General features: G+C 36.5%; 1 protein-coding gene across 1 annotated transcript; it reads left to right on the forward strand.

The window, feature by feature from the left end:
- Positions 1-2,716: 2,716 nt before the first annotated feature.
- LOC146159028 (uncharacterized) lies at positions 2,717-82,474 on the forward strand. The gene is made up of 30 exons (XM_083383458.1): positions 2,717-2,897; positions 4,510-4,659; positions 5,029-5,185; positions 5,473-5,577; positions 7,644-7,715; positions 9,407-9,520; positions 22,782-22,971; positions 24,353-24,531; positions 25,268-25,435; positions 27,864-28,070; positions 28,570-28,633; positions 29,216-29,304; positions 29,972-30,024; positions 42,177-42,328; positions 44,003-44,131; positions 55,682-55,813; positions 56,722-56,773; positions 57,162-57,301; positions 59,944-60,068; positions 62,078-62,198; positions 68,346-68,468; positions 69,571-69,689; positions 71,572-71,719; positions 75,216-75,434; positions 76,470-76,626; positions 77,800-78,058; positions 79,030-79,208; positions 79,517-79,704; positions 80,575-80,634; positions 81,177-82,474. Exons 1-30 carry the CDS (start codon positions 2,725-2,727, stop codon positions 81,719-81,721), a joined length of 4,569 nt encoding a protein of 1,522 aa, XP_083239584.1. The 5' UTR covers positions 2,717-2,724; the 3' UTR covers positions 81,722-82,474.
- Positions 82,475-127,776: the final 45,302 nt, after the last annotated feature.

Below are 127,776 nucleotides of genomic sequence, written 5' to 3' on the forward strand. Positions count from 1 at the left end.
CCGTGTTTTAGCGGCACATCGGTCAAATAGCAATTTTTCTCAAAATAATATTTTCATACAGTTGTCAGATAATGAGTCCTACTGAAATTTATCACTTGGTTGATTGAATCGTCCACCTCCTACGTGTTTAATGTTTAAAAGCATTACTAAATAATTCAGTATATATGAGATAATTTTAAATGGTGTTAAATGAATGGTCTACTGATGTTTTTATATATGTAGGCCTAAAGCTAAAACGAACCAACTACATTTTCAAAATGTGTAGGCCTACAGTTTAATCAGGGTTATTATGTTTTGGGGGTTAAAATCGGAATGCTTCCAAACAGTCACCAGATCCAGCATTTTTTGTGATCATTTTAAGTTTGACTTTACAAAAATACGTCATAGCCTGACGTCATCCTGTTGTTTATTACGACAAATTATAATGTCAGATATTTCGAGCGAAAAAATCGTCTTTTTCAATTTCTTTTTTCGGCACTTTGTATTCCTACATACAGTCAGCTTACATCTCGATTATCTTGATTAAATTTACAGTGCAAATAAGAAGACCTCCTTCCAGTGACCCAGTCTTGTAAACAAGTCATTTTAAAATGACCTAAATCCCAGTCAAGTTATTTAAAATATAATTTAAATCCAAGTCATGTCTTTCGCAAAAATAGCCAGTGAAATCCCAGTCGAGTCATTATGAGAGAAGGTCAATTTCAAGTCATGTCATTGACATAAATTAAACTGTTAAACCATTAAAATCGGTAAACTCGTCCGACTATAATCAACAATTTAACTAAAAAATGACATTAATCCAATATACAGCACTAAAAGTGTTTAATTTGCAAAACTTGAAATACAATTTTATGAAACACACTTAATTTAATCCTGTTATTTGATAAAATGACTTTAGCCCAAGTCAAGTCAATTAGGTCAAAAGACTTAAGTCATGTCAAGTCATTTAAAAACAATGATTCAAGTGCACTTAAATAATTAGACAACTTTGGAAAGACGTAAAGCCACTGGTCCAGTGGTTCTCAACCTTTCGTGTCTCGTGGCCCCCATCGAAAGGCTTTCAATCCTCGTGGCCCCTTCGATTATAAAAAATGACTAAAATTGTGTTTACCGTGTATTCACTTATTTTATTTCATCACGTTGTTAAAAAACAATTCAATTGGACGAAAGCCAAGGAATGAATAAATTAATTAAAATCCGAAATCAGGTGACGTCGCTTCCTGATTAAATTGTACTTTTTAGCAGAAATAAAATCGGCGGCATCATTCTTTTTTGGGTGATGCTTTTTATCGCCGTGATTTTTAAGTTTGGAGGATTGTAACTTGTAATGACGCATTTGACATCACCACCGAGCAGTGCAGACACTGCGCACAATCATGGCCGTCTTGTCTAACTTTTGTGAAGCCAAAAAACGTAACTCTCGCACCATTTGCAAATTTTCGACATTTTTAAACGTTCCAAAGAGAAACTGAGTAAACTAGAAAAACACAAATGTTGGTTGCATATGACTTAACAATGTACGTTTAACACTACAAGTTTGAGTTTAACTAATACAAATTAAAAATAGTGACACGGGTTTTGCAATACCACAACATTGCTACAGACTTATGCTCGTGGCCCCCCAATGACCGCTCCGTGGGCCACGGTTGAGAAACCCTGCACTAGCCTGTATCTACTATTACTGTTGTATTTAACGCATAGAAATAAAAGTACACACACCTATCACTCTTCATCAAGGTGTAAAACATGACAATCACAGCGGAACATGTGGCCTGGCTAAAAAGAATAACATTGTGGTGACAAACACTAATCGGGACTGTCCCGCCTAAATCGGGACTTGCGGTAAGCATAAATTTAAACCAAATAAACTATGTACATGAGTTTGCAATGGATTGTTACTTTTGGGTTTATAAGACCATCAAAGTGATTTTGGACCGCGTTGAGTTAATTCCTATGCCCTTCGCTGAATCGCAAGGTGGCGATAAAACACAAAGAAAATCTACGCATGATTGCTTTCAAGTCGAGGGGAAAACCTGGACGAAAGAATTGTTAACAAAATCGCAGCTGACTTTGTCCGAGAAAGGTAGTGCTTGTTTGTAACTAAAATAGAGATTTTGTAAGCGTATTTCTTCTACCAATATAGTCGTGCTACCAGAACAGTTGATGTACCACAAGTTAATCCTGTAACAGCAAAGCCGTTTGAAAGTATCGGCATTTACTTCTTGTTTAGGAACGTAAGTTTAGTCACAACTCGAGAAGCATAACTACAGAGCGGCACGCTTATGCGGCGATATTTTCATGCTGTGCAGTCGTATATTTAAGTGGGTACTAACACCGCCATAACATGAGCAGTTTCTTAATCTCGCTTATAAACCAATTGTTTGTAACGTAACAAGACGAAAATTCTTTGTAAAACTAGCAATCTATTTCTATTCATCCAAAACGTGAAACTTCAAAAATGCGCCTAATATTGCTCTTCTACGTAATGATTTACTGGGGATATGTATATTGTTAGGTTAATTAAGTATAGCATTTTTTGACTTGCTGTTTAGTTGTTTTTTTAACAGGTACTTAAACAAAACTATTTCTTCATAGGATATGTTGGTATAACCATTAAATAGGTCTTAAGATGTAAAAAGCAAGCTATAGATATTGAAACGTAATACAATTTAAGAACTACATTTTTTTCAGCCTGGATGTAACTAGTTAGTGGTAATCTGTGCCATGTCATCATTTGTTGGGATGAGGTCGGCAGTTTCTGAGCTTGATGTAAGCAGAAATAACAACAACAATAACAATGTTATGGGAGGAAGGTTACTGCGGAAAAAGTCAAACTCTTCACTGCGAAATATTTCCATGTTTTCGCGGAATGACAAGCCAATTGACGACCTTACAAGGTATTTTGGAATTTTCAATAGGAAATACAACATCTTGATTATTTATTTTTTACAAAATATATTTACAATTCATTTTGCATTTTATCTAATAAAAGTGAACCCAGCATCATATTGACTAAAATTCTATCAAGTATTGAATTTATCTAGCAATGCTGTTATCAATATTGGATGTAAGGTACCAACTTACATTTTACTCTTTGTTGATTTAAAATTGTGGTTTGAAGTAGCAGTTTAAGTATATATTTTACGATGTTGACCAACCTGCTACTAGTTTGATTTACTGTGTTGAACTGCAATAACCAAGGCTTTTACAATCAGTAAGTTGTAACACTTGCAGTGCAATGTCAAATAGCACACAAAAAACGACTAGATGGTAAAATCAACCAAGGGTATTTTAAAAATATCAATTTGCTACAATAAAGCGTCAAAATACTTATTGCTTGCAATATGTAACAATTTAAATGCTCTTGCAAAACGCCTTTTATTTTGTTTTTTTATTCAGTTCAGAGTGTGAGTAATACATTTGATTGTATTACAAAAAATGTTGTTGCATCTGCAGCATGTACGCCCACTCCATAACATAAAATACAAAAATCAAAGACCATATGCTAACATATATATATTTATGTATATGTCTGTAATCTGTATTGTACTTTATCATGACTATGTTGACTTATCTGCGAAGGTCGGTTTTTAAAAGACTTGTAGTCCTGATTTTATTTTAAATCTATTTGTGTTAAAAGGTAATGTTTATTAGCGATATATATAGATAGATTTCTCCTAAATTCTTATTACCTTCAATAAATGAGTGAGCTACTGTATAAAGTACATGTTTGCCTTGGTCATATATCATTGTTTGTTCTGCACACACTGTTGTAAAGAGATAGGAATGTCATTGATCCATCGTAGGTACACATTTGGGCAAATAGCCATTTGCTACAAATTTATAATGTTTATTATTGTTTAGTTATTATGTTGTCATGGCTCTGTACTAAATACCGGTCTGCCTTTGTTTATCTAGAGGTTTTAGGTACATATATATATATATTTCTAATATATATAGATACTGAAATGTTTATTTTTTCTCAGCTACACTAACGATGGCAGAGTGTTGCTAGTATTTGGGGACTAAGTAGTTAATTAGATGTCTAATGTCAACACTTTGTTTTAAAATTTGGCTGTTCTATAACTGCTATAGATAGACAGATGTATCGGTTTTCTGATAATATTGGCCGATATTTGGCTTCTACCGATATATCGGTATCAGTAAATGTAGGCCGATACTTTGGCCAATGTTATAGTGCGAAAATATGATATAATTTTTCCTGTACAACAAACATTCAAACAAAACAAATTACCCATTTTTTAATGAAAAAAATTGGGTTTTAGCATCACGCCAAGTTAATGCAAAATAATAGTTTAATAAAGAACGAAGGTATACAAACTAAACAGTATTTGGATTTTATTTAATTGATTCAAAGTTTGAACATTTCTTAGTTATATAAAAAAATTGGTATCGGCTTCGGGTATCCGTTGATTAACTTTCGGTATCCGTAATGGTACAAAAAGGGATATCTGTCAATCTCTAATAACTGCTTAATGTGTGTTTCAGGCCTGTTGGTGACTCGCCAGATACAGAATGGGAATCACGTCACCGTTTGCTCGCCAAAAAAAACGGTTCACTCAGATCGGTTGAAATCCCACAATCACCTGATTATAGGACTCTACTTATGATGAAACGACCGATGTCCAAAGTATCCAGGTACTTTTTTGTCATTATAAAATTTATTTTATCTTTAAATTTTCTTTATTCTTTATATTAAAAAAATATCTACCCAATTAATTTAAGTCAAAGTCAATGTCTATACAGTTGCTACGATGTAGGAAATTTCATGTATAATAATATGTAGGCCAAGTGGGTGTCCAAGTCTTATGCAAAAATAACCTTATTTTATTTAGACTTTACATTTGTTTTTTATTCATTAAACATGTCTGTTTTAAAATAATGTTTTTGCAATATGTCATTTATATTTGACCTTTACCAAATGTTAGATTTTTCGCTTCAATTCACAAGTCTTGACACTGTAATCTCAAGAGTTAATCCTTATCAATCTTAAATGCCCATTTGCAGACAATACTCTGATTATGATTCTTGTGATTCCATCGACTCTGATGAGGATTATGGAGATGAATTTTTACACCACGACGATTTTCCACTTGCTTCACGGGCTTCTAATGCATCAAGCAACTCTTCACATACTACCGAACGGTCATCCACATTACCAATGGTGGGCACAAAATTTTGTTTTTTTACGATTTAAAAATAAGTGGTGCTTTTTGATCTGAAATTATTTTAGGTTGATACACTCAAAGAGCTAACTTTTATATAAGCACTTTCAACAAATAACTTTAACTTGAGTTTTTTAATTACCAAAAAAAACGAGATTTCATTAACAAGAATAATTCTAAATTTTGAATATGGAACTCATTATTGTGATTACATTGAATTGCTACAGTTTTTAGGGACAAATCAACTGTTTTTTGATGAACTTGTGCTGTTTTCTTTTTTCCTTAGTTTGATGAGGATGATGTAAAGTCTGAGGGGGGCAAATGTCCCCTTGAAAGTGAAGAAGACAACAGAGCACTGTTGAAAATATCTGTGACAGAACAAAAACTAACTGTAAGATTTTATGCGTTTTTAGGATTTTCTAAATAGATATTGTGTACATTTTAATCCTGGCCAAATTTTAAGATTTTGAATATAAAATTGATAGAATACATTGAGTATATATATATATATTATAATAATACATACTATTACCGCAGTGCATTTTCTGACATTTTTTTGAATTGTAGTGGTTCTTTAAATGGTATTATGTTCTTGATTACGGAAAAATTGATTGTTTATATTACATTTCCTTGTGTTAATGTTGTACTAAACACTTATAATGTGCTGACCAACTTGTTCATAAGCCTTGCATTGTGATATTATTGAATGTCACCCCCCACTGCAATGCTTGATAGCTTATCTGTCTGTTCTTTCTTTCAAGGTAACTAGCAGCCATTGCCACACTACTCACTAGTCTTTTATCTTATTTTCAGCTTTGAGGTGCCAAGATGTACAAGTGTTATACACTTGTAGACTTTATTTAGTCAGGGTTATAAAACTATTGGGCACATTAACTTGACAATTAGACACTTTAACTTGATTTAGGTAGGACAACTTCCTAGAACTGTACTAGTGCATCAGAAGCAATTTGCATTAGTAATATTGATTTATATGTAAATTTACTGCACAGCATATCATCATGTATGTTTTTAAAGCTTTGTGTTCTAGGCACAGTGCTGAAGAAGGCTATATATTTTGGTAAGGTTCATTTTTTGCCTGCCAGTTTTATTGCATGACCAAAACGTTAATTTATGAGCTTTTTATTCTCATTTGCTATTTTTAGGGTCAATTAGGAAGTTGTGTTGTATCATTTGTATGTTTATTTTTTACAGTTATACAGTGTTTTATTTTACTTATGTTTAAGTGCCATGCTTTTCTTATTTACTTTTTGTTCAGTTAACCATTTCAATTTTCTATTGCTTTACTATCTAATACGTTATAGGTAACTCCGGTACTAAGTTTTTAAATTTTTGTTTTAAACTAAAAAGTGACGTGTCTATAGACCAGTGGTGGAAAATATTATCTAAGATTTAGGCACTTCTTAAATCTATGTTGTAATTATGTTTGTATAGTGTACATTGTTAATTTTGCTTTCTTAAGTTAACATTGATTACCTGCCCCAACTGAAATCCTATTATAAGTTGATTCTTGCGAGCAAAATCAGTAGGGCATCAATTACTTGTTTTGTGACGTCAAATTTTTGCATTACTCTAGTCAAAATTCCTAGATATGTGTGAATAATATACCGAAAGCCATTGCAGAATAAGGCTTTCTTCCTTGTGAACAAGGAAGAAACAGAGCTTTAACATTCAGTTTGGTCCATAATATGTAAGCTGTGGCTTTTTGCAGTTAAAATAGTAAAAAATGAGGTCCTTTGTCTTTAACTAGTTGGCCACCCCTGCTTTAGACTCAACATTTTTTTATTATATTTTATTAAAAATAGGTTATTCCCTCTTCTTTTCTACAGGAATTAAAATGCAATATTCTATAACATATATATTTATTTTATTCATACTGATATTTTAATATTAGAAAAAATTGTCTGTACCTTATATTCGCCCAAATAGCCCCTGTATTGGTGCAAAACAATTTTTTGTTCAAAGCAATGTTTTTTTCGACAGAACAACATGAATTTTATTAAATCAGCTAAAAACTTAAATGTTTTTAAATCCAGACAATGAATTGAAAATAAGGTGGAAAGCATTATTATAAGCTGTCAACTCGGTGCCCTTATCCGTTTTGCGTTTTAAACTTATCAATAGCTGTCTGTTTTTGATAAACTTTAAACATTAACAACAGTATTTATTTAGACGTTTTGATACGAACTTGTTCATATATTAACTGAAGATGATGCAAGTTTGTTTTGCAACGTCCTAATCAAGATTATGCCAATCTACTCGTTTACAATTCATTTTTAAGCTACATTATAGACCCGTGCATAGTGTATCCAAAAAACAGTATTAGTGTTTGAAACCGCCATTGCGCAACCCAATCCAAGTACTTCTGGAACAGCAAATCCGCCTCAAAACCAGTGCTTTGCCAGTAACGCCCCGTTTACGTTTTTTTCTCTTTGCTAGAAATGCGTGCGGCTTGACGTCGATGAAACTGTGTGGACCGCAAAGCAGCGGATTATACAAACTCTGGCCAAGGTAAGTGGCCTTTTGTGTTGATCATATTGCGCGAATTACCTGCGTAAACGACGAACGTGTTACGAATTCGCGCTTTAGGCCTTCGTTTTATTCCCTGACAAATTTAGTATCGCACTTATAGCGTAAAATCACCTTTTATCGCTGATAAGTTTTCCGAAGCTATGTCCCTGTCTATTAAAACCTTTATTTTGATAATAATAATATTGGCTGTATATTTAAAAACCTAACGTTAATTCCAACGTAAATTTTAAAGCACGGCGTTTCAATCTCAACCGCTTTTCAATCTTCGGACTAGGGATGTGTACCATCAGATCGGTGCCGATACCCAATACCAAGTGATATAGCATTGGTACTCAACCAATAAAACTAGAAGTACCGCAATTTCTTTTTTTCAGCAAAAACAATTGTAAAAACCTAAAATATGAGAAACATTTATTTCTAAGAATAGTGCTGTAAATATGTAAAGCAGGGCGGCTCGAGATCCTAGGCAGCGAGACACAATATTGTTTGCGTGTACGTCCCAGGCCCAAAATGGCTAATTTTATTTAAAACAAATATTTTCGAAAAATAAACTCCTGTTTCTTGAGCGAACTTGTGCACGAATTTTCAACTGGTATTAGAAAAAATATTTCGCATTGCTTCACATAACGTTTATCACTTGATTTTGGAAACAGGCTTCAAGGGCCAATGGATCAACGGCAGCGCTGCACTAAAAGGCAAAATCAGTAATGAGCTAAAACGCGTTTGTCTATCTCCAGAGATTCGCGCAAGTGTCAAAAATTAATTAACTATAGATGGATTTCTATACATACATATAAGTCTAAACGTCACTGGCACCTATGGGTTGGAACCTTTTCCTAAAAATGTGCGAAAACATACTAGTAACTCCATAAGATTTGTACAAAGCGCGAAAAGTGCCCTGCGATTACTATTTACTTCCCAAAGTTCCAAGTCTTTTTTGCTGTTAGCGTAACAAGCAAAAGCAATTCGAACTTTGTCAAACTTAGAGTAATGGTGAAGCTTCACATATTCCCTTCACGTTTGCGTATACTTGTGGGTCGCAAAGCTATTTCCGGTGGGTCGCGAAGCATTTCTAACTGTTACAGTTTTCTATAAGATCGGAAAATTATTGCATTGTTATTACGAAACATTTATGCAACAATATCACAAATACTTAACAATTAAATGTGTCGTGTCGCATTAACTATTTGAGTACGTACGCTAGTAGTAAAAATGCAGGTTTTATGTTACTTTATTCGTCTGGTCATATCTCATTTGATCACAAAATGAAACTTACATTAAAAGTGGGTCGCAAACTGAAAAAGGTTGGTAAGCACTGGGCTAAAACATACTGAATAGTAACTCGAAAAGATTTGTGCAAAGCACGAAAATTGTTGTGCGATTACTTACTTACTTTAAAAGTTCCAAGTCGTTTTGCTGTTAGCGTAGCAAACAAAGGCAATTCGACATTGCCTTGCCTTGTTTTTTTTACGAAAATTGTCAATCTGACAGAACTGGCGAAGCTTTACATACTCCCTTCACGCTGTTAACGGCAACTTAAATTGTTTGTAGGGTAATCAGGTGGCACTGTATAAAGAAAAATTGTATTAAAATCTCGACAAGCTTTCGTACAACCGTGCTTCTTCAAGTCAAACGAGAAAAAAACAATTGTTTGTTTTCCGTGATCGCAGAAATTGTCGGACGCCCTAAACTACGGACTTTACTGCAAGAAGCTGGGACGCTTTCTGCTCGACCACAAGCCATTGCGGGATTACCTGGAACGCGGCAGCGTAGCTTCGTACGAGGTAAGACCTTGTGTTGAATCATACTTCATGGTATGGATTTTTTTGTATCCAATGCAGAATTTTTTTTTACAAAACACGTTTTTTTTGTAGTGTAATAGATGGCACTATTGTTTGTATTTCCATGTTTTTTTTCTAATTTTTCTGCGACGTAGTCGTATTTTGTGGATTTAATTGCTTTGTCGTTTTGCGTGTGTATAACAGAAATATGAATTTTCGGTCTGGAGTGGTCAATAGCATTTAGTTGACGTGACTGGAAAAAATCGGCAGAAATTACTGTTCATTTATATATTATTCCACGGCTTATATAGCGTGCTACCCAAAGTTTATGTAGTTTACCGCCTGGTAGAAAGAAAGGCAACATGTTCGAGGGTAATACACTAATACAACCTATGTATCTTTGGGGTTAGTACAACTTATTTGATTTTGTGCATTCGAGCCAAGTGTTTAAAACGCAGTTTACAGTTTTATGGTCTTGCCATCTGCGCGATATATATCTCTGGTCACACATTTCTACCGCGAAAAGCCTATTAACTTCTAGCGCCCATGTGCGATGTACGTTTTTGACGAAAACAGCTTAGGAGTGCGTTTTCCCGAAACACGTGGACTGTGTTTTACTCGCGATGTAACTTACAGGGTTGCACAAGGTCTTTGAATTAATTTACGTATTTAAAAGTCTTAGATAAACCCGATGCTTTTCAAAACATCTTTAATTAGTCTTTGAATATTTTGTTCAGCTTAAGTTATATGTTGAAAAATAACCGCTGTAACACTAGTTTTCCAACTATTTGGTATCGTGGTGACCAGTGCATTTATACCGTTGTTTTCAAATTACGTTAAAAAAACGCCGGGCAATCCAATTTTCGATCTTTTAAAGGCTATAAATTATCGTTAAAAAGTAGTTTTTAAAGAATTGTGAGGGAACCCTGTATGTAGATTTTTAATTAGAAAAGTTTTGTTTAGTTTAAGCACCATTTTATGTCAAAAGTATTCTCTTAAGTTCGTTTCTTAAAAGCTTAAAGGAAATTTGGAGCCTGAAGGTCTAACGATCTCGCGGTCGAATTTATGTTTGCTATACAAGCGACCTATCTCGCTACACAGCAGCGAGACAAGGTGAAAATGTTTGTCGTACGCATGTACACCGTCTTACCCTTGTTAAACACCTTATGACTGAGGCACCTTATTAAAATACGTTTCGGCTAAGGTTGTTGAACTAACGGCGAAAGCATTGGAGACCTGGATAGACTGTGTTTTAACTTGCTATCAGAAGCTAGTCAAAGTACATTATAATGTCTGATAGCAATATTATGGGTGCTGTAAATAAAACAAGTAACTTTCCGCTGGTTTAGGGAGTTTGTTAGCTTCCCAAGTGTGTTTTAAGTTGATTGCACTCTTTATAGGGTAATAGAAAACTTAGAAACAAATGTTTAAAAACTGGCAAAATTTTTGAAGTTATTGTCCACAGTTGTATGTTTAAAATACGTCATAAAGAAATGCACAGTAGTATATTTGTTTCCCCTTGATATATTTAGTTCTTGCTCTTTTGATAATATTTTTATTGCACCTCAGTTCATTATGAAAAATCCGCCTGCTTTGTTCCCTATGAACTGAAAATTATAGAGTGTTGGTGTTTTTGTTCTGGAAATCGTTGAATAGACACTTTGTAGTCGCGAGTTTTTTGGAAGATTTATTTGGCTTTAAACGCATAGTCAACTGTCAATATACAACAAAACCAAGCATATAGGAACTTGTCATAAACATCTGTTATGTAACTATATTTGAAACAAATTACATTTTTGGATTTCTGTGGCGAACTCTTTTTATTGTAAGTTGTTCACACGTGACTTGTGAAACGCTGCGCAGCAATCAATGCCATTAAACCTCACAAACGACGCTTAACAGCCAATTACCGGGTGTTTCCCCCAGACCGACGCCCAATCAGACACCGTTTGCGGTCACAATGGTCATTATTACGTCATATTCCTGCCATTGTCAGGTCGGCGTAATTCGTGGCGTTGGTTTGACGCACAATTAACCGGACTGTCGCCCCAGGCTTACGGCAAACACATAACTTCCATTGTTTTGCGACGCGAGACGCATTTTTACATAATGACGTCATTATGTTCTTCGGTTCCAAAAGGTCAATCAGGTTCATTTCGTAAGCAGTACAAAACGCTGTTTGATGGCTTTTATGCTGCAATTGCTGCAAACGGGTATTTTTATATTGTATTACATAGAATGGATTGGTGTCTTTATTTATCTCTGTCCCTTTTTTGAGCTTAGATCAATGTTCTTTTAATTTTTCTAACGACCTAATTAAACTTGCTACGTACCACTTGGCTTCAAACGAAGCCATTTTGCTGAAATTTATTTATGTTTATGAAAGCTTAATATTATAAGATTTTAAATGGTTAGTATCCTTAAAACGTTATATAGCAAACTGACGTTTCTTTCCGTATTAAAATGGGTTTGACAAAATACCGCTCCTGTTTAATGGTGTAAATTATATTTAAATGTAAATCAGAAACCAATGTCATTCCGCCCTTACCCACTAAATGCGAAAAGGAATCTAAACTATTTTAAAGTGTTCAATTTCCAGACTGAACTCATTTTTGTCCCGGTCTAAAAGCTTCGCCAAAGTCAGATATTTTATTATGTGTTTAAAGTAGTGGTTCTTTAACTGTGTGTAGTGTGTGCCTCTGGAGATAGTCGAGTGTGTCGCGCAAACTTGTAATGTTTAAAAACAAATATGCGTATGCTCATTATACGTTGTACTGGCACGTCAAGCCTAAGTGCATACTGTTCATTAAAGTATAGTTGTATTTAGGAACACTAAACACGGATCTGTTGATAATCTTCAGTAGAAAAAGAGTGGCCCAAATAAATGATAAAATATTTGTTCCTTTATTTGCAAAGAATGAATCTTTTATCATTTATCTTGGCCACTCTTTTTCTATTGAAGATTATAGTTGTATTGCTAAGTAATGATAAAAGCGTACCGCGAGTTTTTACGCACTCCACCAGCATTCAGTTTGAAAACGACTGTTTAACGTGAAATACGTTTCGCTATGAATTTGCTACACCAAGTCTCCTTAATCAATAGAATACAATTTAAGTGTGTTCAAGTAAATCTTCTTCCTGTAATGTTCTGTTGGGGTGTTGAACCCCCGTAAAAACAATGATAAATCTTCTTGCAAAACTATTACATTTCTGTTTTTGCATACGATTTTGGGACCTATTTCGAATCAAACTTGGACAGTTAGTCAAATATTTTAAATAAAACATTTTAACTTTTTCGCCACTCCGCATTTTAACAGCGGGTATTTTGTGACGTCAGTTTTATCGGAAAATATAACAAAAATATCAGATAATAATATATTTATTTATGTTTTGCATTATCTATCTTTTACTTTTTTAACGAAAATAATAGGGCAAAGCAAAAAGATGAATTATGGGGAAAAAATAAATCAAAATATGAAAAAGTAGAGGACATAAGGTCTGGTCATTTTGTGTTTCTATGAAAAGAGAAACCAAAAGAGTTAAGTTAAGTTAAATTAGTAGGGGTTGCAGTTATTCTTGTTGGTCAGAGATTTCTTTTCTTTTGGTACCTTTTGAGACAATATTGCCACTGCGCAAAATGAGACATAACTTTTCTCTTCTGTTCGCCGTCGACATTCCTAAGAGTCGGGTGCTTGTGTCGAGCAGACGTGGTGAAATGCCGCAAAACCACGCGAAGGTCAAGTGCGAAGGCAAGCCTGTCTCGTCGGCCGCTCGCTACCGACCCTGCCCAAAGCAGCTATTTGAAAATATCCATTCCCCCATTTCGCACCAGTTCAACGCTATTTTGAGGGAGTGGCCCCTGAAATCGAGTCGAGGTGACGAAATAGACCACAAAACTGGGCTGAAACGGGTTTTAAACTTTTCTACATTTCAATGAAAACTATGAATTTCGAGTTTTTACATTGGAATGAAAGTAAGGAATTTCAACTCATCTACATTTGAAATGCATTAAAGAATTGCAACTTTTCTGGATTTGAGTGACAAACAACAAACAATTTCCACTCTTCTACATTATAATGCAATCGAAGAATTTCGACTTTTCTAGACTTGAATGAAAATCTAGAATTTCGACTTTTCTAGACTTGAATAGCTGATCAAATGTTGATTAAAACGGGTTCATGACCGTTGAATAATAATAAACTTCGCGGTTTCACTGAAACGTTGACCTTTGTTGGGCTTTTATTAAAGCAGATTTTTTTGCCGACTGTTGGTAAAAAACAGATGGTATGTTTGTTATTTTTGCTTTGTCAACTCAATACAAATCTAGCTGCTACTGATTAATTTGTATCCCTAGATAATAGATATGCAATGAATCAACTAACAAAGCATCATATAGAATTAAAATCATTTGTTACTAAATATGGAAAATGCACAGTTATCTTTAATTCCAGTTGAATGGGAATTTGTTTTCTAAAATTCTTGTTGGACAGAAATTTTATTCCAACATTTAACTGATTGACTTTTAAACCGTCAAGTTCCTTTTTTAGTATTTGTAAAGCTATCTATAACCAACTACCATCCCAGAATCAAAAAGTAAATCCTAAAATTGAAAGTTTGTATAACATTTGAAGTAAAACACGTGTAACGGAAGTGGAAAACGTTTTTCCAACATCTGAATCGCCTTTTCATCTCGTTCCGCCGTTTTCCTACAAATCGGACTGGCCGTCGCGCTCGACCGGTTGCACATCGCCACTTTATTACGTCACAATAGCTGCTGTCGGAGTGGCGTCTTTTGAATGTCTGCTCGAAGGTTAATAAAATTTCATATCTGACATTCCTTTCACTGGTGTATCCGTGTTAGCGATCGCATTCGCACTGGTTTGACAATCGCGCCTGTGGTATAAACTTGAATAACCTTTGTACAGGTGGATGACAGTCATAATTAAATTCAAATTGCTATCCGTGCAGCAATAAGCACTTGAGATTTACTCAACGGTTACAAATTTGTCTGTTTATGGTGTGCCTTTTGCCTCAAAGTATACTGACAACAAGTGGTTGCCACATGTTGACTTTTTGCAGTTCGAATGTCAAGTTTAATATTTTCGTGAGTGGCATATGCTTGAAACATGCCAGTTTCCAAAATTTCACATCGGTTACAATTGTGCAGATCAGACCAAACAGGCAATTTTCACTGGAAACCAATGCTGTTCAAAAATCTATCCAAAATAGACTAAATGCCAGCATTTGCCAAAAATACTCTATTTCATTCTTACTTAGACATGAGATTCCACCTTTCAGACTTGTATTTCCGGAATAATTTTTCGGTTATTGCTAGACAATGACTAGTACGCAATTAACAATTAGTCTTGCCGTGTATACTATTGGTCAAACGAAAAAATTGAAATTAAACAACACAGCATAAACTAAAACTAAACATTTAGCAGTAGAATCTGCCAGTCCGAAAATTGTGTTAATTTTCTCAATCAGCTAGTCATTTTTTTACGTCACTATTAATCCGTTTTCCTTAATGGCTGAAGCACACACACCTCCAGTCTAATGGCCTCGCATAATAACAACCGAAGGCCCGTTTTGCGACACAATTCTATGTAAAACTACTTATACTCGATTGAATTCTCTGTAACAACATTTTCCCACTTAAAAAATTCAGAGAAAAACGAGATAATACAAAATTATACATGAAAACTTAGTGTTATAAAATATTTTCTTAAGGTGTTTTAGAATCCCTTTAGTTTTAGACTTAAGGTAAATCAATTCTTATTGTTGAGCACAAGTTACTTTTCGAGTTAAGGGCAATCAAACTTTCAATTGTTACGTCATAGGCTTTTTTCTCGAAGCAAAAAATCAACTAAACTTTAAACCGCCACTTTGGTTATTGTGTATGCCTTTAGCGTGTATAACGAATATTCTGGCTAATTTTCGATTATAATTCGTTTTTGCGTAATACGCCAAAACTCGGGGAGGGGGGGGGGGGGGTAAAGAGGTCCGGTACTTGACGTTTTAGTCCGATAACCGATATTTTACCAAAAGTACCGCGATCCGATCTAATACCAATGACATTATTATTCTCAAATAAAATTAAGATGTTCAAAGATAATTTTTTTCAGGTTGTTAGACTAAAATTCGCTTAAGCGTGAAGAAGTTAGTTGTCAATCTACTATATTTTGATGAATTTACCACCAACGGTAGAAATTGCTGCCTTAAACACCTATATCAGGGGTGTGCAACATGAGGCACGCTTGCCAAATGTGGCACGTGACCTAATAAAAAATGGCACGCAAGCACCCCAAAATACAGCCAATTGTCATAAAAGCTAAATTTGTTATACAGCATATTGTCATTGTTTATTCACAATACAAAACAATCCCAGCAATTACGACAACAAACAATTATTTCTGATATTTTATAACACTATACTGTTTTTTTATTTATTGTATAAAAGCGCCTTTAATATGAGAAAAAAAATAGGTGCTAAATTTTGGCACGGGAGAAGTTATTCGATAAAAATTGGCACGTCGGCATGTTTGAGTTGGACACCCCTGACCTATATCAATGTGGTTTCGGATCGGAACCGGACATCCCTACTAGGGGTTTGCGTAGGATTTTAAAAAGTAGAAAAGGCGCACGGCAACAAAAAGTTTGAAACCACTGGTTAACCCAAAAAGCGTTGTAGGGACGAAAGTCATTGTTGCTTGTGCTTTGTGCTTGAAATGTCAAAAAGTTGCCGACAATGGTGCTGAATAAACAGTTCATTCTTCGTTTCTGACCGCTTTTCTACCGTGCAATATATTTCAGCCGCACCTTTGTGTGAGTATATTTCGCCGACGATAAAACTGCCAACTTGAACTTTTAACAACGCTGTTGTATAGGCTTGAAAAATATTTTTTGGACCCATTGAAAACACTACTCCTTCAGATCCCGTGTTTTAATCTTTTTTGTTAATCAAGCAACTCTGCGTTACGTAACTTGTTTGGAACATTGATTACGCCTTTTTTGTGCAATGCGTGCTTTGAAATCGATGTATTCCTCACAAGTGAAAAATTTGTTAAACAATATTTTATGTCCAAGTTTGTCAAAATTACTCATTTTTCAGGTCAAAACACAAATAATCGCCCAACGTATAAGATTATGCTTTTTTGGCTGCCATCGAAAAGTTTCGATCATTTATCCATAAAAATGCATCATATTGTGTCTCTTTACAAATGTGAATGTGATTGAAAGTTTTACCGTGAAACAAGTATGAATGCCTTTTTTTTACAGTTTTACCGTGAAACAAGTATGAATGCCTTTTTTTTACAAGATGTACAATTTTTATATAGACGACTAGACGTGTTGAACAAATCGCCATTTTTGACAATCTCTGGCAAGTTGAAAACTGACTATAAACACAATGGTTACGGCAAATCAAAGTCAATAATCAACATTTCATTAAAATAAGTCACTGTCAAATCAACAATAATGTGAGAGTAATAATTCACCATGACATTCATAACGCCCTTTGTGTAACAGTTTTTATGTAAACAGTGTATCTTAATTCTTAGTACATGATATAGTGACTGAAATACACTGAAATGCGTATAACCTGAAAGCCCACGCTTTACATCGACTCATGCGTAGGTATCGCAACACAACTAGCATTAGGCAATGAGATATTTCAGTTTTGGCTTAAGAATCAGCAACCAATTGGCGTGTTGAGTTTAAACAGAAGTTCAGAGATTTTCTCGAATAAGGCGCAAAGCGCATTTAGCTTTAAGCGAGAGAATAACATAGCCTTGAAAATACTGCCTTTGTCGACAGTTAGTTTTACTAGTGCAAGTGTCTGTTTGAAAGTGAGGCAGAGTTTGTTTTGAGGTAGATACAAGTTTTTGTTCTGAGTTAGTTCAGACATGGATTTGCCAAAGTATGACCAACTTTATTGACTAAGAAGCGTCACTAGCTTTGATGAACCGCCTCTCGAAACCCTTTTTGGTATATCTAAAAAGTAAAAGTGAAAAGTGATCAACTTAATTATCTCTAAGTTATTGCGAAAAAGCGGAGTTTGACTTTCTCACGCATTCCATCACGACTTAGGGTTGGTCAAATTTTAGTTTCGTCATTTCGTGCTTCTAAAACACGATAACCAACTACACGAATTTACTTCATTAGTAAGTTACGAGTATTCCCAGTACGAAAACTTGAAAGAAGAATATAGAGCGTGGGCCAAAAGTAGACTTACAGTTATTAAACTTTTTTTGTATGCTTTAAATTGACCTGCGGTACACCACCACGCTCACCTGACCTGACACAAATGGACTTCTTTTTGGGGGGTGTTGTAAAGAACAAGGTGTATAAGAAGAACCCCAAAACAATAATTTACTTTCAAACCCAAACCCTACGTTTTATAACTTTAAGCCTGTATAAACTGTTGTATTAATCAAAACAGCTCTTCTGATAGTTGTAATTCTTAACCAACGTTTCGGCAAACCTTATTCAGGGAATTACAACTACCAGAGGAGCTGTTTATGTCAAAAGAATGATAAAAATTTAAATTCCGTTCTGCAAATTCCCAGCTGGCGTGTTTCCGAATGTATTTTTGTCGTCGACTGTCAATACCATTTGGAAACTTTCTACTCGGCTACAATTCGTTCGACTCCTTTTCTTTGATCGTCGAAATCGCCGCGCAAGGGGTTACGTCATAATCGTCTTTGTGTTTGTCGCCGATGTTTGAAGTCACACAATCCCCGTCGCGGCGTAATTGTCGTTTGTTCCAATGTTTGCTCGACAAACAGCCAAGTCGCAATTGGCAGCTTCACCGATTTATTGCGTTCGTATGTATAGGCTCCGTCCGGGAAGTATTTAATTTATCGTCTGATCAATTAAACGTAATATCGAAAAGAAATTGACGAGTGACGGCGTTGTCCGAAATTGAACGAAACGTTAAAAATGTTTTTTTAACGTTAAAAATTTTATTTCCAAAGCAAAATTAGGCCTAATATCCTAAACAAAAAGCACTCAGTTAATCGTAAAATCGTGCCGAAATTGGCGACGTTGTCGGAGATTGGACGAAACGTTAAAAATGTAAATTTTTTATTTTAATTTCCAAAGCAAAATTAGGCCTAAAACTTAAACAAAATGCGCCCAATTAAACTTAAAATCACGCCGAAATTGGCGACGTTTTCCGAAAATGGACGAAACGTTAAGGTGTAAAAATATTTTTTTTAAAGCAAAATTAGGCCTAAAACTTAAACAAAATGCGCCCAATTAAACTTAAAATCACGCCGAAATTGGCGACGTTGTCGGATATTGGACGAAACGTTAAAAATGTAAATTTTTTATTTTAATTTCCAAAGCAAAATTAGGCCTAAAACTTAAACAAAATGCGCCCAATTAAACTTAAAATCGTGCCGAAATTGGCGACGTTTTCCGAAATTGGACGAAACGTTAAGGTGTAAAATTTTTTTTTTTTCAAAGCAAATTAGGCCTAATAACTTAAACAAAATGCACTCAATTTAACTTAAAATCGTGCCAAAATTGGCGACGTTGTCCGAAAATGGACCAAACGTCAAATAGTGTAAAATATTTTATTTTATTGGGACTAGCAGCAGCGAGTATATCGGACCGAAAGACATACCTGATGTCGAGTTGTATCAAAACTGAGTGCCTATCTGATAGCAACTAATATGGGAAATTCAGTCATTATATGCAAATAACTTTGAAAGGTGACACTATCAAGAACAGTAGGTTACCAATTTGAAGTATCTAAACTTCATAACTCCAAATCAAAAATTTGCTTTGAAACCTAAGCAAATTACTCTTTATCAAACAATTTTATCGACTTGGCTTAGGCCTTGTGATGGCGTCATTGAAGTCGCAGTACTTTTGATCCAAAATATCTGTTTTGGAATAAAAGTCTAGTACGGACATCCCGAAACAAGAGTTCTGACACTAAAAAGTCTTTATAAAACGCGCATATTCCATTTTTTATTGAACAATTTACGTGCAACTGGCCATAAGTGAAACCATGCGTTTTTAAACCCAAGTACGCTGCACTTGTTGAACTTTTAGTAATGTAGTAAGTTTGCGCTCTTTAGGTATGTTTAAAATGCCAAATAACTAGACGCTAAAAAGGTATTACTTTTCGCTGAGTATTTAAGAGTAAAGATGATGGAAACATTAAACTGACAGGTCATTACAGTATTGTCACTTTGTCCTCTGTCTATTTTCCTTACAAAGTTGACCATTTGCCTGATAAAAAAGCAGGAGTAAAACTGTAGGCTAGCTAAAGTGAAATCAAGATGACGGAATAGAAAAAGTGTAGGAAGAAATGCAATGGAACCTGGTCGAATTTCGAAACCTGTGGTTGTCAAAGATACCTCAGTAAGTTTATTACAATGTCGCAATTTAACGTCCTTTTTCCAAGTGCGTTAGGCCAAAAGATAGCCTATATACACCAGTACAGTACAACTTGCGTTTCAAAACGTCTTTATCAAATTGCGTTCCAGTTTTTACAAGTAAGGTTTGGATATACTTCAGTTACATTAACTGTTGATGATCCCGTGCGTATCGAAAAGTTTTAATAAAGGTGATATCGATTTACTCGACCTTTTTGGCTTTAAAAAAAAAAAAGCTTATTGCAATGACGCAAATTAACGCCCCTATTTCCCAAATTGGCCAAAAAATACGCCAGTCCAAATTGCGTCCCACCTTTTACAAGCGAGGTTTTGATATATTTTAGTCGCATTAACGCATGAAGATACAAGTGCTTATCGTAATGTCGTTCTTAAGATGATGACATTTTAGTCGACCTTTTCGGCCTTGACATTCATTAACAAGCTACGTCAGAACATTTATTGGAATGACGCAAATTAACGCCCTATTTCCCAAAACGCGTTAGGCCGCAAACGATGTCAAGCGCGCCTGCCGCGTAGCTCGTATTTCAAGCATTGCTGCCCGACGTGCTGTGTATTTGCGGCAGAACGCTTCGCCACGTTATTAAGGCTCGGTGCCAGCTCCACGTGTTCTTTACCTTAAGGCAATCAGAACCGGCTCTGAAACCGCAACACGCGCCGACGTTGGTGTATGATTCACGGCTTCAATGTCACGGATTCGACCTTTAGTGTCGCTCATAGTTGTTTAACCCTAGATGCGGCGTTTTGAACCACACCGCTCCGACCTTTTTGTACTGTAGTTATGCAGCAAATTTACGTAGAGTTGATAAAAAGTTGGTGACCAAGCTGTTCATATTGCGCGCCGTTCTTAAAGCGCTGATTTAACATTACGCCATGGTTTACAAACTGCGGTTCTTTGGCGGGGCTTTTTGAATTTTTTTTAACTAGGACTGTCGGATACTAGCATTTTTTTACAAAACCGGTAATCAAACTTTGAGAAATGTTCTAGCAAAGCGAAAATGCCGGTATTTCACTTCTAAAATAAACAAACTTGATAATTGAATTGTCATGTGCCGAAAAATATTTTACGTTTGTTAAGGCAAAATTTTTTCAGCGATAAGAAACTGAAGTAATCCTTCAACTGCTAGTTTCTATTTTCTTAAATAAAACTCGTTTCTTAAATAGAAGTCGTGCGTTGACCTGGCTGAAATGCGGGTTGATATTCGTTTTATATCTGATTGGAAGCACGACAAACTTTTATTGCTACCTGGTTTATCTTATTTTAGCTGTGATCCAAAATCATCGGCTTTGGAATGTTTAAACAATAAACCTTTACTCTACGATGTTTTGTTAATAACATATTTTTTGTAGTTCATAAGTTCTTCTTTTTGGGTAAGTGGATTGGTAGTATTCTTTAAGATTTTATCAATGTCTTAACACCTAAAATTTGCCACTATATGCAGTTTGTTGTTTGGGCCTTTCGCTGCAACATAGGAAACTATTATTTTTCTACAGTTCCACATATAATTTAAGCAAAACAATGACATTCAGCAGAGCAGGAGAAGGGAATGTATGGGCTTCTTTTATAGCTTTTTTGGAAAATGCATAAAAAATTCCCAAAAATATTAATCTGCTGCCGTTTTCTCCCTCTCTTTGCTTTGTAAGTCAACTTTAAAATGCTTGTTTCTGGTGTTGAAGTCTATGCGATTTAATAAACCCTCACCAACTGATAAACTTTATTTGCCCCGGGGGCGCCAAAAATATTGTGGTAAAGTTATTGGAAAGGTCATATCTGTGCTTAAAGGTTGTCGATTTTCGGCTTAAAGGCGGGGTTAATGTTAGCAAATGTCAAGTGAACTGGCGAATTAGGCAACGTTATGATGAAATCCTTTTATCCCAGTTGAAGCAAATTGTCTCCCCTTATGTATTTACAATTGTTTGATACTATTGTGCGATTCGAAAATTTTGATCATTTAATGTTTTTGGCAATCCAATTATAATGCTCCGGTTCAGGATTTCAATGCTTTTATGAACTGGGTTGTCGCAAAGTTTTTGAATTGATTTACGTATTTAAAAGTCGAAAAACGCTATGTTTTTTTTAAGTTTTCGAATATTTTTTTTAATTTATCTTACGCCCAGCTTAGGTTATGTGTTTTAAAAGTGTCAATATTTTTTTTTGATTAGTGACCATGGCATTAGACTACTTTGTTCTCAAATTGTTCTAAATTCGAGTGATCTAACTTAAAACCTACAGATTTTCTTTGAAAAGTCTTTGAATGGCCTTGAGTTTTTTTCTTTCAGAAAATTGTGTAGCAACCCTCTATGCATTTGTTTTTTCCAAGGGTCGCGGCATTTTTCGGAGTGATCATACATTCCGGGAGAATGTCTATATTTATTCAATGCAAAAAAGATTTCATAGACGTGGCTGTTTGCTTTTTGGGTATTTCTTGGGTGACCTTTTGCGTTAGAAATATTAGGTAGATTTTCGGTTTATTCTTGCTTTGCATCAAAATATGCAAATGGTCAATATGTGTTTGTCATGCTTTTTGAATTCACCAGTGAACCCTAAAAAACGTGTCTTCGAAACCAGGCGGTTTCCGCGGATGTGTTTTCTCGTTTAAAATCACTTATTTTCTGGAGGAGTCATTTTGTAAGCTTCTTTGTGTTTATAATATTGCTCTAAATTTCCCATTCAGTAAAATCGAGCATATAATACCTTAACTTTAAAAATTTAGTCGTTTTTTCCTAGACAGCCTTGACAAGCTTCTAACATTTGTTCTTCCAACCTTGTGTCCCACAATTATTATCTGACATATCGACATTATTGATACAAAATGGCGTCCTAAAGAAATAATCAACAAGACCCACTTGTCGCACAGCTGCGTTACAAGCGTCGCGTCTTCCACCAAATCATGCGATCGCCGAAGGAGTCGCGCCAGCTGCTCAAGATGCAGAGCGCCCCCAAGCGAAAGGAGCTGATGACGTACGTGCGATTACGTCACGTCGACAAAATCCACTCGATGATCCGAAAGGGCGTCGATCCCAACTTTCACGCTTCCTCAGGCGAAGGTACGGAACCATTGTTTTTCGTTCTTCAATAAACTTATTATCACAATACCAGTGGTTCTCAACCGGGATGCCGCGGTGCCCTAGTGTGTCATTTCTAATGCTTAAGGGTGCCGAAAGGCATTTCGGAATTGTTAAGAATGTGATTTTTGCTCAATTGGTAAGCTTCTTGATACAACTATTTGTGTACAATCAGAGGACATTATATCAAATGTAAGAGACCATTATATCAAATGTCCCTACATGTCTTAAGTTAAATGTGTTGTTCCAGTTCCATTTATAGTGAAACTTTAGTAAAACACTCAACGAAAATTACAGTCGGGTGTCGAAAATCTATTTATTATTTTTGAGGGGTGCCGTAAGCCAGAAAAGGTTGAGAATCACTATATTATTCACTGGTACAACACCATTTTTTTGTTCTTCGTTACTTGTATCTAGTACGGAAGAGGCTACTAACTGGACGCATATTTACATACTAAAGGCTATGATGGCACCTATAACAATAATGACCAATATAAACGCCGTATTTCGTCAAACAGTTAACCAATTGGAAAGCCGCTGTTTGTTTTTACACAATTCGCTGTTTAGTTGCGTCAGTTTAGTCCTTTAATTTACATGGCGCAAGCTAAAATACTTCAAGGTATCGTATCTCACTATGTAAATATGCCAACCGGACACCAAAGTAGTTCAAATCGACATATAATTACTAACGTGTGCAATCGTAAAAGAGCGATCCAGTCAAAAATCCTACTGGCCGTTCCTGAGGCTATTTACCCGGCTAACAAAGAAATTTAAATCGATTTCCGAATAAATCATTCAAATTCTGCAAAACTCGGAAAATTAGATCTAACACTACCACCACCCAAACCCAAACGCCAACTCCTCCCTAATCCAAATCAACAAATAATCACGTATTGGTGCAAGCGTAAATGAGCGAATCTGTCAAAATAGACATCCTCTAATCGTTATACACTTTTACCTAGTTTTAATTTGCGTATTATGTCATTTCTTGTATTTCTACTGTATTTAAATTCACTTCCAGGTATCTGTTCTGGATAGGAACGGTTTCGAAATTTTATTTTTATTGAATCAGGAGTATTAAAAACACACAAGCTTCGTTTTTAACTATACATTTATGTAGATTGTAGATGCACACTACTGGAGATGATAATGTTTCTTCTCTAAAAAAAACGTCATTTTAAACGACTCGAGTCCCATTCAAGTCATCTGCTAAAAATCAGTGCAATGTCAAATCTTCGAATTACAAATGCATTCAAATATGCTCTTCTAAACATTACTAAAAGTATTATGGGTGCCATTGGATGCTATGGAAATGCTAGAAGTTGGATGTAATAAAATAATGTTTTTATTTTTCCTGCTTTAGACACCCCTCTTACCTTGGCGGCCACAGGGGACAACCATAATGACGTCACAAAAGACCTGTCGTGCTCCCCCGTCATCATGGCGCTGGTGGGCGGAGGGGCACATCTGGACTTCCGTAACCGGCGAGGTTTCACGCCGATTCATGTCGCGGCAAGGTCAAGCAACCTCACGGCTCTCAAGGTCAGTGCTGACTGTGACGTCATGAGTGTTGTCCGATGCTCAATCATACCGATAACCGATATTTTGAACAAAAAGTATCGCGATCCGATCCAATACCTAATGACGTCATTATAGTACCTACTTAAGCAATTGAAATATTCGAAGGTAATTTTATGAGCTTATTTGGCCGAAAATTGCTAATTGTTTATTTTTCTGTGTTGTTAACCGACTGTTTTTTTATCCACCTTTTGAGGTATAAATCGCTGAGTTTAGGTCGCAAGTCATAGCTGAAACGCTTTAATTTGGTATAGGATCCTCGCTGATACCCTTAGTATCGGGCATTCAAATCTTAATTGGAACGAATTTGAATATTTCATCCGTAGTTTTGCAATCCAACATAGAGTTTTCTACTTTAAAACGTAATTTCTCAAATTTACGTTAAAAGTTGGGTATATATAAGCTGCCTACCTATCAATGAATTTCGCTATTAGAGCTTAGTAAAGGCGACAAGGCTTCTGCCCCGACAAGGTTTAGAAACACTATTTGCCCCAAGGTCAACTACAATGTTAAAGAATCATGTGCTCAGTGACCTTTGACTGCAAGAAATAGAATACACAATGAAATTTATTCATAAAACATTTACACTGAAATGCGAAAGTTTACGCAGTAATGGTAGTCTTACCTGGTCTGAAATCCTCACAACACCCATATACTCTTTGCCGTATTTATAAATTTAACTCTCATTTTAACCCTCTAGACCCTTCTCGACCTGGGCGCTTCTCCTGACGTCACGGATGCACGTGATCTAAGTCCGGTCTATCACTGCGCGCTCATCGGATCCCACGTCGACTGTCTACGGACGCTGCTTCAAAACGGCGCCACAATCAACTCGTCAGATTCGCAAGGATGGACGGTGCTACATCAGGTAAATTTTGCTTGTATATTATCCACCTTGTATAATGATGGGTTGGACACCCAACCATATCAGCCACGCATTTTTATCCTTTTTTTGCCTTGAGTCGGATATTTTGTAAATTATTTACTGGTAAACCAGTGGTTTTCAACCGGGTTGCTTCGGCACTCTAGGGTGCCATTTTTAACGCTCAAGGGTGCCGAGAGATATTTCAAACTCTTTTAGGATTCCAATTTCTGCTTTATTGGTAAGCTTCTTGATACAATATTTTGTGTACGATTGAAGTGCAGAATATTAAAAATATTTTTTTAAACCTTGTTGCACAGTTAATGTGCTGTTTCAATTTCGTTTATTCTACCGTTACAGTTAACGACTCAGCAAAAAGGTTGCGAAACTCTGGATTAAACTCTTTAAATACTGTAAATTCGTCCCTTGCAATGGATTGGATTCTTGTAGTTTTTATACTTTGAAAATCAAACTAAAACGCTAACTCATCTTTGGTAATTTCAAGTGGTTGTGCAGTATTCCTGCACAAACATGAGTGCTAACCTACGTTGTCCAAACTGTTATGTCTTGCAACTCTTTCGTGACTCTTTCACAGAAGTTATTGAACTTATCTGAGAATAATGGTTAGGGGTTTTAGTAAGTACAAACATCAAATTAACAGTTGGTTGAAAATAAATAAATAGATATTCGAAGCGTTCAAAATGCTACCTACCTCTGTATGGGCTTTAATATCCCTACTATGCAATAAAATAAGATTTTTGCAATTTGCTCTTGGGCGTATTTTTTGAAGAAGAATTCAGCTGAGTTGAAAGTTTCACAAATTCATTATTAGCTTTCCGTCTTTAAACGTACATTTTAAACAGACGTTACAACCTTTTGTGTAGAAGTGGCGTAATCGTACTCGCGATCCCCAACAAATTGTATTGGCTAACCCGAATTCGGGAAGCTGTGCCCTTGGCTGCTCGTGTTTTTTACCGCATAACGAACAGCAGTTTGTTGGAGGTATGCAACCTCCATTAGGCGTGAAGGTATGGGTCGCGAATTCTTGGTGCGAAATCGACGCTCTGCATGCCTCTACCAAATGTGTACCTGCTGTGTGCAGCGGTGCGTCAAGTACAGACTGGCTTGGCGGATGTGTGCTGGTAATCTTAGGACACCTCGTTTCGCTTTTCTCCTTAGAGTTTTAGTTATTCAGCCAGAGGCACCGTTTCGCGTTAATTTGAAAATTTGGTGCTTATTTTAAAGTACGATGTCTTGGAAAGCACTGATAAGAAACGCACTTAGTTTTAGGTGAAGTACTTTATTTATTTTTTTGGTTGAAAGGATATTGTGATGGGTTGTTAAAATTTTGGTTTTTCCAACTGTTTTACGTGGTTTCGACCTTAAAGGCAGCGATAATTTAAAAAACTACCACTATTTCGTCATGCTTGTCGCCCTTAAAGTTTTGCATAAAATCATCAACATTTCGGATTTCCCCTCTAATAATATTTTCAAGTCTCGCCATAATATACGTAGAAATGTAAGCAAATAGTTATTCCAATTGATCATATGAGGCGAATTAAAAAGTATTTACATCGTAAAATTAGAAAAAATATATGTTTTTTTAGGGAGACACAGGCCCCTGAATTCGCACCTGTCCAACGCGTTTTTTCTGTTTGGTAAACAACGAAATAATCCCAATTCCTGCTTGAAACGAAAGACCGAAATTTGGACCTGTTGCTTGGACAAAAGCGCAATTTCTATATCGTATCAATATTCCCTAAAATCGGAATTATGAGCAGTTGACCATTATTTACCAAGGAGTACAGTTTAAACCGTGCTTTAAACAACAACCATAATTCACTTTTTTGTTCACCGATCGTGAACGGAGAACTAAGGTAAAGTGTAAAAGTAAAGAAAAGAATGAGGGTTGTGGCTGGGTTCTTTCCATTGGCCAAGAAGGAGACCAGGAAAAAGTCAGTAGTGTCTGAGCCTAGCAGTTGCCACGGAAGTAGGGATGACACCCCTATAAGTGGATTGATGAACATTCACCTTAATTTAGTTTCGCAAATCGGTGAAATACAGGCTGGAGAGTCGGAGTCGTGCTGGGGACTCGACGAAATCGTACGATTCGGGACTCTGGCCTGATTGCATTCCACTGCTTTCTCGCCAGAGACTTGCGTGGAATGTTTGCCGAATATCACGCTAGTGACGTCATTTGGCGTGGTATACCGGCGGCCTAGTAAATTTACCAAGAAAATAAAATTTTGGTGTATAGGATTTCAGCTGAAAAAATTTTGGCTTAAATCTTTAGCCGGCCATAAATTATGGAATGCAGTAGTCCATAGTCGGACACGAAGTCCATAGTCGGACACTGGTTTATTTTTGGAGGGTTAGTTCTAACCGACTCCGCAACCCTCCTTCAAAGTAACAGCAACTCACCTCGTTTGCCTAGATCTGTCGCTACGGCCGCCTTCCCCACCTGGACGTAATCCTCACAACGTTCGAGCCCGGTCCCGACCTGCTCAATTGTCGCAACGCCACCGGCAACACGCCCATCCACGTGGGGGCGCTCTACAACCAGGACGGGTGCGTTCGGACCCTGCTGCGACTCGGCGCCGACCCAAGCCTGAGAAACTTCGCCAACCAGGACGCCTACGAGGTGAGTGACGTCATTTTTTTAGTTGAAGTTGCAATTTTTGACGTCATTGTGGGGTTGCTTTTCCAACGCAGGCGTAGCGCCATTTTTGGCGTAACCACTTTTGGTTTTCGTATTAGTAGAAAAGGGTAGTTTAATAACTTTTTAAGTCGTAGATATAGTGAATTAAAAAAGTCGTACATAATAGTGAGTTAATTGTATGACGTTTTTATTTTAATATTTCTTGCTAGCAACGACCCACGATCGAACATTGTTTGCTCATCGCCTTTCTTTTCAGCAGACATTTGCGTGCGTTGGAGGTATTTGCAAAATTGATTGCCCACGTACGATTACATCACATCCTAATAGTTACGTTGCTTTACGTATTCAGCGTAAAGACTGTTGTAAAACTTTTCAAAATCGAATTTTTGTTTTGTTTTATTTATTTTACTTGTATTGCTAAACACAATTGCAATTTGTGATAAGTCAAGGAAAAAAATATTTAAGCGCAATCCACTTTCAGGTAGCAGTTCTTGCTGACAACGTCAACATCGCGCAACTCATCAAAGATTTTCAGCAAAATTCAGGTTTTACGACAATTCTATATATCAGTGGTTTCCAACTTTATTATTTACGGACTGCTATAATATCATTACCAAGTTAATGGACCCCCTAGTTTTTGAAGACCGACCTAACCAATAAACTACGCCCGTATATTTATGAACAAGTAGTTGCAATTTGCAGTCGACTTGAAACAAGAGAAGTGTCCAGTCGTAAAGTCTTGCATTTCAGAACTCTGGGCTTAAAAAGGTGGAGGTCTCTGTGTTTATAACAAAAATTCCAATTATTTCGTTTAACCAATAAATAATTGGACCGAAGACCTCCCTTAAAAAGCCCTTGTTTGAGAGCAATAGACGGTATTTTTTTAATCTGAATTTAACAGTTGCGTTTCGATCTTTTCAAACGAAGAATCGCTTTCCCCCTGACCCAGGGATAAGTTAACCCGATCCGACATTGAAATTGTTATTTTTGCAGAAACACAAACTTTGATATCAAGCCACCCTTAACAAACCCCTTGTATAGACAGTATCTTTAATGTGATTTCCACAGTTTAATATCGACCTTTGCAAACCATTAGCCCTACTCGATTTTATTTGTTTTCTTTGCAGGCGAGCCAACTTTGAAATCAAGCACTTCCTTGCCGACTTTGAAAAATGGCTCTTTACCGCCGCCACCGGCGCTCCCGAATCATCTCGAGGTAAACTAATGGATAAAATGCAGCGTTGGTTTGAGCTTGTTCTTAAGCTTCGAATTTTTGATATTGTTTAATCGGGGTTTGCAATATAAAAATATTTTGATACGTTGTTGATTTCGATCAGTTGTTGGGTTAATTACTTATTAACCTGAATCTGTATGTTTTCTGGAGAAGTTCAAGTTGTTTAAATTGAGCCGTAACAAACGTTTTTGACGTATTTGCAACATGGATCATTCCGACTAATAAAAGACTGGTAAAAACCGAAAGATGCAAAACATTCGAAGTATATGTATACACTGGAAGAAATCGCAGACTCGCCGAATCTTTCGATCAATGATACTAAGAAGGCGGGTTAGAAAAACAACTGGACTGTAGTGAGGTTCGAACTCACGACCTCTGGTCACACCGGGACCGTCGCTCTACCATTTGAGCTATACGGGCTTAAAGAGAAGCAAGTCGAGAAACAACCATACGCCAATGCTTGCTACAATGCTACATTCTGTTAGTACATGCAACTTCGCCTTGATATATGGATGTAGTGTTTACCTTTTACGGGTTTAGCCCCTAGGGGCGGCATTGTTACTAGAATTAAAAAATTGGCAAAAAGCACAAATGTATCAGATTTGCGATTCCGATAATAGTTTCGTGACCTTACGTTATACCATTTTAGATGACGTCATCCGCTCAACAACGACCGTCCACCTTGCAGCTACAATCGGAAAGGTAGGATTAAATGATTAAAGTTTTACTTTATAACTGATTGCCTTGACTGTTTTTTAAAGTTGTTATAATGTAATGACTTGACTTAAGTGAACTTAAGTCACTGGTTTTAAAGTACTTTACTTTACTTCAGTCATTTCCTAACAATGATTTGACTTGACTGAAGTCTTTTAGGCAACAGCCAAATCAAATGACTTGGGTTGAAATTAGGTGTTTTCATCTACCATTTTTTTAAATTGGTTTATTTATTCAAATATCTTTGCTATATTTGCGTTTTTATTTCAGTTAAGTTATTGCTAACATTCGGACAATTTGCAAATTTTAAATATCAATGACTTGATAATAATTGAGCAACTAATGACTTGCCTTAATTTAAAAAAATACTTGGTTTGTAACTATGTATTCACAAATAACTTGGATTTTAAGTCATTGAAAAGGTGTTTTTTGTTCACGACACTGTTTTTAAAATGTAGGACTGTATAAGACTATTAGCCGATTCCATTGAGATTCCGATTTTAAATTGACCAAGGGCTGAATTGCTCTTTTCACCAAGAATTCTCGTTGGAACTTCAAAGTAATTGCTCCCACTGGGATTTGAAACTTACCTAAACGTATTTGAGTTTCTGTCACTTTGAAGTAACTCGGTAGGGTGATTACCCGCCCGTTTATTAATAATTTATCGAAATCGATATTTGCCCGAAAAATGCGTCTGCGGTGCAGTGTTTTGTTACGGGCAATTGCGTTAGAGTAGGCTTGAACTGTGAATTGGCATGGTTTAAATAATTGTATAAATTTATTAAGGGGAAATGTTTTGTTTTCGTAATGCCGTAGCATTGTTAGATTGTTTCTGTGACTTTGACACTGACTTTGCTTGTCCTACGACCATGTGCTATGTCCGTGATAAATTACTTCTACTTTTTGTGGTGCACATTATGTATGTGTACAGGATTTAAAAGTAAGTTGTCGTTGTAAGTGATTTGTTGTCAGTAAACCACTATAAAAGGTATAGATTAAGTGTTCTCGCAGTTCTCAAACAAAAGCTCGCACAAGAAAGAAAGAATAACCTGAGGTAAAATTGGAACTTGGTTAGATAGCGTTGGAAAACAAGAAAAGAAGAGTCTTTACACCATGTTGCTTCCTAGATGCTGTCTTTATGAGTAATTTTGTGTCGATTCACAGCTAAAGAGCACATGTTGAGTGTTCTAGCTGTTGCCTAACTGAAAACACACAGTCAGAAAGGATAACCTGCGGTGAGATTCGAACTTGGTGTTATCGCGTGCAAAAACAAGAAAAAGTCATTATAGCTTGTTGCCTATAGATATGTAATGAAAGTTGATTAAAAGTAATCCCCATGGGAGTTTCGAAATAGTTACCTTGACTTGTACAGATTCACGTGTTTCTTTATATGAGATCAGCCACTTCTAAAGTCTCACTGGCCAACGAAAACCGATTAAAATAATTCGCTGTGCAGAACAAAAGCCAAAACAGTGACCATTAGTCCAATCCTTGTTCATGTTCATGATTCAAGTATAAACAATACATTGGGAATTTTCGCCCCAAAGCGATTAATCCCATCTGCATAGACTTGTGCAGTTTATGAGTGTAATACATTTAAAAAAAATATCTAATCCGATAGCTGCACTTTGGATGGATTTTAGGTATTAACCAGCGATTTTTCTGTTTTTATGATTTTATTCACACTATACGATTGTAGAACCACCAGGCTTTCGTAAAGGCAGGTCCGTTTTATTGGGATAGAAGTTTTTTTTTCATGATCACATAACTTTTTATGTGCTCAAAGAACAATATTTAGTCGTTCGTTCTGAATAAGTGAAACACGTTTAGCCGATTTTACAGGGAAAAGATGTGCAGTTGAACAATCTTCGTTAGGTTTTATTCTGCATATATGGAAATATGCATATTTTTGTTAAGTTGTTTTTCGGTTTTACTACTGTAAAAAAAAAAGAAAAATTATGTCGCAATAAAACGACAAATGAATTCGTGTAGCGTGCTACAACTTTGAATCAACGTGTCTTTGCCAACTGGTGATACTTTTTTGAAGAGCAGGATTGATGAAGTATGAACTGTCAACAAATTTAAATCGGGTTTTTTGCCCGTCTTGATGTCAGTGTATAGTCTGCATACTTGACTTCTCTCAGAAACTATTTTCTGTGCGTATAGAGACACCGATTCTGCAACCAAGTACTCGCATCCTAAATTTCTTGCCATTTTCTTGATGAATATCATCATTTCGAGAATTCCAAAAGCTCTGTACCTTGCCTTCAAATCATACTGACTTTCACAAACTTGCCCGTGTTTCGATCCTTAAACAGATCGCCCCTTACAAAATCTTTCCAATATCTTCCGCAGTAAGGCGAAATATTTTTCTGTCTGGTACTTCATACGTGTAATTTTCAGCCAATAATTTATCTATTTCTGGAAGATCTTTTTCGCGTAATGGTCTAGCATACAATTTTTCCCGAAGTTTATTTTTTATTTGTTTAGTAAAACTTTTATCCGAATACATCGTTTTATGACTGAAATAACAAGACAAAATAGCTTTCACCTTTTTCAAATTCGGTGATATATTGCGCATGCAATTAAGAATAAAATACCAATAGTATTTTATATTCATTAGCAAAACGCGCTGGACTATTTTCTGTCTTGAATTTGGTACCAATCAGCTCTAATTTACTGTTGTCGTTATTGTTTTACTGTCTATAAAACACACTCGAAAGACCTTTTCTTATTGCTTTTGATAATATTGTTAAATTATTCTTAACGTTTTATTCCATTTTCGTTAAACCATACCTTTACTAATTATACCAATAATCTTTATTATTAATTCTGCTACCAGGGATGTCCGATACAAAAAGAAAGAAAACAGTCCTTTCTACTATTTTTTTCCTAGACCTTAATTATAACAGTTCACTGAGAAAGATACAATGTATCAACACAACGACCACCTTGTTTCTTTTGACCCTTTATTTTAACATTTGTGACAAATTTTTGAATCCTGATTGATCATATGGGGTGGGAATGACTGTGCTGTGTATGATGTTGATTTGTATGATAGTTACTTGTTTCCGTTTGTGCCAGCTCATTAATTTTGCTTCTTCGTGCATTTTGTGTGTGATTGGTTTCATACTCAAAATCTTGTATTAAGATGCTTAAACACGTCGCCTTTCACGAAACCTGAAAAACGAAGATAAACTACAACCTTCTCATTGCGAGGTTGTTCGTAAATGCCAGTCGGGTTATCATTTATTGCTTTGAGAATTGTGAGAACAAACGTAGCAACCGGTTGTTCTGTCTCCACCACGAAAAAATCCATGTAAAACGTTAGGGTTGAAACATTTTTTTTCACATTCGGCGAAAGTTTTTACATTTATATGTAAAAAGAAACTGTAACAAATTGTATTGTGTTTAGGACTAGGATTTCTACCTTAAATACTTCTATGCCTGCCATAAGCCCCTTTTGATTTTTTACAAAAATCGTATTCTACTTCATTGTTATATCATTGAAACGAAAAGCGGAAAATTGCCAGCCCGCATTGTGCCACCAGTTCGAATTGTAATCAAAATCATCTAATACTGCTAATTACCTCTGTAACTTCTGAGATGTACCTGAACTTGATCTGCCAACGTATTTTATTTCAACTAGGTGGTGCACATTTTATGCAACATAAAAGATTGTGTACGATTTTGTATAGCATAGTATGTATTTAAAATGAGAACGTTTGTAAACATAGCCGTAGCTACGTTAAGTATTTTATTTCTATGTACATACTAAACACAAGATGATTTGTGGTGAATGACATGTTTGACATTGCAAAATGTTCGTTCAGTTTCATACTGTTCTACAACTTAGAGAGATTCTTTTTACTAGCAGGTGGCAATACCTTCTTGTACACCAGCATTGACGATGTATGGACTGTCGACAAGTTTAAATCGGGTTTCTTCCCAGTCAATGGGTCAACGTAATCAGCAAATTTCACTTCTCTGAGAATCTTGTAGCCGGATTTTAAATGAGATTTTTGTAAATAGCGAGACACGACTTGACCCACCAAATATTCACATTCCATAGACTGAGCAATTTTGGGGTGTATTTGATGTATAATGTTGTAAATTCCATTCGCTCTGTACTTTGACTTGACGCAAGCCATGCTGGCCATCATAAACTTGCTCGTATTTAGATCCTTAAAGATGTCACCTTCCAGGTAACTGGAAAACCTCAGATAGGCTGCAACCTTTTCGTTGCAAGGTTTTGGGTAAACGAGATCAGGGTTTTTATTTAATGTTTTATCATGGACTGTGTGAAAAGCTACTGCAACCAATTCTTCCGTCTCCTTTACAAAAATTCCAGTTGGAGTGCAATTTTGTTTTTTTATTCTAGCAAGTTCGACGTCTATCGTTCCAATGTCTTCCGTCGTAAGGCGAAATATTTGTCTGTCGGGGACATCGTAAGTATAATCCTCGGCAAGCAATTTATCTGTTGCTAGAAGATCGTTTTCGCCAATTGGCCTTGCATACAATCTTCTAAAAATGCCGTTTGCTAGTCGATTGGTAAAACCATAAATCGAAAACATGGTATTTTCCTAAATGACACAACCTTAATTGAAAGGTAGTATATTTCACCTCGTGCGGTTAGGTTTTTCGCATGCGGTTAGGAATAAAATACTCATTTGTTATTTTACAGTCACTAACAAATCCCAGGTTGTCTCGTTTTTGTTTGGATCCGAAATATTATGCAAACGTTAAAAAAATGCTATTTACGTTATTGAGTTTTGGTCAATTGAACGCATTAGGCAAAGGTCTTTGGATAATCATTTTCACAATATTTTGTTTGATTATTTCTTTTTTTTATAAAATTTTCTCATTAATCGTTAATACCAATTGCTGCCTGAACCATTACTTGTCATTACTACTAACACTACAATCCACAGGAAGAGAAGAGATGATTATTTTGTGTCATGCGGTATTCAGGGCCCTGCCTTTTTTTAGCTGCACCTACCCGTTAATAGTTGCATTTTGCTAAAGAAGGGACCTAGACTCTTCAAATTTCCCGACCACTATTGGTCAATGGGAACACCACAATTTTACCTTCTTTACTATTACATTTTTTTCTTCCACTTATACACTTAGCTTAGAGGCTATATTCTTATGAGAACTGTTTTTAAAAGACCCGAATGACAACTAACTATTTATTAAGTAAAAAAAAAGTTCGTTTTTTTCTGAAGCGTTATGTACCAAATACCTCACAACTCGGTTTGCCTCTAACTTTCCCAAAAACATTTGCATTTTTTGCAATATAACATTGGTATTTCTCAGTCAAAGTCATTAACTTTTATATATCTAAGCTTCAATATGCAACACCTCCTCAATGGAACTTTTTTGTTTGATTTAACTAAAGCAGGACCATCTACTTTTGTTTGACCAACTTATAGCTTAAAAAATCCAATCGAAGTGACAACCGCCTAAAACGATCGTGCTGTATTTCAACGTGATTGGTTAATGACCGTGTTTGAGACTTTGGGTAATTATCTATAAAATGTCATTTGTCACGTCGGCCCTTCAGATCGTGACAGAAACAAAATCTGTGACACTCTCTTTTTGGCAATCGACCTTTTCTTCAAAACAAATTTCGACAAAGGCAATGGGGACTAAAAATAATACATTTCGTGTTTTATTGGAGTGCATCTAATAAACCTCGTGTCTATATTTCGAATTTTTGTTAAATGCCAAATCTGCTTCTTTGCATCCTATTAAAATTAAAAAAGCCTGGACGCAGATTAACTTGAAACAATTCAGCACTGGTATATTAAGGTCAGCACTGGTTTATTAAAGAAATTCTTTAAAAGCAACAGGGTTTACAATGTGGTTTACGATTTTCATATACCTAAGTGCACTTCTTTTATTTGGGCTTCTCTGCTTTTTAGGATTAGGCCCTGCGCAAACGTATTACGAAAAGTAAGGAAAAAATGAAAACAAAATAATTTATAAAAACTATAACGAATTATTAAATGTGTGATGAATAGCATTTTAAGTATTATTAGCAGTGAATTTATTTATCTCGAGAAGGCTATTCTGGGAATTTACTTGATGCCCTGAAAAGAGAGTTAGTTAGAAACACTCATATAAAAGTGTAAATCTAATTTCGGACAATGTGCATGAACCAACAGTGCTTTATCTGATGTTAAACTGCTCATGACGATGAAGATATATTTCCGGTTGTGCAACCGTCTTTAATTTTGCTTGCTCGTTAGCCTTGTGAATAATTTTGTCTGTCCGCGTGCCTTGTGCTTGGTCAACTTCATAGGTACAACGTGTCGAAAAGTAAGGAGGGTCTTTCTTAGCATTGGCGTTTTGAATTTTTTTTTTAATAAATAGAGAATTTTAAGAAAGTACTGAAGCTTGTTTTTCAATAATACTGCGATGCATACGATAAACCTCGTACCCTGCCTATTTTTATATATTGGTTTAATAAAATGAACGAGTTTAGTTCTGCTCTCTTACTACCTTTCACTGACACACCAAATACCCAATTGCTAGCTTACATGGTAGTCGCCTGCCACGATTTCCACATTGGTATCAATACCTTGTTTTGTCTGGTATACAATAACATTTTGAAAAAGAAAGGTGTTTTGACAAACAATGTTAATTTTACCCTAAAGATCAATAAATCGAACTCTTGGTTTTGCTGTATAACATTAAACCTGATTAATATACAACAATCATGTGTCTACACATAAATATTTGTTTGATCAATGACTTTGTAGCTATATTTGTTTTTGGTGTTTAAACCGAGCTGCGGAGTCGGGACTTTAAATTTGTTTTAAATCTTCGTCTTGTCAGCTACCAAAACACGTTTTTCTGTTTTCTGTATTTCTAAAAGTCCATTTGGACAACAAGTTGATATCTGAGTAAATAATGTTGGAAGCGAATAATTTTTACACACATGTGAGAAAATGTATAAAATTTAAGATTTCTTTCTGGCAACATCGTCTGGTTACAATGTCGACAGGTGAAACTTGTCGTCTACTGGTGATATCTTCCTGTACAGCAGCACTGATGATTTATGGACGCTTGACAAATCTAAGTCGGGTTTCTTCCCAGTCTTGGGGTCAACATACTCGTCGTATTTCACTTCTCTCAGTATCTTGTAGCCAACTTTTAAACCAGGTATCTTTACGTAAGAAGAAACGGCCTGGGTTAACAAATACTCACATCCCATGGATCTAGCGATTTGTGACTGAATTGGATTTAAAAATTTCAGAATTCCTAAGGAACGGTAGTTTGACTTGACACACACCATACTGGCCATTATGAATTTTCTCGTTTTTAAATCCTTGTAGATGTCGCCTTCCACCAAATTGGAAAATCTCAGATAATCTGCAACCTTTTCGTTGCGAGGTCTTAAGTATATGTCAGTCCGGTTATCATTGAGTGCTTTGTCGTGAATTGTGTGAAAACATGTAGCAACCAATTCTCCAGTCTTTCTCACAAAAAATCCAATCGAAGCACTTGGAGCACAATTCTTCATCTTTAGCCTTGCAAGTTCGCAGTCTATATTTCCTATATCTTCCGGAGTAAGGCGAAATATTTTTCTGTCTGGTACATCGTTCGTGTAATTTTTTGCCAATAAATCATCTATCACTGGAAGGTCATTTTCGCCAATTGGCCTCGAATACAATAATTTAAATAAATCAATCTGTTTTCGGTTGGTTAAACGATAAATCGAAGACATGTTGTTTTTCTTAACTTACATAACACAATGTTTAGTATAGATTATAATTAGTCTCACTTAAAAGCAAAAATCTTGGGTATTTTGCTTACATTTTTGAATATAGATAACTCACAGTTCGCCTTTTTCTGCACTTAAGTTCTAACACAATATATTATTAACTCAATTAATATTTCCAGCATTCACACCCGGTTTTCTTTATTTCTTCCTGACTATGACATAAAACTCCCGCTCAATATGACTATAGTGTTTAATTTTAAAGGCTTAACTTTTCGACAATAACAAATGAAACCTTTGGCTTGTGATTTTTCGAAGGTAATTCGTGAAGTTCAAATTTTTAATTTTAACTAAGAATGCCCAACTGTAACAGTGAGTTATTCTATTTAGGAAGATAATTATAATGTCATAACATACAGGCGTGTTAACGGAGAACATGCTTTACTTTTGTCTGGTACCTTTTTCAATATTTATTCTTCAATTGGCAACAATTTCTTAACGAAACTATTTCTGTTCGATTTGTGAAATAAATAAGCTTCTGTTTAAACCTTAATAAACTAAATGACATTCGAAGTTCGAATAGTGCGCCTGAACTGTGTCTGATCATAACTTGCATCTGGCCACGTTTTTAACAAATTGTTCCGGTTTAATAAACGTCATTCCTCGTGCTTTTGCGTGAGATATGTTTGTTATTGAAGAGATAGTTACATCGTGACAAAAAATAAGGAGTCTTTTGGGTAATAAAGTTTGTATTTTTTTAGTTTTCTTTTAACAAAAGGAAAGTAGAAGAAAACAATTTTGTATAATTTTATCCATATTGCGATGTAAACGATCAACCTCCTTTCCTGCTCAATTTTATTTTCAATAAAATGCGTGAGTGTAATTCTGCTTTTTTACCACCTCATTGACAATTCCTAGCTGGTAAGACAATCGCCTGCCACGATTTCGACAATATCGATATCAAAATTTTTTACCCAAAAAAGATGTTGTTACTAACCTCGTGGGCGCGACCCCCAAGGGGGCCGCAAGTGTTTATCAGGTGGGTCGCCGTGTACTAAAGGGGAAAAAAATAAAACAAATTGGCCCCCATGTTACATCATTTCTAGTTAAATAAATCTCTGCAACTACATTTTTTTCAGTTAAACAATTCAAAGGAACGAGACTATATAAGAACGTGCATAAAAATCCTGCTATTAATATTTATTTATTTTAAGATCTTTTTAGTGTTAGACCTAAAAAAGTGTAAATCAGTGCTTATTGCTTGTACAAGTCACTTTACAAGTTTAAGGCAGTCAATTTTCCATTGTTAAGTTTGAAGCACACAATATAGTTTTCTTTTTGATGATAAAAAGTCTTTCCGACGCAAATAAACCTTAAAGAGTAAGTTACTTGCGCATGTTTATGGCGTCAATCGGGATATTCTTGCCAAATTAGGAAATAATCTGTCACGAAACGTTAACATTTTGCCAAATTGTATTGTTGGATTTTATAAATCGCTGGGCTAGGGCGAAATAGTTTTTTAACCGCTACATTTAAAGTTGGGATGTCCGATAATATCGGACCGGAGCCGATACCCGATGCCAAGTGGTAGTATCGGAACTCGGACATTCGATCCAACCGGCAATTTTTATCTTAACACAAAAACACAAATTTATCAAATAATATGTGGTTAACAATTAGAAGTAACTAACCTAATAACACTAAATAAACATTTGACATAACCTGGAAAACTTGATATTTTAAAGATTTAGTTTCATCTTTTTTGCGTGTTTAAGCATTTTATTGACGTCATTTGTGATCGGATCGAATCGCGATACTTTTTGTCCAAAATATCGGGTATCGGTATCGGATTAAAATGTCAAGTATCGGACATCTTTAATTGAAAGTATAATTATACTTTTATTAGCAATGAACTTATTTATCCCCGTAGTGTCTCTTTGACAATTGTTTCCGCCGGTAATCTTCTCAACAAGAAATAGTTTGCTTGTTTGTTTAAGTCAGCGTGGTCCAACTGCAGCCCCGCGGGCCAAAGTTGGCCCGCGATTCAGCTTTTTTGGCCCGCGAACTGATAGTCAGCTTTGGTTCAATCTGGCAATATCACTTCAATTTTTGTTTTTTTTAATTTTTTGGTGTTGAAATTATTTCATAACTACCGTAAGAGTAATATACTATGTATAATTTGCCAGCAATAAGTCTAAGAATCGCAATTCAAAACATTGGCCCGTATGATAAAATAAACCTTGTTTTTGGCCCGCGATGAAAAGAAGTTGGACCACCCTGGTTTAAATCATTACACATCGTCTTAAGTGCCCTATACTTTCTACAAGATCCACAGGCTCCTTATAAACATTTCTGGTCGATCAATACGGAATACAAAGTTTTTTGTGAAACAAATGCTAAAAATTTTTAATCTAAATAGGTTGTATGCGCCGGCAATTACTATGCTGTATCTGGTGTTCACTTGCTCATTATAGTTACGTGTTTCCGATTATGCCAGCCCCCTTAATTTTGCTCTTCCTGTTCAATTTGTCCGCGATAGGCTTCATACTTGCATCGTGACAAAAAAAAAGTAAGGAGGTTTTCGGTAATTGAGTTTTGTATTTTTTAAAGTTTACCTGACCAAAAAGCTGCTTACTAGTTTGCTAGATTAAAAGATGCTCGGTTTATTTTTTTTAATTTTGTGCAATCGCATTCACAGTTTCTTAACCCTCTAAACCAGTGCTTTTCAACCCTTTTTCTTTCGTGGCCCATTTTCGTTGCACAAAAATTCAGTGGCCCAATATTGTTTTATGAAAGAACAAACTATAACAAAGGTTTGGAACAAAAATAGCGAAGCGTATATCAGAACAGATTATGTTTTCAACCGTGCATTAGTGAGGTACTTGCTTCTGAACAATAAATTTACGTTTCATTTACATTCCAAGCCATTATCCCTGTAAAATTAGGTATAGTGACACAAATGAAACTAAATTTTTCAATAAATCTAGCTTTTTTAATTGGTCTGTGGCCCACCTAAAAAGTGTCCATGGCCCTCAAGTGAGTCATGGCCCACTTGTTGAGAACCACTGCTCTAAACCAAAGTTTTTGAAGCCCACTGCAGATCAAAACATTAAACGACATGAAATCTACTCGGACTGAGCAACTTTTTTTCTTTTTTTAATTATATAAAATGTTTTGATTGGGTGAGCAATGTGTAAATTGAAATATGTGGGCCACAAAGAAAAGGTTAATGCACAAAACCAGTTTCAATTGAATACGGTTAAAAAGTACAACCGCAGTGTATCTCTGTGCAAGTTTGGATTGCAACTAAATGAGTAAACCATACAAATAAAACCTTAAACACATGTATACCTTAAACACATATCGTAAGAGGCCATGGGCGCAAAAAAACAGTAATTTTTTTCAAAAAAGGCAGTAAAATGTAAAAAAACTTGTTGGTACCACTCTGTAATGCCTAAAGTTTTTGACAAATGTTAGCGGAGAGCCTGAAATAATAAAAATAACAGCTTCCCCCGACTTGACAAGAACGCGAGTGCCTTGACACGAGTATAAATTTATCTTTCCTGCTTAGCTACAATTTGGAAACATAATTATTGAGCTTGTATTTGATTGTGGACCGCGGCTCTAACCCTGTTTTGTGCTGTCCTTGCATGTCGTAAAACAGCATTCAAACAAACTTAAGAAAATAGCAAAAGAGACTATTTAATGACTGTTTTGTCAAATATTAATGGGTTATTAAAAGTATGTGATGTACCCTTGTATATATTTTCGTACTGGTGCACCCCATGCATATTTCGTGCACACCTGTTGAAGAGCACTGGTCTATTGCATTTTTGCATCTTAGATCGAATAACTTATTCCCAGTGTGAATACCATTTCGCTTTAGTGTATCCGACTCAAAAGTGTTAGTCATTGAGGCCTGAGCCCCCCAAACTGTATGTCTACCTGCTGAAAAAAGGGTATTCGATTTCGCGTGGTTCTTGTATACGAGTGTTGTGTTGTTCGTTATGAGGTAACGGTTTTAGCCTGAAGGCGCCCAGCGTGCCTTGACGTTCTCCAATGTACTTTTAATACACGTACCATCTACCATATTATTATTTTAGATAAAAACATAAAATTGAAAAAATATCGGCTCGTTTTAAATTAGATTTTAGGTTCAGACTTCTAGAAATACAATGTTTTGCAGCCACCTGTTCGATCAATGCCCTAACAACCTGCTTGTTAAATCTTTTCATGTGCTAAATTCATACAGACATTACAATTTTAAACTGCGCAACAAAGTTGTTTTTTTGTATTTTTTTGGTAATTGAATACAGATTGTTTTTTTAATTCGACGTAGCAACGCTTTTAAAAAAATATTTGTTTTATTGTATAGATGTTGTGTTGTCAATAATCCAGGATTTTCATTTTTAAGGTACGATTCAAATCTTCCGCCCAACGCGACCTTGCCATCACGTGACCTGTCCTCGACCAATCAGACGCTCCGATCGCCTTCGCTCGATAGACGCCGTAAGGTTGCGTTGACCGTGATTCGACCAATCGCGGATCCCCACGTCAGCGATCCCAGTAAGCTACATATTTAAACGACGCATTTCTTGTTACTATGCGTCAATTGTTTAAAAAGAATAAAAACGAAGCAACGGATCCAATGTTTACCGTATCTATTTTAAACATGCGATATACTTTGACATTTCCTAATTATATATTAGGGTTATTGTTCATCTCTAACAAAACCTTCTTTAAGACTGTTTGTTTTTCGGATTATTAAATAATGGAATAACGGAAGTTATAATACAAACAGAATGCAATTAAGATTGGCCCGATTTGTAACTAAAATTTAAATTAGAGGCAAATGAGACTGTCCGATATATTAAATAAATGTAAACTTGTATAAATCGGTTTCTTATGTGAAAATTAAACACTGGCTTGTACAATGTGCTGTGCACCCCTAGCGGAAAAAAGCACAGTGTCTATCCAAAGCTAGAGGCGGTATAGGTACACAATACATTTTTTTTCGTTTTTTGCTGTGTTTCGCACTCGTGTTTATTAAATTGCAGGATGTTTAGATTTGCTCCTGTATGGATATTTTACATTAAGCACTTAGGATGTAAATATTGTATGATGATATTTGTCATTTTGTTGTTATTGACTATAACGTTGCACTGAATATGTGAATAATAGAAATCACCTTGACCCTTGCAAGATAAATGTCGACCTTAATTCCTGATCAGTAACAGCAAAATAATCTAGCAAAGCTAGCAATTCAGGTCAGACACATTAACCAGATCTTGATTCATTCGAATTAAGATATACTGACGATGCCTTAGTTGGCGAAATATATATATATCTTTTTAAGATCTGGTTAATGTGTCTGACCTGAATTGCTAGCTTTGCTAGATTATTTTGCTGACTATAACGTTTCACTATTCGCTACAAATCTTCTTTATTGACTGCAGCATTGCTATTCTCCTAATTATAAAAAAAATGCGATCACCAGGTTATGTTGGACTTGAAACAAAACACGAAAAAAATTGTCAACAAAATGACCAAGTCATCCTTTGTTTAAACAAGGATCTAAACTTGTACTTTTCAAAAGTTTCATTTTTTTTAATCTCGATCGGATCATCGACCGACAGTCATCAACCAACGGCTTTGGATTTTAGTTACGACGACGAAACCGCCCTGTGATTAATTTCAACTTGTGCTTCTGACAAGGATTTTATTTTAAGTTGACATTTTAATTACCTTTTCCGGTAGCTTTCTTCAACTTGAAACTTCACAAATATATTTTTTGCGATCAAACGGCCAAAGGTAACTGAGCACATGGTGCCTTCACATTGTAGTTGCTGTCCATCGATTTCCCTCAAACCTAAGATGCGTTGTGTGTGCCTTCACTGGTAGACCTTTACGCGTTTCTGCCCAGAATAGTTTATTTTATTTTTATTAGCGATTAAAAAATTATTTTTTCACACAAATTACAAAAAACTTAATGAAAATAAAAACGACTTTGCGTTGAACATACAGGAGTGGACTAAAAACATATACGAAATTTGTAAAATATTTATGCAGAAAGAGTAAACAATTTATAAAACATTGACTTTTGAGTTTCATTCTGCATAAAAAAACAAAAAACAAAAAAACGGTGGAAACAATACGAGAAAAACACCATTACATTCCTACGCCCCACTATCCTATCAATACAACCGATTTCGTTCAACGGTCGCTTTTTTCGATCTCTAGCGCTTTCCGCGGTTCCTGTTGATGACGTCACACCGGACGATTGTTACGAGCTTCTGTTCATCGCCTGCAAGGAACATCGCGCGCGCCAATCCAACGAAATAAACCTGTCTGTGGGCGACCTTGTCACAGGTGAGTCGGACTTGTTTGTTCAATGCTTTGATTTTTCTGGACAATTGGACAAGTTGTTGTTTGATGGAATGATCATTCAACTATACTTCCAAGTTTTGCAAAACTAAATGCCTGGCTAAAAATTTGACCATAACTCCAGCGCTACATGGACTACAAGGGCTTGTCACCCCTTTTTAAAACAGAATACACTTTTACGTTTACTGAAAAACTTGTACACCCCAGTCCACGCAATACACTGAACGAGAAATATACACCATGTTGTACTGAAAAACTGTTAACCTTTGTGCCAAGAAATAATTATTACAGCACAATAACGATTATTAAGAGTAATATTTGGTTGTGTTGTCACAAATAGAATCTAGTATCGTATACAAGCTATACGTACACTATACGTACAATCGTACATGTTGTGTCATGTATTGTATACTCCAGTCAGTCTGGCAATGGCAATAAACCTGTTTATTTTTTTTTGATACATGATCATAGGCTTATTGTATTGTGGTATTTTGTACACTCCAGTACACCCTACCAATGTGGTACACCCTTTACCAATTCTGGTACAACCTGAGGTGTACAATACGCCCGGTTAAAAAGCACTGGACTATTATGCTAAAAGCCGAAATTATATATTCCTAACTATTTGCCGGTTACAAGCGCCTTAATAATAAACAAGGATAGACCTGTTCCACGTGACGAGAAAGTACCTTCGACCTGCATTACTTGGATTGACCGTAGGTATAGGTACACAATACATGTTTTTTTCTCGCAGATTGTCGAACTTCGCAATTGGCAGTATAGAGACAACATTAGAGCTTTTTTTTGAGAAAGAACCAATATAATCTGTAAAAACCCTTATTCAACAATAAAAATGGTTTGTTGAAGGTTTAGAAAAATAAAAATGTTTTGTTAAAAAGGTTTCGCAATTTTAGTTACAATTAACTGGGTTTCTCTTTTGGGGTAACCTTGGCGCCAGTAAGTTGTTACAGAGTTGCCTAATTTTAACCGAAACTGCAAACCGTTTTTGATTAATTTTACTAGGTATACATACAACATAATATTGTTTCATGGAAATATGTTTGAACATAAACTCTTAATTCCAAACTAAATCATTATTGGAAAAAGTTATTGGAAAAATGTTTCTCAAATTTATTTTTGCATTGTTGGTTGACCTAAGAACTCGTGGGCAAGTTTTAATGTTGTGCGCGTTTTGTGTTGCATGTATACTGCGGTTGCTAATAACTTAAAATGGCAACTTTTAAAGAGGGCAATAAAGCAATTTATATGCAGATTAAGCAGATATCTTTTCTCGGCATTTTGTTAAATGATTTCGCTGAATCTTATGTCAGCCGAGGTGCATAAATGCTGCTGCTTGGGTTTAGGGCGCAGAGCTCAGTTATTTTTTGGGTAGATTTTGCAAACCGGAACACGTTTTGGTGACATCAGGAAAAGTTTTGACATTTGGCGAATCTTTGAAGTAGCGTCTTTCCTAAGCGAGACTGTGAGACAGCAGGGTTGTTCAGCTGAACAGCAAGTTTCGTTTAATGCTTTTGTTTTTTGACTTTGGCAACTGTAAATTGTAAGGAAGTTTTGTTTTAGGTTTCGTGATTCCAATGGTGGTGTCAATCGCTTTGTGCAGTTCGGTTTGTTTTCAGAAAGTTGTTTTACAGGGTTGCAACAAAGTCTTTGAACCTTGAAAGTATTTGAATTGATTTGTGTATTGAAATGCCTTTGAAAAAGCATATGTTTTTTTCAAGTAGTGTGTGAAAAGTTAAGTTCAGACTAAATTATGCATTTAGAAAGTTTCGCTGAAAAACCATTAATAAACTGTTTGAATGGTGTTGGCCAAGACGTTTTGTTTTAGAAATATGCTTAAAAAATTTCAAGTGATCCAATTTTGTTTTTGAAAAATCTACATATTTTCTTTGAAAAGTCTTTGGTCGTTTTTGCCATTTTTTTTATAAATATTTGTGACAAGCCTGTTTAAATTGTAAGAGGATTCGTAAAAAAACTTAAAGGAATTGCCTAAACGCAGGGGCGTATCCAGAAATCCAAAAAGGGGGGGAGGGGGGTCCCGAATTTTCAACTTCGGGAATTCCCTGTTTATCCGTCTGACGTAAATGACGTCATAAAATATTGAGATATGACGTCATAAAACAGCGATTGTAATGACGTCATAAATAATAAAAAAATCATCAGAAACAGCCAATTAACGTCCAGCCAAAGCAAACTTTTAGACGCAAAACACAACGTCACTCGTACATCGTTGACACTCCTGCCAGGCGCCAGCTGCGAAACCGCTTAGTGTACAATCGTTAACTTCAGGAGAAAAACGAAAACAAGTCCGTGAAATATATGTGATCGATTTTGGTAAATCCATTTACGGGTCTACGCTAAATTAAAAGCACGTCTTTCGCCACCTGCAATACTAAACGAAGATCGCTTTTCCCCGGTGTTATTTCATTAGCGCAACATCTGCAAAAACGCCACTTCAATAGTTAATCTAGTTCAGTGTTTTTAACCTTTTTAACTGAGTACACACCTGGCGAGCGAAGCGAGCGCGATTTTTTTTTTTTTTGGGGGGGGGAATGGCATTATTTAAAATTTCTTGCAAGTTTTTATTACATTGCCGAAAATAAAAATAAAAGAAATGTTGAAAAATATATGTCCAATATTTTTGAATACGTTTTCCGTTTGGCCGCGAGGCACTTGGCAGCCTTCCACGGCGCAACGGTAGAGAAGCGCTAATCTAGTTCAATAGACAGAATCAAAACGTAAAAACCGGACGTAAAAAGAACATTCGCGCTAAGCGCGAAAATTTTTCGCACTTTCGTAGATAAAATACTCAAAAAGTATTTAAAATGGACTCGTGTATAGTTTGTTAAAGAGGCAGCGGGCCCGATTAATTACAGCGACCGCTTGATTGACTGTTATTAATTGTCGAACACCCACTTATTCATCAGCCAACCCGAACGAATAACGAAAGGCGAAAGAATAAAAAATATCCTGCGTTTACGGTCGACCAAACAAGAAACGAAAAAGGCGTTTTGCGTTTGATTTTGGTTTCGCATCAGCAAGACGTGTGACCCAATTACACTGAAAAAAACACGCAGCTTCGGACGGTGAGGTAAACCCTGACAAAAACGAACAATAAACGTTAATATCACTTCCGAAAAGGGGGGGGGGGTCCGAACCCCCAAAACCCCCCCCTGGATACGCCACTGCCTAAACGCTACCAAATTTTTTGCCACTTGTTTTACTTTTGATGAAACTTGTCCGAAAATCGAATTCTAAAAATACAGAAAAAAACAATAAAATGCTAATTCTTAAAATCAAGTGTGAACAGTTAAAACGGGTTCAGAGCATTGCTTTGGTTAATGCACGTTGTGACTGTTTTGTGGTCGAATGTATCCGGCGGCGTATGGTTATTCATTTATCGCTTTTTTGATGATTTGTCCAAACTTGTACATTAAAATCGGGCTTTGAGTCATCATTGATTTATTTGTGATTTTTTTATTCGGATTTTTTTCTTTGCATTTATGCACAAACATGTCAAAGCGGTCATTGCCATTACAAATTTGTGAAGTATTTACGCCAGGCGAAGTCGATTCGTGGTACCGTTTTTTGTTGCTCTGTAAACGTCAGTTTCTGTTGATGTGTTTTGTTTTACGCAATGATTTATGCACTCGAAACTAGTGAAAAAGTGGCATCCGGGTTCACGTTACATATAGCTTTAAATCTTTGAGATATCTCGAAAGAAGTTGACCTTCAGAGACCCGTTGCTTGACCTTCAGTGTTAAATGTCGCTCGATATTATTCCGCCACTTATATAGCAGTCGTCCATGTTTGTGGTTAAGTTCTGTCCTTTTTTGCCTGAGTCACGGCGAAGTCGATATTTGCCTTCAAGCTACCAAGTTGCCACGTAAATTAATGCTCGTTTGGCGAAGAGTTAATCGCACATTAGTAACGACCGGGATATGTTGATGTGCGATTGTTTTGAGATAATTTAATAAAAAATGAAAGGTATAAGAATAGTCGCGTTGTGGTGTACAAACCATTGGAGATTATCTATGTGAAGCTTTTATTTATGTGAAGGAGATTATTTATGTAATTCTTGAAGTGATTCTTAAAGTGGGCGATGGGGCCTGACTACATTTTCGTTGGGCTTGCTTGTTTCTGTAATGTCACATCAAAATCACGTTTTTACAGAGCGTGCTACCGTAGATTAAAAGGCATGTTTTATTTCATAAGTAACTTTTTTGTTCGCCAATGAAAAAAACAGTTCTGAAATACGTGATATTTTTTAAGCCAAGAGTTGTGAATGGTTTAAAAATCTGAATAATACCGCTTTATAAGTTTAAAAAGATTATTAGCTTAGTTTTCTTGGTAGACATGTTGTAATTCTCGTGAAATATTGCTTAAAACAAGGGTTAACTTTTGTGTTTGTTGCCGGAGGTTCCTTTTACTTAAAAGTAACGACAAAAAAACGTTTTGCCGCTCGTAACTTCTTTCTAGCGTCTCTATCATCCCCTAAAAGGCATCGATGTCGTTCATATTTGGTGCTGTATGTCCGTCCCTGCTTTTACTGAGGCTTGGCTGACTCACCGATGGCATTTTGATGTTGAGGTTTCGGCAATATTTGAAGTGGCGATTAGATCGTAGCCCCCGGGCCACTCGTAATAAACTTTAAACTTTCCTCCTTGTTCGCTTAACGAGCCTTGTTTTTTGTGTGTGCAAAGTATTTTATACAAAATTTTTGCTTCGTTCTAGTTTGCCTTTAGTGGACTGTTTTACAAACTATAAGTTTTACCCTGCATATTTTTTTTCTTTGAGTACATGGTTGTAATATTTTTTTAAATTTTAACTTAAAATATTTTTATTGGAATTGAAAATTATGCGGAATTTATCTGAATACCAATATTGATAAACAGCTAAAATTAAAATAAAAACTATAACGCGTTTCTTGAAAAGTTTTTGAAATATTTGTATAAAAACTTCAACTGTGGTTTAATATTATCGAAAAAAGGTTGGCAACTTTTAAATGTTTGTTTTTTTAGTATAAGTTTCGTTTATTTGTCAAAAATGCTTCGTTTTTTTGGAATGACCCCAACAGTTTTGTTCGATTCCTTTTTTACAACAGTGTCTGTCCAGTCTTTTTAGGTCAGTTCCTAGTTTACGATCAATTATGACGTGTTTTCGAAATTAGGGAAAATCGTGACTATTTTAATTGTCTGAACTTCGATTAAACCTGCGGAGCCCTCAGATGTTATAAATTAAGTCATGGCCGCCATATACTTACAACGTGGATAAGTTTTTCGAAATCAGCATTTCTCTAATTTCAAGTGTTGGCTGCTCCCCTATGAATCTGAGCCAATATGTGTCCGTTGTTTTGGGGTTGAAAAATAAATGGAAACACCGCATTTGCAAGATTTAAGTAAAACAAATAAAGGGAGAGAAAGATTTTTTACATTTGGTCGATAGTTTCGATATCAACTCGACTACCATTATAGGGCAATACTGAAACAGAATATTTTTAGCAAAAGTATTTTTGACATTTCATATTACGGCAGTGAAAACTTTGTGTTCTAAAAAAAATTGTTCGGCGCAAAACCCGTAAAATCCCGAAACACCGAACCAACCCTATTCAAGATTTGTTTTTCGAATCGAAATCGCAATAGTTGTTAATTAATAATATAGTCAATACTAATATTATTTTTATTGTTTATATATATGATGTAAGCCTGTTCCAACATCACCAGTTGTCGACTCTTATCCACATCGTTAGATCCAAAAAAGAACCACAAAGATTAAAAAACTAACAAGACAACTCCACTTATTATTCCAAAAATAAAAGTTTTTTATGATCGTTTTTAAACTTTCTAGTTCAATTCAAACCCAATGCGAAGAAAGTTTAATATCGCAACAACAGAGGCGAAAACTAAGGCTATAGAGATTCACGAACGCCGAGGCGACTTCACTGCTTCGCAACCTTAACATCGGCGTGCTGTCAGTAGCCAGCTATCTCGCCCTCGGGCCATCAACGCTCCTGTGTGCGCCGCGTATTAACCGCGACCTTCGCTGACACCATCCAGTGTGGATATAGCGCCTGGCTTATTATTGCGTCGCTGTGGCAAGTTTTGAGGGGCGGCTATACGCACTTTTTTGGCATTTATGTGCACACATTTTTTTTGGTTTGGGTTGGTTCGAGTGTTGCACGCTTTAGTGTATTTTATTTAGGTTTAGCTTTAAACTCTATTTTAAAAATCGCGTTTTTTTTTCTTTTTTCTGGTTTATTAGGTTTAGCAAAAAAATATTTAGGGTTAATAGTTTGCTTTTTACGTATTGTGTTGTTATTTAGTGGTCGCTTGTATTTACATTAGTAAAATAAATTATAGGTCTAAGTTTAAGCGCTCTCATCGTTGGGCTGTTTTTCTTTAAACATGCGCTCATATTAAGTATTGTGTTAAAATTAGCTGTGTTTTTTTCGTCTTGCGTTGCGGCTGTTTACCGATTTCTTGTTTTGAGATTAGCAAATTTATTTCTGGCTAACGTTCGGATGCTTTTGTAGTGTCGTCTTGTGCCTTTTTTCGGTTTGATGTATCTCGTTTAGTTAACTGTGTGGTTTAGCAAAGTCTCGACTCTCTGAGGAAAAGTGCGCTGGTAGGTTGAAACTAGTCGGCGCGCCTAAGGATGAGAAACAGCTCTAGTCTCAAACCACATTCTCTGAAACAAGGTTACGTAAGGGTTAGCCTCTGTTTTTGCCGATATTCAGAATAGGCCAACAATGTGCTCAATCATAATGTTAAGGTTTTCTAGTTATGTGGACTGTTACGCTTGTATATGGAGTGCTTCAAACGAGCGGTTTTCTCTCAGTGGTCTTTTTCAATTTCACATTTTTAACAACGCATTTTGAATTGTTTACATTTGATTCGGGATTTCATTCTAAATTATTGTTGCGTCTATGTGTTCTATTGTTGTTTAACTGATATCCGTCAAGTTCAGCAAGGTTAACGATACTACAAGAATTTGAATCACAGTTGAACAGCAAATGCTTACGAGCAAAACAGGTCTACTTTCCGTTGTGTTGTCTTGGTCGACGGTTATTTTTGTTTTTCGGTCGAAACTATTTGTCGGACAAAACCCTAACCAGGGCTAAAACGGTGTCCAAGCCTCATCTCGCCCTTTCATTGCGCCATTATTATTGCCACGCTATTGTACCATCGTCAAAATGACGTCTCGCTACAAATGTCGCTCGCTCGAGTTAGGGGAAATCGTTAGATTGAGTGCTGCACAATAGGTACGCGAATTACCCGCGAATTTTCTGTTATGAGCACATTTTTGGCCTGCGTATCGCTGATGTATGAAAACAGCATTAAAATGCAATTTAAGTAAATGATTTCCCAGTATGCTGTGTGGAGGTTAAGAATTAAAGCGATATGCTGTTAATTCTCTTTGACTTTTAATCTAATTTGGAAACTGTGTTATATTCTTTCATTTTAACTTTAATTTAACTTGTGATTTGTGCTTTCTGAAATGCTTCTTTGTCCAGCGTCGCTTTCCAGTTTTTTAGTCGAAATCAAGTTTTTGGCGTTGCGGTAAATTTGAGAACATAAAAAGTGAGAATCTTGTTGTAGTAACCTGCTGTTCACTTATGCTAAAAATGCGATTTTATCTGATGAAAAGGTATTTTTTTGCCGATTTTTAAGGTTAGTTATTTCTTTCATCTCATTATGTAATTCTAATTCTAATCGAGAAAATCTGATAAAATTTCAGTTTTCCGAGTCAGCCTTTTGTCGTGTCTATATAGTCTTAAAACATTGTCGCTGTGTGTAGATCTTAACACGCTTCTCTTTATTTTATTATTATTAATCGTCTTAACTCCGATCCCGACCGGTTTAATACCAAGTCCGACGAAGGTCGTTTTCCATACTACCGGCCTTTGGCCTATTGTGTTCAGTGTTTGCTGTGCTTTACAAGATTGAAAGTTTCCCCGAACCAGCTTTGTTAAGTTGTATAACCACGCGATTTAGCTTTCCTTAATGGGGCGCTACGACGCACCTGACTAGTAGACTGTATATGGGCTTTTTGGTGAACCGCGCTTTAAGTGCTCTCATGTTTATAGAGTATTCAAGGTAGAATCGCGCAGCGGTTTAGGAGAGTAAGTTTACTGCCAAAGAATCAGTATGTTTTCCAGTTGTTTCAATATACAAGGGGTATAGGGATGTTCGATGCTTCGTCTTTATTCCGATAGTGAGGCTCGATATTTTGTAGAAAAAAGTACGGCGACCTATCCGATACTAAAGGACGTCATTTCTATGATTACTGAGCAAAACAGATTACGATATACTTTGCAAGTTTAATATCTCTGCGGTTATTAATCCCAAATTTGATTTAGCGTTATAAAACGTACAGTTGCTTAGATTGGAAATTTACCATTTTCTGAAAAATTTACGTTCCAACTCAGCGATTAAAACCAGCGATGTTACCCTATGGAATCGGGTTTTAGCATCTATTGCTTTTATGTTTTTTGTTTTGTTTTCGTAATATAACGTAATTATAAAGCATTTCTCATCAATCAGATGTACTTTAAATGGAGTGGAAGCATCCGAAGTCCATTCTCCAGGTGTTCATTAGCAAAATTGATAACCATATACCTCGCAAATCTAATATTTTTCCGGTTCTTAAGCCCAAATTTGATTTAGCGTTATAAAACGTACAGTTGCTTTTCATTGTGAATTTCCTATTCTCTGACAAATTTACGTTTTAACTCGTAAACGGTCAGCGGTGTTACCTTGAATCGGGCATTTAGCAAATTCGGAATATGTCAGTATACATTGATTTTAGTGCAACGTAGTTAAAACCAGGTGTTCATTAGCGAAGATAACCATATACCTCGTAAATTTAATATTTTTCCGGTTATTAAGCCCATGTTTGGTTTAGCGTTAGAAAACATAAGCTTGTCTTTGATTTTGAGTTCCGTATATAGTCTCTGAGAAACCTACGTTTAAACTCGATGTTACCACTTTAAATCGTGTTTCAGCATATATTGCTTTTATGTTTGGGGTTATTTTTCGTAATGCAATGTAATTTAAAAGCAATTGGATTTAATTGTTTGAATTATCTGCATTTTAAGCTGTATTAAGGTTTGCTCATTCAAGTGAATTAGTCAGTTAATGCCTGTGTTACTCCAAGGAGTTTCAATAATATTACAACATTTGTCGCCACTCTACCAAAGTGGTTTGCTGCATCCAACCTTTTTAAACTGAAGTAAACAACGAAATATGTAGATGCGTAATCTCTGTGCGACTGTGCTTCGGTCGCGCACTTACACAGACGCGACATGAGGGTTTCGTTTCAACTCTCGGCCTTGGTTTATTTGCACAAGCAAGCTACTTAAGTATCTCGTCTGCTCGAAATCCATCGCTGGGATATTAACTCGTCTGGGAAAGCCGTGTTTGTAACTCATAGTCGCGCAGTTTATTACAAGGTTTAGCCAATATGTTACCAAGGGGCGTTAAAGTTAGCTGCCGTTTAACAACCGTATTCCTTGTAATAAGGCTTTCAGTGTTAGCTCGATTTTTACGAAATCTGAAGAGGTTTTAGTATTGACAATACTTCAATCCAAATTTCAATGCCAAATGCTTACTATAGATCTTAACGAAATTTTAGCAACGTCAAACTTTAGTTAGCATATTGTGTGAGACTTCAAGTGCGTGGATTATGCATTGCGCTCTAAAAAAATTAAGTTTTTTTTCATTATTGTGGGAAGTGGTGCAAAGAGACAAATTTCAAATGACTATCGATTTTCCTAAATCCAGGCGTAAGGCAAACCTGTTGAACGGTAAAATAACTTTATTTGGGTAATAAGAAGGTCGACCAGCGACTTAAATGTTGAACATTTGAGGCGAAGCTAATTTGTATATTTATAATAAAGAGAAGCTCAATCCCAAGAATTAAAGGTGTAGGATTTTCACAACATGGCTGTGATTCAATAGGATTTAGAAAAAAATTAAGATCGATCTTTCCCCAAGCGTTTATTTATTCTTTAAAGTTACATAATTTTTTGAGAAATATTAATATGTTTTTATTTGAGGTTAAAACAAGACATAGTCGTGCGCTGACGTTTATCAATTTAAAAAGAGTAAAAATCGTCTCTCAACGTCTTATCCCGTTTACAACAGGTAATAAATGGCGCACCATTGAAATCTTTCCGAATAGGGCCGCCTCAGCAAAGAAGAATAGGACTAGGTCTTTTGTGCTGAGCGCAGCAATTATTTACAGCACGTTGGTGTGTGCGCGCTGGTTGCTAAAATGTGACAGAACGCTGTTTACATTCCTACTGAAGCTACTACAGGGTCCTTCTGTCTGTTAGGAATCGTCCTTAGGCTGATACCTGTGTTTGGTAGCGTACATTAACGGGTGAAAATATTTGCCAACCAAATGCGCTGTTAGTTAACACTTGGCCAGCGCTTAAGGCAGTGCGACGCCGGCGTACATTAACCGTGCGCTTATATAGGTGCCAGTTTCGGCGATCCGCCCTTTTGTTCGCGCCCGATACGCGCGATTTATGTCAATATTGGTCAAGTCTGGAATAGGCGGGAATGATACGACGCAACAGAGGTATTTCGCCGAATAGCTTCCGCGCCTTACAATGTGTTAGGGAAGCAGTCCTCACAACCTGTGCTAAACGTTTACCACTGTAGTGATACGTAGAGGATTTTTAGGTGGTATACGTGAGCAGAAGAAATTCTTACGGGAGGTTCAGGAAATTTGTCAAAAGTTGTGTATATATAGTAAGAATATCAAAGCCCATACAAAAGTAGGTATCATTTTGAACGTTTCTAATAACTCTTTATTCGTTTTCAACACAGTCTAACATAGTCTATTTTATAGTGTAACATAGTCTGTAGTCTATAGAGCTATTCCAAACGTTCAAAATGATACTTTTGTATGGGCTTTGATATTCTTACTACGTCCTACTATAACCTTTAACCATTATGCCCCAATGTTGCTAAATAAATTTGTAACGAATGTTTTTTCCGGATTGTTAAGTTCTCTCTTGGTCTCACTAGTTCGTCCTATAATATTAATCTAACTCGCTGTCTAGTATCTTTTCTCAGCTTTTTGGTAAGCATAACCAATTTGAGCAATTAAGTTTCCATTGTAGCTTGATTATAATAAATTGCAAAGCCAAAAAGGTCGAGTAGATCAAAATCAATTCATGTGTTTCTATAGCTACAGTAAAAAGCCAGCTGTGGCACGCGACCAGGAAAGTATAAGAAACACTTTGTTAGGGCATTCATATAAGCTTATTTTGCTGCTAGTTGTAGCTTGAAAGGTGTTGTTTGCTGCACACAGTACTTTCAATCGACATTATTTTTTTTAAACTGTAATAACAAAAACAAAACCAACAACAACGGTTTTCTGGTGTCGTGGAGCAGAGCAGCCTTGTCCACTTTTGACCTATTGTTTGTTTATTTATAGCTTATATGTGTTTAAACCTGTTCGCTGTCTAGGTTTAAAACTTGCCCTTTTTTTCTATTCAAACCCTAGTTTCGTCAGACCGAAAGGACCTAGAAGTGCCTGAAGGATTCTGCCTGGGTCAGGTAGGAACCGAACTTGGACTATTTCCTTTGGATTGTGTGCAAGCTGTGAAGTTACGGAGGCCGAAACAGCATGTGAAAGGTAAGGCCGAGTAGAACATTTTTCATTGTTTTTAATTTTAACATTAGTTTAGTCAAAGCAAGTGTCGGTGTCTTTTAGGGCCGGTTTCTGCACTTTTAAGCGTGATTTTGATGTTATGCGTTTGCCAAAATTAAAAAAAACACACTACAGTGATAATAACAATACTAAAACATAAAGGGTGCTACATCTAAACAAATTCGCCAGTTTGCATTAGACACTGGAGATTTCCATTTTCCTGCAAATGCTGTTCTTAATTTTACAAACTTTATTATTATGTTTAAGTTTTGATATTGATCAAGGTCAGTTTCAAACATATTTCGAAATACAGTAAAATACCCAAATAAAGTATGAAAAATCACTTGTAACCAGTGTTTCTCACCCTTAAACACAATTACAACGGCTTTCAATGACGACCTTCAAATTCCCCTCGCGAATGCTGTGATATCGATCAAAAGGTTTCGTTCGGATCGACTTTGCAGATTTTTATCGCCTTATGGATGAGCCAAAAAAGTGCAAAAAATCAGCTCCGATTAATTTTTAATCGCATAGTTAGCGTCCAAGGCGCTCTGTCGCGTAACGCCTTTGCCGCATTGTATTCCCTTCCGGGTTAGAAGCGCCTATAGACTGAAGTTGGTGTGTATATGCTGGCGCGATATTAATCACACGTGCTGTGCCGACGTGGCAAACTTGTTTCAAGGCGTTGTCGACTCACTCCAAGGAGGGTTAACTTTAAACCGATTTTTGCTTAAATATGTACACAACATACATGGACAAATAACTGGATTTAAAGTTCGATAACTTAATGTATTAAAGCTGACTTTTGGAAACAAAACCCTCTATCGAATTATTAACAGCGGTTCCTTGTCGCTTCCCAATAACGTACTTAATTATAAAACGTTTTTCCCCAGAATTGCCGTCCAATACAAGCGATCATTCCGAACTAGAAGATAGAAAATCCAGGTTTGTTAAAAACTTATCTGTACAAGCTTGATTGTATTTCACCGTCGTACTTTACTTGCTTAAACTGTTATAAAAATGTACATTCAGAGAACTTGAAATTTTGAATAGTTCGGTTTTAGCCAAGGAGTGTTTTGTCAAATTATGACTGATACATACTGTAGAACTCGACTGAACTCTTTTTTAACCTCACGTTTCCCAGTTGTTTGCTGAAGCCAAATAGGTCAATATTTGATGCATAGGGAGGGAGAGTTTGTCATGTGTTAATATTTAGACTTGATAGGGATTTTTTGGCGTGAATTGTGTTTCATAATGCTGCTTTATATATCCTTTTCCAAAAAACGTGAAACAGAATTTCGACATACTTACTAACTTGGTCGTCATACTGCAGCACTGAAACAACTGACGGTCGTTCATTGTCAACCAACAATATGATTTCGACGTCACAATCCGATGTCTTTCACCAAAGATTCGACGTCGTGCTCAAGAAAGGACCAGACGGCTATGGCTTTGTGCTTCGCGGCGCAAAACGTAAGTGCAAACAATGTTCTCAAGGTTCTGGTATTGTTACTCGTCCGATATTAGGGTGGTATCGGTTTCAAATTGATATTCGTAAGTCTGCCAGGGTTTGCTTAAAAATGCACTGTTTTCTACCACGAAAAGTAAATTCAATTATAAAATTGTTTTCCGAGCAATATGTTTTGTTAAATGAACCGAACTTTCGATAACCTATACAGAAAATTTTTTATCGGGGAATGATTTTGCGACCTGGCGAAAATGTATATTTTTTTCTTTGTTGTTTGATTGCTAAATATATTTTTACCCAGTTGCAATATCATTGCCCTGATGAAGATTTCCTGTATAGGTTATCGAAACGTCGATACAGTGAATAAAAAAGATTGCTGGAAGAACAATTTTACAATTGATGAAATGCCTGGCAGCAACACTATAATCAAACAAAAATAAACTTTCTAATGCAAAATGTACATCTTTCAGAATAACCTGGAAAACATTATTTCTGTGTAATTTACATTTATCACGAATTTATTTTATGGGTTTAGCGAGAATCAGACGACAGTGTTGCGATTGAAAAATGTTAAGTGGTAAAATAGTGTACCGTGTTTTTATCGCAACCGTTGCGAGTGACAACATTACAAACATATACGATACTAGCTTATATATATATGGGCAAGAAAACTATCTTGAAATGGTAGAATCACCAAACTTATTTGACCAAAATCAATCAGGTTTTACCAGATAAAATGTCTTCTATTTCTCCACCCAAGGCCAATTGTGAACGTAACAGGATACAAGATCAAATATCATGTTTGCGCTTATCTGGTTTCCCCTCCTTAAATTGCTTATTTGATTAACACTAAAGGGTATGTTGCCGGGTCATTTCGACATCTGGCAATAAAAGTGTTAACCTGATACCATACAGAGGACGAGAACGTAAACTGTTTTGCATCACAATGTAATAGTGCGACAGCATTTTGAACTGACGATGCCTTACTTTGTAGCGAAATACATTTCTCTTTTAAATGAATGGTACTTATAAATGCCTGATTCTGATCAAGGCAGGAAAGTGTAAAGAATTTTTGCTCCCATTTTAAGTCATTGTCGTCATTTACGCGTAAGGGCCACAATATATCTTCTTGTTTCACACATTCAGTTTGCCATTTTACCATAATGTAAGATACCCCTCTAAGCCTGAGCATGGAATACATTGATTTGATTTATTATGCGGTGAAATATATTCCCCTTTTATAAGACTAGAACAATTTATAAATGACTGACTTAGATCAAGATAGGAAAGTTGAAAGAATATTTGCCCACATTTGTATCCTCTTATTTTACACATTTTTATATTCTTTTATTTTGTATATATAGTTTGCCATAGTTACCCTTAATAAGGATTTAAGTTGACGTCATTTAAAAGTAGATTATCTTATTTATTGCTTGGTCAATCGTTATTTCACCTATTCTGCAATTGAATGGCATTCCAAAAATTCTGTATTGCTGAGGACTAAGTTAACAACTCCTGGTTTTGGTAAATGGCGTGCGCTGAACCCGATTGCTGACGTCAAAGTAACGCGAAAGCGAAAGTTATTCGTTAATTTTTAACTTGGCGAAATGTTTGATGTCTCGCAAAGCCGGTTGATGCCTTCTGCAAACTTCCTATTCCGAAATCACATTCTGATTAAGGTTTGTAGGGTTGTCACGAATTCTTGAAAGTCTTTAAATGTCTCTGAATTAATTTTCGTAGAAAAAATTCCCAAACTATTTTAAATTTTGTTCGCTATGCTATTTTTGGTGTTTTGTTTTCGAAATATATTTTTTTTGGTCTAAAAAAATCTCCCCTTTTCTTTGAACAATCTTTGAATTTTTTCCATAAACTTTTTGGCAAACCTGGTTTAGCGTTTGTCTTTAATGATGCAAATATTGAATAAATTGAAGATAAACGACTCAAAAGTCTCTTTTAAACTGCCTTAATCTATTCCGAAATCTTGGTCGCAGTTTCCAGTGTATAATTTCAAACCTGACGACGTGTAAAGCGCAGAATATTTAGTAACATTTTGCGCTGTAAAAAGGTGTATATGCGGGTAGCACACGTATTTTAGGAGTTTCGCAGTTAATCTTTCAGCGTATAGGACATTTCCATTTTAGTATAGGAATATTCTCTTTTTCCTGTACTCTTTTTTAGTAAAGAAAATCTACGAACCCCGATTTCTAATAAGCTTAATTATACTCTACATCTCCTCGTGAAAGAAAGTTTCCGCCAAATAACATAATTAAAGTTGGAGTCATTGAACCCAATATCGTTATGCAAGTCTCAGCTCAGTTCATTCCAAAGTTAAGTCAAGCTTGTAAAATACAGTGACCTCAACACACTTTGGACTACTTATAAACAGGGAGTCGACCCGTTTGATTTTTCCCGACCAGGTGTAAGGAGTGTTCCTAGGTGTAAGGAGTTTTTTGGAATCTGGTTCAGTTCCAGTTTCGGTTCAAAGCAATTTAAAACGGTTCGCAAAAAATAGCCCAAAACCGTTTCATGAAGGGTTAGTTAGGTTTGACTCCCTGCATTTTAAACGCTCAAATTTCGTCCGGTGTCGGGCCGTCCTGACGTTCCATCGTTAATGCGCGATTAACGCCCTGCATCCTTCATGTTTCAGTTGAAAATCCCACGGAGAAGTTTGGCCCGAGCGCGAAGCATCCTGCTCTTCAGTATCTCGAGTCTGTAGAAGCCAAAAGCAATGCTTACAAAGTCGGACTGCGAGCTGGACATTACGTCTTAAAGGTATGCATCTATTGCAAATCAAATGTAGTAACAGCTTCTTTTGTGTGTGTTCTTTGGTCATCTTCACTATAGATCAGTGATTCCCAAACTGTGTGCCGCGGCACACTAATGTGCCTCGAGAGATTGTCAAGTGTGCCGCGAAACTTCTTGTAATATCGGAAAATAGAGTATTCGTATTACCAATGGCATACACGCAAGTATTTTAGACTTAAATACGCACTATTCATTACAAATTAATAATTTTGAGACTTTTACATATCGTTTGTTGTGTGTTAAGGGCGATTGTAAAATTACTCTATTGTTCTTCTATTAAAAGTGTGCCACGAAATTGTTAAAATTTGTTTAGTGTGCCGAGCCAAAAAAGTTTGGGAACCACTGCTATAGACAGTTAAAGTTTTACGTATTTTGTGCAATACTTGTAACAAAAGTATGGCTGTTCAGTTGTTCACTCATTAAATGGGTGTAATCAGCTAGATTGTAAACATATAGTCTGCCTTGAATTTTATTATTAAATTTTCTGTAACACAAAGTCACAATGTATCTTAACGTAAATCAAACGTGTTTCGATCATTGCTTTAATGTGTTTATTGTGTTTTTTTCAACCTTGTTTGTTGCTTTTTTTTCTCAATTCAAGACTTTCACTTTAAATTCGACTATTTTTCGGAAATATTTTAGTTGGTGCTTAAACGTAATATTTGCGTTTGTCAGCTATCATGCGTTAGCGATACAATAGGTGATACGTTATCACTATACCTGCTGTTGATTTGCCTTTTGTTAAATACTGAATTAAGTCACGCATACTGAATTGCGTCACCGATTCGGAATGACTTAAAATGTCTGGCATTTAATTTACTGGAACAAAGAGAAAGTGACTCACGAAATGCTGTTACTATTAATAGCTTCATAACCGGTTATATTTGTTTTCCATCTTACCAGCTCGCACGATGTAACCACTACCTGTTGCAAAACGAAGTATACATCTGCGTCCTTTAACTTGTTTTCTGTGTCTCTTCAACTTGAACACACGTCAGTTTTATTTTGCAAGAAATTTGTACTTTGTCGCTGCGAGTTTAGGTAATATGTAGACTTTCAAACCTAAAGGAAAAATCATATAATGGCTAACTTGTAATGGTTTTCGAAAAACTGTTCAGGTTGGTTAAACGTGGCCAATTATGTAGGATTTCTGGAAAACCATTACTATCGCATGGCTGCATCAGAATCCCTTGAATGGTGTAAAAGAAAAATATGGTAGTCATACAGTCTCATAATTATGTATTAGCCAATGTGATATTTTTGATACACGTTTTTCCTACAGAACCAAGTATTTAAATTCAACAGCAGCTACTTAATGCCCCACCCGTTAAATTCGTGATTCCTAGGGTTATAGCATTGTGCACTAAAAGAGCAGACATTTCATCTTACTGTCATTTATGCCTATGCACGTAAATAACATCAAAAGAGCCTGGCACGCTCTTTAGGCACGTCTTTTCCCGCAAAGAAATCATACAAATTGGTTTTACATAAAACGAGTTTTAGCTCTGTTGGTTGTCATTACGTAACCCTCGTATAATAACGACTGATCGAAATTATATATTTTTTTTGCCTGGGTTGGTCAATTTACAGGAGTGACGCCCTTTCATTCGAGCGAAAGTTGTTTTGGGGGGTTGTTTGTTGTGGGGGGGTGGGGTAAAACAATAAATAAAAATAACCGCTTTTTTATTTAACCATTATACCAAAGAACCCCACCTCTGGCGACACCTGCACCCATAATGCAGACAGGTTGCCAGGCGAATCAGTGTTGTAAACAAGTCGGTTTGATATTACCCAAAGTCCCAGTCAAGTCATTCAAAAATAAGTTCAAGTCAATACTTTTAATAACAAGTCAAGTACCAGACCAATTCGGACAATGCAACTTGTTTTTCGGCCACTCATACCATATTGTTTACTCGACAACGTATTTTTGTTATTCGTCTTTGTTGAAAAAAAAAACTGTTTTTTTTTTCGTCCAGATAAACGACAAAGATGTGTCGTGCTTCGGTCATCGTCAGATAGTCGACACAATCAGATCGGCCGGAGATCCACTGCGCATGACCGTTATCAACGTCGTTGTCAAGCAAGACGACAAAACAGGTAAGAAGCGAGAGAAATGTTACATTGGGCTTGATTTACAGCTTTTAATTAAACAAAAAAGGCTACCGAGTAAGATTTATGTGATGCCTTGCACTATAAGTTGTCGTGAACACCTGGTTGAAGAGAAATATGACGATCAAGCAAGAATGATTGATTGACTATAATCGAGATTGATTACAACCATATAAAACTTCTTTACTGCCGTCTGCTTCAGCATATATACTTACAACCAGTGTCTTCTCACTATATTGAAAATGAATAAAGAGTTATTCGAAACGTTCAAAATGCTATTTCTGTATGGGCTTTGCTATTCTTACTACAACCTCCACCCAGTATGCTCCAAAGATTTGACCAGATTGAACATCGCTGTTTGGCAGGATTTTCAATATTCAATCAAAAAAACAGTGATGAGTGTAAATAAGTATACTTTAGACTTTCTTGTCTGAGTCAAAATCAGTCATTTATAAGCCGCTACCATTTGAAGTTATTGTCGTCATTAATGTGTAAGGGCGAAGAGGATATCTTCATATTTTACATATTTAGAGTGTAAATAAAGCCTGAAACCTCGAACTCTTAATGATGCAGGCGATTAAATGGGAACGAACAGTGTTCTAAAAACGAACTTTTTCGCGTAACATCTGTTACAGACGTGAATCTCATGCATCTGTAACTGCTAATGTCTCGTCATCAGTGTTTAAAGCGAATATGCCGTTTAATTTAATTAAGCACATGGGTAAGGCCAAAGATCGTGAACTATTCTCGTAGCCAGCCCCTAAGGAATTGCAGGCATACCTACGAAGATATAATTAGCCATGACCACCAGCACAGGGCTAAGTCGTACAGTTGCAGCATCAGCAAAGTTTTAGGCGTTGAATGAACTGTCATCGTGGATAGACAAGCGTAAGGTTGTATGTCTAAAGATGTGCGGCCATATACCGATTGCAGATATTTCGTGCTTGATTTGTGCATGGGGATACGGGCATTATGCGTGATGCGTTTGCGGTTTTGGGCGAGTCAGTTTGAGATTGAGCAGTCGTAGGGGGTTAACAGCGTGAACTGGAGGCCAAGCAAAAGATTAGTTTCCATCTGTACTTTGTTTATGCATTAACAATGCTTTTTAACAAATGTATTTTTTGCGAAAGCAGCATTTTAAAGTTTGGTTCGGTGTGGTTAACAAACCTATGCACTTTTATTATTTTTTCTACACTAATGTAAATATTTTTTATAATATTCCGCTCTTTGTATTTTCTCGTTTATTTTTGTCTAAAAACATGGAAATGTCTTTAAACTGTAGGCGAGTAAAAATTTACCATTATTCCTTTCTTTCGCGACCATTTGTTTTTTCTTAAAAGACAAATCAAAAAGCCTTAAACCTTCAAAAGTATCGGAGCCCAATTTTGCCCAATTGGTCAAATTTGATTGAATGTTGTCCCGGGCCCTAGGCAAAGATTTTCACAAGGAAAATTTGTCGCGTTCAACAGATAAGGAGAAAATTGGAAGAGCGTCTCGTTATATTATCACCTCGGGTGTTGTACGGCCGCCACTTACGCGTATCGTCTTGTTAGATAATCAGAAAGATACCGTACCAAAGGCCTCAGTAGTGTTGGATAAATAGGCAAGAAAATAGAAAACAGGCAAAATTGCGTGTGGAAATTTTCTTGTCGCGACACAGCTACCACAGGCGCGACTGTGCTCACATTTTAGGCATTAGTTGTACTGTACTTTGCGGAGTTGTGTTTTGCAGAAAGTTTTGTGTTTGGTCGTATCGGTGCCGTTCGAGGGCTCTTCAGTAGAGGCTGTAAAACGCTGGCGAGTGCCCCTTTGCTGAATGGGTGCGCCGCTTTGACAGGACTCGTATTTCACATTTACGCGTTGTTACCACCACTGGGATTTAAACTCAGTTGTTTCGAGAGGGGCGAGCGCGTTGTGAAACGATTTATTTGGGATTAGTTAGGATTTTCACTGAACGCAGTTTAATTGGAGAGATTGGACTAGCAAGTTGTATATTGAAATCAGTAAACAGCATTATGAATTTTAAACCAGGAACTCCACAAATTGGTCAGTAATCTGCAAAACAACAAGGGCTGAAAACAGAAATTATTTTTGTCTTTGAGATTTACAGGACTTGAGTATTTTCAACAATTTTGTTTGTTTTCTTGAATTTAGTCACAAAAATGAAAAACAAAAATTGTTCAATTTTTTTTCACATCTACGCGATGTTACCACTGGGATTTAAAATCAGTGGTCCGAGTGAGGCGAACGCGTAGTGAAAAAATTTCTTATTAGGAATAGTTTGGATTTTTCACGTAGACGTAGTTTAATGAAGCAATTGAGACTTAAGCATTTGGTATATTGAATGAGTGAACAGAAAAAGAAATTTCAATTAAAAGGTATTTATATGTTTAAACAGTGATTCCCAAACTGTGTGCCGCGGCACACTAGTGTGCTTCGAAAGATTGTCAAGTGTGCAGCGAAACTTTTTGCAATTTCGGAAAATAGAGTATTTCATTACTAATAGCATACACGCAAGCATTTTAGGCTTAAATAAGCACTTTTCATTACAAATTAATAATTTTGAGAAATTTTCATAATAATTTGAGACATTTACATACAGTTGTCGTGTGTTAAGGCTAATGGTAAAATTACTATGTTGTTGTTTTGTTAAAAGTGTGCCGCGAAATAGTTAAGATTTTTTTAGTGTGCCGCGAGCTAAAAAAGTTTGGGAACCACTGGTTTAGAGCACGGATCAGGTAGCACCTTACAGTTTACAGTCGATATGAACTCTAGAAATATAGAAACTAGTTAGTGTGTGTATATGTTCACCGATTGGGTACAGGTGATGGTTTGAGTTAAACAGGTTGTTTTAGTCGTTTTTTAGGCAAGAAAGATAAAAATACGCGTTTTTTTTCATTGTAAAAAATAAACTATTTGAATTGGGTTCATTTTTTGACAGCAACAAACGTGACAGTATAAACAATTTTATTATGGCGCCAAACAAGCTTTTTAACCTTTGTAAACAATCCGGGGTTAGTTTTTTAAACTATACCTTTGTACCTTTTTAAATTACCAGATATAAAGCTGAATTTCACAAGTTTTTATTTAACAGTATTGAGATATATAACTTTATTTATTTTTAAGTCAACCGTGGTGTTTATTTATCAATTCGTAGTGGCACAGTAAAGTATCTCGGAATGTTAATTGGAAGGAATACGAAAAACGATTTTCTTTTCTTTGTATGCTTTTAAACCCTAATCCTCTGCGCGTTGTTCCTCAGCCATTGTTAGCGGTTGAATAGGCATTGTTACGTTCCAGTATTGTAACGTTTTCTTGTAAGCATTACTCAGTTTGTAACTGGTTAAGCGGCAAAAACTCGCCTAAAGTAAAATTAGATCATTAAAGCTCATTGTATGTGACCATTTATGTATCGTTTTTCAAACATTTTCGGATTTGTAATGGTCTCACCTTTTCAGGCCCTTTTTTTAATTTTTTTACAGTAAAATATTGGCTGTTTTTACGCCATAAATATAAGACATTATGTGTATACTAGACAAAGGAATGTAACGACCTATTTAAAAAACCTGTTCTATTTGAAAAACTTCTCATTTTGCAACAATTTTTACCTGTAAACTCTATATAGTAAGAAGCAAGGTATCCACTTGGATAAGAATTTTAACCTAAAATTCGAATGTTCAACATTTATTAGTCTAATACGCGACTGTGTGTTGAAGTGATCAGCTGATTTCAATATAAATCGTTGATGTTTGCAGACAACATTTTTTATCACGTCTTAGTATTTGTCAGTGCAAGAAATTATAACGCAATTGCTTAGTCAAGTGCGTATTTCAACTCAAATGGATAATTACATGCGAAGCAATGTTGTTTTGGAAGCATCATTGTATGGTAGAAAAATATTCACCTTAAAAACAAATCACAAAATTTATCTTGTGCTACGGCCAGGTAGTAACACCAAATAAAGTAACGACAATTGTTTTTTAAAGAACTTCAGCCGTGGAATAGTTACACAATCAAACGAGTTGTTTACAAAACATTTATACTAAATCAAGTCTGTAAGCGTCTTAGCTTTTCTGTGATATATACACCCGTCGCCAGCAGTAGGCCTACTTTCTACCAAACTACATAAATATGTGCGTCAACAATTTACGCTTCATATACCATTTGGATAGGATATTTTAGTTAGGTAAACTGACAATACCGTGGTATAGTCGAAGCACTTGTTTTTCGAACCCCAGCTAATATATGTCACGTTCGCTGCACAATCTTGGTAGCAAATGCGGCGAACGTATTTCACCCCCTTGATGTTGGTGAGGCATTATAGTTCACACTTTCTTCGGATTGGCATTTTATAGATGGATTTCGGTAATTGATATACGGCCTGTAATATGCACATAGCGTAAGTCGCGTTAAGTATGACGTTGTCCTATTGTTCTATCATTTTACCTAATGTTCGATTCACTGTTGTCAATGTAATGAAGCTGGTACAACACAGAAAAAGCTTTTTTAATGAGTCTCATTTTTTGATGTTGAAAATGAATTAAGAGTTATTCGAAACGTTCAAAATGTTAAATACTTCTGTATGGGCTTCGATATTCTAACTGAGTCTCATTCAGTATCATTTTTATAATATTTGCTTATAAAGTAACGATCCGCTTTTCATTTCGACACGTAGAGTTGTTTAGAGTCAAGCGACTCAGCAGTACTTTTGTGAGACGATAGGATAGGCTGAACTGCAACAATACATAAAAGAAATATGATTGTGGCCTTTACTCTCTTGGCGGTGGTTAAAAGTGATCCTATGTTTTTGCACAACCCGTTTGGAATGCAACAGGTCAGACAACTTCAGTCGATTTATCAGTGGAAGGTTTTGTTTAACATTAATTAGAGAAGAAGCTTAAGGTTTTTGGACGAGCCGACTCGGCGGCCGAACCTTCGAGGTGTCTGCATTATTTTGTTGAACGGTTAAAAGGCGCCAGGACCAGAAATTGCGGTTCAGCAACGTTGACTGTTGTAAAGAGCCATTTTAGCAATGTTTGTTTGTTTTTTGAACCCCTTAGCAGGGTGACTGTCGAACAGGGTCCGAACAGAACTTTTAAAGTCGTTCATGCAATATATTTTGTTTAAATTATGGACTTAATACATTACCGGAACATTTTCTTCTCATTGGAATATTAAATCATCTGACATCCTGTCCACACGATAATGTTGTTTGGGAACTGATTTTGTTGTTAGATAACCAATCGTACCGTGGTCATTTCGTCGTTTTGAAAAAATGAAGTGTTCACCAGCTTGAGAAGCGCACCGCTTCGAACAATAATAATAACAAGTCAGCAAGGTCTAAAACTTTTAATATGCATGTAGCCATATAAATGAATGGCATCATCAGTCTATCTAAACAAATAAATAGTAAAAAATAGTAAAAATGTAAAACGCATCAATAAAATAGCACTAAGATGAAGTTTCTTTATTCAACCTTTTATATAAAAGGTTAAAGTCCACCGCCTTAGCCGGAGTATCGTTCCTTAAAACTGTACGCTGTTCAATCGGTCGAATATATACTTCCGTGTTTCGTAATCTCGATCGAACTTCTACATGTTTTCGCGCAGGTCTATATTACGTCACAGTATCGCTGTTCAGGCAATGTAATGTATAGGGCTTAGACATGCGCAAGCAGCGGAGTTACACTTTATCCCAGTCTGGCTTGGAAATCAAAAAGCGCCCTTCGTTCAAGCGGTTCTTCTCACTTGGCTCAAGCAAACATGGCAAGGCTCTCATGCTATTACCCGCAATAACACTTTTTGTTTTAGTTCTAGTAAAAATAATCGCATTTTGAAGCAAAAAATATATCCCCTTGGCGTGATTTTTACGATGAAAACGTTAAACAAATAGCCGTATGCAAAAAATACTTTAACCCATTTCTTAATTGTGTTAGTCTACAAGTATAAAGCTTTTATTTTAATATTAGGTGCTTTATTTTTAATTCAAAGTTTTACATTTATACTTTCTCTAAATTTACTTAGGACAAGTAAAATATTCGTTCTTACCTAAATTGTGAGTATTTAGGAAAACTTGCGTTTGCAAAATCCCTTTTTCCTATTTAAAAATCATAACATAAGTTTTCTTTCGTTTCAGAACAAATTGCGAAAAACGACGACGCCAAAAGTGTGACGTCATGTTCAACCACGTCATCGGATGCCGTCGTGACGTCACCGAAAGGTCACCACGGCCGCACGCCATCCATAGGGTCCGCTATAGGTACGCTGCACAAGATATATTTAACAGCCAACTTAAAATATACAAAACTAGTTGATTCTTTTGTTACTGTTTCTTGATTACAATTATTTTTTTTTTAATTTTGTTTAAACCTTTCGATGAGAGGTCACTCTTTGACTACTCGCAATTGTAATATTGTAAGCATGCGATTGTCGCTATTCGTTTTTAAAATAATCTCATGCCGAATGTGTTTGATCAAAGGTTTAAGTTTTATGGATTTCAGCATCCTTCATTCAACTAAAATGTCTTGTAAAACCAAAATAATTTCATGTAGAATGTATTTCGTGGAAGGTATATAAAATTTTTCATCCTTTATTCGACTGAAATTCCTTATAAAACCAGGGTTGCCCGGGCAGGCGTTTAAAATTTGTCCAAATGTTGTGTGTGATGTAAAACGAACCAATCCATGGTTTAATTGCTTCCGTATTACCAAGCCTTCAAACGCGCCGGAAAACGACAGATCTATAGACTATATTCATTTACTCTTATTCTTGAGCGTGCGTATTTTGATGCCAAAGATATCGCACAGTGTGCCATTTGCTTTTTTGAAAAAGGATGTAAAAACGCTTCTTGCAATTCGTAAAATTTCCCTATATGGTGGAAACTCCAATAAAACTGTTGGTTACCAATGTTTTTCAGTGGCGGATCTCTTAAAAACATGGCTAATGAGTAGGAATATCCAATTCTTGACATTTCATTCCCATTCCAATACCCGATATTTTTGACACTGATATATCGGTATCGATAAATATTGGTCGATATTGTGACCGATATTTGCTACAAAATTATAATATAATTTTTTCTGAAAATTAAACAAATTTTCTATTTTTGTTATGTTTACAATCATGCCAAGTTAATTTGCAAAATCGTAGTTCATTTAATGTAGGTATAGATAAACTGGAATATTATTTGGTTTTTCTTTTCTATTAATTCAAATGTTGACTATCTTCCAGGTATCTAAAAAAAATCGGTATCGGTTGGCAAAACGTTAAAAATCCGTTATCGGAACGAAAAAGTGATCAAATCTTCATAGTAATAATATTCCTATACGCGTCTAAATTCTTTCTCGTATCACTTCAATCAGGCAAACTGGACAGTGTTCTTGCGATGGAGGATATCTTGGACGAGGCGGACGACATTAGGAACACAGCTTCACTTCGTCGACGACCAGTCAGTCGCAGGATTAGGACACATGAACTTCAGGTAGGAATCGCCGAAAACGTGATTTTAATTTCTGTGATTTAAAGTGTTATAGCTTATTTTGATTTAGCTATTGTTGCTCGATATGTCTTATCGTGTGATCCCAATTTAATATTAAAACGACCTATTTTTTACTATATCTTTTTTACCCACGCCAGACTGGGTATCGGTAGTAGGCCCAATTACTTTTGAAGTTGACGTTTTGCCCGGATCAAATGGAACAACGGCCTAAACATACAATTTACTTTTTTTAAAGACTAATAGGATGACCCTGCTGACGTTCGCTAATTATTTCACTGTGATTAAAGCTTTCAATGGCTTTTTAAACGTCAGTATCCAGTTTGTTTATTTTGACATATACTATATAGTAGACTTTTCGGTATGACACAAAAAAACTGTAGTATAGAAAAACAATAGGTATTACAAATCATTATGCTTTTTGAACAGTACAAAGATCGCTGGGTTAGGAAGTTCATTGTGAAAAAGCATTCTAATCGGCCAAAAACTTTTGTTAGGCAAAATGTGTCTTCATAGCATTCATGTTAAGCTGTTCGGGGTGGCAAACCTTGGTTACCAGTCGTGTGATTAGGCCAGCGGTTCTCAACCAGTTGGCCATGGCTCACTGGTGGGCCATGGAAACTTTTTAGGTGGGCCACAGACCAATTTAAAAAAAAGCTAGGTTTGTTGAAGAATTCAGTTTCATTTGTGTCACTGTACCTAATTTTATAGAAATAATGGATTGGGGAGCAATTGAGAGGGAATGAAAATGAACGTAAATTTATTGTTCAGAAGCCAGTACCTCACTAATGCACGGTTGAACAAATAATCTGGTTTCATATATGCTCTTCTAAAACTTTTTTAGATGTTCTTTCATAAAAATTTATTGGGCCACAGAATTTTTTTCAACGAAAATGGGCCACGAAAGAAAAAAAGGATGAGAACCACTGGATTAGGCCATAATGACGTCTGCTTGAACCTTTTACCGACTTGTGTGTTTGTTTATCTGTGTTCAAACTAGCACTATGCCTACTGGTTGTAATGATGAAATTGGCCTTAATTTGTGCTTCCGACGAGCCCTGTGTGTTTTTTTTTGTTTTTTTAATTTACCAGCCGGCAATTTTCTTGCCACCCTTGGTAAATACAAGTGCGTAATGTATGGTTTATTTGCACTTATTCAGTTATGTGTAATGTGTATTGCATTTTTTTGCGATTAAATAAAGTTAGAGCAATCTGCTAAAAACCTAATCATGCTGGATGTTAAGTTATCCAAATTGTTTTAAATGTTCTATGTTTTCCAATCTCTTGTGTGGTTTGGTTTATGTGTTGGGCTCATGTGATTATAATCTCGTTTTTTTGGCCTTCACTTTGTGTTTGTGCTTCAAGCAGTAAGGAGCCCTAGCCTTTTTACTATAACTTGTTGATCTTTCAGTTGCGGTTGCTTACAGTGCCAATGTGTTTATTATTATTATTCTTGCATATACTTGTTTAACAGAACATTGTTGTTTTTATTCATTCGAATTAAGTTACACATGTTACTGTGATATAAATTAATGTAATTAGAACAGATAATGACTTCGGTTTGTTTACAATTAAACTGGGTTAAAACTCGAGATTCAACATGAAGTCACAACCAGTGGCTATTTTTTTGCAGGAAATCTTCCTTCTTTCCTAGAAAAAAACTCTTTCCTAGAAAAAATTCAATTATGTGTAATGTGTATTGCATTTTTTTACGATTCTACAAGGTTCAAAGAAAGTTGGTCTGCTAAAAACCTAATCTTGCTCGAGACTCACGAATTCACAACCCAACCCATTTTTTGCAGGAAAAATCTAATTATGTGAAATGTGTATTGCTTGGTTTTTCTGATTCAAAATTGCCTTTTTGCAGGAAATCTTCCTTCGCCAAGACGTGCGCAAGGTACCTCCCCCCGTCACAGCCCCCGTATCGGCCCCCAACCCCAGGGAAACCCAGTCCCTCTCGGCAGCTACGTCACGCCGCCTCATCCGGGTGCTTCCCCCCAAGTTACCAGCCGGAGGTAATCTGATTTTTTTGTTTGCAAAGCGGCGATGTTTAGCGTTGGCATGAATTTCGTTTGCCTATAGTGGAGTGGTTCTTAAACTGGGTTCCGTTGACTCATTGGGGGTCCTTGAACTATTTTTAAGGGGTCCATAGAGGCCAAATTGAAATATTATTTCATATTTGAGAATCTAATCAGTTTTTCAAAGAAAATAGTTTAATTAAAAATAACGTTTTTGCACTAATTGTATTTAAACTCCAGTATATTTAAATCAGTATATCTCTTAAAGTCTATTTGTATATTGTGACGTAAATTTATGAAATAATCAGCATATTTCTGAAGTCTATTTGATTGTGACGTCATTTTTGAAAATTGCCTGCCTACCGTGGTCCACGCGAAGCAAAAAAAATTAAGGGTCCAAAGTAAAAAAGTTTAAGAAACCCTAGACTAGTGTCAACCAGGGCCGGACCCAAAGGGGGCACGACGGTACGTGGTCATGTCCAATCCCTGCAAGTGTGCGAGAAAAAAAATTTACTGAACGAATAATCCCGTTTATATGAATCAGTGGCATGCCTTCTCAAATTGCTGTCCGCAAACTGTCAAGGGGTCCGCACAATAACTAAAGCAGAAAACTATTTAATGCCTTAGTATTAAGAACCACAACATAATAAAGCCAAATACGCAGTAATAGCCACGACTGAATAAGACCTGATTATTTTGGAATAAGTTATTAATTCATCAGAATAAGGCCTAAAGGTTGAAATTAGTATGGAGTTCGTGATGTACTTAGGGGTGCGGTTTGGGTATAGGTAAAAGTTGTAATGTATAGACCTGATTCTTAGATTTAGGCCTATTTCTGACGGATTTTGGACTAATTCCGATTTAGTCATTATTACGACTGTTAAGTATTAGTCCTATTTTAGTCTTATCCGAACTGTGTTTTATTCCGACGTTGATATTGTTCCTATTTCGGTCTTATGACTTAAGTCCGTTCGTGCTGTTTCGAATGTAGAGTAATTATTGTCTAGTCTATTGTATAGATTTTGCTAAATAGATTTGTTTAGACTCTAGAACTTTAGGGATACCGAGATATGTTTGTAAAATTTGCTTTAAAATCAATAGGTCCTTATTTTTTCAATTAATGGGTCCATGGTAATTTCAAGGAAGGGGTGGGGATTCGCCAGTTAAAATAGTTTGAAAACACTGTAACTGCTCCACGTCAAATTACAACGAAAGCGGGGTAAATAAGAAAACAAGGGTTTTTCCAACAAGGCCAACAAACTACGGCCTTGACATCGACTTAGTGTTTCATCATTTAAATACACGTGTGCCCTGTTTGGATAAGATGGCAACGGTCGCAGATAACGACCGAATACATGTAATTTTAAAAGGAAAACTACAGACGCTGTGCCATTCGCTATATGGCATGGAGATAGATTCAGTTTATGTCCTGCTGTTTGGTTATTAGGTCTGATTTCGGCTGACGCGTCTAGCGTTTATACCAGCTTATGCTGCCAGTCATTATTTTACTCAGAAAGTTAGAAGGACGCCAAACATCAGTCTCAGCATTTAATTTTTTTATATTACTTTTTAGTTTTAAGCAGCAACAATTTAAGTTTAACAACTACTTACCTTTCAAGTTCCTTCTCTTAAATAATTCCCAATGGTTGCTTTTTAATTGTTACCACAGTTTTGTCAGTTCTTGGAGACAGCTGTACCAAATTTGAAACGACTCGATTCAAGTCACGTGCGGTCGCGCCGAACATTGTTACGTATCTTAGGGGAAACTGTGACGTCACAGCGATTTGTGTCACGTTCGAGTGACTCGCGCGAAATCTTTTGCCAGTTTTGCGTTTTGCGACGAGCGAGGATAATTAGCAGTGTATTAACTTTGGGGAATTGTTTTTGCAAAGCAAAACAACGGCAAAACTTGATGTTTCGTCGCAAGAAAAAGGAAAAACCGTTGTTTGTGTTCGACGGAAGTAAGTTTGAGCGCTTTCCACCCGTTGTTTTATTTATTTGTCTAAAGGGAGAACATGTACACAGTTTTCGCAACTGTACAGTTTAAAGCAGTTATTATAGACAAGCATAGCCCGAAACGAAAAAAAGAGTCCGTATTTAGGACGGTTCTTTTGTTATTAAGTTACACTAGACAGCTTTGAAGTTGACCTTTAAACGGTAATATAATGCTTTTTGCCGCCATTAGATTGGGTGCTTTGGTAATTTCCTGTTTGGACATGGTTTGTTAGGTACATTATGAAACCGGGTATGCGTGGCTGCATTAAAGGGTACCAACTTGTTTGCTTTTTAGTCACGGTTTTATGTTTTTTTGTTGGACGGTTTACATAATGGCTTTACAAAGACGTTGTTTTGAATTGGACCTTTTTCGTTTCCCTTCGGCAGTTTGTTCAGCCTGGTTATACTTGGTCCGCTTTTATGAAAACGAAATGCGGTTTCTTCAATATATTTTCTAACATTAGGTCTTGTTTATGTTTATAACACTACCAGCCTCGGACCAGGACAAAGTTGCTAAACGTATTTTGAAAAAAAAAATTCTTTGGTTGGAACGACTTAAAATTATATACCACGTTAAGGCATACCAATTCACACACATATACCATTCACATTCTTGTTAGAATAATTCGCGATTTAAATTAAATTGATTGTGAATAAATAATTAAATGTAATTCTAGTTCGAATTTTAGATTAAATTGTTTGTTTTTTTTAGCAATTCGGTAATTCTTATTCTAATCTGATTGGATAAAACTGAAATGCTCTATTTTAAATCTTATCTAATTTAAAATAGCTCAAAACAAATCTTGTTTTCCAAGTCTGCAACATGAATCTTAATCTTTGATTCAAATGATTTTTATTATGCTTTGCCACCCAAAAGTTTGTTTGTGTCACAGACAGCAAAAATTCTTAGGCCGTTAGTAAGATTGCTATGAGGAAAATTGCTCGAAAACAAAGTTTTCTTTGTACAGTATATAATGTTGTCATAGAACAGTGATTCCCAAACTTGGGTCCATGAGGAAGTTTCAAATGGTCTATAATTATTTACCAATTCATTATATAGCTCATTCTTCTTATTGATACGTGTTTTAAAGTAACTAATTATTATGCTGTGGCCTTTAGAATTTTCCTGTTTTTAAAGGGGAGCTTAAGGAGCCACAAAGGGTCCCGCCAGGTGAAAAATAGGCACCGACGAACAGAATCAAATATTTGGAGCATAATGGTTGGAGGTTGTAGTAAGACGTAGTAATAATATCAAAGCCCATACAAAGTAGCTATCATTTTGAACGTTTCGAATAAATTGCAAAGCCAAACATGCCAAGTAAATCGACATCATCTTGATTAAGATGTTTCCATACGAGTACCATCTTCAGTTAATATAAATGTAACAAAACGTCTTAATGGAATTAACTCTTTAGTATTTTGACCCACACAACACTACGAGACTCTAAGTACAGGTTTTAGTGAACAAAAAAAGAGTTAAACCCCCAATTTTTTTCAGGGGTCGTCACAGAGGAACTGCCCCAATCAACCAGCCCCACAAGTCCCACCAACCCACACCCGCACCCCTACTCCAACCCACACAGCAAGCCCCCCTTACCAAGCACGTTTGGGCACAGTAAGATGTATTCTGACGGCATGATCGACCCTGTTACGTCACAACCAAGGACAATCGGACCGTCGATGATGAACCGACACACGTCATCGCCGGCTTTGCCCAGTAAGTTAAAAACTGTTTTCGAAAATAAGTTTTGTTTAAACGAAGTTGAAAATTTCGTGTGATAACGTACTTTTAAACGTAACACAAAAAATACATAAAAAACAAAAAAATCTGAAGCGGGATTATCTAAAATACAATGGCACATTATAAATACCTACCACATAACAAAACCAAATACGCAGTAAATTTATGACATAAGACCTAAACTCGTTTGATAATACCTAAACAAGCTTTAAATCTATTCTAATCTATTCTAAAAAGTTCTAAATGGATTAAATAACATCTAAAATCTTTGTATATGGCCGTATTTGTCTAATTCTAAATAGAGAAATCAGGTGGCACAGTATAAAGAGGAAGTAAAAGGCGCTTGTGCTTTTACGTGCATTTTAATTGTTTTCATTTATACTTTGACCTGATGAAGCACGGTTGTGCGAAAGCTTGTCGAGAATCAAATACAATTTGTCTTTATACAGTGCCACCTGATTTCTCTATCTAAAATCTTATTTCACTGTTGTTTAGTTTATGTTTGTTACCCCAACTTTAGGATGTGTATATCTTCAGCAGTAACTAGGGTGCCTCAAAGTCTTTGAATATTTAGAAGTCTTTGAAAAGCACAATGTTTTTTCCAAAAGTCCTCGAATGATATTTGGATTTATTGTTGTCCAGCCCAAGTTATGTGTTTAGATAGTGTCGTTGAAACAAATAATTTTTAAACTAGTTTGAAATGTGTTGACCATGACATATATACTGTTTGTTTTCGTATAACATTAAAAAGTGTTCGACAATCCAATTTTATGTCTTTAAAATCGTACATTTTTCGTCGAGTCTTTAAAGGAATCTGTTCAATACTGTGTGGCAACCCTGAGTAAAGATACCTAGTTGTTAAACAAATTATCGAGTTTGTGTCTTTTAGTGCCACGTTAAAAACGTTCGCTTTCATTCTCGCTCCAATCATGATTCTATTGTATTGTTTTTCACAACAGTTTACCACCCAAAAAAAACAACTGTCAATAACCGTGATGGCGTAATTTACAGTGACGTCACGCAAGCCGCCGCCCGCTCCCCCTCAGCGACGCAACAGTCGCTTGTCTAAAGATCACCCACGGGACAACACCCCGGGTACCTCGTTCGCCACGACCCCGTCGCCGACCCAACCGCAACCCCCCAGCCCAATCGCACCCCAGCCTGCAGGGTAAGTGACGTCATAAATGCGATGACGTGAATTCGTTGCGTAAATTTTTGGCACTTGGATTTTAGCGGGATGTCATGTCCCTATTGTTTTTCAGTCTGTGGTCGTGTCATTTCGTACGCTTAACCAAGGACATTTGAACTTTTTTTTTTACCCATTTGTAAGTTTTTTTATTTAACTCTCCCAACCCTTTTACAGCTTCGTCATATGTTGGAAATTGTGTTTTTATTTGTTTTGATGTTTGCAAATCTGAAGTCGAGGGAGATATAAAAAATACTTTAGTCGGCCTTGTTGTATTATAATGTCGATAAGCTTCTGCATTAACCGTGCTTCTTTATGCCAAAGTAAGAACTCAGTGACACCTAAATCCCGTGTTTCGAAGTAAACAAATGCGAACGCAAAGATCTTTTCTTTTAAAATTGATCTAGACCAGGGCTTCTTAAACTGGATCCGTAGACCTCCGGGGGTACCTGGACGAGTTTAGGGGGTCCCTGAAGGCCTAAATAAAATCTTAGTGTATGATTAGAAAAATAAAATAAATATTAAAAAAAATAGTTTAATTGATGAAGGCTTTTGTGCCTTCTCCTCAAATGTCTTTAGACTACATTTCAATTTACATTTTTGCTGGTTTCTTTGGTCTACTTTGTGTATGAGGTCAATTTATGACGTCGCCCTTAAAAATTTCATGCTGACCATGGTCCACGCGAACCAAATTTGTTTTCAGAGGTCCGCGAAAAAAAGTTTAAAGAACCCATGATCAAACCGACTCTGACCCAAAAAAATCGTCACGCCGCACCCTTGGTTCGAAACCTTAGGCCTAACCAAGTGTTTCGCAACCTTTATGGTTTTCGGCACCCTACAGAAATTAAATATAGTTCGCGTCACCCTTGCTCGTATTTTTGCTGAGTGGTTAACTGTAATGTTACAATAAACGAGGTTGAAACAGCGCATTTACTGTGTAACAAGGTTGTAAAAAACTTTCAATTGTTTTACACTTTTATCGTACACAAAAAATTGTTTTAAGAAGCTTACCAATAGAGCAAAAGTTATAATAATCCTAAAGAATTTGAAATATCTCTCGGCACACTTGGATGTTAAAAACGGCACCATATACAGTACCGCTGCACCCCGGTTGAGAACCACTGATCTAAGCTCTTATTTCCTCTTATATTTCAGTCCAATGCGTTCGGTTCCGTGTATAAAGCAGTCGCTTCGTCCCAACAACAACCAGCACAACTTTGCTCTGGCAGCCGCCGCAGCCGCCCACAGTCGAATGCACTCTGGCGGGGAAGCACCTAAACCCGCCGGGGAACCAGCCAAAGTGACGTCACCCACGACCCCTAAGGTGGTCCCCCCGCCCACTGCCCCAAAAGTTCGCCCCCCTACTGCCCCCAAGGGTCCAAGCACTGCCCCCAAACCTAAGTCAGACAACAAGGTAAGCCTTCACAATTCGCCTAGCTCACTCACGCTCAAGCCCATGCACAAATATCATGACTAAAATTCCTGTATTAATTTTGAATCATTTTGGAAAAACAAACATAATGAATTAATCTAGATAGCAAAATTTAGCCATGGAAATAAGAATACCCTCAATTTTGAGGTTTAGGATCAAATTCGCAAGTTAGTGAGTACAATAAGTGCTTACTTTGTTCATGCCGACAATAAAAGGTAGTTTAGTTTTTACCCTCTTACAAAAGTTATTGTATTGCTTTGTGCAGCAAGGAAAATATGTGACCTGTTTAAGCCACTTTTTCAGTCGGCTTTTGTTTTACTTTAACTGTGCTGTTTTTCCATCCAATTTAACTTGAAATGCAATATATTTATAATAATCTCAAATAATACAATAAATTCATTTTTTGGGAAGGTTACCAATATTTTGGTAACTAGGTACAGCATAAATGCCGGTTTTGCTATGACAATGTAAATACACCAAGCTTAAATAAAAATTATAAAAAAAACGATGCAAATATACATTAAAATAGACAGTAATATAATTTTTGCAACAACAGCCGAATCCAGTTGCAAATAAACAAAGAGGCCTGACGTTGCTTGCCTTATCTTGCAAAATATACATTTATGTTTGTGTTGGGAACTGATTAATGTTTGTAAATTTTTCATGTTTTGTAAAAAAAAGTGAAACATCAATCTAATTAAAACAAAAGATTTTAAAACTGTTTGTGGGGTAAGATGTGTGCACCTATAGAATGCATAAATATTTTGCAAATTTATTTAGATAAGCTCTTGTCACGAAATTAAATCTAGTTGCGTACAGTGTGATTTCATTCTTACGTTCCGACACCTGTAATCATAAAAAAAATCGTACATTAAAAAAATCAAATTTTCCCAACCAAAATCACACCATTCAAACACATGGCACTTTTAGTCACCAACTTATTTTCTGTTCAGCCTGTCACCAGCAGCAGCGATGCCCTTGCGCTCGCCCTAGCGGCCAAGCGTGCAAGTTTAAAGCAGGCGACAGGTGGCGACAACGAGCAAACACAGAACAACACGCGGGTCATCAGGCCTTCGAATTTCAACAGCGCAGTTCAAAGTTCAAAGGAGGAGCCGAGCAACCAAATAACTGGGTATGGATTTGTTGATTTAATTTTTCTAATTTCATGGCGGTAATTTAAGAAAATACAATTTGTATTGTTTATTTATGACAGTTTTTTTAACCTATAAACAGTAACGTTATCCTAAATATTGCTAGAACATTTGGCCGTCATATGACAATTCATGACGTTTTTATTCACGGCGTGATCATTCATAAACCCTACTTCAAAAGCCACTATATAGTATTGTGACAGCAGAATCACGTAAATGTGTGAGCTCATGACGTTTGCCGATCACGGCACGATCGCTCACGAACTCACTCACGTGCGCTCATGTACAGAAACAGCCCGGTGAACCTTCCGCCGCCGCCACCCACGCCCCCTCACGATTCATTCATTCTGCCTCCACCGCCGTCATTCGACTCACGCCCCAATAACGTCATACCTGATGACGTCATGAACCTTCCCCCTCCCCCCGAAGCTCTGCTTGCGAGTCCAACCCATCCGCCACCTCCACCGTCGTTTGCAGGTGAGCCCCTTCGTTCGTGATCACGTTTAAAATCATAGCTTATCATATATATGTTCATATGAAGCACATGAGGGTGTTGTGTCATGTCTGTTGTCACCAAACAGTCTGTTTAACGAGCTTTTGTTTTGTTCCCCATCGTTCATGATCACGTTTTAAATATCATAGGTTTTCATATCTGTTTATATGAAGCGAAAGAGTGTGTTGTAACATATCGGTTTGGTATCAAACCGTCTGTAACCAAGCTTCAATCCTGTTTTTTTGGCCGTGTTCCGTTATGAATTTTTTTATTGTTTTACTGCTATATATATTTTTATATATTCGCAAAGTTGCGAGATCCTTGCCCTGACGAAGATTGTCTGAGTAGGTTTTCAGAACGTTAGCTCTTTTACCAAAAATATTTGTCGGCGAACAACTTCATAATTTATCCATACATGCCTGGCAGCAACAGTTTAGTCATGTCGGTTTGTCTAAGAAAAACGACATATTATAATCATATTGGTCACCATCAAGTTTGTCCTAACTGAAGTAAATGATACAAGGCCATGAACTATAAACCTATGGAATTAGTCGCCCATTTAGCTGAAAATTTGCCTTGAATTAGGCGTATGGTAGTAATACTTGTTATGGGACGCATCCTGATTTCTTGTGCTAATAAAATAGGTTTGATATGATTTCTAGATTAAACACCTTTGATATTGTTCGTTATTTTTTGTGTTACCTGCGCGGCATCGACTTAAATAACTAACTTAATGAACCAACAAAAACCGATTGGGTGACTTGTTTTGTCTAAGACTTTACCTTAACTCGAACTACATTACCCGCCATTCTTTATTTATTAAATGACGTCATTCCCTACGTCATATTTTCCAGAAAGTTCCAAACCTTCTTCGGCCCCATCTCCGGGACTTCCCCCTCCAAGCCGATTTAAAGGTAAGTCTGTCAGTTCTATAGTCAGTTCTAGTTTAAGGGTTTATTTGCGTCTTTACCATTTTTCAAGACTAAAAAAAAAAAGTATTTTGCGCTGATGACGTAACAACAAAGTATTGGCTTACCGCAAACTTTTTTGAAATACCTTAAATATTACAGCAGCAAAAATTGATTTCTGTTTAAAATCCAGCTGATCTTGATATAGTTTAAGATATTTTTGTAGCAGTTTGTTAAGAGTGTTATTCAACTGCGTATAACTGAGGTTACTTAGAGTTATATCGAGTGTCGCAAAACAGATCTTTAATTTGGCACCTTTCTTGTATAAGACTGGCTACGCTTCGGCCATTTATTAAAACCATTGATGTCATAAACACGACCGGTTACTGAGGCAAGTCTAACTTACAATTGTAAGCCTGACAATCCACCCAGACGACCTCTCGTAACAACTCGCAGATTGGGGACCACTGTTCCAAAGTTTAATTCCGAAAATGCCCAAAAGAACTAGCTCTAACCGGACGTGTCTAAATTGGCGTTTGTGTTCGCAGACACTTTACCGGCGCCGCTGGAAAACGGAGTCGACAGTTCGAGCAACGCCGACTCGGGCGTGGACGACGTGGGACCGAAGCAACACGACCAGAACAAGATCGAAACGCTCTCAGTCGTATCCACCATCTCATCGGAAGACGGATCGGACGCCGGGGTTTCGCTCTGCTTCGAAAACAGCGAAAACGACAGAAAAAAATCGCGCGACGAAAAAAGCCCCGCGGTTTCCAGAGTCCAATTCGGGGGTTTACCGTCCCCCGCCGTTCACCCCAAACCCACAGCGACACAACCAGTCGCAGCCGCGCCGACGGCAACGGCAGCCGAACCCGGGTTCGCCACCAAAGCGGTGACGTCATGGAACGTCGCTGACGTAGGCGACTGGTTACGTCATCTGGGCTTGGGCCAGTACGTGGACGGATTTGCGGAGAACGAAATTGATGGTAGCCACTTGCCGGACTTAGGAAAAGAAGAACTCGCAGAAATGGGCATTTCCAGACTCGGGCACCGTTTGACTTTCGAGCGTGCGCTTAAAAAAGCAAACAAGTGAAAAAAAACGCCTTTCGTAAAATCGTGTATACCTTCCCACCCTAACAAGGGGACCCGCGCGCGCTTATACCGAGTTAGCAATATCGAGTTGTCCCTTGTCTGTGTGGCAGAGCTTTTAAAACTAAAAAAATTAAAAATACGGCCAACGATTGTAATCCTTGTCTTCCGATTTTCCACCCAAGCGCAGTTGTACTTTTTGTATTTAGGGTATGATGTAAAAAAACTGTTATGCAATCTGAGTGTTTTCTCGTGCGAGAAAAGAAAACCAATAGTGGCGAACTGACTGAGCTGCTTGAACTAAGTGCGAATGCAGTTTTATTGCAATGTGTATACTATACGGGTGGCTATTCTGCTGGGCCTTTCTTTTTCCGCGCTCGAAACCGCTTGATTTACTTGTCAAATCACTTTTATACATATGCGTGTTGCCTGTTGCCAATGGTAACCCACGCCGCGCAAGGCTTTGTCGAAATGTTTACACAAAACCTATACGTAAAGTGTTCATGCCTTCTGTACCAAAATATTTTTGTCACACAATGTGTTATAATAGCGTTAGGTGAATCCTGAAGTATTTTCCCCGGTAGGTTTAGTTCTTCTACACAAAGTTTTTTTCAGTTTTCTCCGCCGAAATAGTATATATTTTGTGTAAGTATTCACAACAAATCACGAGTATTGTTCCATTTGTTTTCTTTAACCAGCCTTATTACTATTATTCTTTTTGTTCTGGCGAATCAATACGCGTGAATATTTACTTGTAGAGTCGCGTGCTTATTTACAGCCTCATTAGACAGATTTGTGAATCTAAAAAGCCTAAACACAAGAATTAAATATTAAATTCGCATAATAATTATTAACAAAACTACGGCCCGCTAGTTTAATTCACTCGTCTCGCGGCATATTTTTTGGTGATCCCAAAATACACTCATTAATATAGTTTATTAACAGAAAAATAGTTTTATGTTATTAAAAATAATTTCAAGGCTTTTAGAAGATTAATAGTAATTAAGTCAATTATTGATCGTTCAAGTAATCTGGCCCTCGATCACCAGTCTTGAAAGTTCTTGTTTCAAATGTCACAAAGAAAGATTAGTGTCTTTGAATCATGACCTGCCTGTATGGTCCAAGATGTTTGTATCTCTTTTGCTAAATCTTTTGTTGAATTATTTTTTCAGTTTCACTAAATGTTGTTAAGTAAGGCCAAATGGATACTTCTAAAAGTACGCAGGGGCATTACTAAGCTATAGGTTTAAAACAAGAATAATTTGGCTGCGGTTTATCCTTATACTTGGATATATCTGCTTAAAATAAATGAATACAACGGGACTTAGACGACCAAAACCATAGCTAATCAATGTTGAAAAGTTAAAAAACTCAACGTTGGGATTACAAAGCTTAAATAACACCCTTAATACGTAATAAGAATATCAAAGCCCATACTGAAGTAAGTATCATTTTGAACGGTTCGAATAAGTCTTTATTCATTTTCAACATCATTCGAAACGTTCAAAATCATACCTACTTCTGTATGGGTTTTATATTCTTATTACGTCTTATTACAACCTCCAACCATTATGCTCCAAAAAACACCCTTAATGTTAATGTTATTTTAGTTGCTTACCTATACTGTAAACTGAAGCTTAAATTATGATATCCGAGCAAAATAGGCCATATGAGCACACATAGACTGCAAAGCCATTTTCTATTAGCACTTCTACTTGAGCCCTAAAAAAATCAGATCACAATTGTTAGTTATGTGCGACTAGGAACTTTCTTCATTGATTGCGAGCAGTTGATTAAGTAAACGGCAGCTAACCGTTTTTAACCAACAATTACTAGGCTTAATGTTTTCTCTTCACGATAGGCTATAACTAAATCAAGAAGGAACGTAACTAAATGTAGAAAGCAACTTTCTGTTCGGAGGACTATCGCAATTGTGCTACATTCAAAGCTGTTGTACAAATTCACAGGCCATAAACAACGGACTTCTGTTAAAGAAAAATCTTCAATAAAAAGATGTACTTGTTTGGTCTTGGCGGCTTTAAAGTACATTGTCTCGACAAAATTAAAATAAAATTTCGATTTGCACGTTATTCATGTAAGAGCTCAGCTGACAAATCACCAATATTTTTTAACACAATAAACAAACCTGAAACACTAGACCAGGTGTTGCACGTAACACAACTCTTGTTTGCATGCGATCGACTGACTTTTGTTAAAGACTCGAGAATCGAAAGCGACCAGTTGGGTACTAAAGTTACAAGAACAAACGGGCCTTTTATTGTAAATAAATCTATATTTCCACCTATACCTATCTAAAAGAGAAATTTCAACGAGAGTTTATTTTGCAGTCTGTTCCACTATTTACCTGTTATTATGTTAAGCGACAAACTGCTAGCGGCATATTAAGCCAGCTATGAAGTTCAATCTATAACGTCATAATAAGCTTTATTATAGTGTTGTCCAGAGTTAACAATTGGTTGCTGGAGATTTTAATGTTACTCGTGTCGTGTGTGCAACAGTTACTGCAATGACTTGACAAGAATTTGCATCATAACGAGTCCGTGGGGTAGACGGTTATGATAAAACATATTGATCAAGCTGGTACCCAACGAACCAACACCTACTATAAATACACTACTTGGGCTGCTTAAATTAACCCAAGTTTTTTGGACTGTTCTTCGTTCTATTTATATGAATATTGTTTGAAGAAAACTCTTTTTATAAACTCGACACATGATCGATGCGATCGACCAAGTTAGATGTGGCGATCGACGTGTTGTCCGCCCCTGCAGTAGACCAATGGTTTTATATTTTACCTTTCTCTTAATATTTTTTTGTTTCTTACTTATATAAATTATAGCAAAACAAATGTCATCTGCTATTTGTGTAGTCTAAACAAGGCTTACCGTAGAGCACGTATCTACTTGGCGCAATTAGGTCTTTTAAAATTAACTTGTAAATTAAGATTTTATTTTAAGCACTCTCCTTTACAGTTTTCAGGAGCTTCTGAACTGAATATATTTTTGACTAAATATTTCTACTGCGTAAAAAGTTCTGTATTTCATTTGATACTGTTTGTATAATTATCTGTAAGAAAACTAGCTCACCGCAGAACACGAAAACAATTTGCAATAATCACAAAATTCAGCACCACGTAGACTTTATTAAGTACGGTACTATACCCTCGCAGTTTATGTTTTATTACTTTGTGATGGGTCCTTCAGATGACGACATATTACTTCGTCCAAGTTTCGACAAAAACGGAAAGAACTTTACAAGCCTGAAAAAAAAATCAGTTAGGCAAAATAGAGAAATTGCATTTACTTTAATATCCTCATATCCTCTGAGCATATGTAGCCTACCTCAGTTGGTAGAGCGATGATCAGCAAGTTTTGCTGCATAAGGTAAATTCAAGGCGGGCATATTTTTCGCTGCATATTTCATCCTCTACTTCTACTCTGTGAGTAACTTTAGTTTTTCTCTTATCCATATTATGGCCGTTTAAAAACTTCAAAAAATATGAAAAGCAAGGCACGCAAGAAAAAAACAACAATCCTGCAGTAGGTTCGAACTCACTACCTTCGGTCATACCGGGACCGTCGCTTTACCAATTGAGCTACACAGGCAAAGAGGGGAGCGAGTCCAGAACCACCATGACACCATTGTATGCTGCACCTTGTTAATACAAACAACTTCATATTGAAAGTTATCTTTAGTACCACTTAGTACCTACAAATGCGTGTACAGCAATTGTTATCTAGCCCTTCTCAAGTCTATTTTTTTAACGGTAACGGCTTGCCTATCGCAGTACACCGGAAGCCTTCGACAGATTAACCGAATTAATTGATTGGAATTTGCGAAGAGCCGTCGCCCTATATGTTAACATCATCTCACGGCCCTGTCAGTCGTGTCATGCTTGGCTTTACAGAACAAGCGGTGTGCCAAATGATTGTTATGCCAGAGGAGCTGTTTTTGATATAGCTATGTCTTGTGTTTCTTTTGGCATCCTAATGGAAACAATTAATCTTAACAAAAATACGTCGCTATACATAGATTTTCTCCATCCAAATTAAACGGTAAAGCGGTACAAGTTTGAGCTGTGACCTATCATTAACGGACCACAGATCTCTAAAATCTTGCGTACGTCAGCATTCGATGTCTGCGTGCTTTGCCGGTACATTTGTAGTAGGAATATATTTTTTAATTTTCGAATAGTTTTGGCACACAGGCGAACAGTTTAGGAATCACTGTGTCGACGAGCATGAGTCTAAAAACGAGACGATGGAACACAGCTTATCTTTCACCTGAACCCCGAGAACGACGCACTACTGCCAGGCTGATGTGTCTTCAACCGAATACAGCAAATCGATGTTTCTTTCACATCCTGTCTGGTCTCTATTCTAAATGCTGGTTCACATCTTTCCATGTAGTCCTACGGTATAAAAAATAACCGATTTAGCTAAACCAGGGTTTTTCAACCGTGGCCTCAGACTCCCTTGAGAGCCACGGAGTGGTCTTAGGGGGCACTGGCATAATTATCTATCTATAGGTATTATAAATACCAGTAAACCGTAAATCCATGTAACAAACTCAAAATCAGCTTTCAAACAATATCACTTAAACACAATATAAACTATATGGATGATCTTAATATGCAAAGTTTCGCTTTTCACTTATCAACAAAATACGCTTGTTTTTTTCTTTCTCTTTTCATGTAGCTGCTTATAGCATTGCAAAATTAGATTACTTTCTTCGATATGAATGACTGAATGAAACGTGATTGGTTGTTTTGCGTTTAAACGCCCTTTCCTTTGTTATTTTACATTGGGTCACGATTTGGAAAAAAGTACAATCGTTTTGGAATATCTATAATTATGGGCATAACCCCAAGACCATGTCTTGCCGCCCGTAACAGCTTTTTCACATACATTTAGCAAATACAAAAACGCGATGTTTGATAAGCTTTTAGGTGTTCGTCAATTTCGAATTTGGTGTGTATTAATGCACCGTGTTTTATCCTCGAATATTTTTTAAAGTCAGCCTAGTTTAAGCATCGGCGATTGAGGGTATTTCGGATTATCGACTATAAGTCTGGTCTATGTAACGAAAATACGTCATCCTGTACTTTAAATTTCGATATTCTCAAGTAAAATGCTTATAGATTAGTTTGGGTAGCTATACGTGCTCTTCATTGCCTTGTTGATTGACGGTTATCGCGTCAACCGGAAAACGTCGCGTGTCGCAAGTCGTTTCGCATGTCGCAAGTCGTGTGCTTCGCAGCGAAATTTTATGTTACGCGTACATTTTCGTTACCAGTATAGTCATTGCGTCGTTTTACAGAATGTCCCCTTGCCGTAAAGAGTAAAATTTGGATAAAAATGGCGAACATTATTTGGATAAGGTATAAAGGGGTAATTGGAGACAAAACATAACGAAGCCCCAAGGATTTAGAAACAATAACATTTTAGTCTTTACAATGAATTTCTATTTACAGTTATTGAAAAATCCTACTGGTGTTACATTATAAAGTACTTAATGGTGACGTACAAATATTAAAACAACTATAAAATGCATTTCACGACAAGAATCGACTTTTTGTTTAATAATAATTATAAATGTCGTAACACAAAAAGAGAAAACGCTCTCTAAATACACAATGTGCAAATAGTTTAATTTATCATTACACTTGGCAAGCGATTTATAACGTCAGCTCAAGGCTCGCAGTGTGCTACAGTGATGGATCGATTTCGGGTAAGTTTTGTCGGTTTAAAACACGTGGTTTGAATTTGTTTAGGCTTACAGCGACAACACGCGTCCAATGCGTGAACAGCGAACACGTGCTTAACGTAAACGCAGTTGGTCGCTTATTTGTACATTACGTCACTGGAATGAATACTGCATTTACATACGCGATGCGCTAATGTCTAAAATAAACCAGAGAATATTGCGCCACTTAGATCGGGTTGTGCAATGACGATTGTTTTGAATATTTCGTTTCCTTTTTAAACTCTCGCGAACAACATAAAATGTCGTTTTCTACAGAGCAATTATCAGAGTGTTCGCCAAGCAAATATATTGGTCTCCCTAACGGGTAGATCTGGATAAATTCTCCATATACATAACGCTGTGTTTTCGCGCAGCATTTACTTCTATTCCAATGAAATCCAACGTCGCAAATTTTCTGCAAAATATGCGTGTTTTCAATCGAACAAAAACACACAAAAAACGTTCGCATCATTATAAAATGAACCGTGCAGTATTAGAGTAAATGCTCGTGTCTTCTTTAAAACCAGACTATAGCCTTAATAACCACTAAACCTGAGGTTGATTTTTTTCCCGTTTGATCAAGTGTCTAATGCGAAGCTTGAACAAATCAATTACCTTAAGCCTCCGAAATCACGTATGCTTGCTGCAAACCATTTTGAAATACTGGGTTCTTAAACTGGGGTCCGTGGACCCCTTGGGGGTACGTATAGTAGTTCTAGGGTGTTTAGGTAAAAATAATCGAAGTCTTGGTGTACCACGTTTGACATGGATTGAATTGAAGGAAAAGAGTTTAATTGAAATTGAATATAATTGAAATTGAATATACTCGTTGAATATATCGATAGACTTCACTTCAGTTTCACACCGGTCGTACTGAAAACTACATATTTTTAAACCACTTCGTTTTACGTCATCTCTATAAAATAATTATGCCAGCCCTTCTGTGAACGCGAAATAACAAAATTGAGGCGGGAGGTTTGAAAACGCGTAAGAACCCCTTCCTCGCAGTACGAATATTGGCTGTTGTCTTAAATCACACAAAAAGTTGCTTTTGTCGAGCCTATATGCCATCGACGTGAACAAACGCGGCAAAAAACATCGCAGGGCGCAGCGCCATGTTACAATTTTTTTGGTGTTTTTTTTTTCAATACGCGGTAATAAGTTCCATGGTGGAAGAAAACAGCACTTTATAAGAAGCGACAGACATACGTTTAAAGACTGGCCCCTTTAATTGAAATGCTGCGAGATTCTTATTTCCTAACGCAATATGGTATTTCCTTTTCCACTGTTTTACCATTATCTTGAACATCATAAAGGAAGGCAAAGTTTTGGCGTATTTACATCGATAAATTACAAAAGCGAACACAAATCAGTAAACAGTTTAGCAAATTATTCTCATTTACAGTACCAAATAGAACAGTAACTGCAATGGCTTGTAGGGATATAAAAAGTTTGGATGAAATCCAGGCTGAAGTCACATCTATTGTTGCAAATCTGGGAACGGGAACGCGTATATTAGCGCAAAGGCTGGCGCGCCGTATTCGTAGCAAAGCGCCTGTATAGCGAGTCAGTGACATACGCACAGCGCCATGTTACACGTGTCATCTAGTTCCGGCCTGCTTTTTCGCGGCCGCTATGAAGTCACATCTATTGTTGCAATGTTGAGAACAGTAACGCGTAGCCTTACATACTTAAGTTAGCGCAAAGGCTGGTGCGCCGTATTTGTAGCAAAGCGCCTGTATCGCAAGTAAGTGACATCGAATTGAAAGATGATAGTGGCGGGAATCATTCTAGCTGGAGCACTGGTCGTTCTTTACAGAAGTAAGACTAAATATCTGATAACAAGTGGCACTGTTGACTAATTGTATTTAACTGGTAAAGAGCTTTCGCACAATCGTGCTTAATCAGATCAGAAAAATAATAAAAATACGGTGAAAACATGCGAAATCAGAAAGCTCACAGATTTCATCAACGACTAAGGGCTATGGTTTTTTGTTCTACAACTACGCCTTACAAAAGTGGCATGTGAAAGTTTCGTACGATTCTGATTAATATAAAGCAACCACCCTATTCGATTTGTTTTCAACGCTCGTAGCGCTCGTATTAGGATAATTCGAGGCTTAGAAGCGTCTGTGTTAGAACATGTGTTAAAAATTGTACGCTTCAAGCGGACTGTATTAGGACAGAGTGAAGCAACTTAAAGACTTTGAAAAAAAAATTGTGAATATTAATATCGGTTTTCTGCGGATGAAACACTTCTTTCCCTTCCCCAATTTATAACAAACATAGCATCGCTGGAAAAGTTTATTTCTGTACAACCCAAACAATCTAATTTCAACCTGGGATGAAATTTTCATTTGGATTTTCATGGCAAATATTAATATTGAAAATATATATATGTTTTTAGTTTAATTTTTGTTATTTAAAAAAATGTTCACCGGTCCTAATATGGTTGTAAATTTTTTTATGAAAAAAATACAGAAAAACAAGTTTATTTTGGCGTTAAAATTACATGCCAGAAATTATCGTCTGACTATAGTCTTTGGCCATCAAAAGGTATAAGATTAACTCTTGTGAATAGAAAGTTCAATACCCAACATCGAGTTTTTAAGTGGGGCGCAAATTGATTCATGTCCAATGTGATAAAACTAGTCCTTCGATTTAGATTTAGATTTTTCATTTCGTTGATTTTAACACTCACGTTTTGGTAACATATTTCACGCATGCCATATAAAACAAAGGTGACTATAGCAAGCAATATAGCTTTTAGGAATTTAAAAATAAGGTTCTATTTAGGTGTGTCCTTCTATTTTAAAGTATGACCCCGTTGAAAATAAAGTGCAGTTGCAAGTCCGGATGGAGCTCGCGACGTAATTGTATTTGCGAATTGCGTCCAATACGTTAATGTATGTTTACATTCCTTGGTATTGTTTGAAAGAAGGTCACCGCGCATTTAATAAAACTTCTACTGTAAGGCATTTGTAGTGTCTCCTTCGAACTACGTGTCTCTTAAAAGATGTCGCATTAAACCTTACCAACTATATTTAGCAAAATAAAAGTGCCTAAAACAGAGTTGACTTATTTATTGCCGGTACGTAATTCTTATTTATTGTATAACATGAAAAAGACACTTATCCCGTTTTGTAAACTTTTCTACTGGCCATTTTCTAACCTTTTTCATACTTTCAGCTTTTTCCGGCTTGGCATTGCGCTTTGTGGCCATACGGAGATGACGGCCTTCTGCGTCAAGTGCACATAACATTCTTCTATAAAGCTAAAAGCAAGGCAAAAGGGCTTGCAACTCGACAAAGGATCTGTTTTAGCAGCACCTGCTATCAAGGAAACACTATATGATGATGAATGACGGCGAACCTGAAATGATTGCACCCGATGTTTAAAAATACATTCCACTTGTTTTATATAAACAGAGCCTCTTTATTTTGGAAAGCCAACGTATACACTCCATACTTGATATGAGATGGATATGGAAATTATATAGTCGATACCAAAGACCAAAGGAAACATATAATTTAACTATGCGAATCCATATCTCTTCTTTTAAGAATGGAGTGATATATTTTAAATGTAGCTATACCAGACACCTTCCAATGAGTGCCAGATTAACCATTTGGCTACTGAGGCTACAGCCTTACGTCCTGGAAAACTCTAGTAAATAATTTTAATTTGTCATGTTTGTATTTTTATTAATTTATGTAGCTTGGTTTGCAAAATTAGGCCTTTTTCTAGTAATAAGCCTTAGGCCTACTGTTCTTAATCCGGTGCTGCTTCCAATAATACGAAAATAAACAAAAATAATGAGGTGAAGTAACATGTTAATTTTCCATAAGTTTAATTAAACAGCCAATGGTCAAGTTTAAAATAGGACCTCGTTTAATTAATTTTTGCATTTGATGTCGAGTTAGAACGGGAACACAGCCATAAAGCAACCATGCCTAAAGCGAAAATTTTACAACACAACATTGTTAAGACCGACGACATCGTAAAGCAAAACGTACAGTAATATCCACGACAAAGTAAGATTTAGAATTCTCTGAAAAAGACCTAAAACTGTCGGAGTAAGTCTTAAATCCATAAGAATAATGCCTGAATCTCTAAATTACTCCTAAAATATAAGGAGACTGGCATCGGCCGTTTCGATAACGAGATTTGGGCGCCCTAGTTCGAATGCCGCTCTATTGTCTCCTGTTTGCACATATTCATGGAAGGACCTGTCAACATTGCGACGACATCTGAACATAATTTAAATGTAGAATTATTAGGCAAGGAAATTTGGTACAACATCAACACTCAATGAATTTAAGCATTGGCTTTATCAGTAAGCATACAGTATCCATCGTTTAGAACTCTATATACACTGGTTATTCTATTCCCTTGTATATTTTTAAACAAATTTAAAGACAGTTTGTTTGCGTTATGCTTAACTGGGCAATACTTAGTTGAGCAGAAACATCTTATTGTTTCACTACAAAGCGCAGCGAAGAAGCACTATATCAGTGGTTCTTAAACTTCCCGTCTTGCGGTCTTTTACAATACTTCATTATCTATATCAGGGATGGCGAACCTTTTCATCGCGCGGGTCACAAACACGACCTTAATCCTTACAAAATGCAAGTGGGTCATGTATATAATTATATGGTAAACTTTGTATTTAATTATATGCTAAACTGCTGTATCGTTTCAAGTGTTATTGTCTGGCTTAAATTAGGAAACTAAATAGTTAACAAATGATTATGAGATTACAAGAGTTAAGCAAAAAGCTTTTCAGAATGGTTTAACCAGGGTTTTTAGAATTTTTAGTCTGCGATGTTTTAATTTCCCATCGCCACCAAGGATCGCCACCCTTTTACGCGTTCAACAGCGATAAACAAAATGCAGTTGTCTGCTTTTCTGCACGTATTTGCTAAAGTAGAGGCTACAGCCAGTTAATGTACGCCTACTCGTCACCCCTAAAACACTTTTACACTAGCTTGGACAGCCCTGATTTATACAGTATAGTGCTATATAACAAAGAAAAGCTTTTTTTACATTTGCCCTTATGACAATGATTGATAACATTTCGGTATTTCTATAGAGAGACAAGTGGGTCATTAAAGATCTGTGGTGGGTCACTTCGTGACCCGCGGGACAGTGGTTCACCATCCTTGGTCTATATCAATACAATTATAAATCTCCCTTATTACAACAAAAAGCAATTGGTAAGTACCATATTACTTTCAGTTAACTAACTTTTAGTCGGAATTCAAGTCTTGCCTGTTTGCGAACGTGTAATAGGCCTACTGATGTTATTTCATCAAACTAACCAAAAATATGCAGCTAAAATACTTAAAATACCTCGAGACAAACTAGTGTACTGCTGCAAGTAGTTTGACAACCACTGATCTTAATACACGACGAACACTGTCTGTTACTTGCTAATATTTGTATAACCTCGTTATTTATCACTTCATTCAAACCTGGGCAAACTACGACCCGCCAATCAATTCAATCCGGCCCGCGGCTTACTTTTTTTAAAACGTTTTAAAGCAAAAAATAGTCTTTTCTTATTTTAATTAATTTTATATTATTATATTGATTAAATTACACTTTATACGGCATCCTCATCTATTCTGACTCTTACCACCTTGTGAAGACTAAAATATGTATAGATTCCTTTACAAAAGAAGCACATATAATATTTAGGTTATCCGGCCCAAGACATTTTCTGGTTCACATTCGGCGTCCTGATAAAAATAATTGCCCACTGTCAGCAATAGGATCTTTTACGATGGAATCAGGAAACTCGTTTCTAAATGCGACTAACATGAAACAAAATCGTTTATGGTGTTATAAAACGCGCAGACAGAATTAGCCCAGAAATATGGCAAGATAAACAGTTACACGTCAGCCTTATTTCCTTTCTCGTGTCTTCTCAAAGCGAAATAAAACATAAAAGTCTTTCTTAATAAAGAACGGTATCATTTATTTCGAATGAATGCTTGAATATCGATTTGGGCAACCACGAACATCTTCTGTCAACCAAACATCAAATATGATAAATGGCTTTGGGTAAGATGACTCTGTTTTTAGGTGAAGTATTTTCGATTACCGGTACCTCAAATTAATGATAAAAACGTGGCACCTTGAAACATTTTGGCCATAAAGGCAAACAACTAACATGTAAATAGAAAATTGTTGTTCTGGCAAATATTTTTTGTTAATAAATGTACTGACGTTTTGATAACCTGTACTGGAAATCTCCATCAGGATAATGAAATAATATTGAACTGGGCGAAAAATGTATATAGCAGTCAAACAGTAAAGAAAAACCCAATGTTTCACGTTTTAAAGAACAATTTTACATTACTGTAAAGCCTGGCCGCATCAGTATATTTAACCAACGTGTTGTACATCGTAATTGAATTTCGAGTTACAGAGGTTAACTTTGTTCTCGCCTACATAAATCAATCAAACTGAGTTTTCCCACTGTGAAGAAAACATTTTAAAAATACTTTGTTACACAGTTCATGTAAAATTCATTTTATTCTCGAATTAATTTAACTAATGTTTGCAAAGTGTAAACTAAAACATTCCTACATTTTCGCATTTATACTTATTTCTGTTAGTTTTACACTTTTATTTAAAGCCAATAATATCGCGCAAAAGTGAACGAGGATTTAAGTGAATAAGTTTTAGCGAAGATCGTTTACTTATTGGGAGAGCAGCACTTTAACGGAAAAGTTTGTCCATTTTCTACTGTTCCGTTTTCGCCTCCATTGTTTTCGTTCTTGTCTAAGTCGGATTGATTTGTCGGATCATTGGCGGCCAAAATAGGTTTGAAACCACAGTATTCTACGAACGTTAAATATGTTTTAATACTAATCAAATGTGCTAATATGACTAAAAGTTGAATCTAGAATTTGATATATCCAAGTCAAATCTCTTTGCTAAGATAAACTGCAAAAGCTGGCTAAATAGTGATTTATTTTAAACTAAGTCGTACGTTGGTACATTTAAAACCCAATGGGTGGTAGGTGACTAAAAAAGGTAACCAATGTATTATACTAACGCCAAACGATTTTAAACCACTAATCGACGGTGCTGTATAAATTAACTTGTGGCATCTTTCAAAATAACAAACCTTTGTATTTTCCAAGCCTTCAATTCAATCAAAACCCACTAATAAGATTTTCAGGCGCAGCTAACACATTATCTTTGTTCATTTGTGTTTTCCCAGCACATAGGACTTTACAGCGTGAATTTTTGCTTTGCTTTGCCCAAGGTCTGACGTCACCCAAAAACGGCAGCCTATGTACAAAAACGTTAGGAGACCAATGTGTGTAAACTTGTTTGGAGGCTTAAACTGAGTTCAATTAGTTGTATATGCACCTTGGAGTAAATCTGGAAAAATCTTGCCTCATTTTAAAACAACTCGACCGAAACTGTCAAAGTTTTGCCAGTAAGAACACTTGTTATCGGACTTTGGTTTGCGTTAAATTGGGGGTTCTCGAAGATTGTAAAAACTAAAAAAGTTACGCGGCACCAAAAGATTTCGAATAAATAGCATATTTTTCGGGCTTGGAATAGGAACGCTTTCAAGCAGATACCACATATAACATTTTTGTGGTCATTTAAGTAAAACGTCACAAATTTACGCCATAGTGTGACGTCACCAAACATCTAACTTAAAGATGGTCTTTTGAAGCCAGTTAAAATAACGCGCGAATGTGCAATTTAAAATATAGCTAAATGTATTACGGTTGTTTACGACGAGTTGGACAGTCAACAAAACTAAAATGTACAGACAGCCATAAATCTGTCGGAAAACCTAATTGAACGCCCAAAGCTTTGTTTTGCAAAAATTGTCTTCATAAATCCCATTAATCGAGCAGTAAACGCAACTTTGTGAGCCAAAGCGTCCCGTGTCCTTCTGGTAATAGCTCCCCAATTAAATCAATACCAAGGAATTTGTGTTGCAATCCAAAAAACTATTCCTTTCTTGTTGGATAGCTAATATTATAAATTTGCAAGCCTCAAGACGGCACGCGAGAACTTGCTGAGTTAAGTTTTGGCCTTCCATTAAAGAAAAAGGTTTCCGACACTTGGTTTAGATCAGTGGTTCTCAACCTTTTATGCTTCGTGGCCCCCTTTGAAATGCTTTTAACCTCCGTGCTTATAAAAAAAATAACAAGCATATAAAAAACTAGCATTGTATTTAACTGTTTTCATTGTTTTACTTCTTCACTTTGATCACAAATACAGCTATTACTCAACAAACAAATGAACTTACTTTTAAAAAAGATATAATAAACAATTCAGTCATTATAATTTAATTTAACTTGGTTGCTCGTTGTTGGATTTTCCGCATTGTATTTTTATATTCAGCTATGTTTTGTCATAAACCAAAGCGAATGTCTCTATATATTCTATATTCAACGAGATTATTTGCCGGCCTAAAGTCGACTAAAAAATCGCCACCGGTGCTATTTGATTTAAAATGCAAAGTTTCATTTGGATTTAGAGTGGAGTGTGACTCATTGAGCACACATAAAATATATGTACATTCCTTAATATGTTGTCATGGATTAAGTAAAGGGGATGGTAATCCAACAGCTCAAGGTTAAAATACTTGAAAACTCAGCCGAACGACTTACAATGCCGTTTTTGCTTTTTGTGGCTTTGAGTTGCCAATGCGTTTCTTGGGATACAATGGACATATTGCAAAGACGGTATAAATCGACGTGGCCCGCGCGCCGTATTTTGCCCGAAGGGCTGCGTTATTTGTCCGCCAATAAACAATTGATTGATATAATTAATGATTAGGGCTAAGCTAGGCGAAGGTTATTGGCAAGTAATTGGCCGCCCGAAAAAAACGCTGACGCCGCGCTGGCAAAAATAGTGACACTTTGGTTTTGTAATACCTACAGCTAGAGAGTTATGCCCGTGGCGCGAGTCGTCTTGTTTCACTTTCAACTATACATGTTCCTTTTGAGGAAGTCTTTTAAAACCAAAAAGCCGTGCGCATAAAAACTATCCAAGTGCAAACTAATCGTAGCATGGAACTCTTTAAAATGAATGTTTCTTCAACTTTATAATCTTTTCTCTCAAGAATTCCGTTTTTTATGATAAAAATTACACCAAAGGGTATCAGATATGTGTCTAATTTTAGTTTTGTGTGTGGGCAATGTGTCACGTCTTCTTGCAAATTTAAAGGTAATTTAAACCAAACAAACGCAATTTTTTTCGCGCTTCGCGCGTTAAGTTTTTAGTATAAATTAGATATTTTTGTGTGCTGTGTGCTATAAAAATGTAGGTGCCACAAATAATATCAATTAAAATTGTTTTTAAATTATAAATTTGACAGTCTGTCACTAAATTGTGCGTCTTAAAACCAATGTTGGCCGCGTAAATGCATTGTTTTATATTCTAAATTCACCTGGTACTGAAAACTGTTTGACGTCGCCGTCTTGTAGTGTAGCACTTGTGTTTCTTTGTGCATCAATAAGTATATTAATGTAACAGTATGTCTCGACGGCACTTAAGTCTAGTTTGTTTTATTTTTGAAAATATTTAATCTTCAAATTCAGTATTAGAAGAAGAAGTTTGAACATGTCTGACCAGTAAGATACCGCCTTTTTATTATTTTATTGATTTACCGACGATTAGGTGGCAGCCTTGCGACTGAAGAATACCTTTTGTCGTGACACCATTTACAGCGAGTAAGAAGCAGTTTTCAGGAGCAATTAGAAAGTTATTGACATCAAAACGCCGGAAAAGCTAAAAAAGTGATGCACAGCCTAAGCGAAAAAGAGATTCAGAGAAAGAAGAGTTGTCAAACTATAAAACAGAAAATAATTTGAGACGAATGTGACAAAAACAACTAGGAACCTAATTTTTGACCAACAAGAGTACGAACTGAGCGAACGAAACGGACTATGGGGTGATTAAAAGTGGACAATTAAAAAAACAATTGTAATGGTATTTCAGTAGCCCCGCAAAAACCAATTCGAAATAATGTGTTAGATGCGTTGAAATGACTGTGCCGTGTCTCAACATTCTAAGAATTCTTTTAAGATGTTTTCCGTATAGCTGGCAATTAAACTAATTTACAGAGAAAAAAAGAAAAAATAATATTATGTGAAGACACTCTACTGCTAATGCAAGGTTATTCGAAGGTCCATATGCATCATTTGGGTTTTAGAGCGGATAACGGCATTGTGGAAGGGTATCTAAGACTGTAGGTATCACTATCTTTACTACATTTAGGTATGCTTGATTTTAATCTTTACTAAATGTAGATATTTATACTTTTAAGTAAGATGGCCTTTATGATAATTTAACTTAAAGACTAATGACAAAGCACATGAAGATTACTTCTCAAATGTGTGTTAGACCAGATAGTTTTGTTATAAACTGTTTAAAGGCTACATTTTTTATCAGGGAACAATACAGGTTAACGACAATAGTTGGCTTTCTATAGTTTTATCTTATAAAGAAGAGTTTTCCATTTTTAAACAAATATTTGATTAAAAGGATTTGATTTAGGCGCACAATTTTAACGAAACATTCGCCTGCTGCTTAAAGAAACGCTACAACCTTTTAATAATACAGTTTAATGACAATAGTTGGTTTTCTAGTTTTATCGTATAAAGAAGGGCTTGCCATTTTTAAACGGTATCTGATTAAAAAGGATCCGATTTAGGTGCATAGTTTTTAACGAAACATTCGCCTGCTGCTTGAAGCAACGCTGCAACCTTTGGTCAAAGCGTTGGATCCTAACACACAACATGTTTACTTCCCAGTCGTGAAGAATAAACGCCCGAGGCAATATTGAATCCTTGCTAATTATCCCGAGACGGAGATATCTATCAAATACTTGCAGGTTGGACGTAACCTTTTTAGGATATACGCGTGTTTGTGCTGCAAATCGTGATGCCGAGATTATGCTTGTGATAAATTAGAGCCTTATTTTACGTAAACGTGTTATTCTGGCCGGTCACGTTAATTTGAGCTTAAGATATTTCTGATCAACGTCATACGCAGTCGAATTTGCCAATTCTATGTGTGGCTTAGTAATATGCATAATATCTCTAAACAGTTTTTGTACACTTTTGGTTGTTCACCTTTTTTTCGTTTAAAAAATTGAAATGGAGCAATTAAAAATCCTTCGTTTGTGCACTATGTCGCCTAATGGCAGACATTAATACAACTTTCAAAAATTGAGTAAAAAAAAAACTTGTCAAAAATTGAGTCAAAAAATGCAATATACGCCTGTTATCGTTTGCAAAATATGTCGGAGAGAAGAAATGAAATGGTTAAAAGTCGAAGAGACACATCGAGATTATTTTTCATGTGTATTTACATTTATTTGGTTGTTCGTGCGGTAACTTCGTGGGCGGAGAAGCAGTTAATTTTCAACATGCAAGCGATGTAATTCATGCGTTTGATCAAATCGACCAAATCTGCCACTTAAAAGTGCAGGTAATAATTGTCACATAAACAACCTTGCGAATCGCTCTCTACACCTGGCCAACAGCGACTTGCTAGAACCTGCAAAGAACGAAAATTGACCATTACGGCAATTGGAAATAACAAAAATAGTCCAGGGCAGAAAACATCGGACCCCAAAGATATCGTTAGAACTAAAGCCAGAACGTGGCCCCTAATCGTCCCAAACCGTCTCCCTTTAGGTGTTTTTACGCGATTTAGTTCTTATTTATAGGTTTTTGATTTTTAACGATTGTAAGTCTTGTTCCGTAGTAGATCTATTGCGTATTACTTTTTCATATCGCTGGCCCTAATACTATAGTATTATAGATAATTCAGCTAGATATGGATGCAATATGGGTCTAATTGTTTGCTTTTAAGAAGATATTCAAGCCGTACCAGAAAATGCTGTTTCGAAGGTTTTTTTAAAAACATAGGTTTTTCCCTGCTCAAAAAACGCATATTTTCTATTCGTCTAAAGCGCACTACATATAGTTTAGTAAACTAGTTTTACGTTTTTTTGGCTAAAACTGATGTCAAAAAAGTAATAAATTTTTACCAGTCCGCGATTTTCAATAATTAGTTATCCGACCCGCAGTCGCGCGTCCCTTTATGAAAAAAGTATGCTGATCCCCTGCCTTAAAGTCTTAACGTGAAACATAGATAAAAAGAGGGATACGGAGGTAGTAAAACACAACCGGACAGTGCTAAACGTTTGTATGAAATCTATACGTTAGGTTAGATACAAAATTTTATCGGTGATTGTGGGTTGGTTACCTGTGAATTTCCAACGAAGCAGAATCTTCTCCTCAGTCTTGTTCCTTCGGTTACGCACAGCCCAGCAGCACCGCATGCACCCCAATTGGACCACTTTGACCAGCCTGCATAATACAGAAAGTATACCTAAATTGAAACCATGGGCAGAATATCAGAACAACTTTAATAGGTGCCGATCCAATATTAGCAAAGTCGTCTTTTAGTATCTTTGCATAAATTGAAACCGTGGGCAGATTATTAGAACATCTTTAATAGGTGCCGATCCGATATTAGCAAAGTCGTCTTTTAGTATTTTAGCGTAAATAAAACCATAGACACTGGACAGATTATTAGAACACTTTTTAAGGCGCCGATCCAATACTAGTCAAGTCGTCTTTTAGTATCGGATCGGACAGTTGTACTTTCCCACAATATCGGATATCGGTATCGGAATGCAATGCTAAATACTTGACAAAAAACTATTTAGCTTATGTTATAATAAAATAATAAATAGGTCAGCGGAAGCGGTTTACCGTTAATATCGCAATGTTAAAATAAACATCCATGTGTTAAAACAAAACTAAAATACCTGAACACAGTTTTGAACAATACTTCAAAAAGTATTTCTTAAATTCAATAAAATGTTTGGACAACCCGGTATATATGACAACGTGGAAAAGTCGGTTGCTGTGCCTGACTTTATTCACTCGTTCGGTATTTAAGAGTTAATCTTCATTCCGATCAACACTCCGTTAGACCTCTGTATCTTGAATTAGATAAATAAGAACTTAAATTCGTGCAAATTCTTTCGAATGAGGACGAATGCAAATAAATGGTTTATTACATTACACTTGGCAGAGGGTTTTAAAGATGTTCAGAAATTAGCCAGCCCATAACCCCGTAGTAACTGATCTGTCCCGTTAAGTTTTAACAGTTTATTAAACGAAATTTATAAGTAGTTATAAGTAGACTACAAAGACAGTTGATCTTCACACAGAAATGAAACCAAAAATAGTTCCAACGTGCTTAAATACTTCATTTGTTAACAGTGATGACGTATTTTTGCAATTGTCAATTTATATTTTTATCTTGTTTTTTTATGAAATGATAATTTTGATGAGGTTCAAGTTCAAAACAAAAGAGTAACACATCACACTAATCAATCAATTAGTTTACTTTTACTTAAACAATGCGGTTGTCGGATAATTACATAATTTCACTTAATTTAAATAACTCTTTTAATTTGTTTACTGATACAATTTGCACTTACACGGAAGGGGACACGGCGACGTCTCCACACCGAATACAGTAGATCCATATGGTGTTTCACAATAAGATCTCGGAACCGTATATCCGTAATACTGGCAATAGCGGCTCCTCGACCAGTTCCGGTTCCCGCAAGGACCCCGACAGGGCCCGTACGATTCCCAATGCGACCACAGGTAAATCAACGGCGGGTGTATGGGTGGCGGCCCGGGATTTTTCGGAGGATATTGTGGTGGGTAGCAGGGTACAGGTGGGCACTGTTTTCTCTCGTTCTCCCCCACGGCTCCCTGGCAAAAGTCTGGTGAAACCTCAATGGATTTGTCGTGGCCGCAGCTGGAGAGGGAAATAAATATATATAAAAGGGTCTCGATTTTTTTCACGTTGTCGTTTGTTGCCATTCGCTAAGTTGTTGGTTTTGCATTTGACATGTGAAGGTATTTTATGGTTTTATTCGCAATGTTATAGTTTTATATTTTACGTTTCTATTGCTAATAGCTTATTGGACTTTACATGTTTGCATTTTGTACATGAACTTGAAGAGGCCTTGTAGATGAAATATATATTTCTGTAAATTTTAAGAAATGATTTTATGTTTTGTCTGTTTTGATAAGTAGTCTTAGATTATCTGACACGAAAACAAGAATCTCTATTTTACATTTTATTGTCTGCGGGAGATTCCCTACTTCCTAAAGTGTTTCAGCTTATATAAAAAGGGCGTATTTTTATGGAATCCAAAACCATTGGCAACAGGTTGCTGCTTGTCGATCATTGTTTTCGCTGATATAAACAATAGAAATCAATAAAAAAGGTAAAAACCCGAGTAAAACAAGGACCAGACATAAAGTCCTTAAATAAAAGAAATACGTTTGCTTCATGTTTGACCCGCATTCGGCAATGCAAGTGGCTACAAGTTGCACATACTAAAATCAAACCTATAAATAAAATTTCAAGCTAAACGGCAACTGTCTAAAGCGCACTACATAGTTTAGTAAATTATTTTGACGTTTTTTTGCAAAAACTGATGTCAAAAAATTATTAAATTTTTACAAGTCCGCGATTTTCAATACTTAGTTATCCGCCCACAGTCGCGACCCTTTATGAAAAAAGTATGGTGATACCTGTCTTAAAGTCTTATGCAATGTGTGTGACAAATAAAGTAAAAGAGAAAAATAGAAAAAAGGGATACGGAGATAGTAAAAGAAAGAAAACGAACGAGAGAGACTTTACGAAGCAGCACGAGGGATAGAAAAAACGTAGATATGAAATCAACTTAAAAAAGGACGCCAATTTTAAAAGACACACCCGGACAGTGCTAAACGCTAATTTTTTTAACATTGATGACGCTTTTTTCTGAAAATCCCTGAAAAGCATTTTTCTACCTGCACTTTCGCGATCTTGAACGCATGTTGTTGCCGCAAAGTGTATTACAATTGGAGCTCCAGGCGCCCCACGCGGCCCAAAATGGAGGCAAACAGTAGTACAAGAAGGTAAACGGTCGACGCTCAGAACAGACTTTCCCGCATCGGCTCCAATTCACTTCAACGGTGGGGTCGACCCCTGACCTACACGTTCTCGATCGTGATTGGACGCCTGGAGATTGGCAGTTGGTAGCGCAGGAAGGGTCCCAGTGTGACCAGCTGCTCCAAAATGGCTCTGAAAAAACGCCGACATATGGAGATGCTTACTTTGCATTGAAAACCCCAAAAGTTGTTTCAGAATCATAAACAAGCCGAACACTACAAAATATGCCTAAAATGATATAGAAGGACGTATCTTCATGGAATCCAAAGCCATTGGCAGTAGGTTTCAGCTTGTCGATCACTGTTCCTTAGACGAGTATATAAACAATAAAACTCAAAGTTAAAAAAAAAACAGAGTAAAATCAGGATCAGACTTTTTTAAAGAATATTCGCCTATTCCTTTAACAAATGTCTGATCCTGATTTTACTCTGTTTTCAAACTTTGAGTTTCATTGCCTAAAATGATAGTTCTAGGATACTGTATAAATATTTTAATAGAATATTCTACCTATTGCATTAACTGCAGAACGTATCTGCTGGTGCAAGAAATAGTTAAAAGTCTCGTTATAAATGAATGAAAGACACACACAAACATATGTGTTTAATAACATCTGTCCCCTCGGAAAGTTGCTTTATGACCAACAATTACGGCTTCCGTATCAAGTTTCACTTCACGGAAATCTTAATTGAAAGGTGAACGATTTACACGTTGTGAATTGAAATCAGTTAGAAGGTTGCTTACTCATGGGCCTCGAAGTTAAGTTACGAAAAATTACGCACGGTTATATAGGGCGTAGAGTAAAATCACTGTCCCAACTTAAACCAATAATAATAACCTTAGGGACGATTGCCAAATACAAACGCGAATACGTGCATGCTGCAGGGCAGTAATCTTAGAGTGAACTCCACTAAACATAAAATGTTAGTTCTGGAATACCCTACTACTAAAAAAAGCACATTTTAAAACGCCCTTTATCAGACAGCTATACGCAATTAAAGGTATAAAAAAAGGCTTAAATGTTTGCTTGCCAGATGCGCTGTAAACAAATCAGCAGGATATAACAAGGGATGTAAAAAAACAAAAAGGACAATAGAACAATGCCAACTGATACCAATTAAATCAAAGCTTATTTTGGCCGTCCACAACCAACCGCAACCTACAGCGGCTCGTTCGCTCATATATATCGTTCATTAAATAATAAACGTAAGTGAAACAAGGGCAAATTTCGGCGCTGGTTTAGATTCCTACCATACTGAACATTACCTTACCACAGCATTTAAACAATTGTTAAATTTAGCGTTAGCGTTTGGGTGTGGGTGGGTCAAGTATTATTATTTATTAAAATTGATTGACCTACCCAGACCCAACGCTAACCCGCACCCTAACCCAAATATCGTACAATTTAACAATTGTTTAAATGCTGTGGTAGGATTCTAGACCAGTGCCCAAATTTCTTCCATTATTCAAAACTACCGTTATTTCGACTAGAAAAGTTCAAGCGACAACCCGCACTTACTGTAATACCAAGATTATCTTTTCGTTCGCTTTATTTAACTTTTCGCTTCACCTCACTTGGTTTGTTTTGGTGTCGTACTGCTTTTCACTTATTATCACTAATTGTTTTCCGCCTTTGTTTTGCTGCTAATGGCAATTCCTTAGTTTCAGCAGTGGCTGAAACTATAGAGAACCCCGACAGTCTGGAATTGAGCGTGGTGTGGTGCACTGCATTACGTTTTTTTAGCAAGCGAGCTATAGAGTACGCGCTAGCCGCTGTGCTACAGTTCGAGCTTAGTATTGGCGTTCGCGCCTCACGGCCATACTGGATAATAAATTCTAATGTTTAACTTGAGTGCAGCATCCGGTCAGTGACAGGCCGTCTAAGCAGTGAATAAGAAATGGCGCAACACTTACTTCCGGGAAAGAACTGCTCGTTGCATTTTACAATCGCGTTCCTGATCGGGGCGTCGGCCCGCGTCAGGGCCAGGAACCGGTACGGCCATTGTGGAGGAGCATCGGGTGGCAGGGGGACATCGTGTCCGGAACAGTTGGCTCCGCAGGCTTCGCAACTGAAATATTGGTCAACAATTCATAGCTTGGGTACTCTAGGCACCGGATCTGTAATGTAGCTTGATAATGAATTGCCAAGCCAAAAAGGTCGAGATGATCGACATCATCTTGATTATTAAGACGTTTCGATACGATCTTGTATCCTATTCAGTTAATGTTCATAGATTTCATGGGTTTCTTACTTCAACGAAACGGCCAAAACGATAAAAGCACAATAGTGTGCAGCGAACTGTAATAAATAGACCCGCCTTTCTGCCAAAGTAGCGGATTCGCGTTTGCCGCTTTTTTCTTGAATGAAAACCGATTTTTAAAAGTTTTTGCCAAGCATGATGTTTCTTACGTTTTCCTGATGACGTCACTCACCCGTACAGCGTGTACTTCTTCACAAAATCTGTCAGTGCATCAAAATCCATCGCTTGCGTTCCCGGTATTGTTCCGGCATTTGCCTGAAGGCACTGGGTGTAGTTCGTGGTCGCTATGGGGAGATTGACCTGCCTTTTCTTGCGATTGTGTACCGGATAACGAACTAAAGAGCGACATGGAATATATGCAAAATCACTTTTTTTTTTTAAGGTTTGGTTTTGGTGACCGCTAAGTAGTTTTAAGAGACCGCAAGTGTTTCATTTAAATACCAAAAAGTTGCAAGTCTAAAATTTGGGAAACCGCTGGAGAAATTTGCCGTTTCGGTCCCCCAAAACACCTTAACGTAACTTCTTAATAAAATAGCTCTTTTAGGGTATTTAAAGTGTTTTTCCATATGGACAATAATGTCATTTGTAATTTAAGTTACAATGGCAAAATTTATTGCACTGCAAAAACATCTAGCCTGTCTTGAACGCATAAAGACAAAATGTAAACATTGTACTTCCGATTTGCGGTCGTAACTGCGCTAGGGAAATGAAATGCATTGTGTGTGAAGAAACTGTCTGCCATATTAATAATAAGTTGACTTCAGCTTCAAAGCAATCAGTTTCAAGTGTAAGTTTAGTGAGTTGCGATCGGTGCTCGACAACTGAATATTGTATATCAGTAGTACACCGAGAGGGTCCGAAATAATCGACACTATTTTGTGTACCAGAGAATTGCGTGTAAGCAATTCGAGGCTAGAAAAAACTAGCAGCAGTCAAGTTGAACAGCACGCTTGTCGCACAGCCACCTGGCCTTATCGTTTATTCTAATGTTTTGCTTCATTGCTGTGAATGCTATAAGATAATTGCTAAAGGCAGTGTTTCGTGTTACTAAATGCTTTTACGTTGCTAATCGAACCTCTGTTTCAGTTATTTCAGTTAAAGTATGTCGACAATGCCTTGAAATCTAATTTTAGGACTATTTAGATAAAAGTTAAAAATTATGCAAATGATAATGGTTTAACCTTTTGTTTCCAGTTTCGGTTTAAATTTTATTCCAGTGACGATTTAATGCATCTATGGGACATGTGGCGAATGTCTTGTAACAACAGAATTTACAAATCAGTTCAGAAACTTACTAAATATCTGCTTTTTCCTTAAGGGCGTTCTGCCATGCAGCTGTTAGACAATTGTTTTGCAAAATTCCCCTTAAAGGCCCGTTTACACTACAGCTGCACTGAGCTGCGCTGGGCGTAAAAATCGCTCCAAACGTAACGTATTTCTATAGCTGCACGGGGCTTAAGTTATGCAAAGCGTGAAAATCGCTCCAAAGCGTATTTTTGAGCTAGCTGCAGCTGCTGCACGGGGCTTGAGTTTAGCAAAGCGTGAAACGCTCGCCACAATAGAATTTAACTGCAAATTACGCCCAGCGAAGCGCAGCTCAGTGCAGCTCAGTGCAGCTGTAGTGTAAACGGGCCTTAAAGGTTGGTTCCAAATCAGTTGTCAAATAAAACAAACAAAAGGCTTATTTCTCGCGCTGCCCGCAAATCATTTAGCGCTATCATTTGTTTGTATCTAAACTCGACTGTTTTCAAACATAAAATACTGATTTTCGCTGTTCGTATTAGTAATCTTGTTAAATTTGAAAGTAGTATACAGTACATATGTGCCCATACATATTATAAACGATAAAAATGTGTCCACGGCAAACGTTATTAGATATAAGAAATGTAAAATGGTAGGTGTAGAAAAGTAAAAAAAATAGCCAAAAAAATGGTATGTGAATGAAAATAAGGTAAAAACCTCACACAAAAAATAAAATATTCTTTGCAACACTAACGCTAAATTGACAATCTGTTAATCTTGTAACAGTGGAAAAACAATCGCATTCGCCTTTTAAGCAAATGAAATATTTGGTATCGCAGGTACAGCATCAAACGAAGAAGTGGCTTGTTCACCGAAACATTAACAGCGTCTCAGATGTCTCGGCGACACCAGATACCAGGGGCGCCCGCAGAAAATTTTACAGGGGGGGCAACCAGAGGCCTAACCAGAAAATCAAAAAGAGGGTCCCGAATTTTTAACTTCGGGAATTCTCCTATTTTTCGTCTGACGTTAATGAATAATGACGTCATAAAACAGTAACAGAATAACGTCATAGAATGGTGATTGCAAGACGTGATAAAAAAACTAATCAGAAACAGCCAAATACGTCCAGCAAAAGCGACCACGTGCGTCGTCGACAATCCTGTCAGGCGCCAGCTGCGAAATCACGGTGTGCAATCGTTAACTTCAGGCAAAAAAACAAACCAAGACCGTGAAATATGTGGGATGAATTGTGGTAGAATCACACATAATTCGACTATCAGCAGGGCAGTTTTCAAGTTCCATGAACGGAACGAGCGCTAAATTACAAGCACGTCTTTCACCACCTGCAATACTAAACTAAGATCGTTTTTTCCGGGTGTTATTATGCCACGATTAGCGCAATATCTGCGCCGAGCTGTGTGCCAAGGGAGTTAACCATCATTACTTAAAAATGGAGACTTTGAAACGCGCACGACAGTCACCATTATACCTCCTTTTAAAAATCTGCTTCAGTTAAACAAATGTCAATGTTACACCAACATCGGTATTAGCGCAGAGACTGAACAGCGAGGAACATACTGCATATAACAAGACGTTTTTCAGCAAGAAAAAAATTAAGAAGGTTTGATTTAGCGTTGTCGATTGTCGAACACACACTTGCTAATCAGTCAACCTAAACAAATAACGAAAGAGAAAAACTTTCAGCGTTTACGGTCGACCAAACAAAAGACGAAAAACGGCGTTTTGCACTCGATTTTGGTTTCGCATTTGATTAAGACGCGTGACCCAGTTTGGTACTTTTGACTGCTACTTTTCTGTTTATGTTTTAAGGGCGCTGATTTATATCGCAAAAAATGAAGCATAGGTCATGTTTCTGTTCATTTGTCTTATTTCGTCGTTTGTATTTGTGTAACTCAGATGGAATTTTATAATTGCGTTTTAGCCTAAAAATAGTTTTAAAATATGGTTGATAAAATCTAATTTGGAGTACAATTAGTATCATAAGATTTATACCTGTATTACCAGGTAAAGCATTGTTATACAATTCGACCATCTTAACCGATTTATGTGTTATTTACAACAAAAATATAACTTGTAGCGTAGCAATGGATTTTGGATACAAATAGACACTCTTCACGCTTAGAGAAAAAACACTAAAGTTGAATATTGATTTAGTAATCTTGCTTAATGGTAAAAAAAAACAAGCAAATAAGTACAATATTCAATTAAAATTTTAAAACTTTTATCGTCGGCATTATGTGTTCTGTTGGAGGGCAAGATTATGTTGCGGAAATACATACTAGGCTTAATATTGAAAATATAGGTGTGTTAATTGTGATACTGACATTTTGCTATTAGAGTTACGGAATTATTTCTAACCTTATGTCTAGTTTTGTAATAGTGTTAAATCTATACTTTAGGAAGCTTTGATAAGATGCAAAAAAGTCGCGGGTAAATGCACCCACTTTAGTTCTATATTCAGTAAGAAGTAGGCCAGAACTTCTCTTATTAATCACCTCGAGAGGTGAGCAAAATGCAGTAATGTTTGACCAGGCAATTTGATTGGGGGCCACAAAAATAGCTCTATTGTTTTAATAACTTGCCCGCAAAAGTAAGATAGCGGACCAATAAAAAGACAAAAAGGTTGTCCGCGAACTTATTGTTCGACCACGCTGACTTTAACAATAACATTTGGTTTTCTATAGGTGAAATGTCTAAATGTCAACAGTAATAGCAAAAAATAGCAAAACGTAAACATTTAACATCCGACGCTTAAGGCATAAACTGCTGACGAAAGTCGACTATTATTATTACTGAAGGCGCGATTTTTTTTAGAGAGCACAGACTATTGCTGGTTAAGGTTCTGTAAAAATTGGCAAAACTTTAAGCAGTGGTTTTAAAACGTTGGACGTGAGCACGGCACTGCATATTTCAGTTTGCCGCGTAACATTATTTGTAAATTTAAAAGATAAGCTAGAGTTGTGTTAAAAATAGGCATGCAGGCAAGTATGCAGTACTTGTATTCACATTAACTGGTAATATATGGACATTATTGGCATTTACCGTTTGCCTTGTCGCGTTGTTAAAGATTCAAGTTCACATTGCAGTGTGTTTTAAATAGAGATAGACCGATATTTGGCTTCTACCGATATATCGGTATCGGTAAATGTAGGCCGATATACTTTGGCAGATATTTTAGTACAAGAATATGATAACTTTTTTTGAACGAACAACTTACCAATTTTTCGATCCAAAAAATTTGGGTTTTAGCATCACGCCAAGTTAATATGCAAAATAATAATAATTAGTAAAGGCATACAGACTACAACGTTGTTTAGATTTTATTTTTAATAATTTAAATTTTGAACTTTTCCCGGGTATATAAAAAATCGGTATTGCTATCGGGTATCTATTTTTTTTTTTTTTTTTTTTAAATGGGGTATCGGTCCAAAAATGTGATGTCGGTCGATCCCTAGTTTTAACACTATGGCAGGGGTTTTCAAACTGGGGTCCGCGGACCCCTTGGGGGTCCAGGAACTAGTTTTAAGGCCTAATTGAAATATTAGTGTACATTTAAAAAGTTTCAATTTTAAAGTGTTTTTTTTTTCAAAGCAAACACTTTAATTAATAATAAAACGGATTTGCACTGTATGCATTTAGACTCCATTTCACTATCACATTTTTGGACAAAAATAAGCAGATTTATTAAGTTTATTTGTATTGTGACGTCAATTTATGACGTCATTTTTGAATTTTTTTTCCTACTGTGGTCCACGCAAGGTCAAAAAAAAAATTTAGGTGTCCGCGGTAAAAAAAGTTTAAGAACCCCTGCTATATGGGAACTATAACCGATCAGTTGAGGTCTATTGAAACCTGATTTTTTTGGCAGCTGTAAAGACATTATCGTGACTAAACTGGACAATGGATATACAAACCACAGAAGGTTTACTTTTTGACAACAATAACACCAAACAAATATCGGCGGATGGAAATGAAATAACCGACAGGGAAGATATAAAACCAGCCATACCCTGGAAATCGAAGAAATTGTTGATTGTGATTTCATCGTCATATATGATGTTGGCCTGCGTCGTTTTCATGCCGAACTTTATCTACCTCACTCCAAAGCATATCTGCGCAGTTGTCAATCAAACGGTAGGTGAACTTTAAGTCAACTGTCTGTTAGGCGATTTACTTTTGTAACAGTCCATTAGGCCATCAGGGGTGTTTACTGTGTAGTCTGATTCCGCGGCCAAAATACAACACGCAAAGCAAAAATACATGGCACGCGGCATGGTCTAGTTTTATGCTTACTACAGTTATAGCATTTCGAGTACTTTTGAGAGCTTAAATTAGACTCATGCTAGTACTTCTGTGGATTTAAATAAATCACTTTAATCCATAATGTTGTTTTTCAAGCTTCATCCGCAATTCTACATTGGGAATAAGGGCACTAATTTCGCTGTTTTATAGTTCGATTCTTTAAGCAACTTTTCAAGCGATGTCATCCACCAGTGCAACGAGCAACAATCGAACCAAAGTGTACAGCAGAGCGCCTCCGTAAAACGATGTAAAAATGGCTGGGTCTATGACGTCACATTCGGTGAAACGGTCGCTTCGGAGGTAATAAAACGTTCCGAATTGGAAAGAAAACGCATTTTATTTGAAGGGTATCAGGCAGGATTGTAATGACTGAAGGTAATGACTTGACTTAGACGCATTGAAGTCACTGTTACATATAGCTTAACTTGACTAAAGTGTTTCGACAAAAATTACTTGAGTCGTTTTAAGTCATTTTGTCAATTTAGGTTAAAATAGGTTTTCTGTTAATTTTATTTAATTGGGGTATTTATCTAAACTGTTGCACGTAAAACAATATGCTTGTGTACATTATGTATTTATTTATTATAGCCGGACGAGTTAACAATGTGTATAGTTTAACGTTTTGTTTTATGCCAATGACTTGACGTGAAGATGACTTGCTCTCGTAATGAGTTGACTGGGGCTAGACTTGAGCAACTGATGACTTGGACTGGGAGTTCACTTGGTATTTGTTCTAATGACTTGACTTGGAATGATGTTGTTTTTTAAATGACTTGACTAGATCATTTCAAATGACTGGTTTACCACCTTTGTATTACGAAATCGGAATCAGTTGGTTTTCATATAACCAGTCTATTTAACCAGTTTAAAATTCATCAAATTTCATATGCTACAAGCAACAATGCATCTAGTGCGAGCGATCTTTAAACAGACGTTTTGCGATTTCAGTTCAATTTGGTGTGTGATTCAGCGTGGAAGCGACCGACCCTACAATGTTTCTTTATGATCGGCATAATGATTGGAAGTTGCCTTGGACCGCTTTCTGACAGGTAGCCGTGTATAGGCTTGGTATTGCGCATTTGACTTTAGATCAATTTCGTTGTAGCGTATTTTAATATTAATTTTGGGTGCATTAATTAACTTAGATCAGTGATTTTCGAAACATTAGTGTTCCGTGAGAAATTTATTAATTTTACAAATCAATTAGAATCAGACTTGACTTATGCAACTTATTATTTTGACTGGTGCTGTATAGTTATTACTTGGTAAAAACGAATTGACTATATGCAAATGTATTTCACATATGTCCAACAGACTTGTTTCGAAAAGTGATGCATGTCACTATAAATATTTTAGTTTCAATTATTCGTTTTAGATTTGGGCGACGGCCTTTAATGCTTATATCGATAGCCTTTGGCGGCGCCAGCCTTGTAGTCGTCTCTTTGGCACCAAGTTACTATTTCTTTTTGGTCACCATCGCATTGAACGGAGTGTCGCACCCGGTTGCAGTCTCGACAATTTTTGTCAGAGGTAAAAAGCTGTATTCCTGTAAATGAAACCTTTGCTAGTTTTGACTGCAATTTGGGACCTATCTCATAGCTTGTTTATTGGCCTAATTAGAGATCAACTACCGACATATGAAATTTCTAAATGATTAGTGATTTTTAGTGCAATGGTTGTTAAAAAGGATTTGTCCAACATGTGGCGTATGTTGCGTACAGCGCATATATTGTTTCTTGTTTGTGACGTAATATCAATTAGATCAGTGCTTCCCACGATTCTTAGTTCGCGGCCCACTTTTAATGCCAGTTATATTGTGCGACCCACAGTGAGATATGACCAAACGAATGAATGAAAAACAAATTAATGAGAAAAGGACAATTCATAAACATGCTATTTACTATTAATGCGTAACTTGAGCTTACATACTGGTTGGCTCCGTATTTGTTACATCGTTGCATAAATGATACGTATTTATAATGCAATAATTTTCCGAACATTCAGAAATGCTTCGCGACCCACCTGGAATAGCTTTGCGACCCACCAATGGGTCGCAACCCACTGACTGGGAAGCACTGAATCAGGTGACAATTCCTGGCATTACATTTTCGGAAACTTTGTGTTGAGCTTAAACACCGTTTAGTATTCCTACAATCGTTTTGACATCCTACCGTCAACCTTTAACTCACAAGAGTGGACGGTTTGCTATAGTTCCGGTGCCAACAAGATGTAATACTCTCTTCTCCATAACACTTTACCTGTCCACAGCTCAAGAGGAAATGCCCGAACAGCAAAGGTCACTTGCCGCCCTCATTATAAACCTTTCTTTCGGTTGCGGCTACCTTGTCCTCACCTTGGTGGCAAATTTCGTGCGTGACTGGCGATGGCTCGTTCGTATCTTTGGTATTGTCACTCTGGTCAACCTTCCTTTGCTATGGTGAGCTACCCTGTATTTAAACTCATAGCAGCTACTTCACTGTCCTGACCTAGAGAGTGCCATATAGGATAACGGTTTAGTGTAAGCGAATCAGGGCAGGTAATTATATAGGATGCCCTTGTTTTTACTACTCTAAATGGGTAAGCTGTTTTCTGAATTCATAGCATTGTTGTAAACAAGTCATTTTGATATGACCTAAGTCTAAATCAAGTCATTCATCTCAAAGAAAGTCAAGTCAAGTCAGGTCATTTTAAAACAGCAACTTAGGTGCGCTACAGTCAAGTCATTGCTTAAGTCATTACAACACCATGCACTAGCCACTCGCCGAATCGTCATTCAAACCAACACTAATACACATATTTATAAATAACAGTACAATGCTAATTAATTATCATATTAAGCTACTCACAAGATTGTTTGTTTTGTAAAATAGCTTCGATAAACTTGACACCGAAACAAAATCTGTCTCTGGTTTTGATAGTTTCGTTCGTCTAAAAATGTGAAGGGTTGTGGATGAGCTTACGTTTTTGCTTTTTTGCGTGCTTATTAGGAATATACCATCTTGTGTCTCCTGTGATCGGCGGTTAATGCCCGATTGTATCTATAACTAACAATAACTTTATTTGTTGATTACCCACCATTTTGCCTAAAGTTGTGACAAAGAACAGCATTTTGTTTGTTTTGTGTGCAACCTAAAATGTATTTTTGAACGTATTGCCAATTTTTTTTCACCGCCCGCGAATCAATTACATTCACAATATCTTACAAAGTTTTAACTTGGTGAGGTGAGTTATCAGATGAACAAGTTTCAACATTCATGACCAGTAAGATACCATTTTTTGTTTGTTTTTATTGATTTACCGACAGTTAGGTGGCAGCCTTACGACTGCAGAATACGCTTTGTCGTGACACCATTTACAGCGAGTAAGCAAAAGTTTCCAGAAGCAACAAGAAAGCTATTGACATCAGCCTAAGCGAAAAAGAGATTAAGAGAAAACAGGGATGCTTGAGTAGAATGCGACAAAAAACAACAGGGAACTGATTTTTTGACCAATTGGGCGAGCTAAAAGTCGAAACTTAAATAAAACAAGTGTAGTGGTATTCTAATAGCCCCGCAAAAACAAACTCGAATCAAGTCTTAGATGCGTTCAAAGGACTGTGGCGAGTTTCAACATTCTAAGAATTATTTTAGGACGTTCTCCGTATAACTGGTACTTATTAACTAATTGATAAAAAAATAAAAACATTAATATCATATGACGGCACTGATACTGATAATGCGGCTCGCAGTTACAGAAAGGTTTTTAAAAGTCTATATGCAATATTTGGGTTTAAGAACGGGTTAAAGCATTGTGGAAGGGTATACCTAAGCCTGTAGGACTCACTATATTTAATAAATTCAGGTATGCTTAAATTTAGTCTTTAATAAATGTAGGGATTTATACTTTTAAGTAAAATGGTCTTATATGATAATTTAACTTCAAGACAAATGACAAAGCACATGAACATTACTTCTTGTAAAAAAAGTGTTAGACCAGATAATATGTAAAAGTGTTAGACCAGATAATATGTAAAAGTGTTAGACCAGATAATTTTGTTACAAACTGTTAAAACGCTCGATTTTTTATTTGTTGATAATACAGGTTAACGACAATAGTTGGCTTTCTAGTTCTATCGTGTAAAGAACGGTTTCCCATTTTTAAAAAGAATCTGATTAAAAAGGATACGATTTAGGTGCACAGTTTTTAACGAAACATTCGCCTGCTGCTTAAAGCAACCCTACAGCCTTTGCGAAACACACAACATGTTTACTTCCCAATTGTGAGGAATAAACGCCCGCGGCAATATTGAATCCTTGCTAATCATCCTAATTATCCCGAGACGGAGATATCTATCAAATACTTGCAGGTTGGACGTGAACTTTTAAGGATATACGCGTATTTGTGCTGCAAATCGTGATGCCGAGATTATGCTTGTGATAAATTAGAGCCTTATTTTACGTAAACGTGTTATTCTGGTCGGTCACGTTAATTTGAGCTTAAGATATTTCTGATCAACGTCATACGCAGTCAAATTTGCCAATTCTATGTGTGGCTTTTACATATGCATAATATCTCTAAACAGTTTTTGTACGCTTTTCGTTGTTCACCTTTTTTTTCGGTTAGAAAATTGAAATGCAGCAATTAAAAATCCTTCGTTTGTGCACTATGTCGCCTAATGGCAGACATTAATACTACTTGGTCGAAAATTTAGTCAGAACATGCAATATATACCAGTTGTCGTTTGCGCACTACGTCGCACAAAAAAATGAAATGGTTAAAATTCGAAGAGACTTTATTTTCCACATGTATTTACATTTATCTTGTTATGCGTGCGGTAACTTAGTGGGTGGCGAAGCATTTATTTTTCAACACACAAGCAATGTAATTCATGCATTTTATCACATCGACCAAAGCTGCCACTTGAAAAGTGCAGGTTAATAGTTGTATGAGTAATAATCGCCACATAAACAACCTTGCGAATCGCTCTCTACACCTGGCCAACAGCGACTTGCTAAAACCTGCAAAGAAAAATCGACCATTACGGCAATTGGAAACAACAACAAAAATCCAGGGCAGAAACATCGGCCCCAAAATACACCGTTAGAACTGTAGAGCCAAATCGTGGCCCCAGTCGTCCCATACCGTCTCCCTTAAGTTTTAGGTGTTTTTACTCCATTTAGGTCTTATTTAATGGTTTTTGATTTTAGATTCAGCTCTAGATATTGGTGCATTATGGGTCTAATTGTTTGTTTCCCACTACGCTTTCCAAAGCGTTACCAGGAAATGCTGATTTTTTTTTAAAACGTAGGTGTTTCTCTGCTATAAAAAACACATTTTCTATTCGTCATTTTATGTACCATGACCTGCCATAACACAGCAGGCATCAGACCGTATTTAGTAAGCTAAAAGTTAAACGTTTACATAAAAGCTGTAAGTTCGATACAAAATTTTATCGGTGATTGTGAGTTGGTTACCTGTGAATTTCCTTCGAAGCAGACTCTTGACCTCAGTCTTGTTCCTTCGGTTACGCACAGCCCAGCAGCACCGCACGCACCCCAATTGGACCACTTTGACCAGCCTGCATAGTACAGAAAGTATACCTAAATTGAAACCATGGGCAGAATATTAGAACAACTTTAATAGGTGCCGATCCAATATTAGCAAAGTCGTCTTTTAGTATCCTTGCATAAATTGAAACCGTGGGCAGAATATTAGAACAACTTTAATAGGTGCCGATCCAATATTAGCAAAGTCGTCTTTTAGTATCCTTGCATAAATTGAAACCATGGGCAGATTATTAGAACATCTTTAATAGGTGCCGATCCAATATTAGTAAAGTCGTATTTTAGTATCTTTGCATAAATTGAAACCGTGGGCAGATTATTAGAACAACTTTAATAGGTGCCGATCCAATATTAGTAAAGTCGTCTTTTAGTATCTTTGCATAAATTGAAACCGTGGGCAGATTATTAGAACACTTTTAAAGGCGCCGATCCAATACTAGTAAAGTCGTCTTTTAATATCGGATCGGACAGTTGTACTTTTCCCACAATATCGGATATCGGTATTGGAATACAATGCTAAATATCGTACAAAAAAAACTATTTAGCTTATGTTATAGTAAAATGGTGTCAGCGGAAGCGGTTTACCCGCAATGCTAAAATAAACATCCATGTGTCAAAACAAAACTAAAATACCTGAACACACGCGCAGTTTTGAAAAATATTTTAAAGAGTATTTTCTTAAATTAAAAAAATGTTTCTTGTCTATGAATAACTAAACTTTTTTTACAACCCTGTGTATATGACAACGTGGAAAAGTCGGTTGCTCTGCCTGACTTTATTTACTCGCTCGGTATTTAAGAGTTAATCTTGTTCAAATGCAAAAGAAAATTTATTGCATTACGCTTAACAGAAAATCGTAAGGGTGTTCAGAAATTAATGAACCCATAACCTTAGAAGCTGGTATATTGCACCAACTTTTAACAGCTGATCAAACAGAAGTTACAATTAGTTAAAAATAAGCATGACGACAAAAACAGTTGATCTTCAGACTGAAATAAAACCAAAAATGGTTCTAACGTGCTTGTTTACTTTATTAGTTAACAGTAACGACGCCATTTTACAATTGTCAATTTATATTTTTCTCTTGGCTCTTTATAGAATGATAATTTCGATTAGGTTTCAGTTCAAAACAATATAGTGTAACACATCGCACTAATCAATCAATTAGTTTACTTTTATTTAAACGATACACGTGTCGGATAGTTATATAATTTTACCCACATTTTATAACTCTTTTCATTTGTTTACAGATATATTTTGCACTTACACGGAAAGGGACACGACGACGTCTCCTCGCCGAATACAGTAGATCCAAATAGTGGTTCACAATTAAAGCTCGGAACGGTAGAGCCGTAAACCTTGCAATCTCTGGTCCTCGACCGGTTACGATTACCGCAAGGACCCCGACAAGGCCCGTACTGTTCCCAAAGCGCCCATTGGTATATCGACGGCGGGTATATGGCTGGCGGCCCAGGATATACCGGAGGATATTGTGGTGGGTAGCAGGGTACAGGTGGGCACTGTTTTCTCTCGGTATCACCCGTGTCTCCCTGGCAAAAGTCTGATGAAACTTTAATGGATTGGTCGTGGCCGCAACTGGAGGGGATATAAATATATATATATATATATAAAAGGGTGTATTTTTTATGAATAACCAAAACCATTGACAGCAGGTTGCTGCTTGCCGATCTCTGTTTCGCTGAATCGTATATAAAGATAAAAGCCCAACAAAAAGTTAAAAAACGAGTAAAACCAGGATCAGACATAAAGTCTTTAAATAAAAAAATATGTTTGCTTCATGTTTGACCGCATTCAGCAATGTCAGTGGCTACAATTTGCACATACTAAAATCAAATCTATAAATAAAATTTCAAGCTAAACGGCAACCATCTAAAGCGCACTACATAGTTTAGTAAATTAGTTTTACGTTTTTTTGGCTAAAACTGATGTCAAAAAGTAATAAATTTTTGCCAGTCCGCGATTTTCAATAATTAGTCCGACCCGCAGTCGCGCCCCTTTATGAAAAAAGTATACTGATCCCTGTCTTAAAAGGTGAAATATAGAAAAAAAAGAGAACGAGAGAGACTTACGAAACAGCACGAGGTATAGAAAAAACGTATACTTCGAGTACGTTTATTTTGAAAGAAGACACACCCGGACAGTGCTAAACGCTAAATTTTTAACCCAATTGGCATTTAAAATTGATGGCGCTTTTTCTGAAAATCACCAACAAGCATTTTGCTACCTGCACTTTCGCGATCTCGAACGCACGTTGTTGCCGCAAAGTGTACAATCGGAACTCCAGGCGCCCCACGCGGCCCAAAATGGAGGCAAACAGTAGAAATACAAGGAGTTAAACGATCGAATCTCTGAATAGACTTTCCCGCATCGGCTCCAATCAACTTCAATGGTGGGGTCGACCCCTGACCTACACGTTCTCGATCGTGATTGGACGCCTGGAGATTGGCAGTTGGTAGCGCAGGAAGGGTCCCAGTGTGACCAGCTGCTCCAAAATGGCTCTGAAAAACGCCGACATATGGAGATGCTTACTTTGCATTGAAAACCCCAAAAGTTGTTTCAGAATCATAAACAAGCCGAACACTATAAAATATGCCTAAAATTATATAGAAGGACGTATCTTCATGGAATCCAAAGCCATTGGCAGTAGGTTTCAGCTTGTCGATCACTGTTCCTTAGACGAGTATATAAACAATAAAACTCAAAGTTAAAAAAAAACAGAGTAAAATCAGGATCAGACTTTTTTAAAGAATATTCGCCTATTCCTTTAACAAATGTCTGATCCTGATTTTACTCTGTTTTCAAACTTTGAGTTTCATTGCCTAAAATGATAGTTCTAGGATACTGTATAAATATTTTAATAGAATATTCTACCTATTGCATTAACTGCAGAACGTATCTGCTGGTGCAAGAAATAGTTAAAAGTCTCGTTATAAATGAATGAAAGACACACACAAACATATGTGTTTAATAACATCTGTCCCCTCGGAAAGTTGCTTTATGACCAACAATTACGGCTTCCGTATCAAGTTTCACTTCACGGAAATCTTAATTGAAAGGTGAACGATTTACACGTTGTGAATTGAAATCAGTTAGAAGGTTGCTTACTCATGGGCCTCGAAGTTAAGTTACGAAAAATTACGCACGGTTATATAGGGCGTAGAGTAAAATCACTGTCCCAACTTAAACCAATAATAATAACCTTAGGGACGATTGCCAAATACAAACGCAAATACGTGCATGCTGCAGGGCAGTAATCTTAGAGTGAACTCCACTAAACATAAAATGTTAGTTCTGGAATACCCTACTACTAAAAAAAGCACATTTTAAAACGCCCTTTATCAGACAGCTATACGCAATTAAAGGTATAAAAAAAGGCTTAAATGTTTGCTTGCCAGATGCGCTGTAAACAAATCAGCAGGATATAACAAGGGATGTAAAAAAACAAAAAGGACAATAGAACAATGCCAACTGATACCAATTAAATCAAAGCTTATTTTGGCCGTCCACAACCAACCGCAACCTACAGCGGCTCGTTCGCTCATATATATCGTTCATTAAATAATAAACGTAAGTGAAACAAGGGCAAATTTCGGCGCTGGTTTAGATTCCTACCATACTGAACATTACCTTACCACAGCATTTAAACAATTGTTAAATTTAGCGTTAGCGTTTGGGTGTGGGTGGGTCAAGTATTATTATTTATTAAAATTGATTGACCTACCCAGACCCAACGCTAACCCGCACCCTAACCCAAATATCGTACAATTTAACAATTGTTTAAATGCTGTGGTAGGATTCTAGACCAGTGCCCAAATTTCTTCCATTATTCAAAACTACCGTTATTTCGACTAGAAAAGTTCAAGCGACAACCCGCACTTACTGTAATACCAAGATTATCTTTTCGTTCGCTTTATTTAACTTTTCGCTTCACCTCACTTGGTTTGTTTTGGTGCCGTACTGCTTTTGCGTTTTTCACTTACTATCACTAATTGTTTTCCGCCTTTGTTTTGCTGCTAATGGCAATTCCTTAGTTTCAGCAGTGGCTGAAACTATAGAGAAACCCGATAGTCTGGAATTGAGCGTGATGTGGTGCACTGCATTACGTTTTTATTAGCAAGCGAGCTATAGAGTACGCGCTAGCCGCTGTGCTACAGTTCGAGCTTAGTATTGGCGTTCGCGCCTCACGGCCATACTGGATAATAAATTCTAATGTTTAACTTGAGTGCAGCATCCGGTCAGTGACAGGCCGTCAAAGCAGTGAATAAGAAATGGCGCAACACTTACTTCCGGGAAAGAACTGCTCGTTGCATTTTACAATCGCGTTCCTGATCGGGGCGTCGGCCCGCGTCAGGGCCAGGAACCGGTACGGCCATTGTGGAGGCGCATCGGGTGGCAGGGGGACATCGTGTCCGGAACAGTTGGCTCCGCAGGCTTCGCAACTGAAATATTTCTCTTGACAATTACAGAAATATTGGTCAACAATTCATAGCTTGGGTACTCTAGGCACCGGATCTGTAATGTAGCTTGATAATGAATTGCCAAGCCAAAAAGGGCGAGATGATCGACATCATCTTGATTATTAAGACGTTTCTATACGAGTTTGTATCATGTTTAGTTAATGTTCATAGGTTTGATAGGTTTCTTACTCCAACAAAACGGCCAAAACGATAAAAGCACAATAGTGTGCAGCGAACTGTAATAAATAGACCCGCCTTTCTGCCAAGGTAGCGGATTCGCGTTTGCCGCTTTTTTCTTGAATGCAAACCGATTTTTAAAAGTTTTTGCCAAGCATGACGTTTTCCTGATGCCGTCACTCACCCGTACAGCGTGTACTTCTTCACAAAATCTGTCAGTGCATCAAAATCCATCGCTTTCGTTCCCGGTATTGTTCCGGCATTTGCCTGAAGGCACTGGGTGTAGTTCGTGGTCGCTATGGGGAGATTGACCTGCCTTTTCTTGCGATTGTGTACCGGATAACGAACTAAAGAGCGACATGGAATATATACAAAATCGATCGGCATAAAAAAAAACTAATAAAGTTTACAAAACCATTTTTACGATACGCAAAATGCATGTTTTGCAAGCGGACGCTTCTGATCATGAATACTTAAGAAAAGTCTGAGTCCGAAATGAATTACCAGTGCTTTGGCAACTTAGTGATTAGCAACATTCTTCTATAAAATGCAATCAACATTGAAACAAAGAACTTGAACGATCAGCAAAGCTTTCATATATTATTTAAAGTTTATTGCCGAATGTTGATATAAATAGCTGATGCAATAAATACACGTAAAGCACATTTTGCGCCATTTGCTTAGAAGTGCTGCACATGCGCGCGTTGTTACATCTCAGAGGCAACATTTGACTGTACTTGCGACTTCGGCAAAAAAAGGATAAAACGTTAAATTAAAGTAATAACATTTTCTTACGAAACTTTCCGGTGCCCCGTGAAAGTCGTGCGCGAGAGTGCAACAGTCGTTAGTTTAAAATGTTGTTGAAAAATATATATAACGGCAAAGCGTTGGCGCTAGGCGCGAAAAGTATTTGCCTTTACAGTAGGTGGTTTAAATTAAAAAATTGTGTGATTTAAAAGGAGGCGTGTAACCTCTTGACAACACCATTAATTTTTGCACACAACTTGGTACAATGACATTTATCAAGGTAATTTGTGCAAATGAGTTTATAATTTATCAAGACGATTTTGTGAAAATTATCGACCTACATAATATACAGAAACCACGTTAATAGTTTGCGCAAACGGCTTACCGTGAAATCATTCTACCGAAATTTCAATTTTAATAGGTGTAGGGTAAATATAATGGCCATTTGGCATAGACGTTAAAATACGCGCCGAGCGTGGAGAAATTGCAATAACTATATACATTAAACTCCCGAGTCCGACTCCGGTCAAATGTGCGGTTTTGTCGAGTCCTAGTCTGGCCCTGAGAGTACAGCCTGTATTACGCTAATTTACGTAACTAAAACAAAGCGGACCTTCAGCAATCGACTTATAGGGGTATCATATAATTCAATCACTCACAATACATGGTTGGAAAAAGTTCCACCATATGCTATTCCACCTTTACAATTTCCACTTGGCGGCCATATCAGTTTTAAAATTTTGTAGGGCGCATGTGCATGTCGGGCTCGGGACTCGGGTAGTTTTACGTGGTCTTACTGGAGTCCCGAGTCCGACTCCGCAGCCCTGCGTTTCTCAAGCAAAAAGTTTTATCGCTGGTTCCGCTTATGTTTAGTCTCAAACAACTTTTGGACGACAATACTGCGGTTGGATTCAACGACTCACGGCTGCCTTTGCTAGTGTCGTCAACAAATTCGTCGATGCACGTTTTGGCGAGTTGTGCCACAGCTCCTCGCACAAACTTGTCGATCGCTTCCTTCCAACAAGCTCCTGTATCCTGGCCCGCTGCAGAGCTACGTGTAAGATTGCGATTGGTCAATTGGATTGGCTTAAAAAAAACGTGTAAATCATCTAAAAATGATCCCAAATGAAGATTCAAGACAGGAGTGTCCAAAAAAATAAAATGTGTCACGCAACCTATTGAAAGATGACATGCTACCCCCAAAAAAATACTTAATTTGTTATGAAGCCAATTGTCAAATAATACTTCATTTGTTATACAGCCAATTGTCAAAAAATACTTAATTTGTTATACAATCAATTGACAAGAAATACTTAATTTGTTTTACAATCAATTGTCAAGAAATACTTAATTTGTTTTACAGTCAATTGTCAAAAAATACTTAATTTGTTATTCAGTCAATTGTCAAAAAATACTTAATTTGTTATACAGCCAATTGTCAAAAAATAATAGATTTGTTATTCAGCCAATTGTCAAAAAATACTTAATTTGTTATGAAGCCAATTGTCAAAATATACTTAATTTGTTATGAAGCCAATTGTCAAATAATACTTAATTTGTTATACCGGCAATTGTCAAAAAATAATAGATTTGTTATTCAGCCAATTGTCAAAAAATACTTAATTTATTATACAGCCAATTGTCAAAAAATACTTAATTTGTTATACAATCAATTGTCAAGAAATACTTAATTTGTTTTACAGTCAATTGTCAAAAAATACTTAATTTGTTATTCAGCCAATTGTCAAAAAATACTTAATTTGTTATACAGCCAATTGTCAAAATTACCTAATTTGTTATACCGGCAATTGTCAAAAAATACTTAAATTGTTATACAGCCAATTGTCAAAAACTACGTAATTTGTTATACAGCCAATTGTCAAACAATACTTAATTTGTTATTCAGCCAATTGTGTAAAAATACTAACTTTGTTATATAGCCAATTGTCATTGTTTATTCACAATATAAAACAAACTCGGAAATTACGATAACTAACCCTTATTTTGTTATTATAACGTTCTACAGTAGTGGATCCTAGCATTCACATAATTATACAGCTTGGTGTGAAAAAGCAAAAGTCATCTCACCGACAGACACTTAAGATGCAGTAATGCGCATTTCTACCACGCAGCTTAAGGCCAATTCGCCTGAAAACAAACATTTTGCAAAGAAGCGGTTTAAAAAGTGCTTTTAATATTAGAAAGAATTAGTTATCAAACTTTGGCACGGGAGAAAGTTATAAGATTAAAATTGGTACGTCGGCATGTTTGAGTTGGACACCCCTGCTCTAAGAGATTGTGCGAAGCGAATCATAATCTTCGCGTACCATACATCTGAAGCATATCTTTCAAAAGTCCGGATTCAACTTTTGTTCCGCTATTATTGTTTAAGCACCATTTAAACTGTTGTAAGAATAGTTATCTTTGAATACAACACGCCAGTAATAGCAACTCGGCGTTACGAGTTCTATTTATTTAGGTTTGGGCTGGAATTATTTCGTGGTATTTTACGAAGTGATTAAAATACTTTATTTCACGTTTTCCAATAAAGACATACCTGCATTTCCACTGGTCAATATCGATTTTCCAGACAGTTTGCAAGATGGACCAGTCTACGTTTGTCGACCAGCCTTGCCTTGTGTAGTCAGTAATCTAAAGCGTTAAACACTAATCAACGCAGACTCGGGTTTAATCACGAAGGTTAAATGGCAATACACACCCTCAGTTTTAATGGCACCAATAAGTAGAATCGACGTAATTTAGTACCGTTGCAAGCATAAGAAAATGTTTAGATATGAATTTACTTTTATTGTACAATTGTTGCCGGAACAAAGTTGTTACAATTGTTCTTTTTCCTGGACGAACAATGTTCAAGTGAAACAATGCCTGGCAGCAAAAGCATATTCAATGAATTTACTTGTCTTTAACAAATAAACAGATTGATTTGTTATGAATAAACAAAAGTCACACTAAAATGATATTAGAACTTATATCCGACAACGGTATTTATTCTTCAAAAGTCTAACGTTATTTTTACTCGGTCTAAAGTTGTATCTTTGTTTCTCTATAGCCCCAGGTAGAAAAAAACGGTGAAATATCGCTCAGGTGAAAAACATTACGGGCTCGGTGGGGTACGGCATTAAAACATTGCTTACGCCAAAAAATCCTCCCTCGAAAGAGTCGTTTTGAAAATATGCCACAATAATCCCAATCCTTTTCTTTGTGAAATTTGCGAGCGAAAAATCTTTCAGAATAAGCACTTACGCTGAATGTGTCTTAATCGCCTTGGAATTTCGTTGCAAAGCCCTCGGGCAGTGACTTTATATTTCGTTATTATTGCATTTCTGTACAGCTAGTGTGCACTGATTCGTTTCTGCAACACCAGATACCGACCAGAAACTAAACGTTATAGTTGGAATTTACGCTTTCCTGTGAGTTTTTTTAATTATAGATTACGTCAATAATAGTTTCCAATAAAACCAAATGTGTGTTTTGTTTTCATCAAAGCCTTTTCTTCTTTTTGGTTTTTTAGAAAAACTCTATATCAATCGAAACAAAAAGTTTATTTACCATGGTTATTTTTCCTATAACATTTTTCTTTGTCTAACAACTGACAATTCATGACAAACTGGTTATTAAATAAGTTGAACAGTTTAAAATTCAAAATACTCTGAAATCAAAATACCTTACAAAAGCGGAATAAATCCGATTGATAAAAGTAAATTCTGTGACCTCGATTTTTAGGTTTAGGAACGTAGAAAGATGGAAAATGTTGTTTCCAAATTTCATACCATACCACTAGCATTTGTGCTACCATTCTGCTAATACTACCACGCATGTTTACAAAACCGTACTGAGACATATCGCGCAGGCTTGGACAACTAGATTTATTTTAGCTTTTTAAAATTAGATTAGAATTAAAATTAGAGCATTTCAGTTTTCTCGAATTAGATTAGAATTAGAATTTCCGAATTCTTAAAAAAACGAATTTGAACTAGAATTAAACTAAAATTACGTTTTATTATTCACAATCAATTACATTTAAATCGAGAAGTATTTTAATAGGAATGTTCATGTCAATTATGTGTGTACTAATTTTTAAGCATTTTAGCATGGCATATGATTTAAAAAAAAAACTAGAAATTATCTAGTTGTCCAAGTCTGATATCACGTATGCAATGAAACAGTTCAAATTACCACACTATCCACATGAACAATAAAGTGGGAAGGCCAACTTGATAAGAGGGGTGTCGCGTACCTTTTCAAACATGCATTGAGCAAAGTAAATTCGCCATACTCTGGTTTCTTGAGCTTCGGACGCGGTACTTCGCCTCTTGCGACCTCGAAACCAATGGCAACCTTATAATCCAAGAACACTGTTTAAGGTTTGTCAGCGCCGCAATCAGCAGTGTTGCAAACAAGACATTTTGAAATGATTTCAGTTCCAGTCACATCATTTGTTAAATACCGTAAGTCCCAGTCAAGTTATTTGTAAAACAACTAAACTCCCAGTCAAGTCATTTGTAAAACAACTAAACTCCTAGTCAAGTCATTTGTAAAGGAACTTAAGTTCAAGTCAATTTATGAACAATTGACAAGTCAAGTCACAATCGAGTCAGTTGGAGCAAGTCCTCGCCAAGTCAAGTCCTTGTCATAAAATTTAAACGTTAAACTATTAAAATTGGTAATTTAGCAAGCAAATAGTGTTTTGCATAACTTAGGCTTAAGATAAAATAACCCAATTTAATAAAAAGCTTTACGAGCCATTTGTCCAAAAGACTTAATTTAAGGCAAGTTATTTGTCCAAAAGACATAAATCAAGTCACAGTAAGCTGTTATAGAGACATTGTGTGAGATTCGAACATACGCCCGGCGCTCAAAACGGACACGTGTTTTCAAAATTAGCTTTAACAAACACAACTCTCACATGTCGATATTTATGCCTTTGGTTTACAATACAATATTGTAAAAATCAAATCAATGTTCGTTATGATCATACGTTTTTTCTCAATGCTTGTTTTTAACTAGTAGTTCTAAAACATGGTTCAAAAAAGACATTATAGGCCTACCTGCAACAATATTGACAAGTATCAACACGGCCAAGATTATCCAATAACGACGCATGGTGATTCCTAAACAAATGGAAGTGTGTCTAAATCTAAAGTTTGAGCTTAGTTTTATTTGAGGTAATGGTTAGAATTTGTTTTTCCTTTCAAAAAAGCAACATTCTGTCTTCGATTTTTTCAACAGATTGAGATAAGACAAAAGTTGTACAAAATTGTTTTTCGAAACTGAGTTCAACGAAACTTGAGCAATCAGGTGGAACCATATGAAGACAAATTGTAAAAAAAATTCTTGACATGCCTTCGCACAACGTTGCTTTTTCAGGTCCACCTAGGCTATATATTTATTTCAGGTCAATCTATATATTTGTATATTTGCACCTTGACCTGATGAAGAACGGTTGTGCGAAAGCTTGTCGAGAATTTATTACAATTTGTCTTTATATATAGTGCCACCTTACTCCCTTATTTAGAACTAGACAAAAAACTTTAGTAATCTACAATAAACCGTAATACTGTTGGTACACGTGATACAATTAAAGGGTATTTTAATTTTTTTAAATAACGCAAAGTGGTAGAGTTTCGTATTACTAGACTAGAGCCTGGCTGGGTTTCCCAACTTGCAAAAAACAATGTTGAGATAAATTTAACTTTGACTAAATATTGCGCCTGTCAAACGCAACGCTTCCATTGTCGTCATTAACGAAGCCAAATAAACGCAGAACAATTTCCATGCATCCAGTATAGTATTAGTTCGTGGTGCATTAACGGCCCGAGGCATTATTGCACCTTTGCAATAATTTTCGATACAAAACAACATTTTTGCACGTTTGACTTTGCTGTTTTTGGGCGCATAGATGCAAATCGCATTGAAATTAAGCCGTTGGAAAATGTTAGCAGTGTAACGATGAATAAACGTGGCAATTAAAATTAACGTTTGTTCAAGACAAGGACGAAACAAACTTGATTTGGCGCAAAATATTTTCTGTATTTCATTGTTCTCGACCCTGACGACTTTATCTCTTTTTTCGATTTATTTTTTTCAAGTATGCATAATGACAACAGCTAATCAACACCGGCTGATACGATACAACTATAGTGAAGTAGAATACTGAATTACAAATTTATGGAAAATGCTACATTGTTTCAAAACAAATTATTAAGAATAGGGAAAATCAATCTCACAGTCTAAGTATGAGTTGATATTGTGATGCTGTAGTTGTTTTACCAATTGTAGGACGTCGCATGCTTATGAGGATTTTACCAGATTTTTTTACAATATCCACTGACCTCTGCTACATTGCTAAATGATAACTTGAAGTAAACGCTTCCGAGTTTTCTCCGCATAGTCAGAAGAAACTTAACAACTATCCGCCTTTACGTCGCTTGTTTTAACGGTTTTATTCTTACTAAGGCCTGATGAACCACGGTT

Source organism: Ascidiella aspersa, chromosome 3 (assembly GCF_963924565.1).
Source record: "Ascidiella aspersa chromosome 3, kaAscAspe10.2, whole genome shotgun sequence".
NCBI classification, from domain to species: Eukaryota; Metazoa; Chordata; class Ascidiacea; order Phlebobranchia; family Ascidiidae; genus Ascidiella; species Ascidiella aspersa.

Bases quoted from the DNA above. Each gene is read 5' to 3' on its own strand.
- LOC146159028 (XM_083383458.1), top strand. From the start codon at position 2,725: ATGTCATCATTTGTTGGGATGAGGTCGGCAGTTTCTGAGCTTGATGTA. The intron at 7,716-9,406 runs GTAAGTGGCCTT...CCGTGATCGCAG, and splicing joins TTATACAAACTCTGGCCAAG to AAATTGTCGGACGCCCTAAA. The intron at 79,705-80,574 runs GTGAGCCCCTTC...CATATTTTCCAG, and splicing joins ACCTCCACCGTCGTTTGCAG to AAAGTTCCAAACCTTCTTCG.